Source organism: Hyla sarda, chromosome 6, assembly GCF_029499605.1.
Source record: "Hyla sarda isolate aHylSar1 chromosome 6, aHylSar1.hap1, whole genome shotgun sequence".
NCBI classification, from domain to species: Eukaryota; Metazoa; Chordata; class Amphibia; order Anura; family Hylidae; genus Hyla; species Hyla sarda.
In genome coordinates, this window is record NC_079194.1 from 260,254,031 (window position 1) to 260,398,209 (window position 144,179).

Below are 144,179 nucleotides of genomic sequence, written 5' to 3' on the forward strand. Positions count from 1 at the left end.
AATAAAAAAAGAGACTAGGCTATGAGAAGCTGGGCAGGCACTATTACTGAGTGACTAGGGGTTAATGGGGTGGAGGTATTGTGGTTAATGAAAGAATAGTATGTGGCGCAGGGATGTGTGAAAAAGTGACTGACCGGTGGAGCAAATCAAATGTAAACAGTAGCCTATACGATACTAAGTTGAAAAAAATTCCACTCCCCGGTAAAAAAAAACTTCACATTTAGTTAAAAATTGCTTTAAAACATGTCCAAAGGTGGGTATAGAAATCTGGTCACCATAGTCTGGCTGCCTGGCCGAGGCAAGGCAGCGCTCCTTTTGTGGTTCAGCACGCTTTCTCAAGCCTTGGGAAAGCGGGCTGAACCATGGAAGGAGCGCTGCCTTGGCTCGGCCAGTCAGCCGATGCTGAACGCATCTCTCTACCCTCACCAGGATATGTTTGGAACAAAATTTAAACTAAAGAGGACATTTTATTTTAGCGGGTAAGTGTGATCTTTTTTAACTTAGTAATCAAATAAAAAAGAGAAGTCCAAAAAAAAACATGGCCTATTACTGAAAAGGGTATCCTCTACATGGCCAGTTTCAAAATAGACCCAATGCTCAATTACAGTAGACATCTTTAAGGATTTATTTAGTGGATCAGCATGTTTAACTGAATCCAAATAACATTTTTTTAAAATTTGTATGGAAAAATTTCAAAAATTTACGTATGTTAGGTTTCCAGCTATAAAAAAAAATGCCCTTTATTTGGCAAAAATAGAACCAAAAGAAAGTTACATAGTGGACCCTAGGAAAAGGTTGTACTTGTTTAGAAAGTCCAAAAAAAAGAGAGGCTAAAAAAAAAAAGGGCCCAGATACATTAGCCTTTGTGCTAGAACAACTGAAGTGATTATCCACAACAACCAATCACAGCTCAGGTTACAATTTCCCTGAGATTCTTTGCTGAGCCGAGATTGGTTCCTTTACAAACATCATTCCAGTTGTTACTCACAAAGTTTGAAAAATATGTGCCAAAAATAGACATCTCTTAAGATTTTTGAAAATAAAAAATAAAAATAAAACCCATGTTGGAGGACTGTTAAATTTCTGTTAAACTTATCTGTCCAGAATAATTTATACATAGGGAGGGAGGTAGAGCAGAGGTAGATTTTAGTTTTAAGTTTAGACTTTCAATTAAAAAAAGAGAATAACCCCCTAAAAAAAAAAAAAAAAGGGATGTAATATTAAGAATAATTACCCGTAGCCAAAAATTGCCTCAACCACACTTGATCTTTATAATTTAACACGGTAATGAGAGTTTAACAGACACAATATCAAACAGTCTCCAATCTTTGTTGTAGTGTAGGAGGAAGCGTGAGGTGAATCTCACACTGTGATAATAAACATATTCTTCAGTTTAATGGTTATGCAACTCGCACTATGCTTCAGTTCACTATGCTTCATTTCTCCGCGCCACTTTCATTTTTAGGGCTTAGTTTTTCTAATTGGCTAAACACATCGTTAGTAAACTTATAGAAAAGATTAGTGAAACGTTCTTCCATCTGGTCCATACGTTCTTCAATGAAGTGGATAATTCTCAGCTCCATTTTTTCAAGACCATCAGACTCCTTTCCTTTTTCAATATTAATATTATCATCTTCTGTCTCAATTGGATGTAGTGTCTGTAAAATTGTAAAATTTGGTTAAGCAAAGGGATGACCATAAGGTTATTCTAATCTCTATATTCAACAATAAGGTGCCTTCGTTCTTTTGAAAAAAATCAAAGCAAGTCTGTAATGTCAATGGGAGACACGCCTTTTGGTTTGCATACAGCTTAATGCTCCATTTTTTAAAATAGGCCAAATAATTTTTGAAGGTTGTGGTGGCTGCGTGTGAAGGACAGTTTTTAAAATTTGGTATAGTGTTGTTTAGTAAATTTGTTAGAGAGTACATTCACACGTTTTTTTGGTTGCAGTGATTTTGAGCTGCGAACTAAGATATGCTTCATCTTAAACTTTATTTGGGAAAACACATGAATTTTTGGGAAACACAGATTTTTAAAATCAAAGGTTAAAAGAAAATATCATTAAAGACTAACCTTCAATGTTATACTTACTAGCTGGACAGTAGAATTCGTTTGTTTGGTAAATTTTTAAATAAAAATTATAGGTCAAATTCAAAAGAAAACTTGAAAATGTATTTGATCAATTAATTTTTAAAATTAACAAACTTTGTTCGATTCTTTGGGAAATGGATCGGCCAAAAAAATAAAATTTTGCAAACCAAAAAAAAGCTAGAGAAAAAATTCTAAAATAAACTTGTTGGTATAGATAGTTTAAAACCCACCAAAATAACTTTTTATTCCTAAATATTGGTGGTAGAATCCTCTTAAAAAGCATCTCCCAACGTAAATTAAAAGAAGTCAAACTATTATCATTATAGAAAGTTACTTAAACAATTTAGAAGAGAAAACTTTAGAAAACAATTTAGAAAAAAAAAAAAAAAAGAAAAAAAAAATCATACCTGGAGCAAGTTTCTTTCGAATTGCACCAAGTGTGCTTGTTTGTCGGTTTCGCAAGTCAGAAAGACTCTTCTGACATTGTCTTAAGCTGTGCAGTGTTCCAAATTTATTATATAAATGAATACTCAATTCATGCATTACACTGGATTTATGCTTTTGAATAGAGCCTTTTGGGGCCTCATGATAATCTTTGGAATCCACGAATGTAACAATTTCTTACAACTCATCCGGATTGAATGGTTTTGCCCGCTTTCGTCTCCGAGTTGGACCTTGGATAACAAAAGCATCAGTTTTGTAAATGTTAAAAAGAAATGATTGGATATCAATCTTTTTTAAAAAGGAGATTCCATTCATAAATCTTTAAGTGAAGTTCCAAGGTTAACACGTGAAAACATCATGAATATACATTTTTCAAATTCCCAATTTGTCAATAACAACCTATCATATGTCTCTTTAAATCTTATAAACTCCTTCTTTACAATGATAGAACTGATTGAATTATTTGCTATGTGTGAAATTATTACATTTCCCAAATGAGAAATTTTAACAATATATCCCCCGATATGTTAATATATTCCAGGCCAAAACTTTTTTTTATATATCAACTGGCTCCGGAAAGTTAAATAGATTTGTGAATTACTTCTATTAAAAAATCTTAATCCTACCAATAGTTATTAGCTTCTGAAGTTGAGTTGTTGTTTTCTGTCTAACTGCTCTCTGATGACTCACGTCTCGGGAGCTGTGCAGTTCCTATGGGGATATTCTCCCATCATGCACAGCTCCCGGGACGTGACATCATCATTGAGCAGTTAGACAGAAAACTTCAGAAGCTAATAACTATTGGAAGGATTAAGATTTTTTTATAGAAGTAATTTACAAATCTGTAGAAATATATATATCTTAGGGCTCAGGGTTTGAGACAACTGGACAGATAGTAATTCAATTTATTAATAATATGCAATGTGACAATAGAGTATAAAATAAATGCAAATAGTAGCGACTGCGTCTCACAGGGCCCTTGTGAAGTCGCAGCACCAACTATTAAAAATTATAATGTATGTATATCATAATGTGTAAAATATTAAAAATTATTATAAAAATTATTATAAAAATTGAGACCACCATAAATATATATAGGGAGAGGAATCTGGGTGGGAGAGTCTTAGTCCATCCACAATCGTCAATTATCTCCTCTCTTGAAAAGTACTGCAAGTATAGACAGATTCCAGTATTTTTGTAACCAATAGCAACCATAAGGTTAGTAACCCATAGCAACCATTTCAATGTGTCCGGCTATAGTAGTAGTTCGCAATTAAACACCTTAGCAGATAATATACTTGCTATTTGCAGACAATGTTCAACGTATATGCTTGTGTACAGTCTCTGTCAGTATGCATGCATATTTTTAGGATACTTTGTATCTCACCGCTCCTGGGGAATGATGCGCTGGACTTCACGGGGATGCTGCGATCTCCTCCAGTTGCGCTATGGAATCCCGCAGTGTGTTAACACTGAGTGTCTCTCGTGGCATGAGACAGCATCACTGTAGACTCGGCCGTCTCCCATGGTGGTGATGCTGGAAGACAGTGGGTTCCGGGTGGTGGTACTGCAGCGGTTCTACAGGTGAGTATGTTGGTAAGCCGGTGGCGTTCTCGTGGCTTACAAACGGAACGGCCATGGGCACCAGATTCGCCCCCAGCTACGCTAATCTTTTTATTTGGCGTGGCTCAACCACAAACTTAGACTTACTCATTAATTCACTCAACAATAATAATTTAAATCTCAAATTCACCCCCAATACTAGTCCTGTTTCTGTAGAATTCTTGGACCTATTGATCACTACTAGCACTGACAGACACATTTGCTGCACTTTTCATAAACCTGTAGCAAAAAATGGATTCATTCTTCATACCAGTTGCCACTTACCACAGTGGTTGACTAATGTACCAACAAGCCAGTACCGTAGGCTAAAACGTAACTGTACACAAAACGAACAATTCGAACTAGAAGCCGAAACTCTTACTCAACAATTCCTAGACAAACTATATCCTCCAGAACATTTGAAACAATCACTAGAGAAAGTTAGAAACCTAGACCGAACAACCTTTTTTCTCCCAAAAAAAACCCCAGAAGTTCCAAATATTACTAATACAGACAACTCCAAATTAATTATCCCATATAATACTCAACATCGCAAAATAGAAAACATAATTAAAAAATACTGGCCATTACTTCAACAAGATAAAACAATTGGGAACCTCATCCCTGAAAAACCTCCTATTATATACACTAAGGCCCCCAATCTTGGCATTAAGGTAGCCCCTACTATACGTCCCAATCAAAAACGTACCAAACCAGACAGGTTTTTTTAGATGTGGGCAATGTCCAAATTGTAAGTCCACGAGATTTGATAAGAGAACAGTGACGGTGAAATCTACAGTAAATGATTACACTTTTAATATCAAAGAATTTTTAAACTGTGCCAGTAAGGGGGTAATTTATCTAATTGAATGCCCATGTCATAAACAATACATAGGACGCACGTCACGTGCACTAAAAACACGCATTCTTGAACATCATTATAACATAAAAAAACTAAACGGCAAACACCCCTTGTCGGCACATTTTAAATCTGTCCACCAAGGTAACCCTAACCTTTTAAGATATACGGCACTTCAACAAATACACCAGGATTGGAGGGGAGGGAATTTTATCGGCAAAATGTCTAGGGCAGAATCCCGCAAGATATTCGAATTTGAGTCACTAGCCCCCAAGGGCTTGAATAACGACCTGGAACTGTTCGGCTTTTTGGAATAAAGATGGGTGAGGTCCCTTTGGACGTCCCGTCGGGGTCTGGCTGTACTATCAGCACCCCGACGGACCCTTTATCGGGCCCTTGCCTATATCTACTAATTTTATTTATATCCATTTATACATATATTACATATGTCTAGTGTAAAGTTCCCTTTTTATATAATACAACAGATGTACTGACTGTAGGATACAATGATTTTAGTAATTATCCATTAGGTACCCAGTTTCTGTACTAACAATTAATCCACATCCATTTTCATATTTGTCTCCCCCACCACAATCATTTCATATCCATATTAAACTATAACCTACAATACTACATTGTTCAATTTCACAATACATTCTTTATATTTTTATATTTTATTCAAATTTTTTTCACATATTGTCAGTTATAATTTGTACACAATGAATTTAACTTCAGTATATACCATAGCATTTTATTTACACAAAAACAGACTCCACATACTAATTCACTCACTTATAAGACTTATTATAAGACTTTTTATCTCTAATGCACGTTATAGCCGATTATCTATTGGTATAATTCTATGCAATCACATTCATTGTTTTTATTTTTATTCTTATTTCTATCATTTTATTCATTTGATTGACATTATTATCACATATAGTACATAGAAAGTAGCAGCTTATAACTGAGTTTTACTACTTCCATTCATAAATCTAATACCACTATTTAGTTTACCCTGGATCTGATGTCACTAGTTGATAGAGGAGGAGCTAAATGTATAAATAACGATACAGTGACCCCCTAATATCCATATTCTTAGCTGCTGAAGGACTGAGACAGTACTGAAACGCGTCCAGCGCCCCCCTAATATCTATTGAGACCACCAGTGTACTTGCCCTGCTTAGCAACTAGCAGTCCGATACCGGAAAACAAAACTGTCAATCACCCGACACCCGGTAAAGGAGAAATCCGCGCCTCATTGCCACGAGGACGCCACCGGCTTACCAACATAATCACCTGTAGAACCGCTGCAGTACCACCACCCGGAACCCACTGTCTTCCAGCATCACCACCGTGGGAGACGGCCGAGTCTACGGTGATGCTGTCTCATGCCACGAGTGTTAACACACTGCGGGATTCCATTGCGCAACTGGAGGAGATCGCAGCATCCCCGTGAAGTCCAGCGCATCAGTGCCCGGGAGCGGTGAGATGCAAAGTATCCTAAAAATATGCATGCATACTATCAGAGACTGTCCAGTTGTCTCAAACCCTGAGCCCTAATATATATATTTCTACAGACAAACTACTTTTTGACACCTCGGGTATAGGTGTCTAATTAGGTAGCCCGGGTTTATTTGGTGGGTAGTCGGACAAGAGCCTCTCCAACTCCTTTATATAATTTACAAATCTGTTTAACTTTCCAGTTGATATATATAAAAAAAGGTTTTGCCTGGAATACCCCTTTAAGATATTTATCTTGTCCAGAACTCTCTTCTTAGGGCATCATGTTGATTAAACCAATTTATTTTACCTAACTGTATTTTTAAAAAAACAAAAACTATTTTTTTTACATCTAGGTTGCGATGTAGGCAGCATATATAAAAAATGATTACATTCCTTTTTCAGTAATTATCAAACTGTGTGTGCGAAAAAGTTGATGTTTCACTATTAGGCTAGGTTTCCATTTTTTATTTTAGGAAACAAACAATTTAGTTTTTTAATGCGGCAATGCATTTTTGAATCCTAAACTAGGGGGGATTAAACTGTCAGAGTCACTGGTAGAGAAGGATCAGGGTGTACTTGTAGATCACAGACTACAGAATAGCATGCAATGTCAGGCTGCTGCTTCCAAAGCCGGCAGGATATTGTCATGTATCAAAAGAGGCATAGACTTGAGGGACAGGGACATAATACTCCCCCTTTATAAAGCATTGGTACGGCCTCACCTGGAATATGCTGTTCAGTTTTGGGCACCTGTCCATAAAAGGGACACTGCGGAGTTGGAAAGGGTGCAGAGACGCGCGACTAAACTAATATGGGGCATGGATCATCTTAGCTATGAGGAGCGATTAAAGGAGTTACAATTGTTTAGTCTTGAGAAGAGACGTTTAAGGGGGGATATGATAAACGTATATAAGTATATTAATGGCCCATACAAAAAATATGGAGAAAAACTGTTCCAGGTTAAACCCCCCCCAAAGGACGAGGGGGCACTCCCTCTGTCTGGAGAAGAAAAAGTTTAGTCTCAAGGGGCGACACGCCTTCTTTACCGTGAGGACTGTGAATTTATGGAACGGTCTACCTCAGGAACTGGTCACAGCAGGAACAATTAACAGCTTTAAAATGGGATTAGATACATTCCTGGAACAAAATAACATTAATGCTTATGAAGAAATATAAAATCCCATCCCTTCCCCAATATCGCGCCACAACCCTACCCCTTAATTCCCTGGTTGAACTTGATGTACATATGTCTTTTTTTCGACCGTACTAACTATGTAACTAAGCTACAATTGCATTCTGAAGGAATGTGAAATGTAAAGGAAGGACTGACACTTCTGCTTCATTCTGGATCCACTTCTGGCTTTGGCTCACAAAATGCAGTGTCATTATTTAAATAAAAAAATAAATCAAACTAAATCAAAAGTGGAAAGCTAGCCTAAAACAGCATGTTTGCGGAGCTTTACTTGGCAGAAGTGGTTACATCTCTTAAATTTTGCACTAACATAGTTTGAAACATCTAGATTATAATTTTGCCTCACAATATAAAAAATCATTTTTAACAATGAACACCAAAACACCAAAAAGGTGCATCATGCTACGTCAAATGTAAAAAAAATAAAAAAATTAGTTGATATATGAAAACAAAGACTACATTTAACAACATAAATACCCAAGTTCAATGCCTCCTCCTCTGACTCTTTGCTGGATGCAGGCCGTGCTTGGCTTTGTTGTTTGGAAAATGGGTCTTCCAACACTTGTTCAAAAATTAAAAGTAGTATTTATACAATGCAATATACAAACTCACTTATAGTGCTTACCTCCTTTTTTTTTTACATCAATATTTTTGGTTTTCATTTTTCGTTTCAATCCCCCTTCCTTTACTACTTTTCCCTCAGTTTTTTTTTTTTTTGGTCAATTCCATTTCTCTCATTTAACATTTTTTCCTCTTTGAAAAAATGTTAAAAATTTAATTTTGGAGCATCAAAATAAGTACATGGGTGAGTTTTTGGCCACAGTGGCCAGAGGAAAAGTTGCACAAAGGGCAATAGCAAACAATCTTTTTTTTTTTTTTTTTCATTTTCCTCAAGCATTCTAGCAATTTGAAGTAAGGCATCTAATTGTTTTATTTGGGCAACTGGAAAATGTTCCTAAATACATGTTTTAGGTCATGTCCCCTAAATTAGCTTTCCCTTTATTTTTTAGTTAATTTCGACAATAAAAATTGCCTGGATTGGAAGATCATCAAATGAACAATTATCTTTCAGTTACCCATAGCTTGCCAGAAATTTTTGAATTGCAGTTTATGGTGATACAATTAAATAATATCAACATTTTTAACATTGTGTGCGATTTAGCAATACCTGTGTGGAGGAAAAGTTGATATTTTGCCCATTGCAATCTATCTGATTGTTTCTTTATGTTATACAGAGGTCAGTAAGAAACAAACTAAGTGTTCTGTTTGGATACTATCAGCAAATGGTAAACTTTGACTATGGACTGGTTTGCAAAAATCGCCAACAGTTTGTTCGATCTGTTCCCCAATTATTTATTTCAAATTTGTCATTGTTGAAAATTCATTAGGATAACATTCCAAAATAATAATATCATTTTGACTTTAAGAACATTTGTAAAATTTTTAATAAGCAAAAAATATTAAAAAATGTAATACTTACTAGCAACCTGGTTACTTTGTGTGTGGGAAAATTATTTCAAATTTACATAATTGATATCTTTCTCCCTTGTTGCCACTAAAAAGGAAGATTGCTCTTGTCGCATTTGTTTGGATGTTGTGGCAATTGGTGAACCTTCTTGAAAAAATTATTGTATACATTTCAATTAGTTTGGCAAAATGTTTCAAAAGTCGCACTCTACAACCTTCATTAACAGGATGTTAATTTTTAAAATATTTAAAATATTTTTTTTTATTGCATTAATAAATTAAATAGAATTACTGTAATCATAAGCTGCTATAGTAAACTATTTTTGGAGTAACTGCGGTATGTTTAAAACCTGACTCTTTAAATATCTAGTGTTGAGTAAAATCAATATAGTAAAGCAAATATACCGTATTTATCAAAGTATACCACGCACCGGCCTAAAACACGCACCCTCATTTTAACAAGGATATTTAAAAAAAAGTTTGGGTAAAACAAAATATCCTTGTTAAAATTTGGGTGCGTGTGTGTGCATGTGTATACCCCGATACACTTTTTCGTACCCCAAAGAAGCCCCCATGAAAGGCAGGGGGAGAGAGGCCGTCGCTGCCCACTTATCTCCCCCTGGCTTTACTGGGGTCTAGAGCCCTGCTGCCGCCACTTTTCTTCCCCTGGCTATCAGCGCTGCTGCCCCATTGCCTCCTCCATCCCCGGTTTTATGATTACCTGTTACCGGGATCGGGTCCGCGCTGCTTCTGGCTCCTGTGTGGCGTCTGTGCGTTGTTGCTATGCGCTTCGCTACGCGATGATGGGTTACGTCGCGTCACTCGTCATTGTGCCTCGCAGCGCATAGCAACAACGCATAGACGGCACACCGGATCCAGAAGCAGAGCGAACCCGAACCTGGCAACAGGTAATCATAAATCCGGGATGGGGGAGGCAATGGGGCTGCCGTGCCGGCAATGGGGCAGCGACACCGATAGCCAGGGGGAGAGAAGCAGCGGCAGCAGGGCTCTAAACCCCAGGAAAGGCCGGGGGAGAGAAGCGGGCAGCGACAGCCTCTCTCCCCCTGCCTTTCCTGGTGGCTTTGGCGGGGTAAGAAAAAACGGGTGTGATAGGGGAGGTAATGGGACAGTGGCACAGGCAGTCTCTGGACCCCAGGATAGGCAGGGGCAGAGAAGCGGGCAGCGATGGCAAAAAGCCGCTGCAGTTCATTGATTTAAAGCGCCCGCTTTAAATTATTGAACTGCTGCGGCTTATCGGTGTCTAACACGCAGATAGACTTTGGGCTAAAAATTTAAGCCTCAACAATTCATGTTATACACCGAAAAATACGGTAAATAAAATTAATTACAGAATTACTTTAAAATACTACAGACAGTTGCTATTCAACAAATGGTTTTGGAAGTAAATACCACTTTAATTGTTTCTTGTTTAATTAAACCTTTGTACTTTAAAATGTTACAAAAATATACTAAACTAGAATCAAGATAGAATCAGCACTACCCCACTTGGCAATTCCCATACACTTAAAAATGTTTAATCATTAACACACATTACATGGAAACTTTGATAACAAAATTCCACAAGCGCTGAATTCACTTCATGTGACCCCTACAAAATGCATCCCTTGTCAAGAACATAGCGCTTGATGTAGCTTGGTCACATAAGTCCATTATAACCTCTGTGTAGCAATAAAGCCATTTTAAGTGCAGTGATAATTCTTTGTGGCTTGTTGCTTCTTTCCTTTTGATTTACTGTTTCTCAGGATGACTACACTGATAAAGACTCTGTAGCACATGAGGTGAACAATCTTTTGCTTACTGTATGAGAGGTGTTGATGAACCTTCTTCTTTTTCTTGTCATCTTCCAAAATACAATAAAGTAGGTTTAATTAAATTCAAAGTAATATCTAGGTTAACACAATTTTATCTTTTCTTACCTCTTGGTGTGCGTAACGCTTTATCCTTGTGTTTGGTTTTCTCAATTTTTGGTTGACTTTCATTTTTTTTAGATTTCAAAGAAATGTTTGTTGGTTTCAAAACAATGTCTGCTGTTTGAACATCTGTGTGGATAAAAATTGACCAATAGAAATTATATTTTAAAACTGTAGAAATATTTTTTAATAAATTTTTAAAGTAATAAATATTATTATTATTTTTTAACCCCTTAACGCAGAATGACGGGTATACCCGTCGGCTGCTGAAGTGCATTCGTGCATTCGTGCACCCGTCATTCACATAATTGCAGCTGCTGCTGCATCCCGGGGGCTGAACTTTTCACCTCCGGTTGTCTCCAGCAGGTGAGAAGTTCAGCTTAACCCCCGTCGCGCTGGACGCCGCATTTATACGGCGGATAACGCAATACCTTCGCGCACTCCGCTGTATAAAGGCGGCGTTCATTGTGCGTGCTCCCACGGCGCTGATAGGGTTAATTAGCTAAAGTCCCGGGGTGTCCAGCAGGAGACCACTCCCGATCGACACCCCGGGACCCCATTTGATTAACCCGATCAGTGATCGGGTGTGTAGGGGCGGCGGCGGGGGTGGGCGTTTGATGCGCGGCGATCCGGGTGTCCGGCAGCGGCGATCCAGAGGTCTGGCAGCGGCGATGGCGGGGGTAAGTGCCCCCGCCATCGCCACGCACCCGCCATCGCCGCTGCCAGACCTCCACCCACATGTGTTAGTCCGGGGAGAGCAGGGCACAGAGGGAATAAGTCCTTCTTACCCGGTGGTGGATCCTGCAGGCTGCGGCGGGATCTGACTGGCCGGTAAGTGATGCTCCAGATGTTGCATTGGCTGTCTGGGCATGCTGGGAGTTGTAGTCTAGCAACATCTGGAGGACCACTGTTTGGAGACCACTGTGTAGTAGTCGCCAAACTGTGATCCTCCAGATGTTGCAGAACTACAACTCCCAGCATGCTCAGACAGCCAATGCCTGTCCTGGCATGCCGGGAGTTGTAGTTTTGCAACATCAGGAGGTCCGCAGGTTGAAGAACACTGAGAAAGGATTGACAGGCGGAGAGTTCACTCGAGTATAAGATGAGGTTGGCGTTTTTAGCACGAAAAATTATGATGAAAAACTTGTCTTATAATTAAGTATATACGATAGATACATTTTTAAGAATCAAAAAATAAAAGTTACAACTTACTTTCAACCTTGTTTTTGGGTGAGAGGGACCTTACTTTAAATTTTAAAACATTGGTATCCGTTTCTCTCTTTGCCATTTCAAAGGAAGATTGCTCTGGTCGCATTCTTTTGGATGTTGTGGCAATTGTTGAAGCTTCTGGCAACAAAAATGTCGTGCATTTCACTTTTTAAATTAAAATTATATAAATTTTGCACTTTAAAATGATCATTAAAAACTGATTACTAAATATTAGGGATGTCCCGATACCATTTTTTTAAGACCGAGTACAAGTACCGATACTTTAATTCTAGTACTCGCCGATACCAAGTACGAGTACTTTTATTTTAAAGGGAATCTGACACCAGGGTGACTCTGTTTCTGGCGCTGCTTACCGTATGATATGTGGCTCCTTGTGTACAATGGAGGCGGCTGCTGTAGTATGAGCCAAGATTTCTCTCTTCTCCATTGGACAGAACAGGGAATTTGCATTAGCGGTGAGACTGATGACCACATGGTGAGCAGTGGTAGAAACCGGGTCACCTGCACTATCTACATATAAATTCAAGTTAATGCAGGTGACTCTGCTGTAAGATTGCCTTTAATAGTAGGTAGTATCCGCTTGCAGACATTAGCAGCAGCCCCCCCTTTAGACATCAGCAGGGCCCCCCGTTTAGACAGCAGCAGGGCCCCCCTGCTTAGACATTAGTAGCAGCCCCCTCCTTGCAGGCAGCTCACCTCCTGTGTCAGGTGCTGGTGCTGCCGCTCTGCTGCCCCATTCTGCCGTCCTCTGGTCTGCATCGTGTCGTCCTATGGAAGAGCATGTGACATACACGTCACTCTGCTTCCTGCGTAGCATTACGCTGGGCACAGGGGAGGAGGCGGAGTGACGTGTGTCACATGCTCCTCCATGGAACACTATGATGCGGACGGAAGGAGGGGAGAATGGGCCAGCAGAGCGGCAGAAGGTATCAGGCATGGTATCAAGGACATTAAACGACATCCCTACTAAAAAAAAAATTTCTTGTAAATTTAAAACAAATTTTTTAAACCTAAAATATACAAAATTAACATTTAGAAAAGAAGGAGCTGTTGATCCCTTAACCACCACGTACGTATGTTAACGTCCGTGTACGGATCACGAAATGACCTTGTTTTTCAAAAGATCACTCTGTTTGTTAGATCCGTTCCCCTACTATCAAGTCCACATCTTATATTTTTCCCATTTTTAAATTAAAATTGAAACAATTACCGTACTTTGCTTATTTGCACGTTGAAATACATAGATAAATGAATAATCAAACAAAATCAAAAGTTCAAACTTACTTTCAACCAGGCTTTTTGGTGTAAGGGAGCTTTCTTTTAATTTAAAAAACATTGATATCTGTTTCTCTTTTTGCCATTTCAAAGGAAGATTGCTCTGGTCGCATTCTCTTGGATGCTGTGGCAATTGGTGAACCATCTGAAAATTTAAATTTAGAACATTTCCATTTTTTCTATGTTTTTTTTATTGAGAAAATCCATATAGTAAAGAAAATCAAATTAGAACTAATTCTAATTTAAATTTTTTTTTTTCTTGCCAGCAGTTGATAAACCAATGTTTTTGGAAATGCAATATCCTTTTTTTTTTTTAACTTAATAAATTTTTTGGGAAAAAAATATATATATACTACATTTGAAGCCAGATTGATTCCGCAACACCCCACTTGTTACTTCCACTACACTTAAAAATGTATTTGGGATGAACACTGGTTAAATGTGAATAAAGGGAAGGAAATTCAACAAGTGCAGGTTAAACGTCATTTGATGCATCCAAGATGCATCCCTTGACGTAACAATATCATTTCGTGTGTATTTTTCCCATCATTTCCTTATAACCTGGGTGCAGCAAATAATATTTTTAAAGTTTTGTGGAAGTGACTTGTTGATTGCTTCATCTTTCTGGAATGTTGCTCGGGACAACACCACAGATCAATGCTCTATAGCACATAACGTGAAGCTTTCTGTATTGAAGTCGGTGTTGATCCTTTTTTCTCTTGTTAATTTTTTTTTTTTTTAAGTATCTGCAATTAAATCAAATCAAATTATTATTATTTGAAATTAAGTTACCTCTTTGTGTGCGCAATTGTTTTTCCTTGTGTCTTGTTTTCTCAATATTTTGTTGGCTTCTTTTGTTATTATTTGTCAGACACCCGGATAGTTGGTTCAATGGAATGTCTGCTGTTTGTGAATCTGTTCAGAGAAAAAGGAAAAATATTATTTGTTTATTTGAAATTTGTTTTGCTTTTCTTCTTTTATAAGAATTTTATATCTATATTGTTAAACTTTTTTCATATTTTTTTAAAAGTTTTTTTTAAATAAAGATGATTAAAGGGATACTACCGTGCTGACAACTTATCCCCTATCTAAATGCTAGAGGATAAGTTGCCAGATTGCGCGGGGTCCCGCCGCGGTGGACCATCCCAATCTGGCACGCAGCACCCCGCTTTCATCAGGGCCCGGAGCAATGTTTCATCCTGGTATGATGACTGCCGATCACGGGGCCGTAGTATTGTGACGCCCACGCTCCGCCCCATGTGACGTCATGCTCTGCCCCATTAATGTAAGTCTATAGCAGGGGGCGAGACAGGTGTCACGGCCCTGCCATAGACTTGCACTTAGGGGGTGTAGCGTGACGTCACACGGGGGTGGTGCTGTGACGTCACAATCACTGGCCCCCTCATCAGACCTGGAGCAGATGTTCGCTCCGGGGACTGAGGAGACCGGGGGGCTGCGTGCATGATCACAGGGGTCACCAGTGGCGGGACCACGCGTGATCAGACAACTTATCCCCAAATCTATTTTATATTTTTTTTTAATGAATTTTTTTTTTTTTAAAAGGACGGTTGACCCTTTAAACAATACGAAAATTTATTAATATCAGAGCCCAACTCCCGCAATATAACTCTTGGTCATGCGTTGACACCGTTTAATATTTTGTTCAGTCCTAGCTTGTAGCTGAAGCAGAAACCAGAGGCTAATAGTGCGCTCCAGCAATTACGGTGTAGCGCACTATTAAAGGGTAGCTCCAACCATCCTATATTTTTTTGTTTTAGTCCCTGCCTATTGTGCATCTATCCCTAACCCCCTCCCTGCTTTGAAACTTTTTTAGTAGTGAAACAGCTGTAGGCACCCTGTGTAGATAAACTATAAGTTAGTGCCATGCGTCGCTACCCCCTTCCCTCACTCACAAACAACCCCCCCTCCCCTTATGAAACCCTGAACCACGCTCTAATACTTATACTGCAGAGTCCCGCAGCGGCCGTGCATGTGCAGGGGCGGCGACAACATGTGCGAGTAGTGGCCTACCAGGCAGTGGCCGTGGAGCTAATGCACTGGACGTGTGGGAGGAGTGGCCTTCCAGCCAGTGGCCGGGGAGACAATGCGCTTGCACCCGCCTGTCTGATTGACAGGCAGGGAGCGAGTGCAGTGTAAATGAATTTGGACCAATTGGCCGTCCGCAATCGGTCAAAACTCAGACGTGCCGTCATGGCCTGCTGCAGCCGGCCACTAGGAGGCAGAGCCATAGTTTACTTTTTTTCTAGTGTAAAAATCACCCTGATAAAGAGCATGTGGCATTTAGGAAGACCCTATGGTGCCAGAACAGCACAAAATACCCACATGGCATACTATTTAGGAAACTACACCCCTCACAGAACTTAATAAAGGGTGCAGTGAGCATTTATACCCCACTGGCATTTGACAGATCTTTGGAACAGTGGGCTGTGCAAATGAAAAATTTAATTTTTCATTTTTACGGACGACTGTTTGAAAAATCTGTCAGACACCTGTGGGGCCCCAAAACTTCAGCTGTTACAAAACTACAACTCCCAGAATTCACTGACAGACCGTACATGCTTGGAGTTGTAGTTTTACAACAGCTGTAGGCACACTGGTGGGTAACCACTCACTCCCTTTTTCAATTGCAGGTGGTTGCTGTATATGTTGATATACAGCAACCACCTGCAATTGAATAAGGGAGCTGTGACTCCCGAAACGCGTCTTGCTTTATATTTATTATTTTATATGATTTCTTATGCTGTAAGAATGAATTATTCATTTATTTTTTTCACCAATACCCACGACTTCAGGTTATTTCCTTGGGAGTGCCATTGCAGCTTTTTTCTCCTATACCTCTGCAAGTTGCTGTTGTGGCAGGGACCACATTCACCCAGTGGGCCGTACAGGACATGTATTGTCCCTGACCGTAGTTACAGCTCCACACGTCGGCGCTGCCATGCACTTTGGTACAGTTTGGTAGAGTGGCGTGGTGAGTGTTAATACCAGTACCAGGTGACGAAGGTGAGAGAAAGAACTTGGCATCAGATGTGTGGTATAGGTGGCAGGATCAGAATAGTAGCTGAGGCAGGCAGGCAGAAGAAAATGGTCTCTTTTGTAAAAGTGTTGGTATGCACAAGTGAGTATTGAGGATATGCATTACGTAAAACTTAACTTTAAATATTATTCTTAGGATAAAATATATGGACCCCAATTTTTTTTTAAATCTAACAAAAGGAAAGGTGTGCAAAAAACACCATGTATGGATGTAATGGAAAGACCTCTAAAAGGTGGAAGGGAACAACATATGGTCCATTGTAACAGGTGGGGGTAAAAACTTCCCCTGTAAGGCCCTACTCTCACACTATTAATTCCCTTATTGGGAAGTGTTACTCGCCCTAAGAAGGGTGGCCCCACACAGGAACCTCCAAGTGGATGACCGAGTGAACCAATCAATCACTTCTGCTGGGTTGCTGGTCGAGACACGACTGCTAGCTGACACCAGGAGCTCAGACTTCTCGCTGCTACTCCTGCTGCCACACGCCCCCACTCTGCTGCGACCTCTGTGCACGTCCTGGCACTTCTCTGCCTTACATACTTATACACCAGCTGAGTGCATATATGTTACACTTATGAGAGTAGGACAATGCGCTCCACTACGCTTAAAACTGTATTAGACTACAGAAACAAGGGTGTAGCTTTGTCTTTCCTTTCACAGTAACTAGGCCCAAACTGGATTTACAGGAAAAAAAACGTACACCACGTAGGTGTACGTACAGTTTACACTTATGAGAGGTGGACAATATGCTCCACTACAAACTGTATGAGGCTACAAAAACAAGTGTGTAGTCTTTACTGGCCTTTCACAGTAACTAGGCCCAAATTAGTTTAACAGGAAAATATATAAAGGACACCAGGTAGGTGTATGTAGAGTTTACACTTATGAGAAGAGGACTATGCGCTCCTGTCAGGACCGACCGGGGGAAGACAGGGAGAGTGAGCCATAAGCTGACCCTAAAACCACTCTCCCTGCCCACTTGCCCATCCATCCTAACCGATGGATCGACAAGGTCGTTAAAGTGCAGTGGCGTAAAAACACATAATAACACATTACGAGCCAGAAACATTACAGGAAACATAAAAACACTATAAATACAGGACTCCGATAACTAAGAAAAATAGATAAAGTTCAGAGGACACAGATCAGAGAGTTAGCTCAGAGGAACACTACAGACCAATGGCAAAGCACAGAGGAAACACTAATTCAGTGATCATGAACTCTATGATCAGTGCATGTACTAACAAACTCTAAAGATCAGATCAACCAAACAAGATATAAATATAGGACACTGTTCACACTGGACACAGATAACCAACAAACCGATTAGGTCAGAACACAAGACTGGGAAACGGATGAGTCTGCATAGACTCCAGGAACAAACAAGAATAAAACTCAATATCCCAGATAACCTCCAGTAGACATGGGAATGTCTTGATACCAGAACGCAATATCCCAGAGTCCGCCATGGAGCACGGAGATCTCTTGTCCTAATTCTCAATTCCCTGGAGTCCCCATGAAAAGGTAACAGGGATGTCTTGTTACAAAACTCAGGAAATGGATACAAGAAAACACAGTGTGAACAGCTACTTAGCATAGAGGGCATACTATCTTAAAAACCGACTAATAAAACACAGATAAAAATGAGCATGCTACATAGAAATAGAATATAGATACACAAGAAGAAAAAAAGGTGTCTGAAATAGCATATAATATTGACATTTATTTAGACAATGCTGTGAGGTCTGTGGCAGGGCCCTTGTCACATACTGGTCACTTAAAAAATGTTTAACAATTTATAAAAGGAGAATATATAAAATATAATAATATAAAATGGAAATCTTAATATTGCACTTCAATTATGGGACAAAAAAGGGGCAATGGGGCAGTGCCGAAAAGTCATACAATTGGGCTGGGAATAATCCAGGTGCCCATGCAGGATGGAAAAGTTAATGACAAGTTAATAATTCAATATGGCAACTTTAGGGAACGCTGGAGCCTCCCGGATTGGGGCCCATTGTAATCGCTTTTATGCGCAAAAGATGCGGGCGATGTCCTCTCTACCCCGACGGCACGGGGAGTAGAAGCAAGAGGAGAATCACTGTAAAATTCGGGCACTTTGTGCCTCTTACCGGCTCCGATGTAAGTGGTCAGGTATGTTTGGCAGCTCTTGCAGTCCAAGTTTGCGTCACTCGGTCCTGGCAGCACGGGAGTGATGTGAGGGAGATGATGGGGTTCGGCACTGAAGGACGGAGGTGATTACCGAATGGCAGCATGTGGCAGCGCTGAGAGACCTGGTTGGAGTAGCAGCGTGTGGCAATGCTGGAAGTAGCCTCTCTACCCGACGGCACAGGGAGAAAGTGAGAGGGCAGATGTGGACCCGCTATACGGTGGCTGTTGTCCCAGGTACTGTGCAAGATTGTCTTGTAACCAAACGTGTTTCGGGGAACCACATCCCCTTTTTCAATGGTAGAGGTTCAAACAGATTATAAGTGTGTAATATATGTGTTTCACCAACAGCAACATAGCAGCATGTCAATCACCAGCCCAGAAGCTAAACTGAGCTGGAGATTTCTAGACACACCCACAATGCTATTGGGTGAAAAGATAAAAGCTTTAACTATTTGCTTGCCAGGAAACATCAAACTGTTCAGACACAACCAAGATCCAATAGCCTCGTCTGAACAGAAACCAAGACAGATATTACAGCTTCACAACACTTAAAATTATATTAGACTACAAAAACAAATGTGTAGCTTTGTCTGGCCTTTAACAATAACTGGGCCCAAATTAGTTTAACAGGAAAAATATAAAGGACAGCACGTAGGTGTACGTACAGTTTACACTTATGAGAGGAGGACTATGTGCTCCACTACAAACTGTATAAGGCTACAAAAACAAGCGTGTAGCTTTTGCTGGCCTTTCACAGTAACTAGGCCCAAATTAGTTTTACAGGGAAAAATACCGTACACCACCTATGTACTCACAGGTTATACTTATGAGAGGACAATAGGCTCCGCTACACAACCTGTATTAGGCACTGATATCAGGTGACTATGGCTTTTTGTACTCACCCTAACTGGCCCGTTAGCATTAGAGTTGTTGTACACCCAACTGCAGCAGGACAGAATCGCTGTGTAGTAGAGCCCAGTACAGTATTATAATGTACTAATAGCAAGTGACAATGGCTTTTCATGCTCAGCCTAACTGGCCCATTTTAGCTTTAGAGTTGTTTTACACCCAACTGTAGCAGTACAGAATCGCTGTGTAGTAGAGCCCAGCACAGTATTATTAGGCACTAATAGCAGGTGACAATGGCTTTAAGTGCCCAGCCTAACTGGCCCCTATAAGCTTTAGAGTTGCTGCACATCCCACTGCAGCAGTACAGAATTGCTGTGTAGTACAGCTCAGTACAGTATTATGTACTAATAGCAGGTGACAATGGCTTTGAGTGCTCAGCTTGACTGGCCCCTATAAGTAGAGATGAGCGAATCGAAGCTGACGAACCCGAATTTGTTACATTAAACTCGCTTCATTAAACTCCGTTTACTGCGGGCCAGGCTCCAATGCATCTAAAATGGCGGATCCATATGTCAGTACATGGCGCAAGGAACGCTAGGAAGGCAAGGCGGGAAGTAGGCGGGATGACATGGATCACATGCAGCATGCAGCCTATCAGCAGCCAGTCGCCCCTGTGATGTCACAGCCCTATATATTCGGCAGCCATTTTGCGGCTCGTCATTTCATTCATTACACTGCAGAGAGATAGGACGGACATCGCTGTGTGTGTGTTACACAGAAAAGCTTGTTGCAGAAGCCTTTCACCTCTAAGTCGCCTCAGCCTTCTGTAGGACACAGAGCACAGTGTTTTTGCACAGAAATAAATTCTTACTGCAGCGATTAACCCCTCAGTCACTGTGAACAGCCTTGTATTACAGAGAGGGGCAGAGAACTGTGTGTTGCCTCAGCTGCAAAAACTTTTCCACAGGAGGGGGAAATAATTTTTTTAGGGCAAATCTGTGTGTTTGTTCCACAACAACAGGTCTGCTGGTTATACTAGTCTGTAGACGGTATAATCAGTACCAGCAGTCCATTCCTAATAGTATTTGAGAGAGAGTCTTTTTGCAATTTTGGGTTTAGTACACTGCGACTGTGTGCTCCAGCATTGTTGTGTACTGCTGGTGCCATGGGTAATTATTTTTTTTTTTTAGCGTACTGTAGCGCATTTTTCTGCCCTCATAAGTTAATACCACATACCTACATCTAAGTGGCGTACTATTTTGTACCTGTTAATCTGTCAAGGGCCTACATACTGTGAAAGGACAGCCAAAAGTAATCACCGGCTGGTGTTTTCCTCCAATACGTTTATTAATCGTACAGTAGCGCATTTTTCTGCCCTCATAAGTGCATACCACATACGTACATCTAAGTAGTGTACTATTTTGTACCTGTTAATCTGTCAAGGGCCTAGATAATGTGAAAGTCCAGGCAAAAGTAGTCACCGGCTGGTGTTGTACCCAGATACTTTTTTAAGTGTACTGTAGTGCAATTTTCTGCCCTCATAAGTGCATACCACATACCTACATCTAGGTAGTGTACTATTTTGTGCCTGTTAATGTGTCAAGGGCCTAGATACTGTGAAGGGAGAATCAAAATAACACACCTGCTGCTGTATTAGACAAATACATTTTTAAGTGTAGTGAAGCATGTTGTACTACCCTCATATACGCACTAAGTATGTCAGACAGAGAAGTGCCAGAACGTGCAAAGAGGAGTGGCAGAGACCTAAATTCATCAGGCAGAGGTCGCAGCAGACTAGAGGCAAGTGGCAGCAGGAGTCGCAGCGAGAGGCCTGAGCTCCCAGTATCAGCTAGCGGTCGTGTCTCAACCAGCAACCCATCTACCGCCATGGATTGGTTAACACGGTCATCCACTTCATCACAAATGACATCTGATACCCCCAGTCAACAGTCGGTGGGTTCCTCAGACACAACCCTCAGTTGGCATGGCCCGGGAGCAGTCCCTGTCCTCCCATTGCCTCCCTATGCTGTTCCCTCCCCTAAAGAAGGATCCTATGCTGTGGGGTCAGCTCCACTATTCAGTGAGGATGAGCTAATAGAGGACAGTCAGCAGCTACTACCCAGCCAAGAAGGGGAGGAGACATGCGCCGCTTCCCCTGCTAGGCGGGCAAGTAGTGATGAGGAGAGTGACGTGGGAGGCGGTGTTGCCACGGCTCAGGGTCCTGAAGCAGACACAGTTGAGGAACCTAAGGAGGACATCAGTGACGTGCAGACACTTGTTGATGATGATGAAGCCGATCGCAATTGGGAGCCGGGTGCAGAAGGGGCTTCATTATTATCAGGAGAAAAGAGTTGCAAGTTGCCCATGAGGCAGCAGCTGAGCCAGCAGGGTATTAGCATGGTTAGCAGTCAGCATGGTGGCAGAAGTGGAAATTCTGGAGCCAAACATGCCCTGGAGAGACGACCTTCTTTGCGGCAGCCTACCATTCCGGGAGGTAGTGGAACAGGGGTTCCTGGAGATGGTGGCAGTAGCAATCAATTAGTACGGACTGTTGGTGGAAAAATAAGCTACTCGGCGGTGTGGCAGTTTTTCATCAAGCATCCAGAGGCATTTCACATAGCCACATGCAAGATATGTAAGCAGAAGGTGAAGCATAGCTAGGGTCCCAATGTTGGCACCACGGCCATGCGTCAACATATGCTTCGCTACCATAAAGTGGCCTGGGAGAACCGTGGCTCTGATGTAGTTGTCCAGCCTGCTGCATCACCCAGTGGCACACCGCTCCCTCTTTTAGCCAGCCAAGGCTCCACCACCTCAGCCGAAGGGAGCAGTGTGTCATACCCTCCTTCTGTCGCTCCAGATGCTCCCGCTCCTTGTACTTTTAGTCAGCCATTTCGCCAACAATCCATCGGTGAAGCCATGTACAAGAGACAACAGTATGCGCTCACTCATCTAATGGCGCAGAAGCTGAATGTTCTCCTGTCTAAGTTGCTGGTGCTGCAGTCCCTCCCTTTTCAAGTAATGGACTCTGCTCCTTTCAAAGAACTGATGGCTGGTGCCGAGCCGAGGTGGAGAGTGCCAAGCCATCATTTCTTTGTGAAGAAGGCAGTACCAGCCCTGCACGATTTTGTGGAAGAGAAGGTGAGCCAGTCCTTGAGCCTGTCGGTGTGTACAAAAGTGAACGACAGTGCCAACATTTGAAGCTGTAACTACAGTCAGGGACAATACATGTCCTTTACGGCTCACTGTGTGAATGTGGTTGCTCCACAGCCACAACACCAACTTGGACAGATCACACCGCTTCCTCCTCCATGCTCTCAGGCCGTTAGTCCTATGACAGTGTGCGACTCCGCCTCCTTATCCTCCACCGTGTCCTCAGCCTCCACTGCCCAGACAAGTATCAGTGGCCCTTCAGCATACCATGTGCCCAGGGCACGGCAGTGTCACGCTGTTCTTCACATGGTTTGCTTTGGCGAGTCACACAGGGGAGGAACTGCTAATAGTAATTCATAAAGAAATCGGAGCATGGGTTACTCCACGAAAACTGGGAACCATGGTGACTGACCACGGGAAGAACATCTTTCATGCGCTGCGACTGCTAAGGCTGAGCCATGCGCCCAGCATGGCACGCGTGTTCAATCTGGTTGTGAAGTGGTTCCTGAAGTGTTCCCCTCCATTTGTAAGACATCCTAACAATGGGAAGGAAACTTTGCATGCACTTCAGCCACTCGTACACCGCAAAGCACACCCTACTGGAGCTACAGCGTCAGAACGGTATCCCCCAACATAGTCTTATTTGTGACTTGCCACACGTTGGAATTCCACGCTCCATATGTTGGACCAACTATACGAACAGAGAAAAGCCATCACGGATTTCTTGATGATCCAAGCAGATAGGAGTACTCCCCTGTGTAACTTCAATGTGAACCAGTGGCAGCTCATACGTGACACCTGCCATTTGCTCAGGCCCTTTGAGGAAGCCACATTATTAGTAAATCGCCAGGATTACGGGATGAACGGCGTCATTCCACTGCTTCATTTCTTACAACACCCGTTGGAAACGATGGCTGGTCAGGGCACTGGAAAAGTGGCGCCTACATCTCAAGGCAACATGGGCCCTGTGGGGGCTGAATGGGAGGAGCAATGGGACGGGCACAGTGGAGCACAGTTTAGGTTTTGCCAAACAGGTGGTTTTTCTAGTCATCTGACAGGAGAGGAGGAGCAGGAGCAGCCAGAGGAGCTAGAGGGTTATGAGGAAGGAGAGGACCCAGACACATCGTGGCAGTATGCAGTGGAGATGGAGGCAGGGAGTGCCTCCGAGCCACTTGTACAAATGGCACGATGCATGCTCACTTGCTCGCATAGTGACAGCCGAATTGTCACCATTCAGCAGCGGGATGACTTCTGGATCTCCACCTTATAGGACCCTCGCTACCGCCACAAAATATGGGTCTATTTTACACCCACTGAGAGGGAGGACAAAGTGATCTACTATAGAGGCATCCTATGTATTCAGTTGGTCGATCGGCGACATCGTCTATCCTCTCACAGGTTTGAATTGGGGGGCGCCCTGCACTCACCTTTCACTGCCTTGGCTGCTGGGGAGGGGTGGGGTGGCAAGAGCAGTACCAGCTCCATCAGCAGCAGCCTGAGTCAACAATCACTGATGAGTAGCTTTCTTCACCCGCATAGTGAAGCAACTCATCAGCAGCAGGTACACCTGGGTGGTGGCATACCTTGACATGCCCATGCCAACACACCTTGAAGATCCACTGGACTTCTGGGCAGCCAAACTTAATTTGTGGCCGCAACTAGCAGAGTTTGCCCTGGAAAAGCTGTCCTGCGGTGTGCCATCAGAGCGGGTGTTTAGTGTGGTGGTGGCCATAGTCACCCCAAGGAGAACTCGTTTGGCCACGAAAAATGGGGAGAGACTGACCTTTGTGAAGAGGAATCAGGCATGGATCAGCCAGGATTTCCAACCACCAATGTCTGATGCATCAGAGTAGATTGACCATGGTGCCACACCAACACTTCACAAATATAGATAGTGCCAATCAGATTTAAGTCGCTGCTCCCCAGTTTTAAAGCTTCCTCTGCATCAGACCTTTTTTCACCCACCTTCGTCACCAGGTACTCGTATTGCCACCCACCACACCACTCTGTCACCGGGTCACTTTCAGGACTCCTGATGCTGCTGCTGCCACCCACACACCGGGGCCCGGGACACTTAAACTTGGGAGTTAAAATTTCAATGTAAAATTCCTCAATTTAAAGTTAAAAATCTTACATTTCTATTTAAAAATCTTACATTTCAATGGTCTCCTCATGCTTCTGCCAACTCCAGGCTGTGTTTTTTCAACCACTATATGGTTAATTCATGCTTCAACCACCTCCAGGCTGTGTCCTTCAGCCAATATCTGGTTTACTGATGCTGCTTGGCCTAAAAATTTTCATGGTAGCACTAGCTACCATAAATCTACAATTTAAATTTCAAAATTCATAGTTACATAGTACGGTCAAAAAAAGACATATGTCCATCAATTTCAACCAGGGAATTGAAGGGTAGGGGTGTGGCGCGATATTGGGGAAGGGATGGGATTTTATATTTCTTCATAAGCATTAATGTTATTTTGTTCCAGGAATGTACCTAATCCTGTTTTAAAGCTGTAAATTTTTCCTGCTGTGACCAGTTCCTGAGGTAGACTGTTCCATAAGTTCACAGTTCTCATGGTAAAGCGTGTTGCCCCTTGAGACTAAACTTTTTCTTCTCCAGACGGAGGGAGTGCCCCCTCGCCCTTCGGGGGGGGGTTTAACCTGGAACAATTTTTCTCCATATTTTTTGTATGGGCCATTAATATACTTATATGCGTTTATCATATCCCCCCTTAACCCCTTAACGACGCAGGACGTATATTTACGTCCTGCGCCGGCTCCCGTGATATGAAGCGGGATCGCGCGGGAGAGCGATCCTGCATCATATCGCGGCGGTCCCGGCGCTCATCAACGGCCGGGACCCGCGGCTAATACCACACATCGCCGATCGCGGCGATGTGCGGTATTAACCCTTTAGAAGCGGCGGTCAAAGCTGACCGCCGCTTCTAAAGTGAAACTGAAAGTGACCCGGCTGCTCAGTCGGGCTGTTCGGGACCGCCGCGATGAAATCGCGGCATCCTGATCAGCTGATCGGACACCGGGAGGGCCCTTATCTGCCTCCTTGGTGTCCGATCGACGAATGACTGCTCCGTGCCTGAGATCCAGGCAGGAGCAGTCAAGCGCCGATAATGCTGATCACAGGCGTGTTAATACACGCCAGTGATCAGCATAGGAGATCAGTGTGTGCAGTGTTATAGGTCCCTATGGGACCTATAACACTGCAAAAAAAATGTTTAAAAAAGTGTTAATAAAGGTCATTTAACCCCTTCCCTAATAAAAGTTTGAATCACCCCCCTTTTCCCATAAAAAAAATAAAACAGTATAAAAAAAAAAATAAATAAACATATGTGGTATCGCCGCGTGTGTAAATGTCCGAACTATAAAAATATATCATTAATTAAACCGCACGGTCAATGGCGTATGCGCAAAAAAATTCCAAAGTCCAAAATCAAAAAAAAAAAAAATCATACCGATAAAAACTTCAGATCACGGCGCAAAAAATGAGTCCTCATACCGCCCTGTACATGGAAAAATAAGAAAGTTATAGGGGTCAGAAGATGACATTTTTAAACGTATACATTTTCCTGCATGTAGTTATGATTTTTTTCCAGAAGTGCGACAAAATCAAACCTATATAAGTAGGGTATCATTTTAACCGTATGGACCTACAGAATAATGATAAGGTGTAATTTTTACCGAAATATGTACTGCGTAGAAATGGAAGCCCCCAAAAGTTACAAAATGATTTTTTTTTCCGTTTCGCCGTGCATTTTTGGCTAAAATGACTAATGTCACTGCAAAGTAGAATTGGCAACGCAAAAAATAAGCCATAATATGGATTTTTAGGTGGAAAATTGAAAGGTTTATGATTTTTAAAAGGTAAGGAGGAAAAAACGAAAGTGCAAAAACGGAAAAACCCTGAGTCCTTAAGGGGTTAAACGTCTCTTCTCAAGACTAAACAATTGTAACTCCTTTAATCGCTCCTCATAGCTAAGATTTTCCATGCCCCATATTAGCTTTGTTGCGTGTCTCTGCACCCTTTCCAGCTCCACAGTGTCCCTTTTATGTACAGGCGACCAAAACTGAACAGCATATTCCAGGTGAGGCCGTACCAATGCTTTATAAAGGGGGAGTATTATGTCCCTGTCCCTTGAGTCCATGCCTCTTTTGATACATGACAATATCCTGCTGGCTTTGGAAGCAGCAGCCTGACATTGCATGCTATTCTGTAGTCTGTGATCTACAAGTACACCCAGATCCTTCTCTACCAGTGACTCTGCCAGTTTAATCCCCCCTAAGACATACGACGCATGCATGTTATTAGTACCCAGATGCATAACTTTACATTTATCCACATTTTTTGATCTTAGGGATTGTGAAGCCCTAGTATCTACTCATGCTGCTGCCAGCTTCACGCTGTGTCATTCAGCCACTATATGGTCTCCTCATGATGCCAACACCTCCACGCTGTGTCATTCAGCCACTATATGGTCTCCTCATGCTTCAGCCACATCCAAGCTGTGTCATTCAACCACTATATGGTCTCCTCAGGCTGCCAAAACCTCCATGCTGTGTCATTCAGCCACTATATTGTCTCATCATGCTTCAGCCAATTCCAGGTTGTGTCATTCAGCCACTATATGGTCTCCTCATACTGATGCGATCTCCAGGCTCTGTCATTGTGCCTCTCTGCGGCAGTGATTCTAAAAGCGATGCCTGCAATCTGCATATCATACTGAATACCAGTAATATTTCATAACCCCAGCACACTCCATATGTGTGTTAGAACAAAGCAAAGTGTTATACACCCCTATTGAGGCTCTCTGTCAGCCAGAAATAGCCATTTTTAATATAGATTTGCCACAAATAAATTGGGATTGAACCAAGTTTTTTTGTTAAATCTGACGAATGGGCCAAATCGAATTTTTCAAAAGTTCACTCATCTCTACTGACAACCTAATGTGGGGGGAACTATGCTGACAACCTAATTTGGGGGTAACTATGCTGACAACCTAATGTGGGGGAACTGTGCTGACAACCTAATGTGGGTGAACTATGCTGCCAACCTAATGTGGAGGGAACTATACTGCCAACCTAATGTGGGGGGGGGGACTATACTACCAGCCTAATGTGGGGGAACTATACTGACAACCTAATGTGGGGGGAACTATGCTGACAACCTAATGTGGGGAGGGGGGACTACACTGACAACTAGAGATGAGCAAACTTTTGAAAAATTTGAATCGGCCGATTCGCCAAATTTTCCCCAAAAATTTGTTTCGGGTCGAAATTATTCACAGAGAATCTGTATTAAAATTTCCGGCCTACAGAGAGCCTCAATAGGGATGTAGAACAGTTTGCTTTGTTCTAACATGCATAGGGAGTGTGCTGTGTTAGTGAAATAATACTGTCATTCAGTATACATGCAGATTACAGGCATTTCTATTAGAATCACTGCCGCAGAGCTTCTGAATGTGGCCGCAGGGAGACCATATGGCGTAAAAATTGAAGAAAGTAAATGGATTTTTTTTTTTTTTAATTTAATTTAATTTGAATGTATTTACATTTTTTGAGTACCCATTCTGGTGAGCATCAAGCTGGCTGTTCGCAGCGAGGCAAGCTATCACCTGTTCCAGCCCGTGGCTCTCACCACCCCTGCCCCCCTCCCCTCCACTGTCTTACTCTTTTGTGAAACTGTTTCATTTAATCAGTAATGGTTCATTGTGATTGCTCCAACCTGTTTCCTTGGATTCTTGTGGTAATTCCACAGCTACTATATGACGTTGATGACAAGAGGGCCTCAGTCTTGAAAAGATTACATCCATTTTTTTTTTATTGAAATTTAAGATTTTTAAATTGAAATTTTAGCTAACAGTCCCAAGTTTTAGTGTCCTGGGCCCCGACATGTAGTTACAAAGGACCAAATGTAACAAGGAGTCATCTGTCACATAGGGGCACAATGACAGAGCCTGGAGGTGGCATCAGTATAAAGAGACCATATAGTGGCTGAATGACCGCCTGGAGTTTGTGGCGGCATGAGGAGACCATATAGTGGCTGAATGGCACAGCCTGAAAGTGGCTTAAGCATGATGAGACCATATAGTGGCTGAATGGCATAGCCTTGAGTTTGCGGCAGCATGAGGAGACCATATAGTGTCTAAATGTCACAGCCTGGAGGTTTTGGCAGCATGAGGAGACATTATAGTGTCTGGCACAGCCTGGTGGTGGCTAAAGCATGAGGAGAGACCATATAGTGGCTGAATGGCACAGCCTGGAGCTTGTCCAAAAAAGCGTATTTTTGGTCACTTTTTATACCATTAAAAATTAATAAAAAGTGATCAAAAATTCAGATCCAAACACAAATGGTACCGATACAAACGTCAGATCACGGCGCAAAAAATGAGCCCTCATACTGCCCTGTACATTAAAAAATTAAAAAGTTATAGGGGTCAGAAAAGGACATTTTTAAACGTATACATTTTCATGTAGTTATGATTTTTTCCAGAAGTATGACAAAATTAAACCTATATAAGTGTGGTACCATTTTAACCGTATGGACCAACAGATTAATGATAAGGTGTCCTTTTTACCGAAATTAGCACTGCGTAGAAACGGAAGTCCCCGGAATTTACAAATTGGCGTTTTTTCTTCGATTTTGTTGCACAATGATTTCTTTTTCTGTTTCGCCGTGGATTTTTGGGTAAAATGACTAATGTCACTGCAAAGTAGAATTGGTGATGCAAAAAATAAGCCATAATATGGATTTTTAGGTGGAAAATTGAAAGGGTTATGATATTTAAAAGGTAAGGAGGAAAAAACGAAAATGCTAAAACTGAAAAACCCTGCGTCCTTAAGGGGTTAAAGAAGCTGAAGGAAGCCCAGAGAGCCCACCAGGCTCCAAAGAAGATGACAAGTGGTATCCTGAAATGGACCTACCACCTGAGCTATTTCCTCATCACTCAGAAAAGAAACCATAAAGGTCTCCTTTTTCTTAAAAAGTCTCTTAGAGGAAGGATCCTTCGAGGGAATCAACCAATGAGTCAATAAACATTGTTTAGCTACTAGAAGGAAAGTATGCAGCAACAGGGTAACAGTCACATCATCCGATTCTATATGTAGCAAAAGGAGTCTTGAGTCTAAAGATAAAGAAAGACCTAATTTATCTTGAATCATAGTCAAATGCTACCTTCAAAACCTCTCTGTATTTGGACATATCAATGTGAATGGGAATGTGAAACCATATGTGACATGGTGGAAAATTTTGAATTGTGTTTCCCCCCAAGTCTCATTGATAACTGCCTTTATCACCTTAGCCCAACCATTCAGTATAGGTAATGTCAAATCAGAAGCCTCCAATTTGCCCTCCCATTATGTAAACAATAAGGAAGCTACTAAATCACTTCCTCGTCCTTGAACATGACAGTACAAACAAGATAAGGAATGATAAGGAACATCGGAAGACACAAAAGCATCAAACGACGTCCGGCCGCATTACCTGGTCATATCACGTAGACGTGGTTTAAGAAACCCCATCACTTGAGGATAGTGGAGAAAATGCCCAGGCCCCAAGGAATACTGATTGCACACTTGCCCAAAGGTAAGGTATCTCGGTTCCGTATTGTGAAATAAACAGCCTATTGTAAGTATTCCTGCCCACCTCCAGCTATCATATAGAAAGTTCACACGGCCCTGTTCAAACTCGGGTGGGACCATAAAGGCATATGTTTGCTGAGAAGTACAGGGAGTTGCATTGCCAGTCTGTACACCTTCCAAGCTGCCACTGTGTCTCGAAGAAGAAGACTACCCTTAAGTTCTTGTGGAAAAGCGCTAAATGAAGTATAAAGGAGAGCAGGCAAGGTCCAAGGGTGAACCAAGCTGGCTTCTAAGTCATAATTAGAATAGAAATTACCCCGCCGTAGCTAATCCACACTCTGGCGATATAAACACATCAGATTGTAGTGGCATATATCAGGAAATCCCACTCCTCCTTTTTCCTTAGGTTACATCAGTTTTTTCAGAGCTATGCATGGACGTTTATTGGCCCATATAAATTTGGTGAATGCAGACGTGAGACTGGCAACATCTGAGTGCTTCAGCAAAATTGGAATTGTCTGTAATGGGTATAACAATTTAGAGAAACTGAGCATCTTTATTACATGACATCTAGCCAATAAAGGCAAAGGCAGTTATATCCAATGCTCCAGAACCAAAAAGATTTTCTGGAATAAAGGGTGAAAATTGAGTGTGTATAAGGAATGGGAGGTGCGGCCCATCCATATGTCTTAATATTTTAAGGAAACTCTAGTCACAGTCACAGGTAACAAAAGATCTGCTGCAGATATGGCACACTCTGGAGGAGAGAGTTCCAACAATACCCTTTTATCTGCATTAACCGTAAAACCAAAAGCTAGCCCAAAATCCTGTAAGTAATCAAACACCTCAGTTAGGTCAGAAGTCGGGTCCCCTTTTGCGGAGAAAATGGATCAGACAAAAACCCGGGGGTATGTATCCTGGCAAGGGGAGTGGAGTACAATGAATGTAAGTATTGCAGGAAAGGACCCGCAAAGCGCATCCGATTCAAGACCTTCCCCAGCCAGTCCCAGGAGACATTATCGAACGCTTCTAAAGCATCAATAGCTAAAATTGCAGTAGTGCTATGGAGGTGGGTCTTATCTTTATATCATCCGAGACTGTGATTACCCTGCATATATTTGCTACCCCTGACCTTCCCTTGACAAAACCCACCTGCAGGGGGTAAATCAGATGAGGTGAGACAGTTGAGAGTCTATCTGCCATGATCTTGGAAATAAGTTTTAAGTCCACAGATGAGCTAATCAAATCTGACAAAGTCGAATTCATTCCGTATTTCATGAAAAATTTTATTTGGACTGAATCTGAACTTCGACTTGTTTCTAAATAACAAATGTCTTCATTAGCGCCACCCCTGCGATCATTCTGTATAATGTATAGATGCGAGCAGCTTTCTTCTGCACTCACATCTCTGCAATAGATAGGATGATCGCAGCAAGTGTCCGGAGTGACATCCGCTGTGATCTGTCCTCAACTGCAGGTACTACTGCTCCCAACATGTTTCACACTCTGCTCCATACTGGAAGCTATAGTACCTGCATTAATAGACAGATCGCAGCGAGTGTCACTTCTGACACTCGATGCAATCTTCCTGTATAATGTATAGATGCGGGCAGCTGGCTGCTCTTCTCTGGTCCCACTGTAGTATGAGTATATGCCGTATATAGACCTATTATTAATATTTCCCGCAGAGTTGTCCCGCAGAGTGGCTGGAATCTGGCCAATCACAACTCTCTGCGGGAAGAATTAATAGGTGTGTATATACGGCAGTGCAGGGGACCATAGAAGAGTGGCCTGCCACATCTATACATTATACAGTGTGTTCCATTCTGGGAGTAGTAGTACTACCTAAGAAATTTGGAAAAAAAAGTGAAAATCACACACACACTAAATTTTTATTATTGTCGGCTACATTTTTAGTTCCCTGCCTGCCCACATAAATTGATCCCTGTTTAAAGATTTATAAAAAATGTTGTTATAATAAAGATACATTTAGCTAAATACAGTTTTTTCCTTCACTACTGTACCTTTTTTTTTATATTTTTTGTAATATTATTAAAAAATGTATCTCCATCACTTTTTTGGATCGCTAAAGCTCATATTTTCTCCATTATTGCCTCCTAAATGGACCATTCTAATAACCGATGCAAACTGATGCAAAGGAATGCCATTTAGTGCAAAGGGATGCAGCCGGGACTACTACTACTTCTTTCTTGATGGGAGTAGTAGCTCCCTGGCTGCAGGAGTCTGCAGCTGGGGAGGCTACATTAGTGTATGTACTACTACCCCTATCATGGAAAAGACTCTGCTCCATGATGGGGGTTGTAGTACAGGGGCTGAGGGATTGATTGCATCTGGTCTCACTTACATAGTTACATAGTTAGTACGTTTGAAAAAAGACATATGTCCATCAAGTTCAACCAGGGAATTGAAGGGTTTGGGTGTGGCACGATATTGGGGAAGGCATGGGATTTTATATTTCTTCATAAGCATTAATGTTATTTTGTTCCAGGAATGTATATAACCCTGTTTTAAAGCTGTTAATTTTTCCTGCTGTGACCAGTTCCTGAGGTAGACTGTTCCATAAGTTCACAGTTCTTATGGTAAAGAAGGCGTGTCGCCCCTTGAGACTAAACCTTTTCTTCTCCAGATGGAGGGAGGGCCCCCTCGTCCTTTGGGGGGGTTTGACCTGGAACAGTTTTCCTCCCTATTTTTATTGTATGGGCCATTAATATACTTATATACATTTATCATATCCCCCCTTAAACGTCTCTTCTCAAGACTAAACAATTGTAACTCCTTTAATCATTCCTTATAGCTAAGATGTTCCATGCCCCATATCAGTTTAGTCGCGCGTCTCTTCACCCTTTCCAACTCCACAGTGTCTCTTTTATGGACTGGTGCCCAAAACTGAACAGCATATTCCAGGTGAGGCCGTACCAATGCTTTATAAAGGGGGAGTATTATGTCCCTGTCCCTCGAGTCCATGCCTCTTTTTATACATGACAATATCCTGCCAGCCTTGGAAGCAGCAGCCTGATATTGCATGCTATTCTGTAGTCTGTGATCTACAAGTACACCCAGATCCTTCTCTACCAGTGACTCTGCCAGTTTAATCCCCCCTAAGACATACGATGCATGCAGGTTATTAGTACCCAGATGCATAACTTTACATTTATCCCCATTGAACCTCATTTGCCAAGTGGATGCCCAGACACTTAGTCTATCCAAGTCATCTTGTAACCTCTATAGACTGTACTGTGCTACAAAGCTTGGTGTCATCTGCAAAGATAGAAACAGAGCTGTTAATGCCATCCTCTGAGACCCGATGCGATCAGAATTTATTAAACAGGATAGCGGGCGGCATGCTCCACTCCCCTGCGATCTACGATGTATTTTTACTTTCATTTTTAATTTCCCTGCCCTGAATTGGCAGGTACGGAGGAGCCATTCAGCCATATTAGGGAAGGGGTTAAATGATCTTTATTAACTTTTTTTTTTGCTAGCTCAGTCGGCTGTTCGGGACCACCGCGGTGAAATTGCAGCATCCCAAACAGCCGACTGAGCTATCGAGGAGTAGTTTACTTTCACTTTTGACGCCGCAATCAACTTTGAACGCTGCGTCTAAAGGGTTAATAGCACATGGCACCGCGATCAGTGCTATTAGCTCCGGGTCCCGGGTGTTGTTAGAGGCCGGGCCCGCCCCACATTATAGAAAGGGAGAGGACTCAGGGCGTAAGCCCTGAGTCCTTAAGTGGTTAAGTATATTAATTTAATTCACCCCATGTGTATATGTATAATTTCGGTCATCTTCTAGCGCTGTCACAGCGCACAGCAGGGACATGCCATTCCATTCCCTTCTGCTCATCTCCATATCTGACAGAGAGGAGCAGTGAAGAATGAAGGGACCCGTCTTCCCATGTGGGCTGTTATAGTGTTCCATTCCCCGCCGCTGCCGGTACCTGACCTGTCCTCCATGTGCGCTGCTTCATTCTCCACCGCCGCCCGACATATCCTTCTGCCCTGCTCCAAGCACAATCAGAGTGCACAGAGGGGACATGTCAGTTTATTCTCCACTGCTCATCTCTGTGGGTATGGAGAATAGCAGTGGGCAATAGATTGACATGTCGGGCAGCGGTGGGGAATATATGAATGAGGCAGCGCATAGGGGGACAGGTCAGTTACCGGCGGCGGGGAATGGAACGCACAGACAGACAGATCCCTCCATGCTCCGCTGCTCCTCTCTGGCAGATACGGAGATGAGCAGCAGGGAATGGAATGGCATGTCCGTGACGGCGCTAGAAGATGACCGGGCAGAATGCAGGGAGGGAATCATACATATACACATGGGGGGAATAAAATAAATATACTTAAGTCAGGGTGAATGTGATTATACAGTAATTAGGCACACTGTAAGTTTAAAAACCATGCCAGGAGCCCTGAATGGCTCCTCCTTACCAGCCATTCAGGGCTCCCAGCGGGGAATTTAAAGTAAAAATATATTGTACATCACAGAGGAATGGAGCATGCCACCCGCTCCCCTGTCTAATAACTTCTGATCATGCGTTCAATCCCTCAGCCCCTGTACTACAACCCCATCATGGAACAGAGTCTGTTCCATGATAGGGTAGTAGTAAAAACACTAATGTAGCCTCCCCAGCCACCGGCAGACTCCCGCAGCCGGGGAACTACTACTCCCATCATGGAAACAAGTATGTTCCATGATGGGAGTAGTAGTCTCAGCTACAGGAGTCTTAGGCAGAGGTGTTAAAATGGCCATAAAATAACGGTACATGACGGATGTTATAACGGGTCTTAACGGATGAATATGCCCATTATTTTGACAGACGTTATTCAGCCGTTAGCTCCCGTTATTTCATCCATTATTATACATCATTTTTTTTAAATTAAACAATAAAGACAACGGATGTTTAATAATGGATGAATCTATTGTGTGAAAGAACCCTAATAAAAATGTAGTGTGCGCGTGTTTTTCACTTTTTTTAAAAACATTTTTTAGGTAGTACTGCTACTCCCAGAATGGAACATACTGTTCCATGATGGAAGTAGTAGTACCTGTACTAATTGACACCCGTTGCAATCCTCCTGTGTAGTGTATAGATGCGGCCGGCTGCTCTTCTATGGTCCCCAGCACTGCTGTATATATGCACCTATTCATATTTCCCCCAGAGAACTGTGATTGGCCAGATGGTTCCAGACAATCACAACTCTCTGTGGGAAATATGAATAGGTGTATATATACGTCAGTGCAGGGGACCATAGAAGAGTGGCTAGCCGCATCTATACATTATACAGGAGGATCATAGCGGGTGTCAGGAGTGACACTCGCTGTAATCTGTCTATTAATGCAGAGTGAGCTCCATATTGGGAGCAGTAGTACCTGCAGTTAAGGACAGATCACAGCGGGTGTCACTTCTGACACCCGCTGCGATCATCCTTCATCCCTGAGAGGCGGAGTGGCTTTCTCCTGTGCTCGTATCTCTGCTTTGTACTCCGGCCGACCCCTCACCATTCATATTTCCTGCTGAGAGCGGGGATTGGCTGCCACCATCCGGCCAATCCCCACTCTGGGCAGAAAATATGAATGAGTGATGTGAATTTCTATTCACATCACTGGCTGGCCCGGAGTATAGTGCAGAGATGTGAGCACTGCATGGAGCCGCTCGGCATCTCTGCAATCTGTCAATTAGTACAGGTGCTACAGTGTGTTCCATGCTGGGAGTAGTAGTACTACCTAAAAATATAAAAAAAAAAAAAAAAGAAATAAAAAGTGAAAAACACACACTACATTTTTATTATAGTCGGCTACATTTTAAGGTCCCTGCCCGCCCACATAAATTGATTGCTGTGTAAAAATTAACATTACCATTTTTCTCTTTGTCTTTCAATTTTCAGGAGCGTGCAGGGACCAGAAAATTCAGCGCTCAATATTAAAAATGAATGAATTTTTTTTTCTATTTTTCGTTCTAAATATATATATACTACTAGACAACCAACAAATTAATACGTCGGGTTTCAGGAAAGAAACTGCTCGTAATGCTTTTCTTCATTACAAATCGTTTCATCCGATTAGAACAAAAAATAGTATCCCATACAGCCAAATGATACGTTTGAAACGTATAAACAATTATCCAACAATTTTGTCCCAGCAACTGGATGATTTATCTACCCGGTTGTTGAAACGAGGTTATCCCTATGGAGTAATCAACCAAGCCAGAAAACGTATTGATAAAATCCCCAGAGAATCACTCTTTATGGAAAAATCAGCAAAAAAAACAGCAAAAACGATCAAGAGCCTCTTTTATTTTTAAAAATACTCTGATGAACAGTAAAATTCAATAAGCCATCTATTCAAACTGGTATATTCTGCAGACAGATCCTGACATCACAGAAATCACAAAAGAAAAGCCTATTATTACATATACACGTAACAAAACTATTCAAGAATATCTTAAAATAAAAAAATCTTCCGAAAAACCTTCTACGCAATGGCTAACCGACACAAGATCTATAGGCAACCACGCATGTGGAATGTGTTCTTTTTGTAACATGAATCTAAAAAGCAAAGTCATAAAATTGGGAAATTACACAGTTTACGTTAACCCCTTAAGGACTCAGGGTTTTTCCGTTTTTGCACTTTTGTTTTTTCCTCCTTACCTTTTAAAAATCATAACCCTTTCAATTTTCCACCTAAAAATCCATATTATGGCTTATTTTTTGCGTCGCCAATTCTACTTTGCAGTGACATTAGTCATTTTGCCTGAAAATACACGGCGAAACGGAAAAAAAAATCATTGTGCGACAAAATCGAAAAAAAACCCCGCCATTTTGTAACTTTTGGGGGCTTCCGTTTCTACGCAGTGCATATTTCGGTAAAAATTACACCTTATCATTATTCTGTAGATCCATACGGTTAAAATGATACCCTACTTTTATAGGTTTGATTTTGTCGCACTTCTGGAAAAAATCATAACTACATGCAGGAAAATTTATACGTTTAAAAATGTCATCTTCTGACCCCTATAACTTTTTTATTTTTCCATCTACAGGGCGGTATGAGGGCTCATTTTTTGCGCCGTGCTCTGAAGTTTTTATCGGTATGATTTTTGTTTTGATCGGACTTTTTGATCACTTTTTATTCATTTTTTTAATGGTATAAAAAGTGACCAAAATACGCTTTTTTGGACTTTGGAATTTTTTGGCGCGTACGCCATTGACCGTGCGGTTTAATTAATGATATATTTTTATATATCGGACATTTACGCACGCGGTGATACCACATGTTTTTTTTTTTTTTTTTACACTGTTTTATTTTTTTTATGGGAAAAGGGGGGTGATTCAAACTTTTATTAGGGAAGGGGTTAAATGACCTTTATTAACCCTTTTTTTAAAAAATTTTTTTGCAGTGTTATAGGTCCCATAGGGACCTATAACACTACACACACTGATCTTCTATGCTGATCACTGGCGTGTATTAACACGCCTGTGATCAGTGTTATCGGCGCTTGACTGCTCCTGCCTGGATCTCAGGCACGGAGCAGTCATTCGCCGATCGGACACCGAGGAGGCAGGTAAGGGCCCTACCGGTCAGCTGTTCGGGATGCCGCGATTTCACCGCGGCGGTCCAGAACAGCCCGACTGAGCAGCCGGGTCACTTTCAGTTTCACTTTAGAAGCGGCGGTCAGCTTTGACCGCTGCTTCTAAAGGGTTAATACCGCACATCGCCACGATCGGCGATGTGTGGTATTAGCCGCGGTATTAGCCGTTGATGAGCGCCGGGACCGACGCGATATGATGCAGGATCGCGGCTGTTAAGTGTCCTGCGTCCTGCGTCGTTAAGTGGTTAAACAACCTATTACCTGCAGGGTCAGACTTTGTTGTATACTGCATGATATGTACATGTGTTTTTTTCTATATAGGACAAACTAAGAGACCACTATTCCACAGGATCCGAGAACATGTAAGATCATTAATTACCAAAAAAGGTTCGGCAAGATTTATTGAACATATGATGACCATTCATAATGGTAATAAATCTGCTTTAAAGTTTGGTGCGTTAGAAAGAATAGAAACACCTATTCCAAGAAAAACCAGACATCAAACACTCATATTGAAAGAAGCTAGATGGATTCTCCGCTTAAATGCAGCAGGACCAATAGGTCTAAATGATAAAAATGAATTAGGAGCATTAATATGAATCACTTTGCGTAAGTCCCTGTTCACATGCAGTTTTTTTCTTCTCTTTAATTGATTTTAATTCACTCACCTTTTTTGAGCACTTGAAAGTTAATTTTGCAGGTTCCACCTACTACCTGCATCACATGGCACAGCAGATAATTAAAATCACCTGAGAGAACATGATGTCGTCACAGGGGCCTGACGAAGCACCAAAGGGTGCGATACGGCTGTGGCCCCGACGTCTGATTCCCACGTAACATCTCAGCCTCCCCGTCCTCCCACCGCCTGACAGCGATGTTACATGTCTGATCTCCTGGAACTGGTGAGCTGCTCCGTAATTCTTTTTCTTATGTGTTCAGTTATATATAGATATATATATATATATATATATATATATATATATATATATATATATTTTTTTTTTTTTTTTTCTTTACTTTTTTTTACCCATTTTTTATATTGAGCACTTGTCACGGCGTGCCTCTGCCTGCAGTGCTCCAGTCAGCACCGCTGACCACGAGCACTGCTCCCATGTCACCGGAGGGGACGCGATCCGAGGCACGGGACGTGCCTGCTCTCGGATCGCGCCCCATGTCACTCACCTGCCCCGTCCTCCTTCTGTCCTGTCCCGGCGCGCGTGGCCCCGCTCTCTAGGGCACATGCATGCCGGCTCTCTGAAATTTAAAGGGACAGTGCACCACTAATTGGTGCCTAGCCCAATCAGTGCAATTACCTCCCTACACTATATTAACCCACTTCCCCTTCCTGTCCCTGCCGGATCTTGTTGCCTTGTGCCAGTGAAAGCGTTCCCGTGTGTCCTTTGCCTGTGTATCCAGACCTTTGCCGTTGCCCTTGACTATGAACCGTTGCTGCCTGCCCTGACCTTCTGCTACGTCTGACCTTGCCTTTTGCCTAGTCCTTCTGTACCGCGCCTGACTCTGCAGTCAGTGAGGTTGAGTCGCTATTGGTTGGAACGACCTGGGGGTTACCTGCCGCAGCAAGTCCATCCCGCTTTGCGGCGGGCTCTGGTGAAAACCAGTAACCCCTTAGATTCCGTTCCTCTGGTACGGCCCATGCCATCACCTCACTGACATAGAGGATCCACTACTGTTACGCCGAGCGCTCCGGGTCCCTGCTCCTCCCCGGAGCGCTCACGGCGTCTCTCTCCCTGCAGCGCCCCGGTCAGACCCGCTGACCGGGAGCGCTGCACTGACATTGCCGGCGGGGATGCGATTCGCATAGCGCGCGCCAGCTCTCTGAGACTTAAAGGGCCAGTGCACCAATGATTGGTGCCTGGCCCAATTAGCCTGATTAGCTTCCACCTGCTCCCTGGCTATATCACATCACTTCCCCTGCACTCCCTTGCCGGATCTTGTTGCCTTGTGCCAGTGAAAGCGTTTAGTGTTGTCCAAGCCTGTGTTACCTGATCTCCTGCTATCCATTTTGACTACGAATCTTGCCGCCTGCCCCGACCTTCTGCTACGTCTGACCTTGCCTCTGCCTAGTCCTTCTGTCCCACGCCTTCTCAGCAGTCAGAGAGGTTGAGCCGTTGCTAGTGGATACGACCTGGTTGCTACCGCCGCAGCAAGACCATCCCGCTTTGCGGCGGGCTCTGGTGAACACCAGTAGCCACTTAGAACCGGTCCACCAGCACGGTCCACGCTAATCCCTCGCTGACATAGTGGAACCACAACCTGTAAGCCGAATCGTGACAGTAGATCCGGCCATGGATCCCGCTGAGGTGCCGCTGCCAAGTCTCGCTGACCTTACCACGGTGGTCGCTCAGCAATCGCAGCAAATTGCCCAACAAGGACAGCAGCTGTCGCAGTTGACCGCCACATTACAGCAACTTCTGCCTCTGCTACAGCAGCAACCATCTCCTCCGCCAGCTCCTGCACCTCCTCCGCAGCGAGTGGCTGCTCCTAGCCTCCGCTTGTCTCTGCCGGACAAATTTGATGGGGACTCTAGACTCTGCCGTGGATTTTTGTCTCAATGTTCCCTGCATATGGAGATGTTCTCGGACTTGTTTCCTACAGAACGGTCTAAGGTGGCGTTCATAGTGAGCCTTCTTTCAGGAAAGGCCTTGTCTTGGGCCACACCGCTCTGGGACCGCAATGATCCTGCCACAGCCACAGTCCAGTCCTTCTTCGCTGAAGTCCGTAGTGTCTTCGAGGAACCAGCCCGAGCTTCTTCTGCGAGACTGCCCTGCTGAACCTGGTCCAGGGTAATTCTTCAGTAGGCGAGTACGCCATCCAATTTCGTACTCTTGCTTCCGAATTATCTTGGAATAACGAGACTCTCTGCGCGACCTTTAAAAAAGGCCTATCCAGTAACATCAAGGATGTGCTGGCCGCACGAGAGATTCCTGCCAACCTGCAAGAACTTATCCATTTGGCCACCCGCATTGACATGCGTTTTTCTGAGAGACATCAGGAGCTCCGCCAGGAAAAAGACTTAGATCTCTGGGCACCTCTCCCTCAGTATCCTTTGCAATCTACGCCTGGGCCTCCCGCCGAGGAGGCCATGCAAGTGGATCGGTCTCGCCTGACCCAGGAAGAGAGGAATCGCCGTAGGGAAGAAAATCTTTGTCTGTACTGTGCCAGTACCGAACATTTCTTGGTGGATTGCCCTATTCGTCCTCCACGTCTAGGAAACTCACGCACGCACCCAGTTCACGTGGGTGTGGCGTCTCTTGGTTCGAAGTCTGCTTCTCCACGTCTCACGGTGCCCGTGCGGATTTCTCCTTCTGCCAACTCCTCCCTCTCAGCCGTGGCCTGCTTGGACTCTGGTGCCTCTGGGAATTTTATTCTGGATTCGTTGGTGAATAAATTCTGCATCCCGGTGACCCGTCTCGTCAAGCCGCTCTACATTTCCGCGGTCAACGGAGTTAGATTGGATTGCACCGTGCGTTACCGCACAAAACCCCTCTTAATGTGCATTGGACCCCATCACGAAAGGATTTAATTTTTTGTCCTTCCCAATTGCACCTCTGAGGTCCTCCTCGGTCTGCCATGGCTCCAGCTTCATTCTCCCACCCTTGACTGGACCACCGGGGAGATCAAGAATTGGGACTCTGCTTGCCACAAAAAATGCCTCTCCCCCCCTCCCAGTCCCGTCAGGCAAGCCTCAGTGCCTCCTCCTACACCTGGTCGCCCCAAGGCTTATCTGGACTGTGCCTTGCCCCCTCATGGCCCCCGTCCTGGTGACACCCTGCCCCGTGCCAAGCTTCACCCTCTGCCCTCCCTCCCCATTCCCACTCCTGCTGTACTGCCTGCCTTTGAGGAAACCCTACATTCACTCCCGGTGTCCTCGTCCCAGGTAAAGCAGTTGTCGGACAAAAAAAGGGGGAGACCTAAGGGGGGGGTACTGTTACGCCGAGCGCTCCGGGTCCCTGCTCCTCCCCGGAGCGCTCACGGCGTCTCTCTCCCTGCAGCGCCCCGGTCAGACCCGCTGACCGGGAGCGCTGCACTGACATTGCTGGCGGGGATGCGATTCGCATAGCGGGACGCGCCCGCTCGCGAATCGCATCCCAAGTCACTTACCCGTCCCGGTCCCCGGCTGTCATGTGCTGGCGCGCGCGGCTCCGCTCTCTAGGGCGCGCGCGCGCCAGCTCTCTGAGACTTAAAGGGCCAGTGCACCAATGATTGGTGCCTGGCCCAATTAGCCTGATTAGCTTCCACCTGGTCCCTGGCTATATCACATCACTTCCCCTGCACTCCCTTGCCGGATCTTGTTGCCTTGTGCCAGTGAAAGTGTTTAGTGTTGTCCAAGCCTGTGTTACCTGATCTCCTGCTATCCATTTTGACTACGAATCTTGCCGCCTGCCCCGTCCTTCTGCTACGTCTGACCTTGCCTCTGCCTAGTCCTTCTGTCCCACGCCTTCTCAGCAGTCAGCGAGGTTGAGCCGTTGCTAGTGGATACGACCTGGTTGCTACCGCCGCAGCAAGACCATCCCGCTTTGCGGCGGGCTCTGGTGAACACCAGTAGCCACTTAGAACCGGTCCACCAGCACGGTTCACGCTAATCCCTCGCTGACACAGTGGATCCACAACCTGTAAGCCGAATCGTGACAACTACCTGTGTCTACCCTGCATACCACTCCGGATCCTGACAGCACTGAATTTTCTGCTCCCTGCCTGCTCCCAAAAATTAAAGGACAAAAAAATAAAAAAAAATGTTAATGTAAATTTTTTAAATGGGGATCAATTTATGTGGGCAGGCAGGGACCTAAAAATGTAGCCGACAATAATAAAAATGTAGAAAGTGTATTTAAATGTACATTTAAATGTAAAAATAATATATTTTTATAATAATTTTTTTCCTAAATGTTGTTAGTAATGTATTTTAATATTGGGTTAAATAAAATTTTGGTCCCTGCCCACCCACATAAATTGATTGCTGTGTAAAAATTAACATTACCATTTTTCTCTTTGTCTTTCAATTTTCGGGAGCGTACAGGGACCAGAAAATTCAGTACTCAATATTAAAAATGAATGCATTTATGTTTTTTTTCTAGTTTTCGTTCTAAATAATTTTTTTTTTTCACTTTACTTTTTAGCCCCATTTTTAATATCGAGCGCTGAATTTTCTGATCCCTGTCTGCTCCCAAAAATTAAAGGACAAAAAAAAAAAAAAATGTTAGTGTAAATTTTTAAACAGGGATCAATTTATGTGGACAGGCAGGGGCCTAAAAATTCAGCCGACAACAATAAAAATGTAGAAAGTGTATTTAAATTTACATTTAAATGTAAAAATAATATATTTTTTATAATTTTTTTTTAAAATGTTATTGGTAATATATTTTAATATTGTGTTTAATAAAGTGTGTGTATGTGTGTTTCAATTTTTTTTAGGTAGTAATACTACTCCCAGCATGGAACAGACTGTCCCATGATGGGAACTGTAGTACCTGTACTAATAGATCACAGCATGTATCACTCCTGACACCCAATGCGATTGTCCTATCTGTTGCAGAGATGGAGCGGCTTTCTCCTGTGCTCGCATCTCTGCACTATACTCCAGCCGGCCAGTGATGCGTATATACATGCTCATCACTGATTCATATTTCCCGCTGAGAGCTGTGATTGGTCAGATGGTTCCAGCCACTCACAGCTCTCTGCGGGAAATATGAATAATAGGATACAAGAAAGAAAACGGTGCGCACCTCGTGCAGGTAACCAAGATAACTTCGTGTGTAAATGGGCCAGCAGGGTGGTCCCTTACCTTACGGTGTTATGCTCAGAGCATAACACCTGTAGTCACTTAGAGATTAGAGAGGGGTCGCAGCATCCAGGTTCCTCTGGGCTCTGGGTAACAGGGTCCAGCACATCAATAGAAAGGTGGAGCGGATAATCCGATAACAAAAAAAGTGGAACTTCTGAAGGAGCGCAGACCTCCAAGGGTTAGGTTAAAATGAACGGTTTATTTATAAAATAAACCGTTCATTTTAACCTAACCCTTGGAGGTCTGCGCTCCTTCAGAAGTTCCACTTTTTTTGTTATCGGATTATCCGCTCCACCTTTCTAAATATGAATAATAGGTATTGTGGCAGTGTGGCAAGGAAAGGGTGTATTTCCCTTGCTAACTCTGGAGAATCCACCTGTGGCCTGATTAATGAGGTATCAGGAAGGGGAAGTGTGTTTAAAAGGAAAGGAAACAGAATAGTTGGGGCTCTCCCTGGGAAACAGCATGTTGCTGTAGGGGGAGACACTCGGACCCTGTTGAGGAAGCACACAGCTGGAATCTGTGAGTGGTCCAAGAAGTGGTGTGAACTGTGAGTAACAGGTTGCAGGAGTCATATGTTTAACTGGCTGAGGGTAGCTCCCCAGTTCGTAGTCAGGGCATGCTGATATGTGTAGTCAGTGACCAGACGGTCTAGGACTTTATTTTGTTCCTGTTTATGTTTTGTTTTACCTGCAACCTGTGTAACTAAAGCTGGCGAGGAGCCATACTTGTATGCGGAACTGTGGTCTGTGGTGTTATTGTGAGGAATGTGTCCCGTGGCAAGTGACCAGGACGATCCCAGAGCTAATCCTCAAGACTGTTCGTCACAGTATATATACAGCATATAATCATACTACAGTGAGACCAAAGAAGAGCGGCCGGCCACCCGTATCTATACATTATACAGGATGATCGCATTGGGTGTCAGAAGTGACACTCGCTGTGATCTGTCTATTAATGCAGGTACTACAGCTCCCAGCATGGAGCAGAGTGTGCCCCGTGGCAAGTGACCAGGACGATCCCAGAGCTAATCCCCAAGACTGTTCGTCACATTTTGGTGGAGGATGCGGGCATGCCGTTGCTAAGGGCAACCCATTGCCAAGGGCAACCAACGGGCGAGTTGGAGAGGAGCTGTTGCTAGAAGCAACCCCCTGCAAGATTGCAAGTCAGAGGAGCCCAGCAGAGGATTTCAAGCACAGGATGGTGGCTGTGGAGGAGCGTTGCTAGGGACAACGGATCAAGATTTTTTTTCTGTAAAAAGGACACCGGCAGGCCGTTGCTGGGGGAAACCGACGTGGGCCACAACCGGTGGTCGCCAGGATGAAGCCGAAGTCCCGTGAGTTGTTGGTGGGCATAATCCCATTGTGGGTGGACTTGGATTGTTGCCAGACTGTATCTCGGATTATGCCAGAAATAATTACATTTGTGAAGTCCCGCCCGGTAAGACTGTTCAAATTACCTTTGATACATGTTTTGGGGCAGTAAGCCATATGATGGAGGTATGTGCAGAGCTTACCATTGAAATTGTACTGGGAAGAGACTTTCCGTATTTCTGGCAGCTGTGGGATGCTGAGAGTGCACCTGAGAGTTCGCACACAAAGGTTCCGGAAGTGGTGAGGACTGTGATAATGTTTTTCTTGAAACACTTATGTTAATGTGTTCTGATGTAAAGAGTACTGTTGTCACCTCTCGCAGGACAAAAGAAAACCTGTGTGAGCTGGAAATTGAATGTAAAAAGATGATGGTTTTGTTAGATCCAAAATGTGTAATAAGTCTGGTAAAGACGAGCTGCAGAAAGCCAGACCTTGCTGTAGTGTCTATACAAGCCGGTATCTTGGGTTATAAAACAGTTAATGTGTGTATTTCTACTCCCTATGGTACCGTAAGTGATAAGGTTGCAATTGAGCCTACCTTAGAGTATGAAGTAGTGCTGGGGAAGGATTTTCCATTTTTTCACCTGATAGGCTCACAACACTTGATTTACACTACATAGCAGGGGACCGTAACTCTGCAGAGGCTGAGGATGGGGAGTGTCAACAGACCCTAGGTATATCTCAGGTGGAAGTGTGCCAGACCACTAGAAGAGCTGAAGAACAGTCTGCGAGTCAAGATAAAGAGGTGACTGGAAAAGAAGCTACAGAGATGGCTGTGGAAAAAACAAAACTCCGGAAAAGAGTACCGGTGGAGCTGGGGGCTGCGCTTACGGTCACAGACAGAGTCCTAAGTGAAGAAGATGTGGTGTCTGAACTAGAGAGAGGTTGTAACCAGGAAGGTCGAACCGCTGGACCACATATTGTTGCAGACCAAGGAGCCCTAGTAGTTTTTTCCAGGCCATGGAGAGACTGTGACAAGACAAAAGAAAAGTCTGCGAAGGAGCCGAGAGACAGTTCAGAGGAACTATTTGGGAATCACCCGGATTCACTAGTGCCCAGAGCCATTGAAGTTGTTGCTAGGGGCAACAATCTTACCGCCAAGGGATTGCCGTTCTGACGGGAGTGTTTAGCAAGAGTCTCCAGAGTTGCCACTGTGGTGGGAGAGGAAGAGTGCCAGGTGTCAGTGGCACCTGTTGTTGATGATAATAATGAGGCACAAGTGTCAGCAACCCCGAAAAAGGGGGAGACTTTATCTAGAGATGGAGAAGAGCTGGGTCGAGTGTCTGACAGAGGACCAGAGGATGTCTCAAGGTCTAACAGCGAGAGTGAGGAGACCGCTGTCAGTAAAAGGTCTCGGAAAAGACAAGCTGGCCTTGGAAAAAAACTGGAGAAGATCCAGAATCTGGAAGAAACACTGCAGATGGTTTCTGTGAAGTTGATGGACAAACAAAAAGAAGGTACATCGCTTGACAGAGGAGAAGGACAAATCACTTGCTGACTTCAAGAAAGAGCAAGAAGTGAGGCTTCAGCTGGAAAAAAGTCATGGAGCATTACAAAAGGGAGTTCGTGGCTCTGCAGGATGAACTGTCCTGCTCCCAGGGTCTTGTGACCAGCAAGGAGAGTGAAGTGGAGAGTCTGGCCAAGAGGATGTCATTCCAGGAAGAAGTGAGTCTACTACATGGTGCATATCAGGCTCTGCGGAGTGATCACAAGGCTAGGCTGGTTGCCATGGAAAAAATAGAAAAAGAGAAGAATGAAATGAAGATGGAAGTTGAGGCTCTTGCCAGCAATCTGGAGAGTATCTCTAAAGCTAAGAGTCAACTTGAGGAGGAAGTCAAGGCGAAGAATGCCCTTGCACATGCTCTTCAATCTGCTCGTCAGGACAATGACTTGCTCCGTGAGCAGTATGAGGAGGCCCTGGAACAAGTTGACACACTGAAACATGAAAACAAGAACTTGCAACAGGAGATCTCAGAACTATCTGAACAGATTGGTGAGAGTGGAAAATTTATCAATGAGTTAGAGAAGACCAAGAAACAGTTGCTGGACAGTGAGAAGATTATCTCTGCACAACTCGAGTGAGCAGCTGAAATATATAAAGCTGGAAGAAGGCATGAAAATCTTAAAAGAGAGCCTGGAAGCGCAGAACGAAACACGCAGAAGGTCCCACGTAGATGCCTTGGTTTTGCTGGGAGCGCAACTCTGCGAGCAGGTGGCTGTGCTGGCGGACAATGAACAGTTGAGGAAACAATTGCTGTCTTTGGAAGATACTGTCAGGGACTTGACAGAGTTACTTGACAGTGGGAGGATGAAGTCCGCTAAGCTCCAGTGTAAGCAGCGACAATGTGAGAAAAAGGAAGAGGACCAGGAAGCTCTAAAAGAGAGAAGAGACCAAGCTATGGTGGAATTGGCTAAAGAAAGGCTTCTGGGACAGAAGTACAGGATACAGGGATGCTTTCCCTGAAGCCCGGTAAAAAGTCCTCTAAGGCTAAGATTGATGTGCTCTCTCTCCTTAATCGGTCCTCTCTCTCCTTAATTTCAAGAACCCTGCAAACACCAGGGTGAAGAACCTGGTACTGGAGAGGTGTGACCGAGAGACTTGTAATTGGTGGCTGGTAAAAGTCTGGAAGAAAAAAGTCAAGGACTTCAGAGACTGTGGGACAAAAGTTGTCCAAGGAAAAGGAAAGGCAGTTGGACTCTGTCTTTTGAATAAAAGTGCTCCTTCCCGGTGGTCTGAGCAGAGGGGGGGGGGGGGGGATATGTGGCAGTGTGGCAAGGAAAGGGTGTATTCTCCTTGCTAACTCTGGTGAATCCACCTGTGGCCTGATTAATGAGGTATCAGGAAGGAGAAGTGTGTTTAAAAGGAAAGGAAACAGAATAGTTGGGGCTCTCCCTGGGAAACAGCATGTTGCTGTAGGGGGCGGCACTAGGACCCTATTGAGGAAGCACACAGCTGGAATCTGTGAGTGGTCCAAGAAGTGTTGTGAACTGTGAGTAACAGGCTGCAGAATTCATATGTTTAACTGGCTGAGGGTAGCTCCCCAGTTCGTAGTCAGGGCATGCTGATATGTGTAGTCAGTGACCAGACGGTCTAGGACTTTATTTTGTTCCTGTTTCTGTTTTCTTTTACCTGCAACCTGTGGAAATAAAGCTGGCGAGGAGCCAGACTTGTATGCGGAACTGTGGTCTGTGGTGTTATTGTGAGGAACGTGTCCCATGGCAAGTGACCAGGACGATCCCAGAGCTAATCCCCAAGACTGTTCGTCACAGTATATATACAGCATATAATCATACTACAGTGAGACCAAAGAAGAGCGGCCGGCCACCCGCATCAATACATTATACAGGGTGATCGCATCGGGTGTCAGAAGTGACACTCGCTGTGATCTGTCTATTAATGCAGGTACTACAGCTCCCAGCATGGAGCAGAGTGTGCTCCATGTTGGGAGTAGTAGTACTTGCAGTTAAGGAAAGATCACAGTGGATGTCACTCCTGACAACGAATGTGATCAAAGCCTTTACCAGGTTTCAGGAGGACCTTAACGTAGGCTGTATTCATAGGACCCGGTATGTTTGCCCCCTGCAGGTAAGAGTTAAAGAGATCTAGGAGAACTGTGGCTGTTTCTTGCCAGAGAATCTTATAAAAGTCCCCAGTGAAACCGTCAAGACCCGGAATTTATTAGAATTCAGGGACTTCACCACTTCATTCAACTCCTCCCTAGTAATGGTAGCATTCAATAGAACAAGCTCCTCTGAGGTAAGAGCTTGAAGGTCAACACCTGACAACCAGTCTCTTGAGGATGGTAAGGAAGAGCCTGATGAAGAGTGAAGGGTTTGAAAATTACCCTGAAGGATAGTATTAATGACTTTAGGGTTCTTCTGTAAAGCGCCCCCATCATCCCTAAGAGCCTTAATAAGACTATGTAGCATGCCCTCCTTAGCAAACTAAGCAAGCTGGCTAATAATTTCCCTGGCTTATTCCCAAAACAAAATAAGGAAGCTTCAAAGTGGGAGTGATTAAGATTATCTTCATGGGATAGCTATGCATCATATGATGATTTAGCCGAGACCCATGCCTGTTTTGTTGCTTCAGAGGGTAAAGACTGAAAAGTCGTATATGCCTGTTGAAATATTACACCTAGCTCTTTAAGCTGGGAGTTAATCCATTTCTTAAGTGCAAGAGTATAGCCTAGAATCCTGCCTCTTAAAACCACTTTCGGGGTATCCCAAAACAAATGGGGTGTAGACTGTTGACCTACATTATCTCCAAAATATTCCAACCACCAACATTTTAATAAAACTGCTCGTCTCTCGCCAACCCCCTTGGGAATCTCCACAAGAAGACAGAACCTCTTGGCATGATATCAGTCAACTCTAGAACCAAAGGAGCATGATCAGAGACTACTAAATCCTCAAAACGAACATGCTGAACCCTGGAGAACAACACATCCGACATAAAACAATAATCCAGCCGTGAGAGTAATGACAAAACTCCAGTGCCTCTGGATGGGAAGCCCTCCAGGTGTCCACCATACCCGTCTGAGATGCCCACTGCTGCAATAATGGTCAGGGCTGCGGTGATCTGTTGCTACGTCTGTCCTCCAGAGTGTGCATTACAGCATTAAGATCTCCCACAACAAACTTGTGGGGTATAGATGACAGCCGTCATGCCCCCTCCCATAGACTTGCATCGAGGGGGCAGGGCATGACGTCAAGAGCTCCCAGTGTCTGCTCCAGCGTTCGGATTAGTTTGTTACAAATCCTGAGCAGCGGAATACCCCTTTAAGGTGGCATAGTACCATGCTCCTTTCGTGCGGGGATTGCAGCCCCTTAATATTCCAGGAAATAATCTGCATACAAAGACAGACTAATAAAGATAAAGAAAGGTGCCATGCGAGCTACATATCGAGAAAGAACAACATCCCAACCACCCCTCCACCCCACCCCTTAAAGACAACAAAAAAAGACAACAGAGAAAGTTCCTCATGGAAACAACAACAACGAGGAGACTTATCATCCTATGGACTTCCATTATTCCATGCTATGAGGTACTATGTGCAATAAAGCAGAATACACATATTCAAGAGCAACCCCATCCCCATCACAATGAGATGAGATGCGGAAGACTTCAAAGAAAACTCCACCTGAAAAATAGGGACAGGAAACAAGAATGTAGGCCAGCAGCCGAGCAGCCCTAGTGGAGGTAACAGGGAGCCTATAACCATGTCTCACGCTCATTATTATTCATTTATGAAGCTAAGAAATAGGCTAATATATTCTTTACCCAACAGGTAGAGCAGTAAGAGGCATGGGACATACCATTGTAAAAGTAGCAACCAAACATATCCCCCCAAAAAAAACTAAAAGAAAACAGGTGATATATAAAAATATCTACGGTAGCAGCTAAGGAATATATATGTGTAGGCTTCACCTGCCATATATGTCTCTAGCAGTAGAAAAGGAGTGGTAGAAGCAAATAGTCACCAAATAGGAGCAGACTCGCCCCCTCAAAAATCAGATTGTCCTAACATCTCTGAAAAGCTTGTAGAATGGCCACCTTGTCAGTGAAGTCTAAATATTTCACTATGACCTGCCCGGGTCTAACATGGTGTGTGAGTCCCTGTGGCTCAGCGGTTTCAGGTGCTGAGCGTAGATCAGGGTCTATACGGTGGGCACGGTCCACTTGTGCCCCAGTCCCAATAACTCAGGCAAGATGGACTCACAGAAATGGAGAAGTGACTGATTTGGGTACTCCAACCACCCGAAGGTTGCTTCGGCATGATCAATTCTTGAGATCCTCTACTTTCTCTCTCAGACACAATGATTCAGTTTCAAGCATGGAGACACAAGTCAGGTCAAAATCGGATGTCGCCTCTACTTCCTCAAAGTGGTCCTCCATAGCTGTCAGTGGGGCGTCATGTTGTGACACAGTTTGTTGGAGCTTACGCATAGTGGAATGCACCGTTGCCGCGAATGTCTCTTGAACTTTAGGGGCAATACGTTTGGCAACTTCAGCCGCCAGGCGGGCGTAATCAATGCCCGAGATGTCCGGGACCCCGTCTTCCCATCAGGAAGACGTAATAACTATGTATAAATATATCAGGGAGCAGTATAGAGATGTCTCCCATAGTTACATAGTTAGTACAGTTGAAAAAAGACAAGACAAGCGTCCATCAAGTTCAACCAGGGAATTGAAGGGTAGGGGTGTGGCGCGATATTGGGGAAGGGATGGGATTTAATATTTCTTCATAAGCATTAATGTTATTATGTTCCAGGAATGTATCTAACCCTGTTTTAGAGCTGTTAATTTTTCCTGCTGTGACCAGTTCCTGAGGTAGACTGTTCCACAAGTTCACAGTTCTCATGGTAAAGAAGGCGTGTCGCCCCTTGAGACTAAACCTTTTCTTCTCCAGACGGAAGGAGTGCCCCCTCATCCTTTGGGGGGGGGGGGTTTGACCTGGGTTTAAACAGTTTTTCTCCATATTTTTTGTATGGGCCATTAATATACTTATATACATTTATCATATCCCCCCTTAAACGTCTCTTCTCAAGACTAAACAATTGTAACTCCCTTAATCGCTCCTCATAGCTAAAATATTCCATGCCCCATATCAGTTTAGTCGTGCATCTCTGCCCCCTTTCCAGCTCCACAATGTCCCTTTTATGGACTGGTGCCCAAAACTGAACAGCATATTCCATGTGAGGCCGTACCAATGCTTTATTAAAGGGGGAGTATTATGTCCCTGTCCTTCGAGACCATGCCTCTTTTTATACATGGCAATATCCTGCCGGCCTTGGAAGCAGCAGCCTGACATTGCATGCTATTCTGTAGTCTGTGATCTGCAAGTACACCCAGATCCTTCTCTACCAGTGACTCTGCCAGTTTAATCCCCCCTAAGACATACGACGCATGCATGTTATTAGTACCCAGATGCATAACTTTACATTTATCCACATTGAACCTCATTTGCCAAGTGGATGCCCAGACACTTAGTCTATCCAAGTCATCGTGTAACTTATGCACATCCTCTATAGACTGTACTGTGCTACAAAGCTTGGTGTCATCTGCAAAGATAGAAACAGAGCTGTTAATGCCATCCTCTAGATCATTGATAAATAAATTAAACAACAGCGGTCCCAGTACAGAACCTTTGGGTACACCACTAATTACCGAGGACCAATCAGAGTACGAATCATTGACCACCACTTTCTGGGTACGATCCATGAGCCAGTGTTCAATCCAGTTACAAACAAGTTTCCAAACCCAAAGACCTTAACTTACCTGTCAGACGTCTATGAGGGACAGTATCAAACGCTATTTATCAATTTTGCCTGTTGAAAGTTTCTTTTTACCCTTTTTTTTCACTTTGGTTTTCGTGGACATGCACCAAATTTATCATTTGGCCATTCAGCCATTTCGGAGTCCCTCCTGCAGTATATCAGCAAGCGACGTGAGTTATTTTCTTTTGTGGGGTTTATAGCCACCATGTGAAATGGATTTTATTTTCAACTTGGGTAGTTTTTTTTTTTTTTTTTGTTACTTTAGTGCAGTGGTCTTCAACCTGCGGACCTCCAGATGTTGCAAAACTAAAATTTCCAGCATGCCCGGACAGCCGTTGGCTGTCCGGGCATGCTGGGAGTTGTAGTTTTGTAACATCTGGAGGTCTGCAGGTTGGAGACCACTGCTTTAGTGCTTACCTTTCCTGAACCTGTGTGGCCATGTGCAATGCTGGCTACACGGAGGGTGAAGGTCCCTCAGAGACAACTATGTCGCAGGATAGTATTGCGCAGCCCTGAAGGCGTCGCTGCTTTCACAAAAAAATATTTTTTTATGTATTTCGATGCCTTTACATTTTCTGACATTGCTAAGTGTGTTTTCCATGTGCAAAATTTCTAGGCGGGGATTCTCGCCCAAAAAAATGGATTTGCACCAAAATTGCACCAATTGATTGGCGCAAATGATGAATTACTGACTAAAGTTGAAATCACACACAGGACCGTGTGATTTTGAGAAAGTTGTAAAAATGACAGTGGAGAAGATGCACCAAACTTTGGCGCAAAAAGACACTGCGCCAAAGTATTGTGCCAAAGTTACATGGAAAAAAATAAATACCCCCCTATATCCACAGCCATTCCTCTTTCAATGATTCTACTCACATCTTCATAAAAGCGAATTAGATTGGTTTGACAACTTCTATCCTTAGTAAACCCATGCTGGCTATCACTTATAATACAATTATCCCCTATGTATTCCTGTATGTAATCCCTTATAAATCCGTCAAACAATTTACCCACAATGCACGTTAAACTTACCGGTCTATAGTTTCCTTGGAAGACCTAGAGCCCTTTTTGAAGATTGGCACCACATTCGCCTTGCGCCAGTCCCTTGGCACAATACCAGACACCAGTGAATCTCTAAATATCATGAACAGGGGTACAAATATTACTGAACTTAGTTCTCTAAGAACTCTTGGGTGCAATCCATCTGGCCCTGGATATTTGCTTACATTTATATTACTTAACTTACCTTGTACCATTTCTACATTAAGCCAGTTCAGTACATTACATGATGTGTTACCAGCACTGACCTGTCCAATGTCAGCTCCTTCTTCCTTAGTATATACAGAACTAAAGAACCCATTCAGTAGCTCTGCTTTCTCTTTTTCGCCTGTGACAACCTCCCCATTATCATTATTAAGGGGTCCTACATACTCTGTCCATGATCTATTCATACCCAGGACTGTATCTATAACAAGGGGAAAGAAGGTTTCTGCACCAGCACAGACGGGGGTTCTTTACTGTAAGAGCAGTAAGACTGTGGAATTCTCTGCCTGAGGAGGTGGTCATGGTGAACTCTGTAAAAGAGTTCAAAAGGGGTCTGGATGCATTTTTGGAAAATAATAACATCGCAAGTTATGGTTCCTAGATTTATAGGGACAGAACGTTGATCTAGGGATTTATTCTGACTGCCATATTTGGAGTCAGGAAGGAATATTTACCTCTAGTATGAGAGTTTTTTGCCTTCCTCTGGATCAACTCAGTAGGGACTGATTAGGGTTATAGGTTGAACTTGATGGACTTTGGTCTTTTTTCAACCTTATGAACTTTGTTACTATGTTACTAGGATCTTGTTCAGAAGGAGCAGGAGAAGCCGTCCTGCTGGAGACGGGAGAAGCCGCCATGCGTGCTCTGCCACTGCGACTTTCCGGATCCTTCTTCTTGTCTTTTCATGCAGATTTTCGGCCTATACGCAGTAAGTACCGTTCCATACACCCCCTCCGTGCCTGGAGGAGCTTAGAGGTCTGAAAAACAAGTAGAGTCAGCGGGTATGTGGGCCGATATGAAAGCACTGGTGAGGAGCTCCTATGCCTTGCATCCTCACAGCATGGCGCCGGAACCGGAAGTCAGGATAACTTTTTTAAAGGAGCCCCCAGAGACTGATAGCGCAAGACAGATGATTTAAGCACTGAGAGTCACTAAGCAACCACCAGGGCCAGGAGCTTGCAAATAGAACAACAAAATCACCAATAAAATTCTTAAAGGAGATACCAGGGGGAGAGGACAATTGCCCCCTTGTTCACCCTGCGGATGTCAGGTTGCAGTATTGCTTTGAAGATTAGTTGGTGTAATGCCAAGTACACATCATCACACACAGGAAAACAAATGTCTGAAAGATAAATACATGTGTAGGTACATATTGGTCATGGCATGAGGCCAGGATTTGAGGCCAGGATTTAAGGCCAGGATGTTAATACATGTTATGATCATGACTTAACACCCACACCTCTCTCATCTTGGAACATATTCTAAATAAATAAACCTTGAGCTGTACGTCAGTACCAAGGAGCTCCCTGGAAAGTTTTTTTTTTAACTATTTAGCCACTGCAGCTACTGCCTATGTCCTGCAAATGGAAATCTATGCTTGTGGTTGTGGCTACAAATGTGAGATACCTGACCAACCTTCTAAACGACAAGTACTAAAAGATAACACAAAATGATTACATACCTGTGTCAATACTCCTATCTAACCAGCAGTTGAGGTGTACAATAACTGTGAGCAAGGGCATGCCTACAGAGGGCATACCCTGTAATAGTAAGATCAGTAAAGAATTACATAAAATAGGGGGGGTCGGGAGGGTGTGCGAAACGTACCATACACCATGAGGTATTGTGAGGGGGTTGTTATAAAGGTAAACACAAAAAAAAAAAAAGGTTAGTCTATGACCACCTTGACAATTATAGCAACTTTATGGCAACATTAAGCACTTACTGGGGATCACTGCAATATCAAATTTTTTGAGCACAAGGAGCACCTTTTACTCGGATCACAATGTGATTGAACTACTCACGTTTATACTCCCTCATAATTACTTCTTATTTAATGGCACTTTCTTTCATCAGACACAAGGCACCGCTATGGGGTCATCATGCGCCCCAAATTGCGCAAATCTTTTCTTAGGATGGTGGGAAGGCACGATTGTTTTTGATGATTTATTTGAATCTTTCACATTTCTTTTTGGGGTAGATGTATCGATGATGTCCTGATTCTTTGGGACGGAGATAAAGCACTTTTTGAGGATTTTGTTTGTCTTTTAAATGCAAAGGACATTGGTATGTTGTTTACCTCAGAATTTGGAGGGAGATCCATTAACTTCCTGGATCTCAATATATATATTGACGAGTCAAGTGTTATTCAAAAACAAATTTATAGGAAACCAACATCTACCAACGTCTTATTACATTGGGGGAGTGTCTGTCGGATACCCGCTCTACTGTAGGGATGGGCTGCACCTCAATGGGGAGGGTGCAGCTGTGCTTGGGGAGAAGATGGCTAGAAGGGTGGAGGAGTGTTTAAACTAGGGACAGGGGAGGAGCGAACCTACAACATAGAGGGGGAAGATAGTGTAGATAGAGAGGGGGGACTTATTAATGTACCTGGGGGTGGAGTGGAGGGAGTGGTAAGAATAGTTAATAGGGATAGGCATCATAGGAAAATAAACATACACAATTGTATTGCATGTTGACTAATGCCAGAAGTCTAACCAATAAAACTGACGAACTGGAGTTGAAAATGTCTGAGGAGGTTTATGACATAGTGGGTATAACAGAGACTTGGTTGGACGATACCTGTGACAGGGCGGTCAACATACAGGGAGAGGGGAAGGAGTTTGTCTTCATGTAAAGTCCAGTCTGAAGGTCCACTGCGGGAGGATATTTGGGAGGGAAACGATAATGTGGAGTCATTATGGGTAGAAATATATGGAGATAAGAATAAAAAAAATTCTGATAGGGGGTTTGCTATATTTTCTTTTTGGAACACAGAGCTCTCTGCTGACATCTCTGAATCATGAGCACAGTGCTCTCTGCTGACATCTCTGTCCTGAGTAGGAGAAAATCCCCATAGCAAACATAAGCTGCTCTGGACAGTTCCTAAAATGGACAGAGATGTCAGCAGAGAGCACTGTGCTCATGATGTCAGCAGAGAGCTTTGTGTTCAGAAAATAATTTCCTCTGTAGCATTCAGCAGCTAATAAGTACTGAAAGGATTAAGATTTTTTTTAATGAAAGTCATTTACAAATCTGTTTAACTTTCTGGCACCAGTTGATTTAAAAAAAAAAAAAAAAAGTTTTCCAGTGGAGTACCCATTTAACCCACAGACCTGACAGAGTAACTAATGTGCAAGTAGAAAGATACCTAGGAAACAGTGATCATAATATAATAAATTATAACTTGTTCTTCAATAAGGGAATCCTTCGAGGGGCCACAAAAAAATTTGACTTTAGGAAGGCAAAGTTCGATCAACTCAGAGAAGCCCTTAACCCCTTAAGGACGGAGCCCATTTTCACCTCTAGGACGAAGCCCTTTTTTGCAAATCTGACCACTGTCACTTTAAACATTAATAACTCTGGAATGCTTTTAGTTATCATTCTGATTCTGAGAATGTTTTTTTGTTACATATTCTACTTTAACTTAGTGGTAAAATTTTGTGGTAACTTGCATCCTTTCTTGGTGAAAAATTCCAAAATTTGATGAAAAAATTAAAAAATTTTCATTTTTCTAACTTTGAAGCTCTCTGCTTGTAAGGTAAATGGATATTCCAAATAATTTTTTTTTGGATTCACATATACAATATGTCTACTTTATGTTTGCATCATAAAATTGATGAGTTTTTACTTTTGGAAGACACCAGAGGGCTTCAAAGTTCAGCAGCAATTTTCCAAATTCACAAAATTTTCAAGCTCGCAATTTTTCAGGGACCAGTTCAGGTTTGAAGTGGATTTGAAGGGTCTTCATATTAGAAATACCCCATAAATGACCCCATTATAAAAACTGCACCCCCAAAGTATTCAAAATGACATTCAGTAAATGTTTTAACCCTTTAGGTGTTTCACAGGAAAAGCAGCAAAGTGAAGGAGAAAATTCAAAATCTTCATTTTTTACACTCGCATGTTCTTGTAGACCCAATTTTTTAATTTTTACAAGGGGTAAAAGGAGAAAATGTATACTTATATTTGTAGCCCAATTTCTCTCGAGTAAGCACATACCTCATATGTCTATGTAAAGTGTTCGGCGGGCGCAGTAGAGGGCTCAGAAGCGAAGGAGCGACAAGGGGATTTTAGAGAGTACGTTTTTCTGAAATGGTTTTTGGGGGGCATGTCACCTTTAGGAAGCCCCTATGGTGCCAGAACAGCAAAAAAAACACATGGCATACCAGTTTGGAAACTAGACCCCTTGAGGAACGTAACAAGGGATAAAGTGAGCCTTAATACCCCACAGGTGTTTAACGACTTTTGCATATGTAAAAAAAAATATATAAATTTCACTAAAATGTGGGTTTCCCCCCAAATTTCACATTTTTGCAAGGGTTAATAGCAGAAAAGACCCCCCAAAATTTGTAAACCCATCTCTTCTGAGTATGGAGGTACCCCATAAGTGGACCTGAAGTGCACTACGGGCGAACTACAATGCTCAGAAGGGAAGGCGTCATATTTGGCTTTTTGAGAGCAAATTTTGCTCGGGGGGCATGTCGCATTTAGGAAGCCCCTATGGTGCCAGAACAGCAAAATAACCCCCACATGGCATACCATTTTGGAAACTAGACCCCTCACAGAATGTAATGAGGGGTACAGTGAGCATTTACCCCCCACTGGTGTCTGACAGATCTTTGGAACAGTGGGCTGTGCAAAATTTTTCATTTTCACGGACCACTGTTCCAAAGATCCGTCAGACACCTGTGGGGTGTAAATTCTCACTGCACCCCTTATTACATTCCGTAAGGGGTGTAGTTTTCAAAATGGGGTCACATGTGGGTGTGTGTTTTTTTTTTTGCGTTTGTCAGAACCGCTGTAACAATCAGCCACCTCTGTGCAAATCACCTCAAATGTACATGGCGCACTCTCCCTTCTGGGCCTTGTTGTGCGCCCCCAGAGCACTTTGCGCCCACATATGGGGTATCTCCGTACTCGGGAGAAATTGTGTTACAAATTTTGGGGGGCGTTTTTCCCTTTTACCTCTTGTGAAAATGAAAAGTATAGGGCAACACCAGCATGTTAGTGTAAATTTTTTTATTTTTTTACACTAACATGCTGGTGTAGACCCCAACTGTTCCTTTTCATAAGGGGTAAAAGGAGAAAAAGCCCCCAAACATATGGCATACCATTCTGGAAACTAGACCCCTCGGGGAACGTAACAAGGTGTAAAGTGAACCTTAATACCCCACAGGTGTTTCACTACTTTTGCATATGTAAAAAAAAAAAATTTTACCTAAAATGCTTGGTTTCCCAAAAATTTTTAATTTTTAAAAAGGGTAAAAGCAGAAAATACCCCCCAAAATTTGTAACACAATTTCTCCCGAGTACGGCGATACCCCATATGTGACCCTATTCTGTTGCCTTGAAATACGACAGGGCTCCAAAGTGAGAGCGCCATGTGCATTTGAGGCCTGAATTAGGGACTTGCATAGGGGTGGACATAGGGGTATTCTACGCCAGTGATTCCCAAACAGGTGCCCCTCCAGCTGTTGCTAAACTCCCAGCATGCTTGGACAGTCAATTGCTGTCCAGAAACGCTGGGAGTTTTTGTTTTGCAACAGCTGGAGGCTCCATCTTAGAAACACTGCCGTACAATACGTTTTTCATTTTTATTGGAGAAGGGGGGTGGGGGGGCAGTGTACGTGTGTATATGTAGTGTTTTACTCTTTATTTTATGTTAGTGTAGTGTAGTGTTTTTAGGTTACATTCACACTGGCGGCAGATTACACTGAGTCTCCCGCTAGGAGTTTGAGCTGCGGCGGAAAATTTGCCGCATCTCAAATTTGCAGCGGGGAACTCACTGTAATCTGCCGCCAGTGTGAATGTAGCCTGTACATTCACACGGGAGGGGGGTCAAAACTACAACTCCCAGCATGCACTGACAGACCATGCATGCTGGGAGTTGTAGTTTTGCAACAGCTGGAGGCACACTGGCTGGAAAACCTTGAGTTAGGTTCTATGACCTAACTCAGTATTTTCCAACCAGTGTGCCTCCAGCTGTTGCAAAACTGCAACTCCCAGCATGTACTGATTGCGGAAGGGCATGCTGGGAGATGCAATTATGCAATGGCTGGAGGCATGCAAGTACAACTCCCAGCATGCCAAGACAGCCTTATGCTGTTCCTGAATGCTGGGAGTTGTAGTTTTGCAAGATTTAGAGGGGTTCAAGTTGTAAATCACTGTCCAGTGGTCTCAAAACTGTGGCCCTCCAGATGTTGCAAAACTACAACTCTCAGCATGCCCAGCCAGCAAACTGCTGTTTGGGCATGCTGAGAGTTGTAGTTTTGCAACATCTGGAGGGCTACAGTTTGAGACCACTTAGTGATCTACAACCTGAACCCCTCTAAATATTGCAAAACTACAAGTCCCAGCATGCCCACACAGCAAACAGCTGTCTGGGCATGCTGGGAGTTGTAGTTTTGCAACATCTGGAAGGCCACGGTTTAGAGACCACTGTAAACTGTGGCCCTCCGGATGTTGCTAGGCAACAACTCACCTAGAAGGACCCGGAAGCCGCCGCCGCCGCACGTGGGGGATCCCCGCATGGAGGATCGCGATCCGGGATCCATGTAGGGACCTTCGGCGCCGACCGTCCCTGGACGGTTCCCCCGTTTTGCCCGGACACCGATAGGTGGGCAAAGCGGGGGAACCGAACTTTAACCCCCCCTCCCCCGGTCTGCTATCGGTCGGTCGCTCGGCCGACCAATAGCAGGGATAGGAGGGGTGGCAACCCTGCCACCAAACTCCTATCCCTTTAGGGGGATCTAGGGTGTCTCGGACACCTACGATCCCTCTTATTTTCCGGGTCACCGGGTCACCAGTGACCCGTATGACCCGGAATCGCGCAGATCGCAGGTCTGAATTTACCTGCGATTTGCGCGCATCGCGGTCATGGGGGGGGTCTCAGGACCCCCCTCGGCGATGTGCCGGGATGCCTGCTGTTAGATAACAGCAGTCATCCCGGCCCGATCACCGCTACCGGTGACGCGGCGCTCCCGGAATCCCGCGACGTACATGTACGTCGCCGCGCGCCAAGTGACACTTTGCGGCGCCGTACATGTACGTCGCTCGTCGTGAAGGGGTTAACAATATAAATTGGGATAATGTCCTCAAAAACAAGAATACTGACACTAAATGGGAGACTTTTAAAAATATCTTAACTTCTCACTGTAAGATGTATATACCTTATGGGAATAAAGAAATAAAAGAAAACCAATATGGATGAATAAGAATGTTAAGGGGGCAATAAATGAGAAAAATAAAGCATTTAAACTACTAAAACAGGACAGCAGTGAAGAAGCATGGAGAAAAATTTTAAATATGTAAAAAACAGATAAAAACCACAAAAATTGAGACAGAAAGACTCATTGCCAAAGAAAGTGAAACTAACCCCAAAATGTTCTTTAACTATATTCATAGCAAAAAGGTCAAAAATGAAAGTGTAGGCCCTTCAACCCTATAGAATGACTTCTATAAACTTCATGATGTGCTGGTAGTTCGCGCATCATGACGTTTATATAAGTCATTCAGTTACCTAACTGGTAGAACTTCTGCAAGCCCCCCAGAGCCATTTGTGGATGGCCCTGTTCAGCGATCACTGTGATTGGTCCCTGTGGACCAATCACAGTGATCGCACTCTGGGGGGCTTGAAGTTCAGATCCCCCGCTCTGCATGCCCCTAGATGTCGGGAAGAGTGGGGGGAAGAGGATCCCGGGAGCTGCGGGGACCGCGGCACATACCTGCGGGGGGACGGTGCGGCAATGGGGACCGGGGACCAGCGGCAGGAACACGTGGAGAAGGCAGTGGCGGCAGACAAGTGGAAGCAGCTTCACTGTTGCTTCTAGGAGTTTCAAAACTACAACTCACAACATGCCCAGACAGCCTTTGGCTGTCCGGGCATGCTGGGAGTTGTAGTTTTGCAACATCTGAAGGGCCGCAGTTTGGAGACCACTGTGCAGTGGTCTCCAATCTGTGCTCTTCCAGATGTAGCAAAACTCCAACTCTCAGCATGCCCAGACAGTTCAGGCATGTTGGGAATTTTAGTTCTGTAACATCTTGCCCTTCAGATGTTGCCAAACTACAACTCCCAGCATGCCTGGGCATGCTTGGTGTTGAAGTTTTGCAACATCTGGTGGGCTACAGTTTGGACCCCACTACTTAGCGGTCTCCAAACTGTTCTCCTCCAGTTGTTGCAAAACTACAACTCCCCGCATGCCCGGTCTGTACATGCTGGGAGTTGTAGTTTTGCAACAACTGGAGGCACACTGGTTGGGAAACATTGTTTCCTAACTTAGTGTTTCCCAACCTATGTGCCTCCAGCTGTTGCAAAAATACAACTCCCAGCATGCACTGACAGACCATGCATGTGGGCGCACAACAAAGCTCAGGAGTGAGAGCACCATGTACATTTGAGGTGATTTGCACAGGGGTGGCTGATTGTTACAGTGGTTCTGACATAAACGCAAAAAACAAACAAACATGTGACCCCATTTTGGAAACTACAACCATAAGGAACATAACAAGTGTTATATTGAGCCTTAAATACCCACAGGTGTTTGAAGAATTTTCATTGAAAATGAAATTATTTTATTTTTTCACTAAATGCTGGTGTTATCCCAAATTTTTCATTTTCACAAGGGGTAATAGGAAAAGAGCCCCCCAAAATTTGTAACGCAATTTCATCTGAGTAAATAAATAACCCACATGTGGATGTAAAGTGCTCTGCGGGTGAACTACAGGGCTCAGAAGAGAAGGAGCGCTATTGGGCTTTTGGGGAAAGAATTTGGCTTGAATTGAAGGCCATGTTCCTTTACAAAGCCCCCATGGTACTAGAACGGCGGAACCCCCCCCCCCCAACATGTGACCTCATTTTGGAACTACACCCCTCACAGAATGTTATAAGGGGTACAGTGAGCATTTACGCCCCACAGGTGTCTGACAGATTTTTGGAACAGTGGTCCATGAAATTGAAAAAGGTAGTTTTTCATTTGCACAGCACACTGTTCCAAAAGTCTGTCAAACACCAGTGGGGTGTAAATACTCACTGAACCCATCCCTTCCCCAATATCGCGCCACACCCCTACCCCTTAATTCCCTGGTTGAACTTGATGGACATATGTCTTTTTTCGACCGTACTAACTATGTAACCCCTTCTGTGAGGGGTGTAGTTTCTAAAATGGGGTCACATGTGGGGGGTCCACTGTTCTGGCACCATGGGGGCTTTGTAAGCGCACATGTCCTCCGACTTCAATTCCAAACTAATTCTCCCTCCAAAAGCTCAATGGCACTCCTTCTCTTCTGAACATTGTAGTTCGCCCATAGAGCACTTGACGTCCACACATGGGGTATTTCCATACTCAGAAGTAGTGGGGTAACAAATTTTTTTTTTGGGGGGGGGGGTATTTTCTCCTATAACCTCTTGTAAAAACGGTAAATTGGGGGGGAAAAACTGCATTTTTGTGAAAACAATTTTTTTTATTCATTTACACATCAGAATTTAACAAAAAGTTGTCAAACACCTGTGGGGTGTTAAGGATAGCTGTACCCATTCTTAAGTGCCTTTAGAGGTGGAGATTCCAAAATAGTATGCCATGTGTTATTTTAATAGAACCATAGGGACTTCCTAAATGCAACATGCCCCCCTAAAACACATTTTGGGGGGCATTTTCTCCTTTTACCCCTTGTAAAAATTCAGAACATGTTAGTGTAAAAAAAAAAAAGAACATGTTAGTGTAAAAAATTGAGATTTAGCATTCTCTCCATCAATTTGCTTCTATTCCTGTGAAACACCTAAAGGGTTAACAAATATTCTGAATATCATTTTGTATACTTTGATGGGTGCAGTTTTTAATGGGCTAATTGATGGGGTATTTCTAATATGAACTGGTCCCTGAAAAAGTCCGATTTGAAATTTTTTTTAGAAAAATTGGAAAATTGTTGCTGAACTTTGAAGCCCTCTGATGTCATCCAAAAGTAAAAACATGTTAACTTTATGATGCAAACATAAAGTAGACATATTGTATATGTGAATCAATATATATATATCATTTATTTGGTATGTTTATTTTCCTCACAAGCAGAGAGAGAGCTTCAAAGTTAGAAAAATGCAAAATGTTCTCATTTTTTATGAAATTTGGGAATTTTTCACCAAGTATGCAAGTATCAACGAAAATATACCTCAATGTTAAAGTAGAATACGTCACAAAAAAACAATCTCGGAATCAACTTCATAATTAAAAGCATACCAGAGTTATTAATGCATAAAGTTACAGTGGTCAGATGTGCAAAAAATGCTCTGGTCCTTAAGGCCAAAATGACCTCAGTCCTTATGGGGTTAAAAAATGATGAGGAAGAAATTGTAAACGAGGATCAGGAAAAAGCAAATATATTAAACAAATTCTTCTCCACTGTATTCACTGAGAAATATGAAATGCCAGGTGAAATACAGTGTGATAAGGTAAACTCCCCAGTACAGGTCACGTGTCTAACCCAGGAAGAAGTACAGTGCCGCCTACAAAAAATCTAAATAGACAAATCACCAGGTCCAGATGGCATTCACCCCCATGTTCTAAAGGAATTAAGTAATGTAATTTTTAATATTCAAGGACTCTAGTGACAGGGACTGTTCCCCAGGTCTGGCGCATGGCAAATGTGCTGCCAATATTTAACCCCTTAAGGACGCAGGACGTAAATGTACGTCCTGGTGAGGTCGTACTTAACGCACCAGGATGTACATTTACGTCCTAAGCATAACCGGGGGCATCGGAGCGATGCCCGTGTCATGCGCGGCTGATCCCGGCTGCTGATCGCAGCCAGGGACCCGCCGGCAATGGCCGACGCCCGCGATCTCGCGGGCGTCCGCCATTAACCCCTCAGGTGCCGGGATCAATACAGATCCCGGCATCTGCAGCAGTTCGCGATTAAAATGAACGATCGGATCGCCCGCATCGCTGCTGCGGGGATCCGATCATTCATAACGCCGCACGGAGGTCCCCTCACCTTCCTCCGTGTGGCTCCCGGCGTCTCCTGCTCTGGTCTGTGATCGAGCAGACCAGAGCAGGAGATGACCGATAATACTGATCTGTTCTATGTCCTATACATAGAACAGATCAGTATTAGCAATCATGGTATTGCTATGAATAGTCCCCTATGGGGACTATTCAAGTGTAAAAAAAAATGTAAAAAAATGTAAAAGTAAAAGTAAAAAAAAAGTGAAAAATCCCCTCCCCCAATAAAAAAGTAAAACGTCCGTTTTTTCCTATTTTACCCCCAAAAAGCGTAAAAAACATTTTTTATAGACATATTTGGTATCGCCGCGTGCGTGAATGTCCGAACTATTAAAATAAAATGTTAATGATCCCGTACGGTGAACGGCGTGAACGAAAAAAAATTTTAAAAGTCCAAAATTCCTACTTTTTTAATACATTTTATTTAAAAAAAAATTATAAAAAATGTATTAAAAGTTTTTTATATGCAAATGTGGTATCAAAAAAAAGTACAGATCATGGCGCAAAAAATGAGCCCCCATACCGCCGCTTATACGGAAAAATAAAAAAGTTATAGGTCATCAAAATAAAGGGATTATAAACGTACTAATTTGGTTAAAAAGTTTGTGATTTTTTTTAAGCGCAACAATAATATAAAAGTATATAATAATGGGTATCATTTTAATCGTATTGACCCTCAGAATAAAGAACACACGTCATTTTTACCATAAATTGTACGGCGTGAAAACGAAACCTTCCAAAATTAGCAAAATTGCGTTTTTCGTTTTAATTTCCCCACAAAAATAGTGTTTTTTGGTTGCGCCATACATTTTATGATATAATGAGTGATGTCATTACAAAGGACAACTGGTCGCGCAAAAAACAAGCCCTCATACTAGTCTGTGGATGAAAATATAAAAGAGTTATGATTTTTAGAAGGCGAGGAGGAAAAAATGAAAACGTAAAAATTTAATTGTCTGAGTCCTTAAGGCCAAAATGGGCTGAGTCCTTAAGGGGTTAAAAATGGGTCAAAAAGTGACCCCGGGAATTATGGACCAGTTAGTTTAACCTCTGTTGTATGTAAATTGTTGAGGGTTTTCTAAGGGATGCTATTTTGGAGTATCTTGATTAAAAAAAAATGTGTAACTCCATATCATGGCTTTATGAGGGATCGTTCCTGTCAAACTAACCTGATCAGCTTTTATGAAGAGGTGAGCTCCAGACTAGACCAGGGGGAATCACTGGATGTCATATATCTGGATTTTTCCAAAGCATTTGATATGGTTCCACATGAAAGGTTGGTGCATAAAATGAGAAGGATTGGGCATAGATGCCCATGACAAGGAAATAATTCTACCACTGTACAAATCACTAGTCAGACCACACATGGAATACTGTGTACAGTACTGGGCACCAGTGTACAAGAAAGATATAGTGGAGCTGAAGAGGGTTCAAAGACGGGCAACCAGGGTAATACGCGGAATGGGAGCATTACAGTACCCAGAAGGATTATGAGTATTAAAGGGGTACTCCGGTGGTCAACATGTTTTTCCGTTTTTGAATTACACTATTTGTTTTGTTTCAGTTCTATTCTTGTTGTTTAGGCAACTCTATTTCAGTTCTTTGTTGTCTTTTTATCCCCTACTTTGTTTTCCTATCTTTGCTTCTATTTCCTGTTTCTTGCTGTGCTGAAAACTACAAATCCTAGCATGCCACATGCCTTGTTGATTTGGGGCGGCTCCTTTTTTTTTAGTTTGTTCCGCCCTTTACCCACCCTACTATTTTCCCGGGTTGGCCCCCTTATACACAGCACATAATCAGCCCTGGTTGAGATACACTGGCATACACGCACAAAAGGGATTACAACTCCCAGCATGTGTCATTCATGAGCCTTTAGTCTGTGGTATAACACCAGCATGCTGCCTCTGTAGTCTCCTGGGGGTTGTAGTTCACCACACTTCTATAGGGCATACACCAGTGTTTCCCAACCAGGGTGCCTCCAGGTGTTACAAAACTACTATTACCAGCATGCCCGGACAGCCAAAAGCTGTCCGGGCATGCTGAGAGTTGTAGTTTTGATACAGCTGAAGACACCCTGGTTGGGAAATACTGAATAGGCTAGGCCAGTGTTTCCCAATCAGTGTGCCTCCAGCTTTTGCAAAACTACAACTCCCAGCATGCCCAAAGTCTGTCCAGGCATGCTGGGAGTTGTAGTTTTGCAACAGCTGAAGGCCTACTGGTTTGTAAACACTAGCATACACAAACATAACAGGGATTAAAACTCCCAGCATGTGTCATTAAGGAGTCCCCACCCCACCCCTCCTTCACACATAGAGATCATCCTCAGTCCGAGATTTATTCCCCTGCAGTCTATACATCCCCAGCCCGTGCACTTTGTTATCCTCCCCTTCAGATAACACTCTTATCTTCTCTGTCTTCTGTCAGTGCAGACCTGCGTCCTCAGAAGTATGTCCTCTCTTTCCTCCTGCTCTGGCTTCTTTCTCTCATGCAGACCTGTGACCACCTGGAGGGGGAGATGAGGGTGTGTGGCTTATCTCTCATGCAGTTCTGAAAAAACAGAGAAAAAATAACCCTGACATCTTGTCCACAGCCTAATCCTAACAAGTGGACAACAGTAAGAGAGCCAACACAGAACTACAGAACTTCCTGGCCCACAAACAGGTAAGAAAAAAAGACACATGCTACACAATCATATAATACATGTCAATTGCAAAAAGCATGAACATTAAAAGAAGATGCAATATAGCCAAAAATCTTAACCACCGGAGTACCCCTTTAAGGTTATTTAGTTTAGAAAAAAAGAAGGCTTAGGGGAGACTTAATAACTATGTATAAATATATAAGGGGACCGTACAGAGATCTCTCCCATTATCTATTTATACCCAGGACTGTATCTATAACAAGGGGGAATCCTCTACATTTAGTGGAAAGAAGGTTTCTACACCAGACTGTGGAATTCTCTCCTGGAGGAGGTGGTCATGGTGAACTCAGTAAAATAATTTAAAAGAGGTCTGGATGCATTTTTGGAGAGTTATAACATCGCTGGTTATGTATACTAGATTTATAGGGACAGAACGTTGATCTAGGGATTTATTCTGATGCCATATTTGGAGTCGGGATGGAATTTTTACCTCTAGTATGAGGATTTTTTGCCTTCCTCTGGATCAACTCAGTAGGGACTCATTAGGGTTATAGGTTGAACTTGATGGACTCTGGTCTTTTTTCAACCTTATGAATTATGTTACTAACACGCATGGGGTGTGTGCGGTGTAAGTGAAATAATGCTGATATTTAGTACGACATGCAAATTACAGGCATCACTATTAGAATCAATGCCGCAGAATTTGAATTGATTTACATTTTTTGATTACCCATTCTGGTGAGCATTGAGCTGGCGGTCCACCGCGAGGCGAGTTACCACCTGTTCCAGCCCCTGCCTCTCAGCACCCCCCTGACTGTGAAAGTGCGAATGTTTCATTTAATCAGTTATGGTTCATTGTTATCGCTCCAAGCTGTTTCATTGGATTCTTGTGAGAATTCCACAGGTAATATGACGTCGACGACCAAAGGGCGTTAGTCTTGAAAAGGTTACATCGATTTTTTAAAATTTATATTAGATTCCCAAGTTTAATGTCCCAGTGTTTACTTTGAACTAGTACTGTATGACCACAAAACCCAATGTAACAAGGAGTCATGTGGCGGCACAATGACAGAGTCTAGAGGTGGCAGCAAATGAGGAGACCATAATCTGGCAGAAGGACACAGCCTGGAATTCGCGGCAGCAAGAGTAAACCATTTAGTGGCTGAATGACACAGCCTGGAGTTGGCGGCAATAAAAAAAAAACACCTACTACCACAAGCCCAAGAGAATGAAATCATGAGCAAAAAATACTGCACAGGTGGCAGGAAACATGCCAACAGGTTTCGGGTCCTAAATTTATCATCTAGGACATTGTCCAATAACCATTTTTCGGTTCTATCCAAAGGACTCAATTATGCTCCTACCAATAGCTTTGATGTTTTTTTGTCTATTTGTGAAGTAAATAAGTTTATGCGTAATTTAACCACCAGAATGCATTATTTTTTAGTCTCCATCTGTACCTTTACCTTTGGTTCGTGACATTATTGTGAATGAGTTTAAAAATATGGATTTCAGTGAACAACAGTCATTATGCATTTTGCAAGAAGTAAATGAAACTTATCCTACTGAAGAACACAATACTAATACTAATCCATTTCACAGAAACAGTAATCCATATTTTTACTGCATTCAAACCCGGTCGGAATGTATGGATCTTTTTCAGGTACTAGTGTTTAAAGATTTTGTATCACTAGGGTCTCGTGCACACCAGAATTTAGTACACAAACATAATTTAACATGAGGTGAGCGCGAGGCTTTGGAGGACCCCAAAAAGGATCAAAATCTGATTATAAGAATGTCTGACAAGGGTGGGTTGGTTACGGTTTTGGACAAGACCATGTACATTAATCAAATGAAAGAGTTAATAAACAATACTAGCACTTACATGGTCTTGCCCAATAACCCTACCAAGACATTCCCACTTGAATTTTCCAAAGTATTACAGGAAGGAGTAGCCATGGGAATCCTCACAGAAAGCCAGAGTGATTACCTAACGGTTGACAATCCCATAATTCTCGTGCTGTATGTTTTACCAAAGACCCACAAAGCGGTTTCACCCCCACCTATGTGTCCTATGGTATCTAGCACTGGCTCACTGCTTGAGAGGACCTCATTGTGGCTGGATCAATTACTTCAGCCTTTGGTGCAAAGGGTACCTGGTTTCCTCAAGGATTCGAAAGAAGTCCTGTGTAGTTTGGTTGATGTCCGGTGGGGTGCAGGTTGGAGCTGGGTGGCATGTGATGTCACCTCGCTCCACACCTGCATCCCATGGACAGTAGCCATCAAGGCCATTTAATTCCATCTTGTTAAATATAGTGATTATTTGACAGAATTGCGTGAATTCATGCTACATATAACTTGGTTTCTAATGTCACATAATCACTTTGTGTTTGATAGTGAACATTACTTGCAAACTAGTGGCGTCTCAATGGGCACAAGGCATTCGCCTTCGCTCGCTAACTTGACGATGTCCTATTGGGAGGAACTGTACATTTAGTCCTCCATTAATCCATTCTCTAGTGATGTGCAGTGGAACGGAAGATATATAGATGACGTACCACTGTTTATAGAGTACATCAATTCTAATAATCTTAATTAAAAATTTACATCTGCAATTTATTCACAGACCGTTCCATTCTTAGAACTTAGGTGAGAAAGTTCAATCTGCTGTCTATCGCAAACCTATGTCAGGTAATACTTTGTTGCGTGCTGACAGCAATCACCCATGGCACACAATTCGATCCATACTGTCACGATGCCGGCTGGCAGGAGGTGGATCCTCTGTGCCAGAGAGGGATTGGCGTGGACCGTGCTAGTGGACCGGTTCTAAGTCACTACTGGTGTTCACCAGAGCCCGCCGCAAAGCGGGATGGTCTTGCTGCGGCGGTAGTGACCAGGTCGTATCCACTAGCAACGGCTCAACCTCTCTGACTGCTGAAGATAGGCACGGTACAGGGGAGTAGACAGAAGCAAGGTCGGACGTAGCAGAAGGTCGGGGCAGGCAGCAAGGATCGTAGTCAATAAGGAAATAGCAGGAGGTCAAGTACACAGTATGGACAAACACAGTAACGCTTTCACTAGGCTCTAAGGCAACAAGATCCGGCAGGGGAGTGCAGGGGCAGAGATCAGATATAGTCTGGGAGCAGGTGGAAGCCAATTAAGCTAATTGGGCCAGGCACCAATCATTGGTGCACTGGCCCTTTAAGTCTCAGGGAGCTGGCGCGCGCGCGCCCTAGAGAGCGGAGCCGCGCGCGCCAGCACATGACAGCAGGGGACGGGAACGGGTAAGTGACCTGGGATGCGATTCGCGAGCGGGCGCGTCCCGCTGTGCGAATCGCATCCCCGACGGTCATGACAGTGCAGCGCTCCCGGTCAGCGGGACCGACCGGGGCGCTGCGGAGAGAGAGACGCCGTAAGCGCTCCGGGGAGGAGCGGGGACCCGGAGCGCTAGGCGTAACAGTACCCCCCCCCCCTTAGGTCTCCCCTTCTCTTTGTCCGGTAACTGCCTCCCCTGGGATGAGGACACCGGGAAAGAATGGAGGGATTCCTCAACGGCAGGCAGTACAACAGGAGTGGGAATGGGGAGGGAGGGCAGAGGGCGAGGCCTGGCACGGGGCAGTGTGACACCAGGACGGGGGCCATGAGGAGGCACCGAGGCTTGCCTGACTGGACTGGGAGGGGGGGAGAGGCACTTCTTATGGCAGGCAGAGTCCATAAAGACCTTAGGGAGACCGGATACAGGGGGAACCACAGGGTCACGGCAGGGAGTACTGGGAACCGGTTTAAGGCAGTCCTTGAAACAAGAGGTACCCCAGCTCTTGATCTCCCCTGTGGACCAATCCAGGGTTGGGGAATGGTGTTGAAGCCAGGGTAGTCCAAGGAGAATTTCGGAAGTGCAATTGGAGAGGACCAAAAACTCAATTTTTTCGTGATGAGGTCCGATGCACATTAGGAGGGGCTCCGTGCGGTAACGCACGGTGCAATCCAACCTGACTCCGTTGACCGCGGAAATGTAGAGTGGCTTGACGAGACGGGTCACCGGGATGCGGAATTTATTCACCAAGGACTCCCGAATAAAATTCCCAGAGGCACCAGAGTCCAGGCAGGCCACGGCTGAGAGGGAGGAGTTGGCTGAAGGAGAAATCCGCACGGGCACCGTGAGACGTGGAGAAGCCGACTTTGAATCAAGAGACGCCACACCCACGAGAGCTGGGTGCGAGCGTGCGTTTCCCAGACGTGGAGGACGGATAGGGCAATCCACCAAGAAATGTTCGGTACTGGCACAGTACAGACAAAGATTTTCTTCCCTACGGCGATTCCTCTCCTCCTGGGTCAGGCGAGACCGGTCCACTTGCATGGCCTCCTCGGTGGGAGGTCTAGGCGTAGATTGCAACGGAGACTGTGGGAGAGGTGCCCAGAGATCTAAGTCTTTTTCCTGGCGGAGCTCTTGATGTCTCTCAGAAAAACGCATGTCAATGCGAGTGGCTAGATGAATGAGTTCATGCAGGTTAGCAGGAATTTCTCGTGCGGCCAGAACATCTTTAATGTTGCTGGATAGGCCTTTTTTAAAGGTCGCGCAGAGGGCCTCATTATTCTAGGATAGTTCAGAAGCAAGAGTACGGAATTGTATGGCGTACTCGCCAACGGAAGAATTACCCTGGACCAGGTTCAGCAGGGCAGACTCAGCAGAAGAGGCTCGGGCAGGTTCCTCAAAGACACTTCGAATTTCCGAGAAGAAGGAGTGTACAGAGGCAGTGACGGGGTCAACGCGGTCCCAGAGCGGTGTGGCCCATGACAGGGCTTTTCCAGACAGAAGGCTGACTACGAAAGCCACCTTAGACCTTTCAGTAGGAAACTGGTCCGACATCATCTCCAAGTGCAGGGAACATTGCGAAAGAAAGCCACGGCAAAACTTAGAGTCCCCATCAAATTTGTCCGGCAGGGACAAGCGGAGGCTAGGAGTGGCCACTCGCTGCGGAAGGGGTGCAGGAGCTGGCGGAGGAGATGGTTGCTGCTGTAGCAGAGGCAGAAGTTGCGACTGAAGTTGCTGCACCATGGTGGACACTTCCGACAGCTGGTGGGTTAGATGGGCGATCTGTCGGGATTGCTGGGCGACCACCGTGGTGAGATCAGAGATATAAGGCAGGGGAACCTCAGCGGGATCCATGGCAGGATCTACTGTCACGATGCCGGCTGGCAGGAGGTGGATCCTCTGTGCCAGAGAGGGATTGGCGTGGACCGTGCTAGTGGACCGGTTCTAAGTCACTACTGGTGTTCACCAGAGCCCGCCGCAAAGAGGGATGGTCTTGCTGCGGCGGTAGTGACCAGGTCGTATCCACTAGCAACGGCTCAACCTCTCTGACTGCTGAAGATAGGCACGGTACAGGGGAGTAGACAGAAGCAAGGTCGGACGTAGCAGAAGGTCGGGGCAGGCAGCAAGGATCGTAGTCAATAAGGAAATAGCAGGAGGTCAAGTACACAGTATGGACAAACACAGTAACGCTTTCACTAGGCTCTAAGGCAACAAGATCCGGCAGGGGAGTGCAGGGGCAGAGATCAGATATAGTCTGGGAGCAGGTGGAAGCCAATTAAGCTAATTGGGCCAGGCACCAATCATTGGTGCACTGGCCCTTTAAGTCTCAGGGAGCTGGCGCGCGCGCGCCCTAGAGAGCGGAGCCGCGCGCGCCAGCACATGACAGCAGTGCGAATCGCATCCCCGACGGTCATGACAGTGCAGCGCTCCCGGTCAGCGGGACCGACCGGGGCGCTGCGGAGAGAGAGACGCGCTCCGGGGAGGAGCGGGGACCCGGAGCGCTAGGCGTAACACATACCAGTAGGAAAAATGCTGCATTTAAAACGTAATTGTACCAACCATAATGTACATCAAAAACAGAACAATAAACTTAAAAAATGTTTAAAAATAGAGGATATTCTAAGTTTTATCTTAACTGTGCGGAACACATTGTAGCAAATAAATATCGTGCTGACCTGTTAAAATCCCATAGCAAGGGCAAAATGGATTAAAAAAACGGTATTTCAGGAAGCCAAAAATATTGTCAAAAGACATTCACATTTATTACATCAAGACCCAATATTGTCTATAATATTGGAGGAGGGGTGTGCAGCAGTAGCTAAAAAAGCTGCTACGCAGGGAGATTATGTTATCTCCCAGCGAGGTGAAATCTAAAACGTCCCTCACACGTACATGGCTACATTGTAGCGGGTTTCATAAGTGCGGCTCATATCTCTGTAAAACATGCCACTTTGTCAAAGTAGGGAATACCTTCGCAGATTCAGCCAATAGTCGCATTTTTAATATTAAACAATTTTTGAATTGCAATTCCACAAACGTTGTCTACGTCATTGAGTGCTCCGAATGCAATCTCAAATATGTCGGATGTACCAAAAGAAAGTTCAAGACTCTCACATTGGGGCATCTCAATGACATAGACAGTACAGGGTTCAGACGAAATTGGTCTGGAGCCTCCAATCACTTTAAAGAGGTACTCCACTGTTCACATGCAATGTAGCACATGCAATACAAAAAGTTACTACAGGCATAAGAGAAGGTGATCTTCATAGAAAATTACTGAACAGAGAAGCATATTGGCAGTTCATGTTGAAAACTCGTGCTCCTACCGGCCTGAATGTTAGACAGGAACTTTTACTTAATTATTAATTATTTTTTTATGTATTTTTGATAGTTCCATGCCCTTTGTTGTTTTGTATGCAGTCATATGCGTCCTTGTGAATACTGTTTCATTCATTCATATATTTATTTCATCACATGTGCCAATTCTGGTTATCATGATTATTTGTAATTTATACCATCACTTTCATTAGTCTTGGCACATGGCCTTTCTCTACTTTTCATATTTTTCTTCTCTTTCAAATTATCTACACCTTTTAACTTATTTTTTTAACTATTTCCGGTGTTGTATTGCATTTTTTCATATTCTATTCCAGTATTTTTATTTTATATACCGTATATACTCGAGTATAAGCCGACCCGAATATAAGCCGAGCCCCTAATTTCACCCCAAAATCCCAGGAAAAGTTATTGACTCGAGTATAAGCCTAGGGTGGGAAATACATCATCCCCCCCCCTGTCATCATCCAGACCCCCGTCATTAACACCCTCATCATCATCACCCTGTCATCATCCCCCCTTCATCATCACCACCTGTCATCATCCCCTTGTCATCATCCCACACACCCCCTTCATCATCCCCCTGTCATCATCCCACACCCCCCTTCATCATTCCCTTGTCATCATTCCCTTGTCATCATCCCCCTGTCATCATCCCACACCCCCCCTTCATCATCCCCTTGTCATCAACCTCTTGTCATCATCCCACACCCCCCCTTCATCATCCCCTTGTCATCATCCCCTTGTCATCATCCCACACCCCCCCCCCTTCATTATCCCCTTGTCATCATCCCCTTGTCATCATCCCCCTGTCATCATCCCACACCCCCCTTCATCATCCCCTTGTCATCATCCCCTTGTCATCATCCCCTTGTCATCATTCCCTTGTCATCATCCCCCTGTCATCATCCCAAACCCCCCCTTCATCATCCCCTTGTCATCATCCCCTTGTCATCATCCCACACCCCCCCTTCATCATCCCCTTGTCATCATCCCCTTGTCATCATCCTCTTGTCATCATCCCACCCCCCCTTCATCATCCCCCTGTCATCATTCCACACACCCCCCCTTCATCATCCCCTTGCCATAATCCCCCCCTTCATCATCCCCTTGTCATAATCCCACACCCCCCCCCTTCATCATCCCCTTGTCATCATCACCACATGTCATCATCATGGTCTTCAACCTGCGGACCTCCAGATGTTTCAAAACAACAACTCCCAGCAAGCCCGGGCAGCCATCAGCTGTCCGGGCTTGCTGGGAGTTGTAGTTTTGAAACCTCTGGAGGTCCGCAGGTTGAAGACCACTGCGGCCTTCGACATCATCCAGCCCCCTCTCACCCCCTTTAGTTCTGTACTCACCTCCGCTCGGCGCTGGTCCGCTGCTGCAGGACTGTCCGGTGGGGAGGTCGTCCGGTGGGATAGTGGTTCCGGGCTGCCATCTTCACCCCCTGGGAGGCCTCTTCTCCGCGCTTCGGGCCCAGAATAGAGGCGTTGCCTTGACGATGACGCAGAGGAACGTTGGTAATGAACGTACCTCTGCGTCGTCGTCAAGGCAACGTGACTATTCCGGGGCCGGGCCCGAAGCGCGGAGAAGAGGCCTCCCCGGTGAAGATGGCTATCCCACCGGACGACCTCCCCACCGGACAGTCCTGCAGCACCGGACCAGCGCCGAGCGGAGGTGAGTACAGAACTAAAGGGGGTGAGAGGGGGCTGGATGATGTCGAAGGCCGCAGTGGTCTTCAACCTGCGGACCTCCAGAGGTTTCAAAACTACAACTCCCAGCAAGCCCGGACAGCTGATGACTGCCCGGGCTTGCTGGGAGTTGTAGTTTTGAAACCTCTGGAGGTCCGCAGGTTGAAGACCACTGAGGGCGGAGAGTTCACTCGAGTATAAGCCGAGGGGGGTGTTTTCAGCATGAGAAATCGTGCTGAAAAACTCAGCTTATACTCGAGTATATACGGTACATGCATTTTTACACCACCTTCAATAATAATTCCATTATCAAATATATTTTGCATATCTTGTACATTTTGCACATTTCACATATCTCGCATAATTACACACTATGAATACATGTTCGACATTATTATTTGAATATTCAATATTTCACAAATATGTGTACAAACAAGCTGCATTATGACCGCACAAAGTGTACCTATGCAAGTTATTTGGAATTGATGACTGTTTGCTTTTGTTTCTTTGTGGATTGTGATAGTTTCTTTCTTTTTCCCATGTGACTTTTTTAATTGTTATTTTAATTATCACATGTGTATCTTTAGACAGGAATAGAGATAAGTGAACTTTTCAAAAATTCGGTTCGGCCGATTCACAAAATTTTTCAGAAAAGTTCGTTTCTGGTCGAATAAATTTGCGTCGAAACTGTATTAAGAATGGCTATTTCTGGCCTACAGAGAGCCCCAATAGGGGTGTAGAACACTTTGCCTTGCTGTAACACGCATAAGGACTGTGCTAGGTAAGTGAAATCATACTGTTATTCACTTTGGCATGCAGATTACAGGCATTGCCATTAGAATCACTGCTGCAGAGCGTCTATGTGGCAGCATGGAGACCATAAGGTGTCAGAATTGAAGAGGAGAAAGATCTTTTATGTCATATTTAATGTAATTTGATGTGAAAATTAAAAAATGTTATTACCCATTCTGGCAAGCATCGAGCTGGTGGTCCTACGCCAGACGAGATACCACCTATTCCAACCCCTGCCTCTCAGTGCCCCCCTGATTATGAAAGTACGAATGTTTCATTTAATCAGTTATGGTTCATTGCTATTGTTCCAACATGTTTCATTGGATTCTTGTGATAATTCCACAGGTTATATGACATTGAGGGCCAAAGGGCCTCAGACTCAGTCTTGAAAATATTACAACCCCTAAGATTAAAAGATTAATGTTGAAATATCTATTGAAGATGTATGTTAGCTAGTGCTACCATCATAAAAAATTTTGGCACAGGCCCTGCAGCAACAGTAAGCCAAGTAGTTCCTGAAACACACAGAGTGGAGCAGGAAGCAGCAAAATGATATATTGGCTGAATGACACAGCCTGGAGGTGGGGAAAGCATAAGGAGCCCATATAGTGTCTGAATGGTACAGCCTGAAGGTGGCTGAAGCATGAGGAGACCATATAGTGGCTGAATGGCACAGCCAAGAGTTGAGTAGACACTAGGCCTTCACAATCCCTAAGATTAAAAGATGAATTCAGAAATTTAAACCGAAGATTTTGGATAGCTAGTGCTACCTTCCATAACAAAATTTTTATTCCCAGACCCAGGCCCAGAAGATTTTGGATAGCTAGTGCTAGCTACCATGACAAAAAAAAATTCCCTGACCCAGGCCCACTAGCAGTATCAGTAAACCATTTATTGCCTGAATGACACAGCCTAGAGTTGGCTGAAGCATGAGTACACACCAGGGCTTCACAATCCCCAAGAAAAAAAAAAGAATTTTTGAAATTTAAAATGAAGATTTTGGATAGCTAGTGCTACCTACCATAACAAAATATTTCTTCTCAGACCCAGGCCCATCAGCGGTATCAGTAAACCATATATTGCCTGAATGGCACAGCCTGGAGTTGGCTGAAACATTAGAAGACCCCAGGGCTTCACAATCCCAGAGAAAAAACACAAGAATTTTTGAAATGTAAAATGAAGATTTTGGATAGCTAGAGCTACCTACCATAACAAAATCTTTATTCCCAGGCCCAGGAGCAGTATCAGTAAACCATGTATTGCCTGAATGACACAGCCTGGAGTTGACTGAAGCATAAGTACACACCAGGGCTTCACAATACCCAAGAAAAAAACACAAGGATTTTTGAAATTTTAAATTATGATTTTGGATAGCTAGTGCTACCTACCATAACAAAATTTGTATTCCCAGACCCAGGCCCAGCAGCGGTATCAGTAAACCATATATTGCCTTAATGACACAGCCTGGAGTTGGCTGAAGCAAGTGGAGACCATATGGCGGCACAACGACAAAGCCTGGAGGTGGTGGCATCAGCATGAGGAGATAATATGGTGGCACAGTGACAGAGCATGGAGGTGGTAGCATTAGCATGAGGAGACCATAGAGCAGCAGAATCAGAGAGCCTGGAGGTGGCAGCATCAGCATGAGGAGACCATAGAGCAGAACAATGACAGAAATTGGAGGTGGCAGCAGCAGAATGAGGTCCATGCCAACTGAGGGTTGAGTTTGAGGAACCCACCGACTGTTGACTGGGGGTGTCGGATGTCGAATATAAATGAAGCCACTCAGCTCACTCACCACATAGCCCAATGTAGTCCTTTCACAGAGACGCCAAGCTATGTGAATAAATAGCGCTGGAGCTCGGAGATGCGGGCTGCCTGCCCGTGGCACAAATAGTGGGAAAATGGACAGCTATCTGGCTTCTCAGCAGACTGTTAACATTTCAAGCTTTAATTCAGTCCATTAAAACATAGATAGGAGTTAAAACTGGCACGCCAAAGCGTTTCGGACCAGCAAGGGGTCCTTAATCATGGCAAGTAACAAACAGAACTGTGCTGGTTTTTATAGTGTACCTGATAAAAGTAGTTATCTGGGTCCTCCCATCCACATGAGCCGGTGTGTGACAGCAGTTCTGGTGGATGTCAGGTGAGCATAGCTCCATATAAAATGGGCTATGTGGAAGACCTGTATTGGACCTGTGCATCAGTGAAAGTTCCCTAGTAGTCATTGGAAACAGAATGCACTGGTGTGAACAAGCGTCTACATCAGGTGACGGCTAAACAAAATGCCAAACCTAATGTATATGACTGTGCACTCGATGCAATGAAGTTGTAAACGCAGACCTGGAGAAAATAAATAAATACAGAAGACTATAAGAAGAAATGTATATAATTAAATAATACTCCTAACGCTGTTATGGAAGAATTTTTATTATGTGTAAATGTAACTATATAAACAAGGAAAATATGAATAAACACATTTAACCTCTTAGGATGATGAATAGTATAGAATTAAACCATAGGACTCCAAAAAATTCCTGGTCAAAAAATGCTAGTATGATCTCTCATCAAAAAGCGGGCACAAAATTATGCTCTACTAGTTCAGTGGACTACCTACAAATGATCTACGTAGCTAGTAACTAAAAACGACATTAATATATGTAAATGCAAGAGAAAAACTAGTAATGAAAAGGATCGTGTTCAGACATGGATAGAAATAACGCAGTCTAATTAAAGGGGTATTCCAGGCCAAAACTTTTTTGGCTTTTTTGGCTCCGGAAAGTTAAACAGATTTGTAAATTAAAAAATAGTATCGATTGTGTGCAGCTTACAAAAAACAGGGGACGAGGTTAACTGAGATGCTTTTTCACCAGAAAAGCAAAAATGGTATAAATATAGAAAACAAGAGAGTACTCAGTACTCAGTCTCACACCTGTACAAACAGGTATGTGATGGAGGAATGGATTCACTAGACAATAATTATAAAATGTATTTATACAAATATAACCAATCCACAAACCGCAGGGCCCTACGGATGTGTAATGGGATTACAATAAATATGCAATAATGACTTCTGCCCATATTCATTCATGCAAAGATTCAATTTGAATAATACAAATAATAAGCGATAATCTACTAATGACAAGAAAAAATTATTAAAAAAATAAAAAAAGAATAAAAATAAATAAATTAAAAAATTATAAAAAGAATAAAAAAGATAAAAAAAGATTTTATCTCTAAGAATGTCCTGAAAGAAAAAATATTTTGGTGGCCATCCTGTAACAAAAAAGAATGATGTGGCAAATCTCTGGATATCGTATATCAACCCCGAAACGCGTTTGGTTTTTGTTTTGAGATCTGAAGTTTTTTGGACTACTGCTCTATTCATATTTTGCGTTTTACCTGTGATTTATATGGATTAATTATTTGGACATTTTTTGGACATTATCTGGATGACTTTTGAAGGAACATCTATTGTTACAGCTGTGACAGAAATAAGAGACTATCTATCTCCACTCAGCGGTATGGACTATAAGTCCCAGCATGACCTTCTAAGCTCTGTGTATGAATTCCCGCTAATTTGCATCATCATTGAAACCCCCCTTGGAGCCTCTATCTACCTGCCTGTATACGGCTCACACCGGCTCTAGAGGTCAGCTGACGCTAACGGGGATTACCGAGGAACGCGTTGTGAGCAGCGACTGCATTGAGACACGGTACCTCTGCAGCCTCCAGCGTATGGACTGAACTTCTAGATACCGGGACCCCGAACTTTGAGGGTGGTGAGTGGCACACAGTGCCGAGAACGTTTTCCTTTTCAGGATTAATAGCGGAGACGATTATATACTTGATCGTGCCAGAAAATATACAGTTTAATACTATTACAGGAGAAATATTATATGTTTCCTTTCCAGGATTAAAAACTGTTATAATTTGTCCTTGGATATAAATTGTCTACGGAACTGTCACAAGCTATTTATGAAATTGATATACGATATCCAGAGATTTGCCACATCATTCTTTTTTGTTACAGGACGGCCACCAAAATATTTTTTCTTTCAGGACATTCTTAGAGATAAAATTTTTTTTATCTTTTTTATTCTTTTTTTATTTTTATTTTTTTATTCTTTTTTCTTGTCATTAGTAGATTATCGCTTATTATTTGTATTATTCAAACTCAATCTTTGCATGATTGAATATGGGCAGAAGCCATTATTGAACATTTTATTGTAATCCCATTACACATCTGTAGGGCCCTGCGGTTTGTGGATTGGTTATATTTGTATAAATAAATTTTATAATTATTGTCTAGTGAATCCATTCCTCCATCACATACCTGTTTGTACAGGTGGGAGACTGAGGACTGAGTACTCTCTTGTTTTCTAGATTTGTAAATTACTTCTATAAAAAAAATCTTAATCCTTCCAATAGTTATTAGCTTCTGAAGTTGAGTTGTTGTTGTTTTCTGTCTAACTGCTCTCTGATGACTCACGTCCCGGGAGCTGTGCAGTTCCTATGGGGATATTCTCCCATCATGCACAGCTCCTGGGACGTGACATCATCATTGAGCAGTTAGACAGAAAACTTCAGAAACTAATAACTATTGGAAGGATTAAGATTTTTTAATAGAAGTAATTTACAAATCCGGTTACCCTTCCGGAGCCAGTTGATATATATAAAAAAGGTTTTGCCTGGAATACCCCTTTAAGTAGCAACCTCATGGATTATACAAATGAGTGTTACCCAAATATATACATACAAGAGACTATTATTACAAAAGCTATGAGTAGGTGTTATCAGACAAAACAAAACAAAAGCAAAAAACAAAAAGAATGGTATGAAGTAAACTCATAAATGGAAAATAATTTGATGTGGATGTACTCAATCTGTGTGATGGTCCGGGAACTTTCGCCTGGTGGTATCCTCAACCCACCTTAAATTTGGAAAAAATTGAAAGTAGAAGAATGGAGAGGTTCTCAAGGACTGTGAATGGGTCTGTGGATAGTATATGAGAATTATTACATAGGGATAAGACCGAGAGGGTGGTGTTGATTGTGAAAAATGGTAGTATTATTATTATAATGGGATGTTCAAATATAAAGCAAGTGTTGTGTAGAATGTGTAATGTAGCTGTGGGATATGAAATGTAACCGTATCAAACTGAGCAGAATGTGTCAAGTGTATTGATAGCGGTGTGTTGAGTGTTAGAAAGCATTAGATAAGATCTTATTGCCACAGACACACATCATAAAAAGAACTACATCTACCATTTGGAAAGTACTACATCGCTATCAGGCAACCAACTTACCTACAACCATCTGACCTCCGACAACACTGTCCTCTCACAACGTAGGCCGATACCACCACAAGGAAGGGAGACCGGTGAATCAACCTTGGAGGCGGCGAGCTCAGCCAGTGACCGGTCTGTTGGAAGACAGACCCCGCCGCTGGAACCCACTCCGCCGTAGCCATCAGGACACCGAGGACCCCAGCCCCTCTATGATCGGGTAAGCGGTACATAATACCGTAAGGCTTACAAATTAGATTGCGGCCGCCGAGCCGCCCAACATAGACCGCGACCACCGAGCCGCCTTACAGCTATCCTGGCACTTTCCCCCACCTGACTTGTGTGACCGCTGTGCCACCATAAGGGGAAGTACCACTGCACTATCATTGGACTTAGTAACAGCATTGGAGGATTTGTCTGTCCTATTTTTCTATTGTTCTATTGCTGCCGTGCGATACTCTGGAAACAGTGGGCTATTTTTCATGTAGCTCCAGAGGTTGCAAACTGTAGTTCTGAAATCAAGACTTTAAGCCATTCCCACATAAGAACTGTGGCATACCATACCCATTCATTATTTTTTTTTCCTTTATTATCTTAATTATTTGTATTGTGTGTATAGGAGAGGAGTGCAAGGGCCCTGCATTTCCCTCTCCACACTGTCTTGATGATTTATTTGATTAAATATTCTTGTACCTTGGACCTTTAGCTTTAGTGTCATTTAGTTACATTTTTATTTTAGATATATTGTCACTAGCTACAACACACAGCGCTTTCTAACACTCAACACACAGTTATCAATACACTTGACACATTCTGCTCAGTTTGATGCAGTTACATTTCATATCCCACAGCTACATTACACATTCTACATAGTTACATAGTTACATAGTTAGCATGGTTGAAAAAAGACATACGTCCATCAAGTCCAACCAGGGGTCCATCAAGTCCAACACTTGCTTCATATTTGAACATCCTATTATAATAATAATAAATTTTTTTACAATCAACACCACCCTCTCGGTCTTATCCCTATGTAATAATTTTCATATACTATACACAGACCCATTCACAAACTAATATATGTACATGAGGTCATTACGATAATTAAGACCCCTAGGGGTACGTGTGTCTAGGGATAAAATCCAAAACGCTTCTCTGGACTGCACCATACGTGTCCAATCTCCCCCCCTTTTCGGTTGGTGCACTTTTTCAATGCCACAAACCATTATGTCTGAATAGTCACCATTAGGGATGAGCGAAACGAAGTTGACGAACCCGAATTCGTTACGAATTTCTGGAAAAATTCGATTCGCAACGATTCTATCACACGAATCGCTTCATTAAACTCCATTTTACAGCGTTCCAGGCTATTGGAGACCTAAGATGGCGGGTCCACATGTGAGTACATGGGGCAGGGGATTATGGGAGGGCGGGAAACAGCGGCGGGAATGAAGGTAGGCGGGATGACCCTGAATCACATGTGAGATGCAGCCTATCAGTGTTCACTGACCCCTGTGATGTCACAGCCCCTATATAATCGGCGGCCATCTTGCCTCTCTTCATTTCATCTATGCACTCAGATGGAGAGGACGTGACTGTGTGTGTGTGAATAGCTCATACCACAGCGTTATACTGCAACTGCTAGTCACATCAGCATTAGGGAAAGACAGGAGTGCAGAGCGCTGTGCTGTTACTCTGAGAAGGATCATTGATAGCTAAACCTCCTATTCACGTTATTGAGCATTGCAGCAGAGAGGGGCAGATAGCTGTCAGCTGCCTCATACAGATCTCCAAGCTGCCTGAACTTTCTGAAGCATCTTATCTCCTCATTTTTCAGCCCAATTGAGTTTTTTTTTTTGCTCCACAAATCTTCTGCTGCTCAGAATTGTGTGACAGAGTGCAATTTAGGGTTTAATCCCACAATTTTTTTTTAGTGGTGCTGCACTGTTGGGTCCTGCTGCTGTTCACAAATAAGTCATATTAGTGTGGACTTTACTGCCTTTTTACCATTTTTCACCTGTTACTCACCTGTTACTCTGCCATTTTTCACCTGTTACTCTGCCGGTGTATTAAAGAAAAAAAAGGTTTTCCTGCGTACAAATACGCTTAACAGTGGCCTTATCATTGCAAAGGGCCTACATACAAGCAAATAGCGTACCATATACCACCTTTTTTTCTGTCTCTGTGCTAAATTCAGTGTTATACCACACGTTATACACCTGCCAGTGTATTAAAGAAAAAAACGTTTTTCCTGTGTACAAATACGCTTTTTCAGTGGCCTTATCATTGCAAAGGGCCTAAATACAAGCAAATAGCGTACCATATACCACCTTTTTTTCTGTCTCTGTGCTAAATTCAGTGTTATACCACACGTTATACACCTGCCAGTGTATTAAAGAAAAAAACGTTTTTCCTGTGTACAAATACGCTTTTTCAGTGGCCTTATCATTGCAAAGGGCCTAAATACAAGCAAATAGCGTACCATATACCACCTTTTTTCTGTCTCTGTGCTAAATTAAGTGTTATACCACACGTTATACACCTGCCGGTGTATTAAAGAAAAAAAAAAGGTTTTCCTGCGTACAAATACGCTTAACAGTGCGCTCACCATTGCAAAGGGCATACATAGAACCAAGTAGTGTACTATTTACTACCTGTTATTCTGTCTCTGTGCTAAGTTCAGTGCTATTCCACACATTAGTATACACCTGCTGGTGTATTTAAAAAAAATAAATGTTTCTGCGTGGAAATACGCATACCAGTGCGCTCACCATTGCAAAGGGCATACATACAACAAAGGAGTGTACTATTTAGTAACTGTTATTCTGTCTAGGGCCTATATACTTTGAAAGGACAGCCGTAAGTAATCGCCTGATGCTGTTCTATACCCTCATAAACGCACTAAGTATATCAGGCAGGGAAGTGGCAGGACGTGCACAGAGAAGGGGCAGAGGCCTACATACATCAGGCAGAGTTGGCAGCAGACTTGGGGTGAGTGGCAGCAGGAGTCGCAGCAATAGGCCTGAGCTCCCGTTAACACCCAATATTTGGATGTTTAGAAGTAGCTAAATACATGCTTAATGCAAATCTCAACAATGATCGCTAAATTCTCGGCGCTCTGCCAGGGCCTTCTCCTACCCCGCCTGGGCCGATCCGAGGACCTCACTAACCAACTCACTAACTAATCCAATCGCTTATAGCAACGGGCGGTGTGTACAAAGGGCAGTGACTTAATCAACACCAGCTTATGACCCTCACTTACTGGTAATTCCTCATTTTAAGGTTCAATAATTGCAATCACAGATCCCTATCACGAACTGGTTTCAGCGTGCAACACGCACCTGTCCTTGAAAGATGGAGACACGCTAATCCGTTCAGTGGAGCGCTAGTGTGGCCCAGGACCTCTGAGGCCATAACACACCTGTTATTGCTCGATCTCGCAATTGATCGGGCAAGGTAAGGGGTTATTAAAGCCTCTTGGGTACTGCTGAGGCCTACTCCTGACTGCTCCTGGTGCAATGTATGGGGTAATTAAACACTCTTGGGTAGTGTTATTGTTAAAATTACTGGTAATTTTATCAGTAATAAAATTGACTTTTGCAGAATGCTAACCATTACACAACGGAACGCTTGTTGCGTGTGATTTTTTAATGAAAAAAAAAATAGATGGAAAGGGATTAACTCTGCTTAACCCCTTAAGGACTTTTGTTTTTTCCTCCTTACCTTTTAAAAATCATAACCCTTTCAATTTTCCACCTAAAAATCCATATTATGGCTTATTTTTTGCGTCGCCAATTCTACTTTGCAGTGACATTAGTCATTTTACCCAAAAATGCACGGCGAAACGGAAAAAAAAATCATTGTGCGACAAAATCAAAGAAAAAATGCCATTTTGTAACTTTTGGGGGCTTCCGTTTCTACGCAGTGCATATTTACGCACGCAGCGATACCACATATGTTTATTTTTTTTTACACTGTTTATTTTTTTATGGGAAAAGGGGGGTGATTCAAACTTTTATTAGGGAAGGGGTTAAATGACCTTTATTAACACTTTAAAAAAAAAATTTTTGGCAGTGTTATAGGTCCCATAGGGACCTATAACACTGCACACACTGATCTTTTACACAGATCACAGGCGTGTATTAACACGCCTGTGATCAGTGTTATCGGCGCTTGACTGCTCCTGCCTGGATCTCAGGCACGGAGCAGTCATTCGCCGATCGGACACCGGGGAGGCAGGTAAGGGCCCTCCAGGTGTCCTGCCAGCTGTTCGGGACGCCGCGATTTGACCGCGGCGGTCCCGAACAGCCCGACTGAGCAGCCGGGTCACTTTCGCTTTAGAAGCGGCGGTCAGCTTTGACCGCCGCTTCTAAAGGGTTAATACCACACATCGCCGCGATCGGCAATGTGTGGGTATTAGCCGCGGGTCCCGGCCGTTGATGAGTGCCGGGACCGACGCGATATGATGCGGGATCGCGGCGCGATCCCGCTTCATATCACGGGAGCCGGCGCAGGACGTAAATATACGTCCTGCGTCGTTAAGGGGTTAATCATTTTTGGTGATTAGAATCCTTTTGTCATCTGATCTTTTGGAGACAGATGCGCTTACACACATGTAATAATTTTTGTAACCAAATTTCAAACATTGTGTGGTTTTAATATTTTTGAGAAGAATGTCTTTTGGTGGTCCACCATCCTGCATTATAGAGTCTTCTGAACTGCTGTATATGCGCTTGTTTTTTTTTAAAAAAAATGTATTTTGTCAGACAATTTCAATAAAATTTTGTGTTTTTTTGGGGTGGATTGTGAAGCCCGGGTGACGGGTGTGTAGTGTGTACTCGTGCATCAGTCAACTCCAGTCTGTGTCCGTTAGGCAATATATGGGTTACTGATGCTGCAGAGGTGGGGCTTTGGTCTTGGAATTTCAATTATTTAAAAAAATTGAACATATTGTGTGGTTTATTATATTAGAGAAGAATGTCTTTGGGTGGTCTACCATCCTGCATTATAAAGTCTTCTGAACTGCTGTATATGCGCTTGTTTTTACAGAAAGGTATTTTGTCAGACAATTTAAAAAAAAATTGCGTTTTTTTGGGGTGGATTGTGAAGCCCGGGTGTGTACTCGTGCATCAGCCAACTCCAGGCTGTGTCTTTCAGGCAATCTATGGGTTACTGATGCAGCTGAGGTGGGGCCTGGGTCTAGGAATTTCAATTTTTTTTTTTTTTAATTCAACAATTGTGTGGTTCAATATTTTTGAGAAGAAAGTCTTTGGGTGGTCCACCGTCCTGCCTTATAGAGTCTTCTGAAATGTTGGATATGCGCTTGTGCTTACACAAAGTTGTAAATTAAAAAAAAAAATGTATACAATTTTGTTGATTTTGGGGCGAATTGTGAATCCCTGTGTGTACTGGGGCATCAGCCAACTCCAGGCTGTGTCCTTCAGGCAATAAATGGGTTCCTGATGCCGCAGAGGTGGGGCCTGGGTCTGGGAATTTTAAATTTTTGGATTGCGGGTGCTACCAAAAAAGATGGACACACCCTAATCCGTTCAGTGGAGCGAGCCTGCGGCCCCGGACATCTGAGGGCATAACACACCTGTTATTGCTCGATCTCAGGAGAAGGGGGGTTCATCATCGGGAGAAGAGAGTTGCAGGTTGCCCTTGAGTCAGCAAGGCGGTAGCACGGTTGGCAGTCAGCGTTGTGTGGCAGTAGTGGAAATTCTGGAGCCAAACGTGCCCGGGGGAGACCACCTGCTTCGCGGCAGCTTACCTTTCTGGGAGATAGCGGGTTACCAGCAACGGTCGATGAAAGATAGAGACACGCTAATCCGTTCAGTGGAGCGCGCCTGCAGCCCCGGAAATCAGAGGGCATAACACACCTGGTATTGCTCGATCTCGCAATTGATCGTGCAAAGGTAGGGGGTTATTAAAGCCTCTTGGGTACTGCTGAGGCCTACTCTTGACTGCTCCTGGTGCAATGTATGGGGTAATTAAACACTCTTGGGTAGTGTTTTTTTTTTTTTTTATTTACTGATAATTTTATCAGTAATAAAATTGAATTTTCCAGAATGCTAATCGTTACACAACGGAACGCTTGTTGCGTGTGATTTTTTTATGAAAATTTACGGACAGGGATTAACTCTGCTTCATCATTTTGGGCGAAAAAAGTCCTTTGGTGATCTGATCTTTTGGAGACAGATGCGCTTACACACATATTGAATTAGTTTTTGTTAAAAAATTTCAAACATTGTGTGGTTTATTATTTTTGAGAAGAATGTCTTTGGGTGGTCCACCGTCCTGCATTATAGAGTCTTGTGAACTGTTGGATATGCGCTTGTTCTTAAACAAAGGTATTTCTTTAAAAAATGTCTAAAATGTTGTTGTTTTTTGGAGGGGATTGTGAAGCCCGGGTGTGTACTGGTGCATCAGCCAACTCCAGGCTGTGTCCTTCAGGCAATATATGGGTTCCTGATGTCGCAGAGGTGGAGCCTGGGTCTGGAAATTTCTAATTTTTGGATAGCGGGTGCTACCTATGAGAAATCTTTGTAAAAAATTTCATATATTGTGTTGTTTTTTGGGGGGGATTGTGAAGTCCTGGTGTGTACTCTTACATCAGCCAACTCCAGGTTGTGTCATGCAGGCAATATATGGGTTACTGATGCCGCAGGGGTGGGGCCTGGTTCTGGAAATTTCAAATTTTTGGATAGCAGGTGCTACCAATGAGAAATCTTTGACAAAAATTTCTCATTGTGTTGATTTTGGAGGGGGGATTGTGAAGCCCTGGTGTGTACTGGTGCATCAGCCAACTCCAGGCTGTGTCCTTCAGGCAAAATATGGGTTACTGATGCCGCAGAGGTGGGGCCTGGGTCTGTTAATTTCAAATTTTTGGATAGCGGGTGCTACCAATGAGAAATCTTTGTCAAAAATTTCATATATTGTGTTGTTTTTTTGGGGGGGATTGTGAAGCCCTGGTGTGTAGTGTACTAGTGCATCAGCCAACTCCATGCTGTGCCATTCAGCCACTAAATGGTCTTCTCTTGCTGCCAACATGTCCATGCTATGTCATTCAGTCACTATATGGTCTCCTGACACTGATGCCAACACCAGGCTCTGTCATTGTGCTGCTGTGCGGCAGTGATTCTAAGCGATGCCGGTAATCTGCATGCTATTCTGAATAACAGTATTATTTCACTACCCCAGCACACTCCATATGCGTTTTAGGACACAGCAAAGTGTTCTATACCCCTATAGAGGCTGTATGTAGGCTAGAAATAGCCGTTTTTAATATCGATTTGCCGCGAACAAATTCAGATTGAAACAAACTTTTCGGGAAAATTCGGCGAATCGGCCGAATCGAATTTTTGAAAAGTTCGCTCATCTCTACCCGCTACAATGGGGCGGAGCTGTGGCGGAAATACATTTTTGTGGATTTTAGAGAATCAATGAAAAACAGGACACTAGTAATATTGCTATTGGTTTATGACTCCGAGATGTAATCCCTCATCCAAGAGTAATTGTAATTTATGGATGACTTGTATCATAGGGCTGGATGTGAGTGCTTGATAAGTACCGTATTTATCGGCGTATAACACGCACTTTTTAGGCTAAAATTTTTAGCCTAAAGTCTATGTGCGTGTTATACGCCGATACACCCCCAGGAAAGGCAGGGGGAGATAGGCCGTCGCTGCCCGCTTCTCTCCCTCTGCCTTTCCTGGGGTCTAGAGCCCTGCTGCCGGCCCTTCTCTACCCCTGGCTATCGGCGCCGCTGCCCGTTCTGTCCCCCTGACTATCGGTGCCGGCGCCCCATTGCCGGCGCTGATAGCCAGGGGGAGAGAAGCGGCGCCGACAGCCAGGGGGAGAGAAGGGGCAGCGGCACCCATTGCCGGCGCCGCTGCCTCGTTGCCTCCCCCCATCCCCGGTGGCATAATAACCTTTTGCCGGGGTCGGGTCCGCGCTGCCTCAGGCCTCCGGCGTGCGTCCCCGGCGTCGTTGCTATGCGCTGCACGGCGCGGCGCATGACGTCAGTGCGCCGCGCCGTGCATAGCAACGACGCAGGGGACGCACGCCGGAGGCCTGCAGCAGCGCGGACCCGACCCCGGCAAAAGGTAATTATGCCACCGGGGATGGGGGGAGGCAACGGGGCAGCGGCGCCGGCAATGGGTGCCGCTGCCCCTTCTCTCCCCCTGGCTGTCGGCGCCGCTTCTCTCCCCCTGGCTATCGGCGCCGGCAACGGGGCGCCGGCACCGATAGTCAGGGGGACAGAACGGGCAGCGGCGCCAATAGCCAGGGGGTGAGAAGGGCCGGCAACAGGGCTCTAGACCCCAGGAAAGGCAGGGGGAGAGAAGCGGGCAGTGACAACCTCTCTCCCCCTGCCTTTCCCGGGGGTGTATCGGGGTATACACGCGCACACACGCACCCTCATTTTACCGTGGATATTTGGGTAAAAAACTTTTTTTACCCAAATATCCTTGGTAAAATGAGGGTGCGTGTTATAGGCCGGTGCGTGGTATACCCCGATAAATACGGTAACTCAGTCATTTAGCTGTGACAAAATGCATCTCTCATAAACATTTTTTATCAAGCACTACTACTGCCCCACCTTTGTCCGCCTTTCTTATTTCAATGGCATCATTTTTCAGAAGATCTTGTAGTGCCTGTCGTTGGATACTATTGAGATTATGTTTGAATGTGGAAGGAGAGTTAATGAGGTTCTTAAGATCATTTTCCACTTGTAACTGGAACACATCCATGGCCTTCACACCTGGAATTTATTGGATAGTATGTGGGATTAGGAGTCAAAAAATTCTCTATGACATGGTTACGTTTGTTTTGTGTCATCACTAGTGTTGTTCGCGAATATTCTCAATTCGAATTTTAATCGCGAATATCGCATATTCGCGAATTCACGAATATAGCACTATATATTCGTAATTTTGAATATTCGTTTTTTTGCGCGTATGTGAAAATGTATGCGCATATTTGCGAATATTGAGCCCTCCCTTATTTCATGGTATAGGGAACTATGACTGGTGCATTAACTCTGTGATTTTTTGCCCTTTGAAACCAATGGCCATTGTGGTCTATGGGGATCTCCCAGCATGTAAAACAGTAAGATAAGCAGGACCATCTTGGCAGCCCAGTGGATGGGAGACCACGATGGGCTCGAGTACTGGGTTGAGACAGAGTGTTACAGTGTTGTGGTTTAACTTTACTTTCCTGGAAAAGCTGCTGAGTTGCCCATAGCAACCAATCAGATTGCTTCTTTCATTTTTCACAAGGCCTCTGCAAAATGAAAGAAGCGATCTGATTGGTTGCTATGGGCAACTCAGAAGCTTTTCCTGGAAAAGTTTATGAGTTTCCCATAGCAACCAGATTGCTTTCTTCATTTTTCAGAGGCCTTTTTAAAAATGAAAGAAGCAATCTGATTGGTTGCTATGGGCAACTGCACAACTCTTTCTCTACATTGGTTTTGATGAATCTCCCCCATAGAGGGAGATTTATCAAAACCTGTCCAGAGGAAAAGTTTCTGAGTTGCCCATAGCAACCAATCAGTTTGCTTCCTTCATTTTGCAGAGGCCTTGTGAAAAATGAAAGAAGCAATCTGATTGGTTGCTATGGGCAACTCAGCAGCTTTTCTAGGAAAGTAAAGTTTAACCACAACACTGTCCCACCCTGGGACTTGAACCCGTGGTGGTCTCCCATTCCACTGTGCTACCAAAACTGTCCTGCTTATCTTACTGTTTTACATGCCGTGAGATCCCCATAGACCACAATGGGCCTATTGGGTTCAATGGGCAAAAAATTACAGAGTTAATGCACCAGTCATAATTCCCTATGCCATTAAAGAAGGGAGGGCTCAATATTCGCGAATATGTACATATGCGAAAAACCAGTGTAGAGGAAGAGTTGTGCAGTTGTTCATATCAACCAATCAGATTGCTTCCTTCATTTTTGAAAAGGCCTCTGAAAAATGAAAGAAGCAATCTGATTGGTTGCTATAGGCAACTCAGAAACTTTTCCTCTGGACAGGTTTTGATAAATCTCCCTCTATGGGGGAGATTCATCAAAACCAGTGTAGAGAAAGCGTTGTGCAGTTGCCCATAGCAACCAATAAGATCGCTTCTTTCATTTTGCAGAGGCCTTGTGAAAAATGAAAGAAGCAATCTGATTGGTTGCTATGGGCAACTCAGCAGCTTTTCCAGGAAAGTAAAGTTAAAGGGGTACTCCGGTGAAAACCTTTTTTCTTTTAAATCAACTGGTGGCAGAAAGTTAAACATATTTGTAAATTACTTCTATTAAAAAATCGTAATCCTTCCAGTACTTATTAGCTGCTGAATGCTACAGAGGAAATTCCTTTCTTTTTGGAACACTGATGACATCACAAGCACAGTGCTCTCTGCTGACATCTCTGTCCATTTTTGTAACCATGTAGAGCAGATGTATGCTAAGGGCAGCATGGTGGCTCAGTTGTTAGCACTGCTGCCTTGCAGTGCTGGGGACTTGGGTTCAAAGCCCATTAAGGGCAACAATAAATAATGCATTATTATTATAATAACGTCAGCAGAGAGAACTGTTCTCAAGATGTCATCAGAGAGCATTCCAAAAAGAAAAGAATTTCCTCTGCAGTATTCAGCAGCTAATAAGTACAGGAAGGATTAAGATTTTTGAATAGAAGTAATTTACAAATATGTTTAACTTTCTGCCACCAGTTGATTTAAAAGAAAAAAGGAGTAACCCTTTAAACCACAACACTGTAACACTCTGTCCCAACCCAGGACTCTAACCCACGGTGGTCTCCCATCCACTGTGCTGCCAAGACAGTGCTGCTTATCTTACTGTTTTATATGCCATGAGATCCCCATAGACCACAATGGGCCTATTGGTTTCAATGGGCAAAAAATCACAGAGTTAATGCATCAGTCATAGTTCCCCATACCATCAACACATGACGTTCTCATACGTCTCCATTTCCGAGTCCTGAAGGACACATGACGTATGAGAATGTCATGTGCTTTCCCGGCCCCCCGCAGCCATCTGGAGCGGAGCCGGTGCCCGATGCCTGCTGAAATCGTTCAGCAGGCATCGGGGCATATTGCCCAGGGGGGTCATGATGACCCCCCCCCCATGTCGGCGATGGCCGCAGATCGCTGGACAATTCAGCCCAGCGATCTGTGGCAGATTCCGGGTCAATCGGGTCTCCAGTGACCCGGTGACCCGGAATTACTGGCTGATCGGGGCCGTCTCTGACGGCCCCAAACAGCCATAGCCAGCAGGGGTGAGGTGGCCCAATTAGGGCACCTGCTGCAGGTGTCACTCCCGCAACCCGCTCCGCCCCTCTCACGGAAGACGTGAGCAGGTGCGGGACGTGGACCCCGGGAGCTGGGGATCCCGATCCCCGCCGTCAATGTTGGGATCGGGGCACCAGGAGCAGCGGCGGCGGCAGCGGCGGCGAGGGACTGACCTGTGCGTGGATCAGGAGTTGGGTGAGTGACAGCCTCCTGCTGTTGCTTAGCAACAGCTCCCAGCATGCAAAAAGGGCATGCTGGGAGCTGTACTTATGCAACAGCAGGAGGCAGACCACCACAACTCCCAGCATTCCCTTATGGGCATGCTGGGACTTATAGTTTTGCAACAGCTGGAGGCACATTTTTTTAATGGAAAAGCGTACCTTCAGCTGTTGTATAACTACAACTCCCAGCTTGCACAAACAGCTAAAGTGCATGCTGGGAGTTGTAGTGGTACATCTGCTGGTTGCATAACTACAACTCCCAGCATGCCTGTTGGCTGTCGGTGACTGCTGAGAGTTGTAGTTTTGCAACAGCTGAAGGCACACTGGTTGTGAAACACAGAGTTTTTTTTACTTAAATCAGTGTTTCACGACCGGTGTGCCTCCAGCTGTTGAAAACTACAACTCCCAGCTTGCACCGGACATGCTGGGAGTTTTAGTTTTGCAACAGCTGGATGTACACTGGTTGTGAAACACTGAGTTAAGTAGCAAACCAGTGTGTCTCCAGCTGTTGCATAACTACAATCCCCAGCATTCCCAGCCAAAGTAGTATGCCTCCAGCTGTTGCAAAACTACAACTCCCAGGCATGCACTGATAGACCGTACATGCTGGGAGTTGTAGTCTTGCAACAGGTGGATGTCCCCCCCCCCCCCCAATGTGAACGTACAGGGAACACTCACATGGGCGGAGGTTTACAGTAAGTATCCGGCTGCAAGTTTGAGCTGTGGCAAATTTTCTGCCGCAGTTCAAACTGCCAGCGAGAAACTACTGTGAACCCCTGCCCGTGCGACTGTACCCTAAAAACACTTCACTAACACAAAATAAAATAAAAAGTAAAAAACACTACATATACACAGCCCCCCTCCCCTCTCCAATAAAAATGAAAAACGTCTGGTAAGCCACGGTTTCCAAAACGGAGCCTCCAGCTGTTGCAAAACAACAACTCCCAGTATTGCCAGACAGCCACTGACTGTCCAGGCATGCTGGGAGTTTTACAACAGCTGGAGGCACCCTGTTTGGGAATCACTGGCGTAGAATACCCCTATGTCCACCCCTATGCAAGTCCCTAATTTAGGCCTCAAATGCACATGGCGCTCTCACGTTGGAGCCCTGTCGTATTTCAAGGCAACAGTTTAGGGTCACATATGGGGTATCGCCGTACTCGGGAGAAATTGTGTTACAAATTTTGGGGGGTATTTTCTGCTTTTACCCTTTTTAAAAATTTAAAATTTTTGGGAAACCAAGCATTTTAGGTAAAATTTATTTCTTTTACATATGCAAAAGTAGTGAAACACCTGTGGGGTATTAAGGTTCACTTTACTCCTTGTTACGTTCCCCGAGGGGTCTAGTTTCCAGAATGGTATGCCATGTGTTTTTTTTTTTGCTGTTCTGGCACCATAAGGGCTTCCTAAATGCTGCATGCCCCCAGAGCAAAATTTGCTTTCAAAAAGCCAAATGTGACTCCTTCTCTTCTGAGACCTGTAGTGCGCCAGAAGAGCACTTTTCACCCCCATATGGGGTGTTTTCTGAATTGGGAGAAATTGGGCTTCAAATTTTGGGAGTTATTTTCTGCTATTACCCTTTTTAAAAATGTACATTTTTTGGGAAACCAAGCATTTTAGGTAAAAATGTTTTTTATTTTTTTTTACATATGCAAAAGTCGTGAATCACCTGTGGGGGTATTAAGGTTCACTTTACCCCTTGTTATGTTCCCCAAGGGGTCTAGTTTCCAAAATGGTATGCCATGTGGGTTTTATTTTGCTGTTCTGGCACCATAGGGGCTTCCTAAAGGTGACATGCCCCCCAAAAACCATTTGTTGCTCCTTCCCTTCTGAGCCCTCTACTGCGCCCGCCAAATAATTAACATAGACATATGAGGTATGTGCTTACTCGAGAGAAATTGGGTTTCAAATACCAGTAACAATTTTCTCCTTTTTACCCCTTGTAAAAATTCAAAAATTGGGTCTACAAGAACATGCGAATGTAAAAAATTAAGATTTTTAATTTTCTCCTTCACTTTGCTGCCATTCCTGTGAAACACCTAAAAGGGTTAAAACACTTACTGAATGTCATTTTGAATACTTTGGAGGGTGCAGTTTTTATAATGGGGTCATTTGTGTGGTATTTCTAATATGAAGGCCCTTCAAATCCACTTCAAAACTGAACTGGTCCCTGAAAAATAGTGAGTTTGAAAATTTTGTGAAAAATGTGAAAATTGCTGCTGAACTTTGAAACCCTCTGGTGTCTTCCAAAAGTAAAAACTCATAAATTTTATGATGCAAACATAAAGTAGACATATTGTATTTGTGAATAAAAATTTAATTTATTTGGAATATCCATTTTTCTTACAAGCAGAGAGCTTCAAAGTTAGAAAAATGCTAAATTTTAAATTTTTTCATCAAATTTTGGAATTTTTCACCAAGAAATGATGCAATTTACCACAAAAAATTACCACTATGTAAAAGTAGAATATGTCACGAAAAAACAATCTCTGAATCAGAATGATATGTAAAAGCATTCCAGAGTTATTAATCTTTAAAGTGACAGTGGTCAGATGTTCAAAAAACGCTCTGGTCCCAAGGTGTAAAATGGCCTGGTCCTTAAGGGGTTAAAGAAGGGAGGGCTCAATATTTGCGAATATGCACATATATTTTGGCATATGCGCAAAAAAATGAATATGTGAATTTCGCAAATATATGATGAATATTCGTCCATATATTCGCGAAATATTGCGAATTCGAATATGGCCTATGCCGCTTATCACTAGTCATCACTAGTGTTGCTCGCGAATATTCGCAATTCGAATTTTATTTGCAAATATCTCATATTCGCGAATTCACGAATATTCGCGAATATAGCGCTATATATTCGTAATTACGAATATTCGTTTTTTTATTTTTATTTTTTTCACAGTACACATCACAGTGATCATCCCTCTCTGCTTCCAGCTTATGTGGTGTAAGAAGGCTCTAATACTACTGTGTGAGACCGGTGTGCGAATTTTCGCATATGCGAAAATTTGCATATGCTAATTTTCACATATGCTAATTTTTGCATATGCAAATTTTCGCATATGCGAAAATAAACCGAGAATATTACGAATATGCGAATATGACGAATATTCGTACATATATTCGCGAATTCGAATATGGCCTATGCCGCTCAACACTAGTCATCACGCATAGAATCCACAAGCAGATCAGTAAGATCCAAGAGTTTGACCTGATCCTGAAGGGAAGCATGAAGAGGAAGCGTGTTCGAGGCTGTGTCATTTAAGTAAGGTAGCTTAGGTTCAGGTGTTGATGACAATGGTGTCTGATTTAATGTGTCCTCTTCAGAGAAAAAAAAATGTCTTTTAACAGTGAGCGATCTCACAAACTTATTGACGTCATTTATAGTCTGATATAAGTCCGGCTTAGACGTAGGGACAAAATTTAAGCCTCTACCTAGAACTTCCAATTGGACTGTAGTAAGAATGCATGCTGACAAACTGAGTACTGAGGACTCTTCAGACTGGTTAGTGTTCACTTGCGGTATCTGGTGCGGTATCTGGACTTGTTTTTGTTTTCTACCCGCTCTTCTTGATCGGCGTCTGGTTTTTGTTTCTGCGTTATGTTTTTGTTTTTGGTCTTTTTCTTGTTGTCCTGTTCTAAAAAATCTTGGTTGTTCATCGATTTATGGGATGGCTGTTTCATGTGGTGGTTAGCTGTGGCTGCTGTATTATTCTGTGATTGTTCGTCTGTATCCGAAGCTTCTGTCCCATAATCGGTACAGTCATTGTCCGAAGACGAAAAACTGACATTCTTTTTGGATGTGTGAGATTTATAATTGTTCGTTTTTAGAATCGATCGTGGAGTATTATTCTTATATTTGTACCAGGTGTAAACCCGATCATTGGAATAGTCATTCAGATTTTTTTAAAGCTGTAATGGTATCCTCCAATTTATTTAGATTTTGTTGCATTTTTTCTTGTAGTGAAGAGAGGTCCGGGATCTGGTTATATTGTTATAATGATTGTGTTATTGTAGCAATTTCTACTTCAAGGGCCGTTAACTTTTTCTCTTCTCTATCTATTATCAATTTCATTAGTTTGAAGGAACACTCATTTAAGATTTCATTCCATTGTACTGAAAATAATTCATCATATATAGCTGTACATCGTTTTTCGATTCTGAGACCCCTAGGAATCATATTATGCTCAATATACTGTGGTGGCGTCCCACCAAATTGTATTTTTAATTCTTCCAGATCTGTTGTAAGTTGTTTTAGATCCAAAGGTACATTTGACTGTAATTGTTTAGTGAATATATTCGCAACTTTGGTTTTACGTTCTACATCATGAGATAGTGACACCTCATTCACATGTTCCAATATACCAACATATTCGGGTGTGTTATCCATTTTAAAAGACAATTTAGGGAAAAACTTGATAAGTGTACAGTGTATTTTGTTAAATAGCAGTCTCCATAAGTAATATACCAGTAGTGATTGGCGGGTATTGAGAGGAGCACGAGAGCAAGGCGGTATAGCAAATGTAGAATATAAATGAAGCCACTCAGCTCACTCACCACATAGCCCAATGTAGTCCTTTCACAGAGACGCCAAGCTGTGTGAAAAAATTGCGCTGGAGCTCGGAAATGCGGGCTGCCTGCCCATGGCTCAAATAGTGGGAAAATGGAGAGGTATCTGGCTTCGCAGCAGACTGTTAAAATTTCAAGCTTTAATTCAGTCCATTAAAACATAGATAGAAGGTGTCGAATGTCACTTGAGATGAAGTGGATGACCGAGTGAACCGATCAATCACGGCTGCTGGGTTGCTGGTCGCGACTGCTAGCTGACACCGGGAGCTCAGACCTCTCGCTGCGACTCCGGCTTGCACCACCCCTACTCTACTGCGACCTCTGCCTGCGCCTGATGAATTTATGCCTCTGCCACTTCTCTGTGCACATCCTGGCAATATTCTTCCTGACATACTTCCTGACGTACAATATGCTTCACTACACTTAAAACAGTATTTGTCTAGAACAGCAGCAGGTGTGTACTATTGGCTGTCCTTTCACAGTATTTAGGCCCTTGACAGATTAACAGGTACATAATGGTACACTACTTAGCTGTACGTATGCGGTATGCACTGATGAGGGCAGAAAAATGCACTACAATACCTAAAAACTCTGTATTTTTTTAAAAGTCTATCAAGTTCAATTTATATCCCCAATGAGTCCCTAGTTGATCAAGAGGAAGGCAAAAAACCCTCATACTAGAGGTAAAAATTCCTTCCTGACTCCAATATGGCAGTCAGAATAAATCCCTGGATCAACGTTCTATCCCTATAGATCTAAAATCCATAACCTGTAATGTTATTACTCTCCAAAAATGCATCCAGACCCCTTTTGAACTCTTTCACAGAGTTCCTCAGGCAGAGAATTCCACAGTCTCACTGCTCTTACAGTAAAGAACCCCCATCTGTGCTGGTGTAGAAACCTTCTTTCCTCTAAAGGTAGAGGATGCCCCCTTGTTATAGATACAGTCCTGGGTAAAAATAGATCATGGGAGAGATCTCTGTACTGTCCCCTGATATATTTATACATAGTTATTAGGTGTCCCCTAAGCCTTCTTTTTTCCAAACTAAATAACCCTAATTCTGATAATCTTTCTGGGTACTGTAGTCCTCCCATTCCCCGTATTACTCTGGTTGCCCGTCTTTGAACCCTCTCCAGCTCCACTTTATCTTTCTTGTACACTGGTGCCCAGTATTGTACACAGTATTCCATGTGTGGTCTGACTAGTGATTTGTACAGTGATAGAATTATTTCCTTGTCGTGGGCATCTATGCCCCTATTGATGCACCCCATGATTTTGTTTGCCTTGGCAGCAGGTGCCCGACACTGGTCACTACAGCTAAATTTACTATTAACAAAGACTCCCAAGTCCTTTTCCATGTCAGTCGTCCCAAGTGTGCTCCCATTTAATACAGAAACCCAGCCCGGATTTTTCTTCCCCATGTGCATTACCTTACATTTATCAGTGATGAACCTCATCTGCCACTTCCCAGCCCAAACCTCCAACCTATCCATATCCATTTGTAACAGTGCACTGTCCTCTATAGTGTTTACCGCTTTACAGAGTTTAGTATCATCTGCAAAGATTGCTACTTTACAATTCAACCCCACTACACGGTCATTAATGAATATATTAAATAAAACAGGACCCAAAACGGACCCCTGTGGTACCCCACTAGTAACAGTCACCCAATCAGAATACGTACCATTGATAACCACCCTCTGTTTCCTATCACTGAGCCAGTTACTTACCCACTTACACACATGCTCCCCCAGCCTCATCCTTCTCATTTTATGCACCAATCTTTTATGTGGAACTGTATCAAATGCTTTGGAAAAATCCAGATATACGACATCCAGTGATTCACCCTGGTACAGTCTGGAGCTCACCTCCTCATAAAAGCTGATCAGGTTAGTCTGACAGGACCGGTCCCTCATAAAGCCTTGCTGATATGGGGTCATATGGGGGCATTTATTTTTATTAAGATACTCCAGAATTGCATCCCTTAGAAAACCCTCAAAAAATTACATACAACAGAGGTCAAACTAACAGGTCTATAATTCCCAGGGTCACCTTTTGATCCCTTTTTAAATATTGGTACCACATTTGCCATGCGCCAGTCCTGGAGAACAGTCCCTGTTACTATAGAATCCCTGAATATTAAAAATAGGGGTCTGTCTATCACATTACTTAATTCCTTTAGAACACGGGGGTGAATGCCATCTGGACCTGGTGATTTGTCTATTTTGATTTTTTTTAGGCGGCACTGTACTTCTTCCTGGGTTAGACAGGTGACCTGTACAGGGCATTTTACCTTATCTCGCTGTATTTCACCTGGCATTTCATTTTCCTCGGTGAACACAGTGGATTGTAGGCTTGTTACAGATTTACAGGTACAAAATAATAGACTGCTTTGATGTAATTATGTGGTATGCACTTATGAGGGCAGAAAAATGCTCTACAATGAGCCTAAAAATGTTGTAAAAACACTAACCGTTGATTACTTTTGGCTGTCCTTTCACAGTATGTAGGCCCTTGACAGATTAACAGTTACAAAATGGTACACTACTTAGATGTATGTATGTGGAATGCACTGATGAGGGAAGAAAAATGCTTTACAATATGCCAAAAAAACTCTGCCGGTGAGTACTTTTGCTTGGACTTTCACAGTATTTAGGCCCTTGAAAGATTAACAGGTACAAAATAGTAGACTGCTTTGATGTAGGTATGTGGTAGGCACATATGATGCAGAAAAATGCACTACAGTCCGCTGAAAAAACATATTTTTGCACAGCAGCAGGACACAACAGTGCAGCACCACAAAAAAAGAAAAATGTGTATTAAACCCAAAATTGCACTCTGTCACAGAGTATTAAGAATGGTGTGAACTAGTAGAAGCAGAAGATGATTTCAAGAATTGCGCTGTAAAATAATTCCTGCCCCCTGAGATAAGGTTCATGAAATTAAGGCAGCATGTTGATATGTATGAGGCAACGAAAAGCTATCTGCCCCTCTCTGATAAAATGCTGAATAACGTGACTGGGAGGTTAATGGCTGGCATAAAAATGCTTCTCAGTGAGAACAAGCAAAGCACTGCACTGCTCTCTGTCCACAACCCTGATGTGACTAGCAGTTGGCAGTGGAACGCTGCGTTATAATCAATTCAGCGTTTCTGTGTAACACACAGAGACACGCAGTCCCTCCTATCCCTCTAAAGTGTATGGCATGAAATGAACAGCCAAAAATGGCTGCAGATAATATAGGGCTGTGATATCACAGGGGTAAATAAATGCTGATAGGCTGAATCCCGCATGTGATTCAGGGTCATCACGCCTTCCTCCCTTCCTGCCTTCCCAGCATCCCCTGCCCCATGTACAGCCTGGAATGTTGTTAAATTGAGTTTAATGAAGCGATTCACGCGATAGAATCACGGAAATATTCGCATTAGTTGTGAATTGAATAAATCATGAAATTCGTTAAGAATTTCGGGTTCGTCTGCTTCGATTAGCTCATTTCCAGAAAGGAAATTCCCACCCTGTGGATTTGCCCTATTTATGGAAGCCATTCTGGGTATGGGACTATCTGGGAGAAAGGGTGGTATATCCACCCGAAATGCATCCAGATGTCCAGTTAATTTCTACCTCTGTGTTTTGTACCTGCTTTTATCTTCAATAAAGTAGGATTTTCCATATTCCAGGCTTTCTTCCTTTTCTCGGAGTTGGCGGCAGTGTGAGGAGACCATAGGGCCTCACAATTAGAGATGAGCGAACTTTTCAAAAATTCGATTCAGCCGATTCGCCGAATTTTCCAGAAAAGTTTGTTTCGATCCAAATTTATTCACGTCAAATCGATATTAAAAAAGGCTATTTCTAGCCTACATAAAGCCTCTATAGGAGTATAGAACACTTTGCTGTGTCCTAAAACGCATATGGAGTGTGCTGGGGTAGTGAAATAATACTGTTATTCAGAATAGCATGCAGATTACCGGCATCGCTCTTAGAATCACTGCCGCACAGCAACACAATGACAGAGCCTGGTGGTGGCATCAGTGTCAGGAGACCATATAGTGACTGAATGATATACCGTGGACATGTTGGCAGCAAGAGGAGACCATTTAGTGGCTGAATGGCACAGCGTGAAGTTGGCTGATTCACTAGTACACTACACACCAGGGCTTCACAATTCCCCCCCAAAAACAACACAATATATGACATTTTTGACAAAGATTTCTCATTGGTAGCACCCGTTATCCAAAAATTTTAAATTAACAGACCCAGGCCCCACCTCTGCGGCATCAGTAACCCATATATTGCCTGAAGGACACAGCCTGGAGTTGGCTGATGCACCAGTACACACCAGGGCTTCACAATCCCCCCTCCAAAATCAACACAATGAGAAATTTTTGTCAAAGATTTCTCATTGGTAGCACCCGCTATCCAAAAATTTTTAATTTCCAGAACGAGGCCCCACCTCTGCTGCATCAGTAACCCATATATTGCCTGCATGACACAGCCTGGAGTTGGCTGATGCAAGAGTACACACCAGGGCTTCACAACCCCCCCCCAAAAAAACAACACAATATGTGAAATTTTTGACAAAGATTTCATATAGGTAGCACCCGCTATCCAAAAATTAGAATGTTCCAGACCCAGGCCCCACCTCCGCGGCATCAGGAACCCATATATTGCCTGAAGGACACAGCCTGGAGTTGGCTGATGCACCAGTACACATCCGGGCTTTTCACAATCCACTCCAAAAAACAACAAAATTTTAGAAATGTTTTCAAGAAATACCTTTGTGTAAGAACAAGCACATATCCAACAGTTCACAAGACTCTATAATGCAGGACGGTGGACCACCCAAAGACATTCTTCTCAAAAATAATAAACCACACAATGTTTGAAATTTTTTTACAAAAACTAATTCAATATATGTGTAAGCGCATCTGTCTCCAAAAGATCAGATCACCAAAGGACTTTTTTCACCCAAAATGATGAAGCAGAGTTAATCCCTGTCCGTATTTTTTTAAATTTTTTTTAATTTTTTTTAATTTTTATTAAAAAATCACACGCAACAAGTGTTCCGTTGTGTAACGATTAGCATTCTGGAAAATTCAATTTTATTACTGATAAAATTATCAGTAAATAAAAAAAAAAAACACTACCCAAGAGTGTTTAATTACCCCATACATTGCACCAGGAGCAGTGAAGAGTAGGCCTCAGCAGTACCCAAAAGGCTTTAATAACCCCCTACCTTTGCACGATCAATTGCGAGATCGAGCAATACCAGGTGTGTTATGCCCTCGGTTTTCCGGGGCCGCAGGCGCACTCCACTGAACGGATTAGCGTGTCTCTATCTTTCATCGACCGATGCTGGTAACCCGCTAACTCCCGAAAAGGTAAGCTGCTGCGAAGCAGGTGGTCTCCCCCGGGCACGTTTGGCTCCAGAATTTCCACTACTGCCGCACCACGCTGACTGCCAACCGTGCCACCGCCTTGCTGACTCAAGGGCAACCTGCAACTCTCTTCTCCCGATGATGAACCCCCCTTCTCCTGAGATCGAGCAATAACAGGTGTGTTATGCCCTCAGATGTCCAGGGCCGCAGGCGCGCTCCACCGAACGGATTAGTGTGTGTCCATCTTTTTTTGTAGCACCCGCAATCCAAAAATTTTAAATTCCCAGATCCAGGCCCCACCTCTGCGGCATCAGGAACCCATTTATTGCCTGAAGGACACAGTCTGGAGTTGGCTGATGCACCAGTACACACAGGGCTGCACAGTCCGCCCCAAAATCAACAAAATTGTATACATTTTTTTTTTTAATTTACAACTTTGTGTAAGCACAAAGCGCATATCCAACATTTCAGGAGACTCTATAAGGCAGGATGGTGGACGACCCAAAGACTTTCTTCTCAAAAATATTGAACCACACAATTGTTGAATTTTTTTTTAAATTGAAATTCCTAGACCCTGGCCCCACCTCAGCTGCATCAGTTAACCCATAGATTGCCTGAAAGACACAGCCTGGAGTTGGCTGATGCACGAGTACACACCAGGGCTTCACAATCCACCCCAAAAAAAACGCAATTTTTTTTTAAACTGTCTGACAAAGTACCTTTTTGTTAAAACAAGCACATATACAGCAGTTCAGAAGACTCTAAAATGCAGGACGGTGGACCACCCAAAGACATTCTTCTATAATATAATAACCACACAATATGTTAAATTTTTTTAAATAATTGAAATTCCAGACCAAGGCCCCACCTCTGCTGCATCAGTAACCCATATATTGCCTAACGGACACAGACTGGAGTTGACTGATGCACGAGTACACACTACACACCCGTCACCCGGGCTTCACAATCCACCCCAAAAAAACGCATAATTTTATTGAAATTGTCTGACAAAATACCTTTTTTTTTAAGAACAAGCGCATATACAGCAGTTCAGAAGACTCTATAATGCAGGATGGTGGACCACCAAAAGACATTCTTCTCAAAAATAATAAACCACACAATGTTTGAAATTTTGTTAAAAAAATTATTACATGTGTGTAAGTGCATCTGTCTCCAAAAAATCAAACGGCAAAAGGATTCTAATCGCCAAAAATGATTAAGCAGAGTTAATCCCTCTCCGTCTATTATTATTTTTTTTTCATTACAAAATCACACGCAGCAAGTGTTCCGTTGTATAACGGTTAGCATTCTGCAAAATTCAATTTTATTACTTATAAAATTACCAGTAAATTTAACAATAACACTACCCAAGAGTGTTTAATTACCCCATACATTGCACCAGGAGCAGTCAGGAGTAGGCCTCAGCAGTACCCAAGAGGCTTTAATAACCCCTTTCCTTGCCCGATCAATTGCGAGATCGAGCAATAACAGGTGTGTTATGGCCTCAGATGTCCTGGGCCGCACTAGCGCTCCACTGAACGGATTAGCGTGTCTCCATCTTTCAAGGACAGGTATACAGGTGCGTGTTGCACGCTGAAACCAGTTCGTGATAGGGATCTGTGATTGCAATTATTTAATCTTAAAACGAGGAATTACCAGTAAGTGAGGGTCATAAGCTGGTGTTTATTAAGTCCCTGCCCTTTGTACACACCGCCCGTCGCTATAAGCGATTGGATTAGTTAGTGAGTTGGTTAGTGAGGTCCTCGGATCGGCCCAGGCAGGGTAGGAGAAGGCCCTGGCAGAGCGCCGAGAATTTAACGATCATTGTTGAAATTTGCCTTAAGCATGTATTTAGCTACTGCTAAACATCCAAAAATGTAAGGCCCAAGACCAGAGCCACCAGGGAGGCAAGTAGTTCCTGAAAGACACAGAATAAGTCTGGAGCATGCATTTGCAGTACCCAAGAGGTTTTCATAACCCCTTACATTTAAAGATCAATGTTTACATTTGCATTAAGCATGTATTTAGCTACTGCTAAACTTCAAAAAACTATAGGCCCAAGGCCTGAGGCACCAGGGAGGCAAGTAGTTTGTGAAAAACACAGAATGAGTCTGGAGCAGTCATTCGCAGTACCCAAGTGGGTTTCATAACCCCTTACATTTAAAGATCAATGTTTACATTTGCATTAAGCATGTATTTAGCTACTGCTAAACTTCAAAAAATGATAGGCCCAAGGCCAGAAGCTTCAGTTTTCCCCATATTAGGAGCATAGTTGTCCCCCAGATTAGGCAGCATAGATGTCCCCCAGATTAGGACCATAGTTGTCCCCGAGATTAGGCAGCATAGATGTCACCCAGATTAGGAGCATACTTGTCCCCCAGAGTAGCCAGCATAGATGTCCCCCAGATTAGGAACATAGTTGTCCCCCAGATTAGGCAGCATAGATGTCCCCCAGATTAGGAGCATAGTTGTCCCCCAGATTAGGCAGCATAGATGTCACCCAGATTAGGCAGCATAGATGTCACCCAGATTAGGCAGCATAGATGTCACACAGATTAGGCAGCATAGATGTCCCCCAGATTAGGATCATACTTGTCCCCCAGAGTAGGCAGCGTAGATGACACCCAGATTAGGCAGCATAGATGTCACCCAGATTAGGCAGCATAGATGTCCCCTAGATTAGGAGCATACTTGTCCCCCAGAGTAGGCAGCATAGATGTCACCCAGATTAGGAGCATACTTGTTCCCCAGATTAGGCAGCATAGATGTCCCCCAGATTAGGAGCATAGTTGTCCCCCAGATTAGGCAGCATAGATGTCACCCAGATTAGGCAGCATAGATGTCCCCCAGAGTAGGCAGCATAGATGTCCCCCAGATTAGGAGCATACTTGTCCCCCAGATTAGGCAGCATAGATGTCCCCCAGATTAGGAGCATAGTTGTCCCCCAGATTAGGCAGCATAGATGTCACCCAGATTAGGCAGCATAGATGTCACCCAGATTAGGCAGCATAGATGTCACACAGATTAGGCAGCATAGATGTCCCCCAGATTAGGAGCATACTTGTCCCCCAGAGTAGGCAGCATAGATGTCACCCAGATTAGGCATCATAGATGTCACCCAGATTAGGCAGCATAGATGTCCCCCAGATTAGGAGCATACTTGTCCCCCAGAGTAGGCAGCATAGATGTCACCCAGATTAGGAGCATACTTGTTCCCCAGATTAGGCAGCATAGATGTCCCCCAGATTAGGAGCATAGTTGTCCCCCAGATTAGGCAGCATAGATGTCACCCAGATTGGGCAGCATAGATGTCCCCCAGAGTAGGCAGCATAGATGTCCCCCAGATTAGGAGCATACTTGTCCCCCAGATTAGGCAGCATAGATGTCACCCAGATTAGGCAGCATAGATGTCCCCCAGATTAGGAGCATACTTGTCCCCCAGATTAGGCAGTATAGATGTCACCCAGATTAGGCAGCATAGATGTCACCCAGATTAGGCAGAATAAATGTCCCCCAGATTAGGAGCATACTTGTCCCCCAGATTAGGCAGCATATATGTCCCCCAGATTAGGAGCATACATGTCCCCCAGATTAGGCAGCATAGATGTCACCCAGATTAGGCAGCATAGATGTCCCCCAGATTAGGAGCATACTTGTCCCCCAGAGTAGGCAGCATAGATGTCACCCAGATTAGGAGCATACTTGTCCCCCAGAGTAGGCAGCATAGATGTCACCCAGATTAGGCATCATAGATGTCACCCAGATTAAGCAGCATAGATGTCTCCCAAATTAGAAGCATAGTTGTCCCCCAGATTAGGAGCATAGATGTCACCCAGATTAGGCAGCATAGATGTCCCCCAGATTAGGAGCATACTTGTCCCCCAGAGTAGGCAGCATAGATGTCACCCAGATTAGGCAGCATAGATGTCACCCAGATTAGGAGCATACTTGTCCCCCAGATTAGGCAGCATAGATGTCACCCAGATTAGGCAGCATAGATGTTCCCGAGATTAGCAGCATACTTGTCCACCAGATTAGGCAGCATAGATGTCCCCCAGATTAGGAGCATAGTTGTCCCCCAGATTAGGCAGCATAGATGTCACCCAGATTAGGCAGCATAGATGTCACCCAGATTAGTCAGCATAGATGTCCCCCAGAGTGGGCAGCATAGATGTCCCCCAGATTAGGAGCATATATGTCACCCAGATTAGGCAGCATAGATGTCACCCAGATTAGTCAGCATAGATGTCACCCAGATTAGGCAGCATAGATGTCCCCCAGAGTAGGCAGCATAGATGTCCCCCAGATTAGGAGCATACTTGTCCCCCAGATTAGGCAGCATAGATGTCACCCAGATTAGGCAGAATAGATGTCCCCCAGATTAGGAGCATACTTGTCCCCCAGATTAGGCAGCATAGATGTCCCCCAGAATAGGAGCATAGTTGTCCCCCAGATTAGGCAGCATAGATGTCCCCCAGATTAGGAGCATACATGTCCCCCAGATTAGGCAGCATAGATGTCACCCAGATTAGGCAGCATAGATGTCCCCCAGATTAGGAGCATACTTGTCCCCCAGAGTAGGCAGCTTAGATGTCACCCAGATTAGGCAGCATAGATGTCCCCCAGAGTAGGCAGCAAGGATGTCCCCCAGATTAGGCAGCATAGATGTCACCCAGATTAGGCAGCATAGATGTCCCCCAGATTAGGAGCATACTTGTCCCCCAGATTAGGCAGCATAGATGTCCCCCAGAATAGGAGCATAGTTGTCCCCCAGATTAGGCAGCATAGATGTCCCCCAGATTAGGAGCATACTTGTCCCCCAGAGAAGGCAGCATAGATGTCACCCAGATTAGGTAGCATAGATGTCCCCCAATCAGCGTGGGCCGGTCAGAGCCAATCGAAGGGCCGTATGCGTCAAGCGGGCCGTACAATCCCCAGGTCTGCTCCAGAGGGCTTCATAACCAACCACAATAGAGAAAATGTTGTTGTAGGAGCATGGTCAATCTACTCAGACCCATCTGTCATTGGTGGCTGGAAATCCTGGCTGATCCATCCCTGATTCATCTTGACAAACGTCAGTCTCTCCAAGTTTTTAGTGGACAGACGAGTTCGCCTTGGGGTGACTATGGCCCCGGCCGCACTAAACACCCGCTCTGATGGCACACTACTGGCCAGGCAGGACAGCTTTTCCAAGGCAAACTCCGCTAGTTGCGGCCATAAATCGAGTTTGGCTGCCCAGAAGTCAAGCGGATCTTCAACGGTTGTTGGCAGGGTCATGTCGAGGTAAGCCACCACCTGCTGATTCAGGTCCTGCTCCATGTCCACCTGCTGCTAATGAGTAGCTTCACTATGCGGCTGAAGGAAGCTACTCATCAGCGACTGTAGACTCAGGCTGCTGCTGATTGAGCCGGTACTGCTCCTGCCACCCCTCCCCTCCACAGCAGCCGTGGCAGTGGAAGGTGAGCACAGAGAGCCCCCCCCGTGTCACACCTGCGAGTGGATGGACCATGTGGCTGATAGGCATCGGCCAACCGACTACGTAGAAGCTCCCTGAAGTAGGTCAGTTTGTCCTCCCTCTCAGTGGGTGTAAAAAAGGCCCCCATTCTGGGACGGTATCGAGGGTCTAATAAGGTGGAGATCCAGAAGTCATCGCGCTGACGAATTTTGACAATTCTGGGGTCACTACGCAAGCAACTCAGAATGCATCGTGCCATTTGTGACAGTGACTCGCTGGGACAACCTGCCTCCATCTCCACTGCATACTGCCACGGTGTGTCTGGGTCCTCTGTCTCGCCTCCCTCGTAATAACCCTTCAGCTCCTCTGGCTGCTCCTGCTCCTCCTCTCCTGTCCAATGACCAGAAACACCGTCCATCTCATCCACCATAAACTGTGCTCCGCTCTGCCCCTCATCATCCTCCTCCAGTTCATCCCCCACAGGACTCATGTAGCCTTCTGATGTAGGTGCAACATCTCCATTGCCGTGACCAGCCATGTTTTCAATAATTTTTTGAGTAAATGTAGGAGTGGAATTACGTCGTTCATGGCGTAATTCGAGCGACTAACAAAAAATGTGGCTTCCTCAAAGGGCCTCAGCAAACAGCAGGTGTCACGTATGAGCAGCCACTCGTTCACATTGAAGTTACACAGGGGAGTACTCCTATCTGCTTGTATCATCAAAAAATCTGTGATGGCTTTTCTTTGTTCGTATAGTCTGTCCAACATATGGGGGGTGGAATTCCAACGTGTGGCAACGTCACAAATGAGACTATGTTGTGGGATACAGTTCTGACACTGCAGCTCAAGCAAAGTGTGCTTGGCGGTGTACGAGTGGCTGAAGTGCATGCACAGTTACCTTGCCATTGTCAGGACGTCTTGAAAATGGGGTGAAGACTTGATATACTTCTTGACAACCAGATTCAACACGTGTGCCATGCAGGGCGAATGGTTCACACTTCCTTGTCGCAGCGCGGCCACAATGTTCTTCCCATTGTCGGTCACCATGGTTCCCATTTCCAGATTTCGTGGAGTAAGCCATACTCGGATTTCTTCCCTAATGAACTTCAGCAGTTCCTCCCCTGTGTGACTCCGTTCGCCAAGGCAAACCATGTGAAGGATGGCTTGACACCGCTGTGCCATACACACGTGGTACGATGAAGGGCCACCGAGATTTGGATGTGCAGTGGAGGCCGAGGACACGGGGGAGGAGGAGGCGCACACTGTAAAGGGACCAACTGCCTGGGAGCGGAGGAGGAAGCGGTGTGACCTGTCCAAGTTGCTGTTGTGGCTGTGCAGCAACAACATTTACCCAGTGGGCCGTAAAAGACATGTATTGTCCCTGCCCGTAGTTACAGCTCCACACGTCGGCGCTGCCGTGCACTTTTGAACACACCGACAGGCTCAAGGATTGGCCCACCTTCTCTTGTACAAACTTATGCAGGGCTGGTACTTACTTCTTTGCAAAGAAATGACGGCTTGGGACTCTACACCTCGGCTCGGCACAAGCCATCAATTCCCTGAAAGCTGCAGAGTCTACCAGTTGGAAAGGGAGGGACTGCAACACCAGCAACTTGGACAGGAGCACATTCAACTTCTGCGCCGTTGGATGAGTGGGCGCATACTGTTGTCTCTTGGACATGGCTTCACCAATCGATTGTTGGCGGAATGGCGGACTACGAGCGGAGGAAGCAGGAGCGCAAGAAGGAGGGTTTGACACAATGCTCCCTTCGGCTGAGGTGGTGGAGCCTTGGCTGGATGACGGAGGGAGCGGATGGCCACTGGGTGATGAGGCAGGCTGGACCACTACCTCGGAGCCACGGTTATCCCAGGCTGCTTTATGGTGGCGAATCATGTGTTGACGCAGGGCCATGGTGCCGAGATTGGGACCCTGGCCACGCTTCACTTTCTGCCCACAGATTTTGCATGTGACTACGCTAAGGTCCTCCGGATTCTTTATGAAGAACAACCACAGAGTAGCTGATTTTCCCACCCGCAGTTCGCACTATTTCACTGCTATTGGCGCTGTCTCCAGGAACCCCTGTTCTACTACCTCCCTGAATGGTAGCTTGCCGCGAAGCAGGTAGTCTCCCCCTGGAACGTTTGGCTCCTGAATTTCCACTACTGCCACCACCACGCTGATTGCCAACCGTGCTACCGCCTTGCTGCCTCATAGACAAAGAGCAAATCTCTTCTCCTGATGATGATGAAGCCCCGGCTTCTGCACCCGTCTCCCAATTGCGATCGGCTTCATCATCATCAAAAGTGTGTGCACGTCACTGATGTCCTCCTCGTGTTCCACAACAGTGTCTGCCTCAGGACCCTGAACAATTAAAACACCACCTCCCACGTCACTCTCCGCATCACTACTTGGCCGCCTTGCGGAGCAAGGGACGCATGTCTCCTCACATTCTTGGCTGCTCATTAGATGCTGACTGTCCTCTATTACATCGTCCTCGCTAAATAGTGGAGCTGAACCCAAAGTATGAGATACTTCTTTGGGAGAGGGAACAGCATAGGACAAAGGCAATGGGATTATGGGGACTGCTCCCGGGCCATGCCAACTGAGGGTTGTGTCTGAGGAACCCACCGACTCTTGACTGGGGTTGTCAGATGTCGCTTGTGATGATGGGGATGAGTGTGCAAACCAATTGACGAGGAGAAATGGGTCGATGACACGACCGCTGGGTGTTAACGGGAGCTCAGGCCTATTGCTGCGACTCCTGCTGCCACTAGCCCCAAGTCTGCTGCCAACTCTGCCTGACGTATGTAGCCCTCTGCCCCTTCTCTGTGCACGTCCTGGCACTTCCCTGTCTGACATACTTAGTGCGTTTATGAGGGTATAGAACAGCAGCAGGCGATTACTTATGGCTGTCCTTTCAAAGTATAAAAGCCCTAGACAGAATAACAGTTACTAAATAGTACACTCCTTTGTTGTATGTATGCCCTTTGCAATGATGAGCGCACTGTTAAGCGTATTTATACGCAGAAAAAAACTTTTTTTGTTGTATACACCAGCCAGTGTATACTAATGTGTGGAATAGCACTGAATTTAGCACCGAGACAGAAATACAGGTACGAAATAGTACACTACTTGGTTGTATGCCCTTTGCAATGATGAGCGCACTGTTAAGCGTATTTGTACGCAGGAAAAACTTTTTTTTCTTTAATACACCGGCAGGTGTATAAAGTGTGGTATAACACTTAATTTAGCACAGAGACAGAAAAAAAGGTGGTATATGGTACGCTATTTGCTTGTATGTAGGCCCTTTGCAATGATAAGGCCACTGAAAAAGCGTATTTTTACACAGGAAAACCTTTTTTTTCTTTAATACACCGGCAGGTGTATAACGTGTGGTATAACACTTAATTTAGCTAAGAGACAGAAAAAAAGGTGGTATATGGTATGCTATTTGCTTGAATTTAGGCCCTTTGGAATGATAAGGCCACTGTTAAGCGTATTTTTACGCAGGAAAACCTTTTTCTTTCTTTAATACACCGGCAGGTGTATAACGTGTGGTATAACACTTAATTTAGCACAGAGACAGAAAAAAAGGTGGTAAATGGTACGCTATTTGCTTGAATTTAGGCCTTTTGCAATGATAAGCGTATTTGTACTCATGAAAAAAAAAATTCTTTAATACACCGGCAGGTGTATATCGTGTGGTATAACACTTAATTTAGCACAGAGACAGAAAAATAGGTGGTATATGGTACTCTTTTTGCTTGTATTTAGGCCCTTTGCAATGATAAGCGTATTTGTACTCATGAAAAAAAAAATTCTTTAATACACCACAGGGGTATAACATGTGGTATAACACTGAATTTAGCACAGAGACAGAGTAACAGGTGAAAAATTGTAAAAAGGCACTAAAGTCCACACTAATATGACATATTTCTGAACATCAGCAGGACCCAACAGTGCAGCACCACCAAAAAAAGGCTATCTGCCCCTTTCTGCTGCAATGCTCAATAACGTGAATAGGAGTTTTAGCTATCAATGATCCTTCTCAGAGTAACAGCACAGCACTCTGCACTCCTGCCTTTCCCTAATGCTGATGTGACTAGCAGTTGCAGTATAACGCTGTGGTATGAGCTATTCACACACACACAGTCCCGTCCTCTCCATCTGATTGCATAGATGAAATGAAGAGAGGCAAGATGGCCGCCGATTAAATAGGGGCTGTGACATCACAGGGGTCAGTGAACACTGATAGGCTGCATCTCACATGTGGTTCAGGGTCAGCCCGCCTACCTTAATTTCCGCCGCTGTTTCCCGCCCTCCCATAATCCCCTGCCCCATGTACTCCTATGTGGATCCGCCATCTTAGGTCTCCAATAGCCTGGAACGCTGTAAAATGGAGTTTAATGAAGCGATATTCGTACTCGTTGCAAATCGAATTTTTCATGAAATTCGTGACGAATTCGGGTTCGTCAACTTCGATTCGCTCATCTCTAGGGGCAATAAATGATAAAGATAAAGCATTTAAACTACTGAAACCGGACAACAGTGAAGAAGCATTAAAAAGCTATAGAGAAAAATTTAAAATATGTTAAAAAAAAAAACTGATAAAAGCCGCAAAAATAGAGACAGAAAGACTCATTGCCAAAGAGAGTAAAACTAACCCCAAAATGTTCTTTAACTATATAAACAGCAAAAAGGTCAAAAATGAAAGTGTTGACCCTTTAAAAAATGATGAGGAAGAAATTATAAACGGGGATCAGGAAAAAGCAAATATGTTAAACAAATTCTTCTCCACGGTATTCACAGAGGAAAATGAAATGCCAGGTAAAATACAGTGAGAAAATGAAAATTCCCCAGTACAGGTCACCTGTCTAACCCAGGAAGAAGTACAGTGCCGCCTACAAAAAACCTAATTAGACAAATCACCAGGTCCAGATGGCATTCACTCCCCGTGTTTCAACCTCTTCAGGACATAGGGCGTATGGATACACCCTGCATTCCGAGTCCTTAATGACCGAGGGCGCATCCATACGCCCGTGGGAATTACGGTCCCCACCGCTAGCCGGTTGGGGACCGGAGCCGGATGCCTGCTGAAATCGTTCAGCAGGCATCCCGGCATATCGCCCAGGGGGGTCATTATGCCCCCCCATGTCGGCGATGGCCGCAGATCGCTGGACAATTCAGTCCAGCGATCTGCGGCGATTCCGGGTCAATCGGGTCTCAAGTGACCCGGTTACCCGGAATTACTGGCTGATCGTCTCTGACGGCCCCGAACGATTACCGACCGACCAATCAGGGCGCCTGCTGCGGGTGTCACTCCCGCAACCCACTCCGCCCCTCTTCCGGAGGACGTGAGCGGGTGCCTGACGTGCACCCCGGGTGCTGGGGACCCCGATCCCCGGCATCAATGTTGGGATCGGGGCCCCAGGAGCGGCGGCGACGACGAGGGACTGACCTGTGCAGCAGGAGGTGAGTGACAGCCTCCTGCTGTTGCTTAGCAACAGCTTCCAGCATGCACAAAGGGCATGCTGGGAGCTGTAGTTATGCAACAGAAGGAGGCAGACCACCACAACTCCCAGCATTCCCTTATGGGCATGCTGGGACTTATGGTTTTGCAACAGCTGGAGGCACATTTTTTCTATGGAAAAGTGTACCTTCAGCTGTTGTATAACTACAATTCCCAGCTTGCAGAAACAGCTAAAGTGCATGCTGGGAGTAGTAGTGGTGCATCTGCTGGTTGCATAACTACAACTCCCAGCATGCCTGTTGGCTGTCGGTGACTGCTGAGAGTTGTAGTTTTGCAACAGCTGAAGGCACACTGGTTGTGAGTTTTTTTTTTTTACCTAACTCAGTGTTTCACAAACAGTGTGCCTCCAGCTGTTGCAAACTCCAACTCTCAGCAGTCAATGTACACCATGCACCGTACATGCTGGGAGTTGTAGTTTTGCAACAGCTGGAGGAACACTGGTTGTGAAACACTGAGTTAGGTCACAAACTCAGTGATACATAACCAGTGTGCCTACAGCTGTTGCAAAACTAAAACTCTCAGCATGTACAGTCTGTCAGCGCATGCTGGGAGTTGTAGTTTTGCAACAGCTGGATGTCCCCCCCCCCCCTCCCCCCCAATGTGAACGTACAGGGTACACTTAGGTGGGCGGAGGTTTACAGTAAGTATCTGGCTGCAAGTTTGAGCTGTGGCAAATTTTCTGCCGCAGCTCAAACTGCCAGCGAGAAACTACTGTGAACCCCTGCCCGTGTGACTGTACCCTAAAAACACTACACTAGACTAACACACAATAAAATAAAAAGTAAAAAACACTACATATACACAAACCCCTACACAGCCCCCCTCCCCTCCCCAATAAAAATGAAAAACGTCTGGTAGGCCACTGTTAACAAAACGGAGCCTCCAGCTGTTGCAAAACTACAACTCCCAGTATTGTCGGACAGCCGTTGACTGTCCAGGCATGCTGGGAGTTTTGCAACAGCTGAAGGCACCCTGTTTGGGAATCACTGGCGTAGAATACCCCTATGTCCACCCCTATGCAAGTCCCTAATTTAGGCCTCAAATGCGCATGGCGCTCTCACTTTGGAGCCCTGTCGTATTTCAAGGCAACAGTTTAGGGTCACATATGGGGTATCGCCGTACTCGGGAGAAATTGTGTTACAAATTTTGTAGCATATTTTCTGCTTTTACCCTTTTTAAAAAAAAATTATTTTTGGGAAAAAAAGCATTTTAGGTAAGAAATTTGTATTTTATTTTACATATGCAAAAGTCGTGAAACACCTGTGGGGTATAAAGGTTCACTTAACCGCTTGTTACGTTCCCCCAGGGGTCTAGTTTCCAAAATGGTATGCCATGTGGTTTTTTTTTTTTGCTGTCCTGGCACCATAGCGGCATGCCCCCAGAGCAAAATTTGCTTCCAAAAAGCCAAATGTGACTCCTTCTCTTCTGAGACCTGTAGTGCGCCAGCAGAGCATTTTTCAACCCCATATGGCATGTTTTCTGAATCTGGAGAAATTGGGCTTCAAATTTTTAGGGGTATTTTCTGCTATTACCCTTTTTAAAAATTTTGGGGAAAACAAGCATTTTAGGTAAAAATTATTATTTTTCTTTTACATTTGCAAAAGTCGTGAAACACCTGTGGGGTATAAAGGCTCACTTTATCCCATGTTATATTCCCCGAGGGGTCTAGTTTCCAAAATGGTATGCCATGTGTTTTTTTTTGCTGTTCTGGCACGATAAGGGCTTCCTAAATGCAACATGCCCCCCAAAAACCATTTCAGAAAAACGTACTCTCCAAAATCCCCTTGTCGCTCGTTCCTTTCTGGGCCCTCTACTGTGCCCGCCGAACACTTTACATAGACATATGAGGTATGTGCTTACTCGAGAGAAATTGGGCTACAAATACAAGTGAAAATTTTCTCCTTTTACCCCTTGTAAAAATTCAAAAATTGGGTCTACAAGAACATGTGAGTGTAAAAAATGAAGATTGTGAATTTTCTCCTTCACTTTGCTGCTATTCCTGTGAAACACCTAAAGGGTTAAAACGCTGACTGAATTTCATATTGAATACTTTGGGGGTGTAGTTTTTATAATGGGGTCATTTCTGGGGTATTTCTAATATGAAGACCCTTCAAATCCACTTCAAAACTGGTCCCTGAAAAATATTGAGTTTGAAAATTTTGTGAAAAATTGGAAAATTGCTGCTGAACTTTGAAATCCTCTGGTGTCTTCCAAAGGTAAAAACTCATCAAATTTATGATGCAAACATAGAGTAGACATATTGTATATGTGAACCAAAAGAAAATGTATTCGTAATATCCATTTTCCTTACAAGCAGAAAGCTTCAGAGTTAGAAAAATACAAAATTTTCAAATTTTTCATCAAATTTACGGAATTTTCACCAAGAAAGGATGCAAGTATCGACAAAAATTTACCACTATGTTAAAATAGAATATGTCACGAAAAAACAATCTCGGAATCAGAATGATAACTAAAAGCATACCAGAGTTATTAATGTTTAAAGTGACAGTGGTCAGATTTGCAAAAAACGCTCCGGTCCTTAAGGATAAAATGGGCTTGGTCCTGAAGAGGTTAAAGGAATTAAGTAATGTAATAGACAGACCCCTATTTTTTTTTTTATATTCAGGGACTCTATAGTAACAGGGACTGTTCCCCAGGACTGGCGGATGGCAAATGTGGTGCCAATATTTTAAAAGGGGTCAAAAGGTGACCCCGGGAATTATAGACCTGTTAGTTTAACCTCCGTTGTATGTAAATTGTTTGAGGGTTTTCTAAGAGATGCTATTTTGGAATATCTTGATAAAATTAAATGTGTGACTCCATATCAGCATGAGATAGGAGACAGAAAAAAAGAGGACGGCGCCTCGCCTAATACTGTGGGCTGAATAACCGAGTGCCCTTTGAAATATTACTCACCTTTGGTAAGTCTTGGTATCAAGCATATCCCCCCTCACATGGGGTAGGATGTGGTAGAGATGTGGTACCGCTGGCTGCAGCCCGCAGAGACGGCCGGTCTCCCGTCGGGAATCGGCAAAAGTCGAGCAAGGTAAGTTTCAGAAAAAAAGTTCTGCTTGTGGCGCTGCCTTGTGGATATCACAGTCATGGAGGAGATGGTGTAAAAAAGTAACAATGTATTTATTCAACACATTAAACCCTTTTACATGGTGTACAAGATGCGTTTCGAAGGATAGTTCCTTATTTATCAATTGCTACAGAAAACTACAGTGATAGAAACATATATGTGTGTTTTTGGCGCCAAACAAAACATCTGGGCAGAGGTCAGAGAAACATCTGGGCGGAGCCAAATAGACACACGTTTAAAAAAAAAACATTTGTGTAACATAAAAATATCAGGAATACATAGTCGGTGTTTGATAACCTTTGTTTGTGGTGTATTGTACTATCCGTTTGGTGTTTCGGGGAAAATTTGATTTTGTATTTGCCGCTGTTAGGTCTATGGTGAGGAGCGACCAATGGGAAGAAATTGGACCTCATTGCATCATTGGTTGTCAGAGAGAACTTATTTGGTTAGAATAGTCCGCTGTCAGTGTTGAATGGGGTGGTGACCAATGGGAAGCCAGGGGGCAGATACGTCATCTGCTACCGTATGTGGGACGTGCCAGACCGGGCTTTTCCTAGCGATGCGGGATGAAATAATCAGCTGGGGTAGCTGATAATCGCAAAGATATTCTTAGTCGAAAATAGCGGAAGACATGAAAAAAATAGCGACCAATAAGCTGTGAGTTCATGATGTCTTTTAGACCAATCAGAGGAATGCCGACTGATTCTTGCAAAAACAGAATTCGGGGCGTGGTTAGAGTGTCCGGTAAAGCCAATAGGATTGGATTGTAAGATGGTGAGTAGACCAATCACAGTTGCGCCTACTGTTCTTATGAAGATGGCAGATATTACGAGATTCTGGAGGTTATACAGTATGTTCAATATATTCATTGAATCCCATGGGGCTCAAAGTTTTCATTTTAAATATCCAGAACTTTTCCCTCCTACATAATTGGGTATATCTTCTGTTTGTGGATGTGGGAATTTCTTCTATTGGGGTGACTGTAAAGCCGGTAAAACTGCAGTTATGGTGGGAGGCTGCATGCCTCGATATGCTGTGCAGTTGGTATCCGTTCTTTACATTCGAGCGATGCTTGTTCATTTGGCTGCTCAGCATTTGTGTTGTTCTTCCAATGTATTGGATGCCACAAGGGCATTCGAGGAGATAGACAACAAAAGAGGATTTGCATGACATGCGACTCTTTATTCTGTAGGTATCCCCTGTAGTTTTGGATGTTATTTCTTTACATCGGTTTTTGATGTTGGCGCAGCATTTGCTGTTTGTGCTGCAGCATTTGTAGACTCCCACTATTTTTTCTTCACCGGTCAGGGGATGTTTTTTGTTAGTGGTTTTGAGCTTGCTGGGAGCAAGGATGTTCTTCAATTACCTGGTTTTCCGGAAGATGATTTGTGGTCTAGCTGGAATTGAATCTTTGAAGAAAGGATCCATGAGCAAAATCTTCCAGTGTTCCTCTAGGATTTTCTTGATGTTTTTATGGTCAGTGGAGAAAGTGGTGAGAAAGTTGTATGAGAAGCGGTTTGTCTCTCCAGTTTCTTTCTGGTCAGTTGTTTTTGGTTGTAGACAGGTGTCTTGAGAGAGGGTACCGGCTTTCTTTTTACTGTTTGTGGTGAGTGATTTGGGATATCCTTTAGCTTTGAACCGTTTGTCCAAAATCTTGCTCTGGACTTGGAAATCTTTTGTGGAGGTACAGTTGCGACGGATCCTCTTATATTGCCCATATGAAATGTTTTGCGTCCATTTCTCTAGATGACAGCAGGTGTAGTCAAGGTAACTGTTTCCATCCACGCTCTTAAAAAATGTTTTGGTGGTCCTTTTGCCTTTAGTATGTGATACCACCATGTCCAGGAATTCTGCGTCATTTTTAAAGTGGGTAAATGTAAAATTGACATTCCAAGTGTTGTTATTGAGGGAGGTGATGAATTGATTGAGGAGATCTGATGTACCATCCCAAACTATGAAAATATCGTCAATTGTAAGTGATACAATGATGTAAAGGGGATCGCGATATAGTAGCTGGTCTTCAAAAGCACCCATAAAAGAAATTTGCTAAACTGGGAGCAAATCGCGTCCCCATCGCTGTGCCACAGTGTTGTCTGAACATGCGGCCATTAAACTGGAAGAAATTGTGTTTAAGTATGAAGTTGATGGCGTCTAGGAGGAACTCTTTTTGAGGTTCTGGCATCTGAGGATCTGTTTGGAGGTAATTGGATACAGCAGATATGCCTTGATCATGTCGGATGATCGTGTATAGTGAGGATATGTCCATTGTAAGGAAGGTATAGTGATCTTCCCACTGTAGATCGATGATGGATTTGATTAAATCACTGGTGTCTTTGGTGTATGATGGAAGTTTACACACGTATTTCTGTAGATGAAATTCAATGTATTGTGAGAGGTTTGAGGTTAGAGAATTTATTCCGGAGATGATGGGACGTCCGGGGGGTTGAGTGGGGTGTTTGTGAATTTTCAGCAAATGGTAGAACAGAAGTGTATCAGGTTCATTGATTTTGATATAGATATATTCCTGTTTGTTCAAAGTGCCATTCTTCAAACCTCTGTCGAGCAGGGAAGTCAGTTCCTCTGAGTATGGGATTGCTGGATTTTTATCTTAAACTTCATAGAAGGATGAGTCGGATAGGAGGCAGATGAATTCAGAGATGTAATGTTCACGATCCATGATGACTATACCGCCGCCCATATCTGCAGATTTGATGATAATGGATTCATCTGAGGATAACGTTTTGATGGCTTTTTTCTGTTGTGGATTGAGATTCTGGACATAGCTCTTTTTTGTGTTTTTAGTTAGGTCCTCGAAATCTTTGGATACTCCAGACATGAATGTTTCAATGAAATTTCCACGGTGGTGGGTGGGGTAAAAGGTAGATTTTCATTTAAGCCCGGTGTTGATTGGCGGAGGTTCAAGTGTGGTTAAGTACACATCCTTGGGGTTATCTGAGGATGCTAGTGTGGTTCCTTCATTTGGTGTTGTTTTTGGCAGGTTGAAATGCCTTTTTAGAGTCAGTTAATAAATGAATTTAGATCTAGGAAGAGGTCAGAGTCGTTCGACGGGCTGGACGGGCAAAAACAATCTACACACTGGAGACTGTTCACATAGCGGCACCAATCCGCCCCCAGAGGACAAAAAGAAAAGGAAGAGAGGAAGAAGAGGACGACGCAAAAAGGAAAAAATTATCCTACCAATAACCACTCCCTCAATGACCTCGGTACCAGGGAACTCAGAATTCACCACCGAAACCGTCAAAACCTTTAATCTCTCCAAAAGAGCTCTCAAACCAATAGAAATCAGTGTGCTATCCAAACGCTTATCTTTTTGCCCGTCCAGCCGGTCGAACGACTTTGACCTCTTCATAGATCTAAACACATTTATCTGCAAACTGACTCATTGCTGACGCATTTCAACCTGCCAAAAAAAACACCAAATGAAGGAACCACACTAGCATCCTCAGATAACCGCAAGGATGTGTACTTAACCACACTTGAACCTCTGCCAATCAACACCGGGCTTAAGCCAAAATCTACCTTTTACCCCACCCACCACCGTGGAAATTTCATTGAAACATTCATGTCTGGAGTATCCAAAGTTTTCGAGGACCTAACTAAAAACCCACAAAATAGCTATGTCCAGAATCTCAATCCACAACAGAAAAAAGCCATCAAAACGTTATCCTCAGATGAATCCATTATCATCAAATCTGCAGATAAGGGCGGTGGTATAGTCATCATGGATCGTGAACATTACATCTTCGAATCCAACCACCTCCTTTCCGACTCATCCTTCTATGAAGTTCTAGATAAAAATCCAGCAATCCCATACTCAGAGGAACTGACTTCCCTGCTTGACAGAGGTTTGAAGAATGGCACTTTGAACAAACAGGAATATAGCTATATCAAAATCAATGAACCTGATACACCTCTGTTCTACCATTTGCTGAAAATTCACAAACACCCCACTAAACCCCCCGGACGTCCCATCATCTCCGGAATAAATTCTCTAACCTCAAACCTCTCACAATACATCGACTTTCATCTACAGAAATACGTGTGTAAACTTTCATCATACACCAAAGACACCAGTGATTTAATCAAATCCATCATCGATCTACAGTGGGACGATCACTATACCTTCCTTACAATGGACATATCCTCACTATACACGATCATCCGACATGACCAAGGCATATCTGCCGTATCCAATTACCTCCAAACAGATCCTCAGATGCCAAAACCTCAAAAAGAGTTCCTCCTAGACGCCATCAACTTCATACTTAAACACAATTTCTTCCAGTTTAATGGCCGCATATTCAGGCAACACTGTGGCACAGCGATGGGGACGCGATTCGCACCCAGTTTTGCAAATTTATTTATAGGTGCTTTTGAAGACCAGCTACTATATTGCGATCCCCTTTACCATCATTGTATCACTTACAAAAGATACATTGACGATATTTTCATAGTTTGGGATGGTACATCAGATCTCCTCAATCAATTCATCACCTCCCTCAATAACAACACTTGGAATGTCAATTTTACATTTACCCACTTTAAAAATTACGCAGAATTCCTGGACGTGGTGGTATCACATACTAAAGGCAAAATGACCACCAAAACATTTTTTAAGAGTGTGGATGGAAACAGTTACCTTGACTACACCAGCTGTCATCTAGAGAAATGGACACAAAACATTCCATATGGGCAATATAAGAGGATCCGTCGCAACTGTACCTCCACAAAAGATTTCCAGAGCAAGATTTTGGACAAAAGGTTCAAAGCTAAAGGATATCCCAAATCACTCACCACAAACAGTAAAAAGAAAGCCGGCACCCTCTCTCAAGACACCTGTCTACAACCAAAAACAACTGACCAGAAAGAAACTGGAGAGACAAACCGCTTCTCATACAACTTTCTCACCACTTTCTCCACTGACCATAAAAACATCAAGAAAATCCTAGAGGAACACTGGAAGATTTTGCTCATGGATCCTTTCTTCAAAGATTCAATTCCAGCTAGACCACAAATCATCTTCCGGAAAACCAGGTAATTGAAGAACATCCTGGCCCCCAGCAAGCTCAAAACCACTAACAAAAAACATCCCCTGACAGGTGAAGAAAAAATAGTGGAAGTATACAAATGCTGCAGCACAAACTGCAAATGCTGCGCCAACATCAAAAACCGATGTAAAGAAATAACATCCAAAACTAAAGGGGATACCTACAGAATAAAGAGCTGCATGTCATGCAAATCCACTTTTGTTGTCTATCTCCTTGAATGCCCTTGTGGCATCCAATACATTGGAAGAACAACACAAATGCTGAGCAGCCGAGTGAACAAGCATCGCTCGAATGTGAAGAAGGGATACCAACTGCACAGCATATCGAGGCATGCCGCCTCCCACCATAACTGCAGTTTTACCGGCTTTACAGTCACCCCGATAGAAGAAATTACCACATCCACAAACAGAAGATATACCCAATTATGTAGGAAAGAAAACTTCTGGATATTTAAAATGAAAACTTTGACCCCCATGGGATTCAATGAATACATTGAACATACTGTATAACCTCCAGAATCTCGTAATATCTGCCATCTTCATAAGAACAGTAGGCGCAACTGTGATTGGCCTACTCACCATCATACAATCCAATCCTGTTGGCTTTACCGGACACTCTAACCATGCCCCGAATTCCGTTTTTGCAAGAATCAGTCGGCATTCCTCTGATTGGTCTAAAAGACATCATGAACTCACAGCTTATTGGTCGCTGTTTTTTTTATGTCTCCCACTATTCTAACCAAATATGTTCTCCCTAACAACCAATGACGCAATGAGGTACAATTTATTCCCATTGGTCGCTCCCCACCATAGACCTAACAGCGGCAAATACAAAATAAATTTTTGCCCGAAACACCAAATGGAAAGTACAATACACCACAAACAAAGGTTATCAAACACCGACTTTATATTCCTGATATTTTTATGTTACACAAATGTTTTTTCATTTTTTTTTTTAAATGTGTGTCTATCTGGCTCCGCCCAGATGTTTCTCTGACCTCTGCCTAGATGTTTTGTTTGGCGCCAAAAACACACATATATGTTTCTATCACTGTTGTTTTCTGTAGCAATTGATAAAGAAGGAACTATGCTTCAAAACGCGTCTTGCACACCATGTAAAAGGGTTTAATGTGTTGAGTAAATACATTGTTACTTTTTACACCGTCTCCTCCATGACTGTGATATCTACAAGGCAGCGCCACAAGCAGAACTTTTTTCCTGAAACTTACCTTGCTCCATATCAGCATGGCTTTATGACTGATCGGTCCTGTCAAACTAACCTGATCAGCTTTTATGAGGAGGTGAGCTCCGGACTGGACCAGGGGCAATCGTTGGATGTCGTACATCTGGATTTTTACAAAGCATTTCATACGGTTCCACATAAAAGGTTGGTGCATAAAATGAGAGGGATTGGGCTGGGGTAGAATGTGTGTAAGTGGGTAAGTAACTGGCTCAGTGATAGGAAACAGAGGGTAGTTATTAATGGTACTTATTCTGATTGGGTGACTGTTACTAGTGGGGTACCACAGGGGTCAGTCTTGGGTCCTGTTCTATTAAATATATTTAATAATGACCTTGTATAGTAAAGTAGCAATCTTTACAGATGATACTAAACTCTGTAAAGCGGTACACACTAGAGAGGACAGTGCACTGTTACAAACGGATCTGGATAGGTTGGAAGTTTGGGCTGGGAATTGGCAGATGAGGCTCAACACTGATAAATGTAAGGTAATGCACATGGGGAAGAAAAATCCGGGCTGGGATTATGTATTAAATGGAAGGACACTTTGGACGACTGACATGGAAAAGGACTTGGGAGTCTTAGTTAGCAGTAAATTTAGCTGTAGTGACCAGTGTCATTCAGGCTGGATGAATTGTCCGTATGTGTTCATATCCTTAAGGTATGTGGGTACACTATCCAATAGAGGTCTCAAGCTCCAATCCATATAGTGGGACAGAGGTTCAGTCACAGAGCCAATCCCTGCCACATAGTTACATAGTTAGTACGGTTGAAAAAAGACATATGTCCATCAAGTTCAACCAGGAAATTGAAGGGTAGGGGTGTGGCGCGATATTGGGAAAGGGATGGGATTTTATATTTCTTCATAAGCATTAATGTTAATTTGTTCCAGGAATGTATCTAATCCTGTTTTAAAGCTGTTAATTTTTCCTGCTGTGACCAGTTCGTGAGGTAGACTGTTCCATAAGTTCACAGTTCTCATGGTAAAGAAGGCGTGTCGCCCCTTGAGACTAAACTTTTTCTTCTCCAGACGGAGGGAGTGCCCCCTCGTCCTTTGGGGGGGTTTAACCTGGAACAGTTTTTCTCCATACTTGGGCTTTTAATATACTTATATACATTTATCATATCCCCCTTAAACGTCTCTTCTCAAGACTAAACAATTGTAATTCCTTTAATCGCTCCTCATAGCTAAGATGTTCCATTCCCCATATTAGTTTAGTCGCGCGTCTCTGCACCCTTTCCAGCTCCACAGTGTCCCTTTTATGGACTGGTGCCCAAAACTGAACAGCATATTCCAGGTGAGGCCGTACCAATGCTTTATGTCCCTGTCCCTCGAGTCCATTCCTCTTTTTATACATGACAATATCCTGCCGGCCTTGGAAGCAGCAGCCTGACATTGCATGCTATTCTGTAGTCTGTGATCTACAAGTACACCCAGATCCTTCTCTACCAGTGACTCTGCCAGTTTAATCCCCGCTAAGACATACGACGCATGCAGGTTATTAGTACCCAGATAGAGCTAGATCAAGGACTTAACCTTCTTGACTACTGCTCTGTTAAAAAGGTCTGTTTTCTCTCCCCCAGTTACACCTAGTAGCTCTATAGACCATTTTAACAGAGCAGTAGTAAAGGAGGTTAAGTCCTTGATCTATCCCCCCAGTAGTTCCAATTTATCTTTTAAGGAACAGGCAGCTATGAAATGACTTAAGAGTAGACCTGATCTCAGAATTAGCAAGCCGGATAAGGGAGGTGGCACAGTAGTTCTGTCCTCCTCTTATTATGAGGAGAAGGCTTTGCGTCTTCTTAGTGACACAACTGTATATGCCCCTCTTAAATATAATCCCACCAGCAAAATTCTGGATCAGCTCTGCTCTTTCCTTCGTACACAAGTAGAGAAGGGAATGTTATCCAGAATGATAGCAGAAAAACTGCTTCCTACCTTTCCAAAATTCCCCAAATGGTATTTTCTTCCGAAAATCCACAAGTCACAGAGCCGACCCCCTGGCCGCCCTATTGTGGCGGGGATCGGCTCTGTGACTGAACCTCTGTCCCAGTATATGGATTGGAGCTTGAGACCTCTATTGGATAGTGTACCCACATACCTTAAGGATACAATCCATTTGCTGCAACATTTGTCTGCGTTCTACTGGCAACCCGCTTTCATCTAGCCTCTATAGATGTTGAGAGCCTGCACACCCGCATCCCACACGATGCGGGTGTACAGGCTATCAAAGACTTCCTCTCACACAATGCAGGTGTTCAAGCTATCAAAGGCTTCCTCTTACATACTGACAATTCATCCAGCCTGAATTAGTTTATCTGTGAGTCCCTATGGCTGATCCTCAATAAGAACACCTTCACCTACAATGATAAGTGGTATAAACAGATAGGAGGTACAGCCATGGGGACTCCAGTCTCTTGCAATTATGCAAACCTTTTTATCTCTATTTTTGAGAGGTTTGTGTACTAGTAAAAATCCCTTCTGCAGCAATATAAAACTCCTACTGCGTTATGTGGACAATATTCGGGTGGTCTGGGAGGGAGGTGAGGATCTGTTCTGTAAATTTGTTGAATATTTTAACATGTCTAATGACATGAACATGTTCTTCACCTCCCTCTTTGGGGACCAAGAAATCGATTTTCTGGATGTAAAAATCCAGATTCAACAAGATAGACTAGTCACGTTCGGCTATAGAAAATCTATTGCCAAGAATTCTATCCTCCACTTCAACAGCTCACATCCATTACATGTCCGTAAAGGCATTCCCTACAGCCAGTTTTTACGGCTGAAGAGGTTCAATAGTGATACAAATAACTACTATATGCAGGCTGAAGAACTGAAGGATAGATTCTTACAGCGAGGCTATCCTAGGGATCTAGTCAATCATTGCTCTGAGAGAGCTGAGAAAATAGATAGATCTTCCTTATTAAGAACAAGAAGAAGGGAGAGTTCACGCTCTGAACAGAAACACTTCACTTTTGCTTTTGCGAATAGCAATATGAATGAAACATTCAGTGCTGTGATCAGGCGCAATTGGTACATGCTACAGAGGGACCCCTACTAGGTAAAGTAGCTGTCAGCCCACCAATTACATTTAGAAAAAAGCACTACTTTAGGAGATATATTTAAAAGTAATGCAAGCATTGCTCCTTCTGCACTTTGAATCTGGCAAGTAGGAACATCTCTGTAGATGGTTATAATCATGTAGTGAATCAGTTTATTACCCGTAGAACTTCATATTTAGTGTACGTTTTAATGTGTCCCTGTGGATTCGTTTATGTGAGAAAAACCATTAGAAGTCTCTTTATATGGGTAAGGGAGCACCTTAGATCCATTCAGACTGGAAAAGTTGCACCTAGACTTATTTCCCACAAAAACGATTCCCACGGGGGCGATGGAACAGTTTTAAAGTTTGCTGGACTGGAAGAAGTGGAGTGTCTTAAGAATGGAGGGGAGAGACATAAGAAGCTGCTTCAGTGTGAAGCACGCTGGATACTCAGATTGGAAGCCCTGGGACCAGCCGGTCTAAATGACCAGAATGATCTCAGTCCATTCCTGTGATTGGTTTTTACTTTGGTTTGTACTGTTGTTTGTATTTTGTTTAGACATCCCCATGGTAACCCCGTGATTTTCTATTTAATACACACCTGTGAGCGGCGGCGCAGATCGGCAGCCCAAAGATGTCCACCTTGTGCGCAGGAAACAGCCTGTAGCTGCGAGGTTGCTCCTCTGCGCCTACCCGCCTATGTGTTGTACCGATTCCTGAATAAAGGTATTCTGCTATTAAGATTCCCGGGTGAGTGCATCCTTTCTTTCAACATCTCCTTGATGTACATTTGTATCTACTTGCTATCGGATCGCAGCCCCGGGCACCACATGAACTGTGTGAATTGTAACGGATGATTCCGTTTTGTGTAGTCTAGTTGGACAGCAGTGCCGAACTGCACATTGTACAATTAAATGAGAATTAGTACGCTACCAAATATATGTGAGACCTCTGACTAAGTAATGGGAAAAGAGGGGAACAAGGTGTAATCATCAGACCATTGTATAGTTACCATACAGTCCTATGGCTGCATCTGACAAGACCTCTCAATTTGCAGAATTGTTCGAAAAAATTCGGCTCGATCCAAATTTATTTGCGGCGAATCTATATTAAAAACTGCCATTTCTGGCCTACAGAGAGCCTTAATAGGTGTGTAGAACACTTTGCTGTGTTCTAACATGCATATGGATTGTCCTGGGGTAGTGAAATAATACTGTTATTCAGAATGACATGCAGATTACAGGCATCACTTTTAGAATCACTGTCGCAGAGCGGAACAATGACAGAGCCTGGAGATGGCATCAGTATGAGGAGACCATATAGTGGCTGAATGAGACAGTGTGGAGGTGTTGGCAGCATGAGGAGACCATATACTGGCTGAATGACACAGCGTGGAGGTGTTGGCAGCAGGAGGAGACCATATAATGGCTGAATGACACAGCGTGGATGAGTCTAAAGCATGAGGAGACATATAGTGGCTGAATGAAACAGTAGGGAGGTGTTGGTAGCTTGAGGAGACCATATAGTGGCTGAATGACACAGTGTGGGGGGTTGGCAGCATGAGGAGACCATATGGTGGCTGAATGACACAGCCTGGAGCTGGCAGAGTATACACTAGGGCTTCATAATCCCTAACATTAAAAGATGAATCTTGAAATTTGAATTGAAGATTTATGGTAGCTAGTGCTACCATAAATTTTTTTTTTAGGTCCAGGCCCAGCAGCATCAGTAAACCATCTAATGGCTAAATGACACAGCCTGGAGTTGGCTGAAACATGAGGAGACCATATAGTGGCTGAATGACACAATGTGGAGGTGTTGCCAGCATGAGGAGACCATATAGTGGCTGAATGACAGCCTGGAGCTGGCAGCAGCATGACTAGACACTAGGGCTTCACAATCCCTAAGATTAAAAGATAATTTTTGAAATTTAAACTGAAGATTTTGGGTAGCTAGTGCTACCATAACAACATTTTTATTCCCAGACCCGGGCCCAGCAGCATCAGTAAACCATATATTGACTGAATGACACAGCTTGGAGTTGGCTGAAGAATGAGGAGACCATATAGTGTCTGAATGGCACAGCCTGGAGTTGGCCGCAGCATGCGTAGACACTAGGGCTTTACAATCCCTAAGAATAAAATATGAATTCTGAAATTTAAACTGAAGATTTTGGATAGCTACCATAACAACATTTTTATTCCCAGGCCCAGTAGCATCAGTAAACCATATATTGCCTGAATGACAAAGCCTGGAGTTGGCTGAAGCATGAGGAAACACCAGGGATTCACAATCCCTAAGAAAAAAAGATGAATTTTGAAATTTAAATATAAGATTTAGGGTAGCTCGTGCTACCATAAAAAATGTTTAGGCCCAGGCACAGGCCCAGCAGCATCAGTAAACCATCTATTGGGTAAATGACACAGCCTGGAGTTAGCTGAAGCAGGAGGAGACCATATAGTGTCTGAATGGCACAGCATGGAGTTGGGAAAGAGACCATTAAAATTTAATATTTTTTTTATTTAAATTGAGGGTTTTGAAATTGAACTTTTAACTCCTAAGTTTTAGTACCCGGGCCCTGGCGTGTGGGTACAAAGGACCAAATCTAACAAGGAGTCACATGTCACATGGCAGCACAATGACAGAGCCTGGAGGTGCCATCAGTAGGAGGAGACCACAAAGTGGCTGAATAGCACAGCCTGGAGTTGGCTGAAGCATGAGAAGAGACCATATAGTGGCTGAATGGGACAGCCTGGAGGCGACATCAGTATGAGGAGACCATATAGTGGCTGAATGACTGCCTGGAGTTTGTGGCAGCATGGGGAGACCATATAGTGTCTGAATTGCACAGCCTGGAGTTGTCGGCTGATGGAGAGACAATAGGGCCTCACAATCTCTAGGAATAAAAGATGAATTTTGAAATTTCCATTGAAGGTGAATGGTACCTAGTGCTACCATAAACATATGTAGGTAATGTCCTAAGTCCAGCAGCATCACTAAACCATGTAGTTGCTGAATGACACAGACTGGAGCTGGCTGAAGCATCAGTAAACCATATTTTGGATGAATGGCACAGCCTGGAGGTGGCTGAAGCATGAGAATAGACCATATAGTGGCTGAATGAGACAGCCTTGAGGTGGCAGCAGCAGCATCAGGAGTCCTGAAAGTGACCCGGTGACAGAGTGGTGCGGTGGGTGGCAATACTAGTACCCAGTGACGAAGGTGGGTGAAAAAAGGTCTGATGCGGAGGAATGTTTGTAACTGGGGAGTAGCGCCTTAAATCTGTTTGCCACTATCCATATTTGTGAAGTGTTGGTGTAGCACCATGGTCAATCTACTCTGATGCATCAGGCATTGGTGGTTGGAAATCCTGGCTGATCCATACCGGATTCACTTCATAAAGGCCAGCCTCTCCACATTTTTCATGGACAGACGATTTCTCCTTGGGGTGACTAGTGTTGCTCGCGAATATTCGCAATTCGAATTTTATTCGCAAATATCGCATATTCGCGAATTCGCGAATATTCGCGAATATAGCGCTATATATTCGTAATTACGAATATTCGTTTTTTTTATTTTTTTCACAGTACACATCACAGTGATCATCCCTCTCCGCTTCCAGCTTATGTGGTGTAAGAAGGCTCTAATACTACTGTGTGAGACTGGCGTGCGAATTTTCGCATATGCTAAAATTTGCATATGCAAATATTCGCATATGCAAATTTTTGCTTGTGCTAATTTTTGTATATGCAAATTTTTGTATATGCTAATTTTCGCACACGCGAATATTCGCATATGCGAAAATAAAACGAGAGTATTATGAATATGCGAATATTCGCGAATATGACGAATATTCGTCCATATATTCGCGAATATGAATATGGCCTATGCCGCTCAACACTAGGGGTGACTATGGCCCCCGCCGCACTAAACACCCGCTCTGATGGCAAACTACTCCCCGGGCAGGACCACTTTTCCAGGGCAAACTCTGCTAGTTGATAGTGTTGAGCGGCATAGGCCATATTCTAATTCGCAATATTTCGCGAATATATGGACGAATATTCATCATATATTCGCTACATTCGCATATTCGTAATATTCACGTTTTATTTTCGCATATGCAAAAAATGTGAATGCGAAAATTAGCTAATGCGAAAATTAGCATATGCATAAATTAGCATATACAAAAATTAGCATATGCGAAAATTCGCACGCCAGTCTCACACAGTAGTATTAGAGCCTTCTTTACACCACACAAGCTAGAAGCAGAGAGGGGTGATCACTGTGATGTGTACTGTGGAAAAAAAAACGAATATTCGTAAGTACGAATATATAGTGCTATATTCGCGAATATTCGCGAATTCACGAATATGCGATATTCGCGAATAAAATTTGCATTGCGAATATTCGCGAGCAACACTACTAGTTGAGGCCACAAATCAAGATTGGCTGCCCAGAAGTCCAGCGGATCGTCAAGGTGTGTTGGCATGGGCATGTCAAGGTATGCCACCACCTGCTGGTTCAGGTCCTGCTCCAGGTCTACCTGCTGCTTCACTATGCAGATGAAGAAATTGCTTCACTATTCAGATGAAGAAAGCTACTCATCAGCGACTGTAGACTCAGGCTGCTGCTGATGAAGCTGGTACTGCTCCTGCCAACCCACCCCTCCCCAGCAGCCATGGCAGTGGAAGGTAAGCACAGAGGGCCCCCCCGATAAGACCTGCTAGAGGATGGACGATGACGCCGATAGGCATTGGCCAACTGACTACATAGGATGCCTCTGTAGTAGGACATTTTGTCCTCCCTCTCAGTGGGTGTAAAAAAGGCCCCCATTTTGTGGCGGTAGCGAGGGTCCAATCAGGTGGAGATCCAGAAGTCATCCTGCTGGCGAATGGTGACAATTCGGCTGCCACTATGCAACGTGCCATTTGTGCAAGTGACTCGGAGGGACTCCCTGCCTCCATCTCCACTGCATACTGCCACGGTGTGTCTGGGTCCTCTGTCTCGCCTTCCTCATAACCCTCTATAGCTCATCTGGCTGCTCCTGCTCCTCCTCTCCTGTTAGATTAATAGAAAAAACGGCCATTTGGCGAAACCTAAACTGTGCTCCACTGTGCCCCTCCTCCTCCTCCAGTTCAGCCCCCACAGGGCTCATTTGGCCATGAGATGTAGGCTAAACGTCTCCAGTGCCCTGACCAGCCATTGTTTCTAACACGTGTTGTAAGAAATGAAGCAGTAGCATTACATTGTTCATCCCATAGTCCTTACTAATAATGTGGCTTCCTAAAAGGGCCTGAGCAAACGGCAGGTGTCACGTATGAGCTGCCACTGGTTCACATTGAAGTTACACAGGGGAGTACCCCTATCCACTTGGATCATCAAGAAATTGGTGATGGCTTTTCTCTGTTCGTACAGTCGGTCCAACATATGGAGGGTGGAATTCCAACATGTGGCAACATCACAAATCAGACTATGCTGTGGAATACCGTTCTGACGTTGCAGCTTAAGGAGGGTGTGCTTTGCGGTGTACGAGTGGCTGAAGGGCATGCAAAGTTTCCTTCCCATTGTTAGGATGTCTTGCAAATTGGGGGAACACTTCAGGAACTGCTTCACAACCAGATTGAACATGTCTGCTATGCAGGGCGCATGGCTCAGCCTTCCCGCTGTCAGTCACCATGGTTCCCATTTCCAGTTTTCGTGGAGTAAGCCATGCACCAATTTCTTTACGAAGGACTTTTAACAGTTCCTCCCCTGTGTGACTCTTTTTGCCAAGGCAAACCATGTGCAGAACAGCGTGATACCGCCGTGCCCTGCACAGATGGTATGCTGAAGGGCCACTGAGACTTGTCTGGGCAGTGGAGGTTGAGGACACGGTGGAGGGGGAGTTGCACACTGTCACAGGACCAACGGGCTGAGAGCGTAGAGGAGGAATCGCCGTGACCTGTCCAAGTTGGGGTTGTGGCTGTGCAGGAACCACATTGACCCAGTGAGCCGTAAGGGACATGTATTGTCCCTGACCATAGTTACAGCTCTAGACGTCGGCGCTGCCGTGCACTTTGGTACACACAGACAGGTTCAAGGACTGGACCACCTTCTCTTGCCCAAAATTGTGCAGGGCTGGTACTGCCTTCTTTGCAAAGAAATGACGGCTTGGCACTCTACACCTCGGCTCGGCACAAGCCATCAGTTCTCTGACAGATGCAGAGTCCACCACTTGAAAAGGGAGGGACTGCAGAACCAGCAACTTAGACAGGAGCACATTCAGCTTCTGCGCCGTTGTATGAGTGGGCACACACTGTTCTCTCTTGGACATGGCTTCGCTGATGGATTGTTCTCGGAATGGTTGACTAAAAGTAGGAGGAGCAGGAGCATCTGGAGCGACAGAATGAGGGTATGACACACAGCTCCCTTTGGCTGAGGTGGTGGAGCCTTGGCTGGCTGAAAGAGGGAGCTGCGTACCACTGGGTGAGGCAGCAGGCTGGACCACTACATCGGAGCCACGGCCGCAGGCCGCTTTATAGTGGTGTAGCATATGTTGACGCAGGGGATAAGATGTCTTAGTGCCGGAGTACCCCTTTAAGCTACCTTTCAAGAGGCAGCATGTTCACATTGGAGTACATGATGACAAAGTTTTTACATCCAATGTTCCCTCCTGACATGAATTGTTACCTGAACAACTAGGTTGATGTATACCTGAGCTGTGCTCTTTCTTTAGCAGATACCATCAGTACCGACCCTGTGGACTTCAGGTTTACCACATCAGATTAGACCATTGTCCAGAGCTTGAAGAAAAAGTTCAACCAGCTCACCCCGCCTGGACAACCAGAGCATGGATCCAGGTGCTGGACAACACGGATACACATGAAAAAGAAGGGATAGGATCCAGCTCTTGATGCATATAAAACTTCTTTATTCAACAGACATGGTGAGGAACAGAAGGGTTACGTGTTTCAAGGATTATGACTTTGAGCACTTGAAACGCGTTACCCTTCTGTTCCTCACCATGTCTGCTGAATAAAGAAGTTTTATATGCATTAAGAGCTGGATCCTTTCCCTTCTTTTTCACATTGTCCAGAGCTTGCCCAGTTTGCCATGGGTGTTTTGTCTTGTCCACCCTCCAGTGTAGCATCAGAGAGTGTTCAGTGCAGCAGGCGTCCTTGTCACCCCTAAGCAAACAAGATGGTCTTCCAGCAATATAAAAAAAAATCACGTTTGTTAAAATGTATCAGGCTTGGATCAGTGAGGATTGTGAACCTCCAGTGCCAGATGCCACTGATTAGACAGTAATACCATCACCCCGGCTGTCTACTACAACTGCCAGCAGTCAGCCACCTGCTGTTGTATGCTGACAACTACAACTCCCACCAGTCTGCCATCTCTTGCTATATGCTGCCTACTACAAGACTGCCACCTTTTACTATACACTGGCTTCTACAACTCCGACCAGTCTGCTACCGCTACTACCAGCCAGGTCTGCTACCGCTACTACAGCCCCCCCCCCCCCCCCGAGATTGCTGCCCCCACCCTCTAGAATGGTGGAGCCGAAGCTGTAAGCTTCCGCTCCACCATTCACTAACCTAGGCAGTCACACGCTGTGAGTACACAGCGTGTGAGCTGCAGGGACGCAATCCTCTGCAGGCCGGCGCGATGACGTCACATCATCGCGCCGGCGCCCGGAAATCCCGTCCCCGCGGCCAGCATACAGTAAGTAAGAAGAGTATGCTCAGGGCCCAGGGGATTTGGGATTTGGAATATGTGCCACTGTTAAGGGCACTGTATCGGAGGGGGAGGGGGATTTAAAAACTTAGGGGGGAAGGAGAAAGGGGAATTTTTAATGTGAGGTACTGCAGGGCAAAGCACTGGGGGCACTATATGTTAAGAGCACATGACAGGGGTGGCCCCCTGTGCTGTGCCCCTCACATATAATGCCCCCTGTGCTGTGCCCACACATATAAATTATATGTGTGGGGGGCACAGCACAGGGGGCATTATATGTGTGGGGCACAGCACAGGTGGTATTATATGTGTGGGGCACAGCACAGGGGGCATTATATGATATGATATGATATAATGCCCCCTGTGCTGTGCCCCACACACATAATGCCCCCTGTGCTGTGCCCCACACATATAATGCCCCCTGTGCTGTGCCCCCCACACATATAATTTATATGTGTGGGCACAGCACAGGGGGCATTATATGTGAGGGGCACAGCACAGGGGGCATTATATGTGTGGGCCCAGCACAGGGGGCATTATATGTGTGGGGCACAGCACAGGGGCATTATATCATATAATGCCCCCTGTGCTGTCCCCCACACATATAATACCCCCTGTGCTGTGCCCCACACATATAATGCCCCCTGTGCTGTGCCCCACACATATAATGCCCCCTGTGCTATGCCCACACATATAAATTATATGTGTTGGGGGCACAGCACAGGGGGTATTATATGTGTGGGGCACAGCACAGGGAGTATTATATGTGTGGGGCACAGCACAGGGGGCATTATATGATATAATGCCTCCTGTACTGTGCCCCACACATAATTTCCCCTGTGCTGTGCCCCACACATATAATGCCCCCTGTGCTGTACCCCACACATATTATGCCCCCTGTGCTGTGCCCCACACACAATGTCCCCTGTGCTGTTCCCCTCACATATAATGCCTGTGCTGTGCCCCACACATATAATGCCCCTTGTTCTGTGCCCATCACATATAATGCCCCCTGTGCTGTGCCCCACAGATATAATGCCCCCTGTGCTGTGCCCCTCACAAATAATGCCCCCATCATGCGCCCCTCATTTATAATGCCCCCATCCTGTGCCCCTCATATATATTGCGCCATCATGCGCCCCTCACATATAATGCCCCCTGTCCTGTGCCCATCACATATAATGCTCCTGTCATGTGCCCCAAACATATAATGCCCCCTGTACTGTGCCCCTCACATATAATGCCCCCTGACTGGACAGGATAGGGGGCATTATATGTGAGGGGCGCATGATGAGGGCATTATATGTGAGGGGCAAAGAACGGGGGCATTATATGTGAAGGGCACAGCACGGGGCATTATATGTGAGGGGTGCATGATGGGGGCATTATATGTGAGGGGCAAAGAACGGGGGCATTATATGTGTGGGGCATATGACAGGAGCATTATATGTGAGGGGCACAGCATGGGGGGCATTACATGTGAGGGGCACAGCACAGGGGGCATTATATGTGAGGGGAACAGCACAGGGGACATTATATGTGAGGGGCACAGCACGGGGGGCATTATATGTGAGGGGCACAGCACAGGGGGCATTATATGTGAGGGACGCATGATGGGGGCATTATATGTGAGGGGAACAGCACAGGGGACATTATATGTGAGGGGCACAGCACGGGGGGCATTATATGTGAGGGGCACAGCACAGGGGGCATTATATGTGAGGGATGCATGATGGGGGCATTATATGTGAGGGGCAAAGAACGGGGAATTATATGTGAAGGGCACAGCACAGGGGGTAATATATGTTAGGGGCACAGGGCATTATTATGTGGGGGGAACAGGACGGGTCATAGTTATTATATGTAGGGGCACAAGATGGGGCATTATTACTATATGTGAAGGCACAGAGTGTTTTGCATTTCTGAAGTATATTGTAGATTATGAGGAATTTCTGGGGTGGTACATTTTTTTATGGGCCACAATACATTTGGGTATTTTATTCAGAGGGTGCACTGCACAGCAAGTTATATTCAGAGAGTGCAGTGTGTGGTAGTATTACATTTAGAGGGTACAGTGTGTGGTAGTATTATATTCAGAGAGTGCAGTGTGTGGTAGTATTATATTCAGAGAGTGCAGTGTGTGGTAGTATTAAATTTAGAGGGCACAGTGTGTGGTAGTATTATATTCAGAGAGTGCAGTGTGTGGTAGTATTCTATTCAGAGAGTGCAGTGTGTGGTAGTATTAAATTTAGAGGGCACAGTGTGGTAGTATTATATTCAGAGAGTGCAGTGTGTGGTAGTATTATATTCAGAGAGTGCAGTGTTTGTTAGTATTAAATTTAGAGGGCACAGTGTGTGGTAGTGTTATATTCAGAGGGCACAGTGTGTTATAGTATTATATTTAGATGGCGCAGTGTGTGGTAGTATTATATTCAGAGGGTACGGTGTGTGATAGTATTATATTCAGAGGGTACAGTGTGTGGCGGTATTATATTCAGAGGGTACAGTGTGTTGTATATTCAGGAGGTACAGTGTGTCAGAATTATATTCAGAAGGTATGTGCCAGTATTATATTCGAAGAATACAGTGTTTGGCAGTATTATAATAATTATTGTTTTCATATATAGGATCAGAATCGGCTGACATAGTGAGGAGACGTCTGGGCATCAAGTTCTGCAGGGAGAACATTTAGCTGAAACAAGTCCCGGTGGTATGTACATCTGAATTAGATAAGGAAAGACTATAGAGAAGACGTCCCCTGTAGTCACTGATGTCATTCTGTATCCTCCTGTGTGTGTCCTATCAGAGCTGTAGTCACTGAAGAAGTTCTGCAGTAATGATGGGTGAAACAACAACTCCCAGCATAACCTTACCACTACTTAGGTCATTCTGGGAGCTGTAGTTTTAAATGGTAAAAACGTCTTTAGCACTTTCCCATTCTGTGGCAATTGGTACCGTATATACTCGAGTATAAGCCGAGTTTTTCAGCACGATTTTTCGTGCTGAAAACACCCCCCTCGGCTTATACTCGAGTGAACTCCCCCACCCGCAGTGGTCTTCAACCTGCGGACTTCCAGAGGTTTCAAAACTACAACTCCCAGCAAGCCAGGGCAGCCATCGGCTGTCCGGGCTTGCTGGGAGTTGTAGTTTTGAAACCTCCGGAGGTCCGCAGGTTGAAGACCACTGCGGCCTTCAACATCATCCAGCCCCCTCTCACCCCCTTTAGTTCTGAGTACTCACCTCCGCTCGGCGCTGGTCCGGTCCTGCAGGGCTGTCCGGTAAGGAGGTGGTCAGGTGAGGAGGTGGTCCGGGCTGCTATCTTCACCGGGGAGGCCTCTTCTAAGCGCTTCGGGCCCGGCCTCAGAATAGTCACGTTGCCTTGACAACGACGCAGATGCGTCGTTGTCAAGGCAACGGCTCTATTCCGGGCCGGAAGCGCGGAGAAGAGGCGCCCCCGGTGAAGATAGCAGCCCGGACCACCTCCTCACCGGACCACCTCCTTACCGGACAGCCCTGCAGGACCGGACCAGCGCCGAGCGGAGGTGAGTACTCAGAACTAAAGGGGGTGAGAGGGGGCTGGATGATGTTGAAGGCCGCAGTGGTCTTCAACCTGCGGACCTCCGGAGGTTTCAAAACTACAACTCCCAGCAAGCCCGGACAGCCGATGGCTGCCCGGGCTTGCTGGGAGTTGTAGTTTTGAAACCTCTGGAGGTCCGCATGTTGAAGGCCGCAGTGGTCTTCAACCTGCGGACCTCCGGAGGTTTCAAAACTACAACTCCCAGCAAGCCCGGACAGCCGATGGCTGCCCGGGCTTGCTGGGAGTTGTAGTTTTGAAACCTCTGGAGGTCCGCAGGTTGAAGACCACTGAGGGCGAATGATGAGAAGAGGATGATGAAGGGGGGGGGTGTGGGGATGATGAAGGGGGGTGGGGATGATGAAGGGGGGGGTGTGGGATGATTACAAGGGGATGATGAAGGGGGGATGTGTGGGATGATAAGGGGATGTGTGGGATGATGACAAGGGGATGATGAAGGGGGGATGTGTGGGATGATAAGGGGATGTGTGGGATGATGACAAGGGGATGATGAAGGGGGGATGTGTGGGATAAGGGGATGTGTGGGATGATGACAAGGGGATGATGAAGGGGGGATGTGTGGGATAAAGGGATGTGTGGGATGATGACAAGGGGATGATGAAGGGGGGATGTGTGGGATGATGACAAGGGGATGATGAAGGGGGGATGTGTGGGATGATAAGGGGATGTGTGGGATGATGACAAGGGGATGATGAGGATGTTAATGACGGGTCTGGATGATGACAGGGGGGGATGAGGTATTTCCCACCCTAGGCTTATACTCGAGTCAATAACTTTTCCTGGGATTTTGGGTTGAAATTAGGGGTCTCGGCTTATACTCGGGTCGGCTTATACTCGAGTATATACGGTATATTTGATAATTATTCTGACATGTGAACATGGCCTAAGAGTCTTAAACAAGGTTAGGACTGTATGATACATTTAATAATATTGTAAGTTCCGTAAGCAACACCTTGTTTTCTGTCCGCCAACACAAAATACTCTAATAGTGCCCCTCCCGAGACTCGACTCTGGATCTGCCCCTGACCCGTACAGGACCCAGGGCATATGGATACGCTCTGTGTACCTGGTTCTTAACCTCCCTGGCGGTATGATTCTGTCTGGAAATTTGTACCAAAAGCGGTAAAAAATTTTGCATTATATTTCACATCTCCCCCGTCACATTCCCCCTCCCTTGTCACCCCCCCCCCCCCTATCACATTCTCCTCCCCCTTGTCACATCCCCCCCCCTTGTCACATTCTCCCCCCTCCATGTAATATTCCCCTCCCCCCCAGTCACATCCCCCCCTTGTCACATTCCCTTCCCCCGTCGCATCCCCCCCTTGTCACATTCTTCCCCACTTGTCACATCCCCCCCTCCCTTCACGTCACATTCCCCTCCCCCCTGTCACATCCCCCCCGTCACATTCTTCCCTCTGTCACATTCCCCACTCTGTCACATTCCCCCCTTTGTCACATTCTCCCCCCACCCCCCGTCACATTCACCCCCCCCCCCCCCTTCTCACCTTGTCTTGTCCTGCTGCAGCATACAATAGGTTTGCCGGGCAGATTTCAAACCTCGTGTATTTGCTGCAGAACAAGCCCTTTCCCCTTCAGCCAATCACTGGCTTTACACCACTGCGGCCTGTGATTGGCTGAAAAGTGAAAGGTCCTAGAAGATGAATAGTGAAGAGAGCAGGGACCAGAGTGCACGGAGGGGAACGGCATATGCAGGGACCGGGATTAGGTAAGCAAATTTTTTTTTTATTTTACTCCTTTTTCCTTTTACACTTAGCTCAGTGTTTTTCTAACAGGGTACCTCCAGCTGTTGTGAAACTACTACTGCTCCCAGCATGCCCAGACAGCCTTTGGCTGTTCGGGCATGCTGAGAGTTGTAGTTTTGCAACAGCTGGAGGCCCCCTGGTAGGGAAACACTGACTTTTAGTATTTTTCTTTACCTGCTCTGGCCGGCCTCCGCCACGGGAGCTGACCCGAGCAGATAATCGCATGTTTTCCCGGGGGCCGTATCGCTATATCGCATTGCTTTTGCGATATATCGTGCAGCCCAGCCAGCAACTATGCAATTCTACCCCGAGCGTGACTCTGGGTTAACGCTCCTGGCAGGGAAAATTAACCCCGAGTCACGCTCGGGATAACCACTCAGGAGGTTAAGGACCCAGGAATTTCGGGGACCGGCCCGGGGGATGACTGTTGATATCGATCAGCAGGCACCCCGCGCAGATACCCAGGGGGGTCATCAGACTCCCCCATGTCGGCGATCCGTGCAAATCGCAAGGGAATTCACACTTGCGATTTGCGCCGATTCCGGGTCATACAGGTCTATGGTGACCCGGAATATAAGGGGGATCGCGATTGTCTAAGACACCCACGATCCCCCTGAAGGGATAGGAGTGAGGTGGCAGGGGTGCCACCCCTCCTATCCCTGCTATTGGTGGTCTAGACGCGACCACCAATAGCAGATCGTGGGTGGGGGGGTTAACTTTCGTTTTCCCTGTTCTGACAACCCTCAATAGGTGGGGCAGGACAAGGAAACGAAGGAGGACTGGCGCCGAATATCCACTTACCCATCGGTAGAGGCTGCGGGACGGGATCGGCTGCGGTGATCGGCGCGGGCGGCGATGTCGTGCGGCAGAAGAGGACGGCTCCCTGGATCCGACGGAAGCCGGTAAGTTGCCTAGCAACATCTGGAGGGTTGCAGTCTAAGACTGTAGTATAAAGGATAGGTCTCGGCACTCACTGTTCTTTGCAATTCTTTGTGTTTATTCACGGTTTACAGGACACGTTTCGGCTAGCACGCCGTTATCAACTGTTATACTCACAGGTCGATATACAAAGTAATTTATACAGGTAGAGGCCAGCCCCTTCCGGTTGGCTACTCATTAGTCCTAATGCTATACAGGTGAATCTCTATTCTAGGTGAGAGATAAAGGATAGACACCCTATCTACTGATATATATATATATATATATAAAGCAACTAAATAGAACGTGAAAACCTGTACTCCAGGTCACTGCATCTTGACTGCATTTTTCTTATATTATTCTCTACGTTGTATCTAAAAATAAAGGATACATTCAATATTAGTGACTAAACCATCATAAATACATCATGTTTACAATATATTGTATTAAAGGAAACTACACCAATGAGGGAGAGAAGAGGAAATATTTAATGGTTTCATTTATAGTAACTGGGTTAACTCGTAACCACGGTTCATACCCCTTGGTTCCACCGTATCCAGCTTGTGAATCCAATAAACTTCTTTTTTTAGAAGAAATTTCTTTAAGTCTTCGCCCCTCCTCAGGAGCTCCACCTTATCTATAACCTGGTATTTTAATTGGGAGATGTTATGCCCTACTTTCTCAAAATGATGGGGGATCGGATATAATACATTTCTGCACCGTATGCTTGACTTATGTTGATTCATGCGGTCTCCTATAGGAGACCGCACGGGCACTTGATTACATAGACTACGTTCTTAGAGTCACAGGTAGCAAAATGTTTTATTTTAATTTCCTCTCTGGTATGTGGATGAAACAAAGTATCTCCACGAGTCACATTGCTGCATTGTGCGCAATGCAGACACGGGAAGGTGCCATTCTTTTTACTTTTTAATGTCATTTGCCTCGAACTGCTTTTAGATGAGAACACATCTGCATGGACCAATCTGTCCCGTAAATTGGGTGCCCGTTTCTTACATATCAGGGGGGCTGATTTAAATTCCTGTATTTCAGGTAGGATCTCCTCCGCAGACCCCAGTGACGTTTTACAATATTATCTACCTTGTGAGAAAGAGGTGATAATTCCTAACAAACGGGATCCGCATTACCCCTTCCTGTCTCCGCCTTGTACTTGCTATTTTTGCATCCTCTAGCACAATCTGGGGGTATCCACGTTTGTCGAACTTATCATCCAATTCTTTTAATCTTTCTTCCCTCAGCTGGGGATTCAACACTATTCGCTGTACCCGCTGTCTCTGAGCTTGCGGAATAGAGATCTTTACTGATCTCTGGTGACAACTTGTGAAGTGCAACAAACTGTTGTGATCTGTTTCCTTTCTAAAGAGGTAAGTTGTTAAGCCCCCTTTCCCATCTTTAGACACCATAGTGTCTAAAAAACTCACACGGTCCTGACTTTGGACCATTGTAAATTCGTAAGAAATTCCTGTAACTTCTCTTGTGGCCCCTCCCATACGCAAAACACGTCATCAATAAACCTTTTCCAGGTTCTTATATACCTTATAAAAAGATATTGTGTATAAACATATTGTTCCTCAAAAAATGACAAGTAGCCGTATGCGTATGGGGGGGGCCACATTCGCCCACATCGCCGATCCTTGGCGCTGCAGAAAAAAATCATCCTCAAACATAAAATAATTTTCATATAATACCAGGTGGAGCAAGCCCAGAAGGAACTCTTTCTGTTGATCACTATACTCACTGAAGTTCAATAGCCATCTTGTAGATTCCATCCCCTTCTGGTGCTCAATCGACGTGTACAAACTTACGAAGTCGATAGACACGAGCCAGGTATCTTCTTTAAAATATTTAACCCCTTGTAATACTCTCAAAAAATCTGAGGTATCTAGCCAGATTTTTTTAGAGTATTGTGCTAGAGGATGCAAAAATAGCAAGTGCAAGGCGGAGACAGGAAGGGGTAATGCGGATCCCGTTCGTTAGGAATTATCATCCTCTTTCTCACAAGGAAGATAATATTGTAAAACGTCACTGGGGTCTTCTGAGGAGATCCTACCTGGAAATACAGGAATTTAAATCAGCCCCCCTGATATGTAATAAACGGGCACCCAATTTACGGGACAGATTGGTCCAAGCAGATGTGGGCTCATCTAAAAGCAGTTTGAGGCAGATGACATTAAAAAGTAAAAAGAATGGCACCTTCCCGTGTCTGCATTGCGCACAATGCAGCAATGTGACTCGTGGAGATACTTTGTTTCATCCACATACCGGAGAGGAAATTAAAATAAAACATTTTGCTACCTGTGACTCTAAGAACGTAGTCTATGTAATCAAGTGCCCGTGCGGTCTCCTATACGTTGGGTAGACTACCCAAAGTGTAGGAGACCGCATAAATCGACATAAGTCAAGCATACGGTGCAGAAATTTATTATATCCGATCCCCCATCATTTTGAGAAAGCAGGGCATAACATCTCCCAATTAAAATACCAAATGAAACCATTAAATATTTCCTCTTCTCTCCCTGATTGGTGTAGTTTTCTTTAATACAATATACTGTAAACATGATGTATTTATGATGGTTTAGTCACTAATATTGAATGTATCCTTTATTTTTAGATACAACGTAAAGAATAATATAAGAAAAATACAGTCAAGATGCAGTGACCTGGACTACAGGTTTTCACGTTCTATTTAGTTGCTTTATACATATCAGTAGATAGGGTGTCTATCCTTTATCTCTCACCTAGAATAGAGATTAACCTGTATAGCATTAGGACTAATGAGTAGCAAACCGGAAGGGGCTGGCCTCTACCTGTATAAATTACTTTGTATATCGACCTGTGAGTATAACAGTTGATAACGGCGTGCTAGCCGAAATGCTTCCTGTAAGCTGTTTACATGTGTGAATAAACACAAAGAATTGCAAAGAACAGTGAGTGCCAAGACCTATCCTTTATACTATTGACTTTATTGTCTGCATGCACCACGACTTTACACGAGTGCCGACTCCAAAATTGATATCTACAGTCTGAGACTGTAGCCCTCCAGATGTTGCAAAACAAGAACTCCATGATGACACCAAGCTTTGTAGCACAATACAGTCTACAGAGGATGTGCATAAGTTACAAGATGACTTGGATAGACTAAGTGTCTGGGCATCCACTTGGCAAATGAGGTTTAATGTGGATAAATGTAAAGTTATGCATCTGGGTACTAATAACATGCATGCGTCGTATGTCTTAGGGAGGATTAAACTGGCAGAGTCACTGGTAGAGAAGGATCTGGGTGTACTTGTGAATCACAGACTTCAGAATAGCATGCAATGTCAGGCTGCTGCTTCCAAGGCCAGCAGGATATTGTCATGTATAAAATAAAGGCATGGACTCAAGGGACAGGGACATAATACTCCCCCTTTATAAAGCATTGGTACGGCCTCACATGGAATATGCTGTTCAGTTTTGGGCACCAGT

At 44.1% G+C, this 144,179-nt stretch overlaps 1 protein-coding gene across 1 annotated transcript; it reads right to left on the reverse strand.

The window, feature by feature from the left end:
• Window positions 1-430: 430 nt before the first annotated feature.
• On the reverse strand, window positions 431-93,303 carry LOC130276986 (uncharacterized). Its single transcript, XM_056527092.1, has 8 exons — window positions 93,278-93,303; window positions 90,416-90,577; window positions 14,391-14,513; window positions 12,306-12,440; window positions 11,100-11,222; window positions 8,173-8,256; window positions 2,500-2,766; window positions 431-1,658 (listed from the first exon to the last, which is right to left on the reverse strand). Exons 2-7 carry the CDS (start codon window positions 90,564-90,566, stop codon window positions 2,714-2,716), a joined length of 669 nt encoding a protein of 222 aa, XP_056383067.1. The 5' UTR covers window positions 90,567-90,577; window positions 93,278-93,303; the 3' UTR covers window positions 431-1,658; window positions 2,500-2,713.
• Window positions 93,304-144,179: the final 50,876 nt, after the last annotated feature.

Coding starts and splice junctions, on each gene's coding strand:
- LOC130276986 (XM_056527092.1), bottom strand. CDS start 90,566: ATGGATGTGTTCCAGTTACAAGTGGAAAATGATCTTAAGAACCTCATT. Junction 14,514..90,415: donor AATAAGAAAGGCGGACAAAG/GTGGGGCAGTAG, acceptor TTCTCTGAACAG/ATTCACAAACAGCAGACATT. Junction 12,441..14,390: donor ACAATTGCGCACACAAAGAG/GTAACTTAATTT, acceptor TTTTGTTGCCAG/AAGCTTCAACAATTGCCACA.